This window comes from Hemitrygon akajei, chromosome 25, assembly GCF_048418815.1.
Source record: "Hemitrygon akajei chromosome 25, sHemAka1.3, whole genome shotgun sequence".
Classification (NCBI taxonomy): Eukaryota; Metazoa; Chordata; class Chondrichthyes; order Myliobatiformes; family Dasyatidae; genus Hemitrygon; species Hemitrygon akajei.
In genome coordinates, this window is record NC_133148.1 from 43609890 (window position 1) to 43731785 (window position 121896).

The 121896-nt window shown below is 43.1% G+C and overlaps 2 protein-coding genes across 2 annotated transcripts; both read right to left on the reverse strand.

Moving 5' to 3' along the window:
- Nucleotides 1–16910: 16910 nt before the first annotated feature.
- Nucleotides 16911–21428, reverse strand: bloc1s3 (biogenesis of lysosomal organelles complex-1, subunit 3). The gene is made up of 2 exons (XM_073029424.1): nucleotides 21342–21428; nucleotides 16911–18283 (listed from the first exon to the last, which is right to left on the reverse strand). The coding sequence occupies exon 2, from the start codon at nucleotides 18268–18270 to the stop codon at nucleotides 17695–17697; it is 576 nt and encodes a 191-aa protein (XP_072885525.1). The 5' UTR covers nucleotides 18271–18283; nucleotides 21342–21428; the 3' UTR covers nucleotides 16911–17694.
- A 33120-nt stretch (nucleotides 21429–54548) lies between these two features.
- Nucleotides 54549–98336, reverse strand: LOC140716574 (uncharacterized). Its single transcript, XM_073029423.1, has 5 exons — nucleotides 98204–98336; nucleotides 78092–78350; nucleotides 74713–74746; nucleotides 69128–69239; nucleotides 54549–63847 (listed from the first exon to the last, which is right to left on the reverse strand). The coding sequence occupies exons 1-5, from the start codon at nucleotides 98244–98246 to the stop codon at nucleotides 63543–63545; spliced, it is 753 nt and encodes a 250-aa protein (XP_072885524.1). The 5' UTR covers nucleotides 98247–98336; the 3' UTR covers nucleotides 54549–63542.
- Nucleotides 98337–121896: the final 23560 nt, after the last annotated feature.

The window sequence follows — 121896 nt, forward strand, 5'->3', positions numbered from 1 at the left end:
AACCTTTTGTACTGTAGTGCTTTTATAACTATAATAAAGCATTTGCTTTATGTCAAGACTCCCTCTCATCTTTCAGTACCAAAAGAGTATGAATCTGATACAATTTCTGTTTGCTGTGATGATATAAAAACAAAGAACATTTCACAGAAACAGCAATAGAAGCTGGAGTGAATATATTGTAAACTAATTCTGGAATTGAAAGTTGATGGCTACTAAAATATAAGTAACTAAAATATCGTCATTCTAACACCATACAACTAAATACGTAAATTCAAACTTGTCAAATTGCTGGCAGGTGGTAAGAGTGGGTTCCCTCACATCTGCTCCTCTGACCATCAACACAGGAGCCCCTCACGGCTGTGTCCTAAACCCTCTCCTTTATTTTCTGTATATCTTGACTGTCGGCACCCACATCTCCAATCTGCTAATTAAATTTGCTGACGATACTACATTAATTGGTCTTATGTCAAATAATAACGAAGCAGCCTACAGAGAGGAAGTCATCACCCTGCCACAATCTCTCCCTCAATGTCGCAAAAACAAATGAGATGGATGAGTTGTGAACTACAGGAGGAATGGAGACAGGCTAACCCCTATTGACATCAATAGATCTGGGGCTGAGAGGGCGAACAGCTTTAAGTTCCTCGGCATACACATCTCTGAGGATCTCACGTGGTCTGTACATACTGGCTGTGTGGTGGAAAAAGCAGAACGGTGCCTCTTTCATCTCAGATGATTGAAGAAGTTTGGCATGAGTCCCCAAGTCCTAAGGACATTCTACAGGGGCACAATTGAGAGCATCCTGACTGGCTGTATCACTGCCGGGTATGGGAACTGTAATTCCCTCAATCACAGGACTCTGCAAAGAGTGGTGTGGACAGCCCAGCACATCTATAAATGTGAACTTCCCACTATTCAGGACATTTACAAATACAAGTGTGTAAAAAGGGTCCAAAGGATCATTGGGGACCCGAGTCACCCCAACTACAAACTGTTCCAGCTGCTTCCATCTGGGAAATGTACTACAGCATTAAAGCCAGGACCAACAGGCTCCAGGACAGCTTCTTCCACCAGGCAATCAGACTGAATAATTTACGCTGAAACAATTGTATTTTTATGCTATATTGATTGTCCTGTTGTACACACTAGTTATTACAAATGACTATAAATTGCACATTGCACATTTAAATGGAGATGTAACAAAGATTTTTACTCCTCATGTATGTGAAGGATGTAAGAAATAAAGGCAATTTAATTCAATTCAAATACATCTCAAAACAACCATGTAATGATGCAGACTTTAACATAATGTAGTTAACAAAAATTGTTCAAGCTGAAATATTAACCTTTCGCCTACCGAATATTGAAAGGCTTATATAGAGTGGATGTCAAGAAGGTGCTTAGGAAGGTGAAAAGTCTGAAGGTAGATACGTCACCTGAACTAGATGGACTGCACCCCAGGGTTCTGAAAGAGATAGCTGAAGAGATTGTGGAGGCATAAGTAATGATCTTTCAAGAATCATTAGATTCTGGCATAAAACCAAAAGAGTCAGCATATGATAGAACAAACATTAATAGTAAGTTAGAGGACTGGGAAGTTTAAAAAAATTATCAGAAAGCAATTATAAAAGCTATAAGGAGTGGCAAGTTGAAATATAGAAGGTAAGCAAGCTAATAATAACAAAGGGGATATAAAACACTTTTTCTGATATATGAAGTGTAAAAGAGAGGCGAGAGTAGATATTAGACCACTGGAAAATGATGCTAGAGAGGTAGTAATGGAGAACAAGGAAATGCCAGGCATACTAATTAAGTATTTTGCATCTGTTTTCACTATGGAAGACACTGGCAAGATGCCGGAAGTTCAAAAGCGTCAGGGGGTAAAAGTGGGTGTAATTGCAATTTGGAGAAGGTGTCTGAGAAGCTGAAAGGTCTGAAGGTAGATAAGTCACCTGAACCAGATGGTCTACACCCTAGAGTTCCGAAAGAGGTGGCAGAAGAGATTGTGGAGGCATTGGTAATGGTTTTTCATGATTCATTAGACTCTGGAATGGTTCTAGAGGACTGAAAAATGGCAAATGTCACTCCACTTATAAGAAGGGAGGGAGGCAAAAGAAACTAAGTTATAGGCTAGTTAGCCTAACTTCAGAGGTTGGCAAGATGTTAGATTCAAAGGATGAGGTTTCAGGGTATGTGGAGGAGCATGATAAAATAGGCTGTAGTCATCATGGTTTCCTTAATCTTGCCTGACAAATCTGAATTCTTTGAGGGAGTAACAAGCACGATAGAAAAAGAAGAGTCAGTGGATGTCGTTTATTTGAATTATCAGAGTGGAAATAAAAGAGCCTTTTCTGTTTGGCTGTGAGTGAGGTTGGCCAGAAGAAACTACAGTCTAATCAAGAACAGGGGAAGCAGACAAACCAGTTGTCCTTGTTTACCCCATTTTGTGGATTCTGCACTGATTCTTGCTCTGATAATCTGATCAGAGCAATTGGATGTGGACACAAGAAGTTTCAGGGAATGACTGGGAAAACCTGAGACCATTCTCAGATAAGTAGCTATTTGGTATGTAAAGTGTCAGACTTTACCAAAGAAGCAATTGGTAATCTCTGTCTGGGTTGTCTCATTTAACTGATTTGGACCAGTCAGTGTTAAAAGACTCAAATACATGAGGCTGGGGTGGGCAGAACCATGAAACAGTATTGGCTGTAGTAATGACCAGTAAGAAGGTGACCCAGGTAGGTCAGGTGACCTTCAGCCAATGGGTTGGAGATCCACCAAATCAATTCATGAGGAACACTGTAAGAGTCAGGAGCTCCAAATTTGCAGGGGTGATAACTCTCCAGCAATCAGAGACCAACCATTGTGGATAAGGAGGACCCCATGAACACGTGGAGATTGGGACCAATGAGGTATGCCTGATCAGCATAGACTCCTTTCCTGCATTATACCTTTTTTTTATTTTTAAAACTTTTTTTATTGTGTTTTCAAATAGTTACAGAATAAAAGTATATGAAAAAGAAAATATGTGTTACCCATCCCCCTCCCCTTAACCCCTCCCCCCTAACATCCCTATAGAAAAAAAGAAGAAAGAAAGAAAGAGAAAAAAAAGAAATGCCTGGATATTGGAAGATCCCCACATGCTCCATGGAGTTCATAATAACTTTAGTATATATATGTAACGGGGGTTTTTTTCTTTTTCTTTGTTACTGTGTATGTAATCAAAATGGCGTCTTTGTTTTGTTAAAAGTAGGAATGCTGGCGCCTGTGTTAATAGTAGGAATGCTAGCGTCTTTGTTATGATAAGTGCTGGAAGCTTGTTTGGGACTATAAACTGATTGTTGGTGGGGGTTTTGGGGAGTCGGCGCGATGGAGTGAGAGAGAGAGGACGGGGTGCTGGAAGCTGGGCGACGGTACGGACCCCGAGCGGGGGTCCCCGGCCCAAGGTTTTCGGTGATGAGAGGAGACGGAGACAGAGGAGTGTGGAGCGACTGGTCGACCACCGTGGGGGTCCCAGGAGGCGGGTCGAGAAATTCGGAGGGGATCGAATACCAGAAGACTTCAGTAATTGAGCTCCAACGGTTGTGCACGAAGTGGTTTGGACTTTGATAAGTTTGGCGCCTTTTCTTTTTTTTTCTCTTATTCATATATACTGTATCGTTAGTAATCGCTTAGTTATAGTAATCTTTATAAATTGTACTCATTTAATCGCATAAGGTGTACTGTCTGTTTTTTGAGCGAGGCGGGGACATCACACAGCATCCACACCAGCTGATTACCCAGTTTGGCGGGGCCGAAGGCTGCTCCCCCTAGACTAGAACGAGTTTGAGCGATGCCTGAGGCGACCCAGGGGTTACATTGTGGGGGCTCGTCCGGGATTGATTTCTGTGGAGGCTGTGTGATCGCCCTCTTTGAATTGTGTCTGCGGCGAAGAGCTGGTGTGCCTTTGTGGGTGTGTGATTGCCGGTTGTCTCTGTATGTGTGTTGGGTGGGGTGGCTGCTGTTGGTAGCCCGGAGGTCGTTGTTCGAGTTCCGACTAGCGCTGACGAAATGGTGGTGGTACCATGGGTTGTCCGTACTGTTTGGAGAGTGAGGAGTGACAGGTTGGGATGTTTCAGCTACGGTGGGCTCCGCCCGGTTGTTGGAATAATGTCCAGCCCTAAAGGGGCAGAGACGTGGGCGGAGCAGACCTCTCAGTTGTTGGGTGAGTGGCAGTGCTTGGCTGAGGGAAAGCGACAGGGATTGGTTGAAAGTTTGAGTAGGTGGGCTGGTAGCGTTGTTAGAACTGTCGGGCGCAATTACCTCGAAGTGACAGCTGCCAGTTCTGGGAAAGTGTGGGAAAATGCATGTGGTTCGACTGGAAGTCAAATGCCGCAGCTGGGGGGCTTATCATATCCGTGGCAGGAGATTGGTGGGAAGTTTTTAGGGTATCCCTTTTGGTTAGGAGGGCAGATAAATTGCTTGCGGAGACAGGGGGATCTGTCAAGGGGATCAGTTGTTCCGTTGATCCGAGAGATGTCGGGAAACTTAGAGGAGGCCCAGTGGGGGAACGGCTTGGGGTCTCTGGGGGAGCACGTTCCCAGCAATGTACCAAGGAACTCCCGCAAGGAACAGACTCTATTCCTGAAGGCTTAGAGGGACCACGCACTCAGGTGTTGTTACGGATGGATGGAAGTCAAGTTAAAGCCATCCTCGGCACCGGGGCACCGGTTAAGTTGCTGTACAGTTTGTTTTATAACCGCTTTTGGAAGCCTTTACCCTTGATGACATTGACAGCACTGGAGATTTGGGGTACCAGTGCTGGTGATTATAAAGACGACGGTTGTTGGTCAGTGAAAATGGAGTTCTTAGAGGCAAATGTGGAGGTGACTGAGGTTCGTGAATCGTTAATGCTGATGTGTCCGGACACTGTTGAGACGGGCAGCGTTTCGGTTATGGAGAGAACCAATATCCTGTTGGTGCGCTTGGGGGCCTGCCCGGAGGAGGCGGGTGAGAGCTGTTTGGAGGCATTATCGATGCACCCAGAGTTTCGAGCTGCTTGTGCGGACGTGTGTAGCAGCATTGGGCCGATACCGAATTCAAACCAGAGACGGTGGTGGTATGGCCTGGGGGAGTATCTGAGGGTGAGACCCTCTTAGTGGACGCTGCGAAATACCACCAGGGAGGGGAGTTGACTGCTGAAGACACCTCGGTGAGGCAGAGGTTGCGGCGACTGGCCCCTACAGCGTGGCAGACGTAGGCAGCGTGGGTGTGGATTATATTGGGCCGTAGAGGCGATGGCCTATCTGAGTGGTGCGAAGAGGTTTAAGGTGCTGGATCTGAGGAGTGGATGTTGCCAGATCCCGATGAGTGAGGCCGCCAAGGAGAAGACGGCGGTTAAAAGTTTCCTAGGAGTCTTTCCAGTCCGAAAAGATACCACAGGGTATCTCCGGAGCCCTTGCAACCTTCCTGCAGGGCATGTGGAAGACCATGGGGGTGTGGAGGCGTTTGGAATTTTGACGTATGTGGATGATCTCCTGGTATTTGGATTTGCCTCAGGAGAATATGAAGTGAGGGCGTTGCAGGAGCGACTGAGAACTACAGAGTTAAAGTGTTTTCTGGACACGTGCCAGGGCTGGCGAAGGTCGCAGCTCGTGAGTGTCTGTCTCTACGGAATCAAGTTTGAAATGAAGACTGAGAGACCGGAGAGAGTGATCTGGAACCATTTGAAAGACTTACAAGTTGGAGAGAACGAAGAAAGTTGTTTGACTAAGGGCCACAGCAAACTGAGAGCCTGGAGAAGGGAGTTTGCGGAGGTGAAGAAATTGCGGACAAATCTCGGAAGGGGGAAGCGGTAGCTTGAAGGGAACCTGAAGATGACCATCGACAGTTCAAATGAAGTGCAAAACCTGAAGGTTGATCTGGAAGAAGTCATGAGGAGAAAAAAAGCTGGAGAGAAGTGCAGTGAATACTGAACTGGAGGGTGACCAATCTTTAACTGCTGCTTTTCAGGTCGGGGTGGAAGAAGCTGTTGGAGTAACTGCATTCCAGATTGAGATGGCCGGGATGCAGGAGTCAGAACTGCTGAGCCAGGGGCCAGAGAAGATGATAATCTCAATTGCAGGAGGCTGAAGAGACTGCAGGAGCAGTGCAGGCCATGTGTTTCCGTTTGGAGAAGATCAAACAGCAGCTACCGATCGAAGAAATGAGGAAGAATACGGATTCAAAGGCTGATGTGCTGGATGTGTGGTACATGCTGCCTTTTGCTGACTTTCCCTCGATTGAGGAAGAGACCTTTGGCCCTTCTTCCACTGAGTCAGGTGTAGTGGGGAGGGTTAGCTGTGTGCAGTGTGGGGCATGAGTGAGAGGTTGAAAGAGGAGTTGGTAGTGGACCCAAGGTATCCTCAGCTGTGTCCTAGCCTAAGGGTTTAGGTGAGGGGGGTACGGAGGTCTCAGAAGGGTTTGGGAACGCCCAGATAGTTGGCCTATATAGCGCCTAAGGAACAGGGCGTGAGGTTTACTGTGTGGGGAGGAGATGTCACTGCTTGTGCTTGGGTTACGGTGTGTTGGCAGGAAAGGTGACGAGTTATCTAATAGTCATGAGGACATGACTTTTATTTGGTGGGGGGAGAGTGTAACGGGGGTTTTTTTCTTTTTCTTTGTTACTGTGTATGTAATCAAAATGGCATCTTTGTTTTGTTAAAAGTAGGAATGCTGGCGCCTGTGTTAATAGTAGGAATGCTAGCGTCTTTGTTATGATAAGTGCTGGAAGCTTGTTTGGGACTATAAACTGATTGTTGGTGGGGGTTTTGGGGAGTCGGCGCGATGGAGTGAGAGAGAGAGGACGGGGTGCTGGAAGCTGGGCGACGGTACGGACCCCGAGCGGGGGTCCCCGGCCCAAGGTTTTCGGTGATGAGAGGAGACGGAGACAGAGGAGTGTGGAGCGACTGGTCGACCACCGTGGGGGTCCCAGGAGGCGGGTCGAGAAATTCGGAGGGGATCGAATACCAGAAGACTTCAGTAATTGAGCTCCAACGGTTGTGCACGAAGTGGTTTGGACTTTGATAAGTTTGGCGCCTTTTCTTTTTTTTTCTCTTATTCATATATACTGTATCGTTAGTAATCGCTTAGTTATAGTAATCTTTATAAATTGTACTCATTTAATCGCATAAGGTGTACTGTCTGTTTTTTGAGCGAGGCGGGGACATCACACAGCATCCACACCAGCTGATTACCCAGTTTGGCGGGGCCGAAGGCTGCTCCCCCTAGACTAGAACGAGTTTGAGCGATGCCTGAGGCGACCCAGGGGTTACATATATTTATTTCTTTCCCCAAGTAACCAATTATTTCATCTTCGGAGCACCTATATATTTAATCCTATCTTTTGTAAATAAGGGCGCCAAATTTTCAAAAATGTTTCATATTTATCTCTTAAATTATAAGTAATTTTTTCAAGTGGAATACAGCCATAAATTTCTTTCTTCCAACGATCTATACTTAAATATGTATCCGATTTCCAAGTAACTGCAATAGCCTTTTTGGCTACTGCCAATGCAATTTTTATAAATTCTTTCTGATATTTATTCAATTTGGATATCGGTTTTATCCCTTCAATATCACCTAGTAAAAGTAATATTGGATTATGTGGAAGTTGTATTCCAATAATTTGTTCCAATAAAACTCTTAAATTTGTCCAAAAAGGTTGAATTTTAGAACAAGACCAAGTAGAATGTAAAAAAGTACCAATTTCTTGGTTACATCGGAAACACTGATCAGATAAATTTGGGTTTAATTTATTTATTTTTTGTGGTGTAATATATAATTGATGTAAAAAATTGTATTGCACTAATCTTAATCGGACATTTATTGTATTTGTCATACTCTCAAGACATAGTCTTGACCAATTTTTTTCTTCAATTTTAATATTCAAGTCACTTTCCCATTTTTGTCTTGACTTATGGACTCCTTGTTTAATTGCCTGTTTTTTGAATCAAATTATACATACAAGAGATAAATTTTTTAATCTTTCCTTTTTGAATTAAAGTTTCTATTTCATTGGATTTCGGTAATAACATTGTTTGACCTAATTTTTCTCTTAAATAAGCCCTTAGTTGAAAGTAACAAAAAAGAGTGTTGTTTGATACTTCATATTTTTTAATTGTTTAATTGATCGAATGACATTAATATACCTCCTTCAAAACAATCTCCTATATATCTAACCCCTTTTTGAAACCAGTTATATAAAAGTTGATTATCCGTTGTAAAAGGAATAAGTCTATTTTGAATTAAAGATCTCTTTGCTAATAAGGATTTCTTTGTCTCATCGTCAACATTTATCTTATTCCATAATTATACCTTTTTATATCTGTCAGGGATTCTAGTAGGGTGCACACAGGTAGTTTGTGAACCCACATGTCTTTTAGTTGAAACAATAAAAGTTACTTGTTGGTAAATACAGATTCTCTGTGCCTCACTGATCATTATTACAAGGGGTGATTCTTATAGCAGTGACAGAGATGTTCCCTATGGATTGGTGTTGGGTCCATTACTTTTAAGATTGTATTAATGATCCAGATGAGGGAATTGATAGCTTTATGGTCATGTTTTAAAATGATACAAAGAAAGGTGGAGAGGCAGGTAGTGTTGAGGAAGAAGGGAGTCTGTAGAGGGACTGGATAAATTAGAAGTGGCAGATTGAATATAGTTTATGAAGTACATGGTCGTGTACTTTTGTAGAAGGAATAAAGCTGTAGACTATTTTCTCAAAGGGGAGTGAATTCAGCAATAGAGGTATAATGGGACTTGGGAGTTCTCATGCAGGATTCCCTTAAGATTAACTTACAGGTTGAGTCAGTGGTAAGGATGGCAAACGTAATGCTAACATTCTTTTCGAGAGGACTAGAATATAAAAGATGTAATGCTAAGCCTTTATAAAGCATTGATCAGAGCATAATTGGAGTATTGTGAACAGTTTTGGACCCATATTTAATTAAAGATGAGCTAGCATTAGCGGGGATCTAGAGGAGGTTTTCAAGAATGATCCCAGGAATGAAAGGGTTATTATATGAGGAGTGTTTGATGGCTCTGTGCTTGTACACAATGAAATTTAAAAGAATGAAGGTGGGATCTCATTGAAACCTACAGAATATCAAAAAGTCTGGATAGAATCAATGTAGGGAGCATGTTTCCTATAGTGAGGGAGTCTAGGACCAGAGGGCATAGCCTCTGAACAGAGGGACATCCTTTTAGAAAAGGGATGAAGAGGAATTTCTTTAGATAGAAAGAGGTGAAATGAATTGCCATACACTGCTGTGGAGACCAAATCATTTGGTACATTTGGTTGATAGAACCTTGATTAGTAAGGGCTTCAAAGGTTATGGGGAGAAGTTAGGAGAATGTGGTTGAGGGGGAAAATAAATTAGCCATGACCAAATAGTGGAGCAGGCTTGATGAGCTGAATGACAGAATTCTGCTCCTTTGTCTTATGGAAGTGATTGACTTTCTTTTGCCTAAAGAAACCATCGCTACCTGGCATATTTGTGGCACAAATTTGACTTGACACTTAACCGCCGATTCATCATGTCTGATCCATTTCCATCTTAGTCCCAATTTTCTGCTTTCTCCCCATATTCCCTCATCCCCTGACTAAACAAGAATCCATCAACCTGTGCCTTACATACACCAAATGACTTGTCCTCCACAGCAGCCTGTAGCAAAGAATTCACCACTAAAGAAATTCCTCCTCATCTCCTTTCTAAATGAGCTCCACATCCAGTCTATCTAGGCCTTTCACCATTTGATAGGTTTCAATAAGCATTCTAATTGGCTGCATCACTGACTAGTATGGGGTGGGTGCTGCTGCAGAATCATAAACTTAGTCAGCTGAACACTAGCCTCTGTAGTTTCCAGGACATCTTCAAGGAACGATACCTCAAAAATCTCTGTATCCATCATTAAGGACCCCCATCACTGCCTTGTTCTCATTGCTACCACCAGGAATGTGGTACAGAAGCCTGAAAGCGCATATTCAGCGATTCAGGAACAGTTTCTCCCCCTCTGCCATCCAATTTCTGAATGGACCCTGAACCCATGAACACTACCTCACTACTTTATAATTTCTATTTTTGCACTACTTTATTTAACTATTTAATATTACATTACTTTAGGTTTTCTCTCTATTACTATGTGTTGCACTATTCTGCTGCTGCAAAGTCAACAAATTTCATGGCAAATGCTGGTGATATTAAACCTAATTCTGATTTCCCCCCCACCATTCTTCTGAATTCCAGTGAATACAGGCCCAGAGCCATCAAAGGCTCCTCTTATGATCAGTTTTTCAATCTTGGAATCATTTTCGTGAACCTCCTTTGAATTCTCTCCAATGTCAACACATCCTTTCTTAAATAAGGGGCCCAAAACCACACTCAATACTCCATGAGGACTCAGCATTATATCCTTGTTTTCATATTCTAGTCCTCTTGAAATGAATGTTAACATTGCATTTGCTTTCCTCACCATCAATTCACCTGCAAATTTAACTTTAGGGAATCCTGCATGAGGACTCCCAAGTCCCTTTGTACCTCAGATTTTTGAATTATATCCATTTAAAAAAAACAGCCTGCACTTTTAAATCTTCTACCAAAGTACATGACCATATACTTCCTGACACTGTATTCCATCTGCCACTTCTTTGCCCATTTTCATAATCTAAGTCCTTCTGTAGCCTTTCTGCTTCCTCAAACCTACCTGCTCCTCCACCTATCTTTTGTAACATCTGCAGACTTGACCACAAAGCCATCAATTCTGTTATCCAAGTCATTGACATAGAATGTAAAAAGAATCAGTCCCAACACAGACCCCTGTGGAACACCACTAGTTGTTGGCAGCCATCCAGAAAGTGCTTCCTTTATTCCCACTCTTTACCTCTTGCCAATCAGCTACTTTATCCATGCTAGTGTCTTTCCTGTAATACCATGGGCTCTTAAGTTGTTAAGCAGCTTCATGGGTCTCATCTTGAGAAAAGGCCTTCTCAAAATCCAAGAATCAACATCAACTGATTCTCCTTTGTTTATCTTGCTTGCATTTCTTCAAAGAATTCCAACAGATTTATCAGGTAAGATTCTCCCTTGAGGAAACATTGCTGACTATGGCCTATATTATCATGTGACTCCAAGTACGCCAAAACCACTTCCTTAACAATCGACTCCAACATCATCCCAACCACTGAGGTCTATATGCGGCCTATAGTTTCCTTTTTTCTGCTTCTGTTCCTTCTTGAAGAGTGGCGTGAAGTTTGCAGTTTTCCAGTCCTCCGAAACTATGCCAGAATCCATTGATTTTTGAAAGATCATTAATAATGCCTCCCAAATCTCTTCAGCCACATCTTTCAGAACCCTGGGGTGTAGTCCATCTGGATCAGGTGACTTATCTTCCTTCAGACCTTTCAATTTCCCAAACACCCTCTCCCTAGTAATGGCAACTTCACACACTTCTGTCCCGACACTCATGAACTTCCTGCATACTCTAGTGTCTTCCATAGTGAAGACAGATTCAAATGCTTATTCAATTCGTCTGTCATTTTTGTCCCCCATTACTACTTCATCATTTTCCAGCTGTCTGGTACCTAGTCTCACTTCTCTTTTTGCACTTTATATATCCAGTGAAACTTTCTGTATCTTACTCTTGTCAACCATGGTTGCATCATCCTGCCTTTAGAATATCTCTTCTTTGGGAAGTATCTATCCTGCACCTTCTGAAGTACTCCCAGAAATTCCAGTCATTGCTGCTCTGCCATCATCCCTGCTAGTGATCCCTTCAAATCAATTTTGGCCAGCTCCTCTCATGCCCCTACATCTCCCTTTACTCTACTGTTAATACTGATACATCTGACTTTACCTTCTCAAATTGTGGGGTGAATTCTATCAGGTTATGATCGCTGGCCCCAAGGGTATCTTTATCTTAAGGTCCCTGATCAATTACAGTTCACTGCACAACACCCAGTCCCGAATAGCTGATCCCCTAGTGGGCTCAACCACGAGCTGCTTTAAAAAGTCACCTTGTAGGCATTCTCCAAATTCCCCTCTTGGGATCCAACTCCAATCAGATTTTCCCAATCTAACTGCATATTAAAATCCCCTATGACTATCGCAACATTGCCCCTTTATCAGTCAATTCTATGTCCTGTTGTAATTTATAGACTACATCTTTACTACTGTTTGGAGGTCTGTATCTAACTCCCATTATGTTGTTTTTATCCTTGCAGTTTCTTAGCTCTACACACAACAGTTCTACACATCTTTCTAGTGATTTTGATTTCATTTTTTTCACCAAAAGAGCCACCCACCCCATTGGCCCGCCTGCTTGTCATTGTGTCCTTGGACGTTAGGCTTCCAGCTGTAATCTTTCAGCTGTGATTCAGTGATGCCCACAATTTTATACATATCAATTTGTATACTGCATGCATTTGATTATAACACCTTCAGTCCTGTATTCATCACCCTTTTTGTGTTCCCTTTTCACATTGCAACTCATCCCATTCAGTACAATTTTGCCGTATCATCAGCTTTCCTTGTTTGTAGTCTCACTACATACAACCTCAATTTGTCAACCAACTTCCCCAACCTCAGCCCTAACACTCCAGTTCCCATCCTCCTGCCAAATTAGTTGAAACCCTTGCTAACAGCTCTAGCAAACCTGCCTGCAAGGATATTGGTCCCTCTCAGACAGCATTCCATTGTGCTGGAAAGCCTCTGTCGACTTGCAACAATACAGACTTCCGTAAGCTAAGATGTGTGACTCATTCAGCTCTTCTGACTGAAAATAAGGCCATAAGATAAAGGAACAATTTTAGGCCATTTATGTCCTCTGGTTTTAGACTCCCCCCACCATAGGAAACATTCTCTCAGCATCCACTCTATTAAGGCCTTTCAACATTTGTTAGGTTTGAGATCCCCCTCATTCTTCTAAAATTCAATGAGTTAGGCTGAGAGTTTCCCAAGATAGGGAATGCCAGTCTGAAGGCTGGGCCTGTGGGGAGCAGAGTAAGGCAGTGCCAGTCCAAGGGCTGAGGCTGTGGGTGATTGGCTCTGCTGAGAAAAGGAATGCCAGTCTGAGGGCTGGGCCTGTTGGGGAGCAGCACTGTGGGAAGAGTTGGCTACTATTTGGTCCTGTTGACTGCACTATGGTTTTTCTGAGGTGCTTTCTGCCCCCGACTGAGGGCGTGTAGCTACAGCAGCCCAAGATCACGGTGGTACTGAATGGCAAGCATCTGGGTACTGGCATCTTGTACATCTGTGAGCACCATCTATCTAGGTTTGAGAGATTTGGAACGAGAGAAAATCTGCAGGTGCTGTAAATCCCAAGCATCACACACAAAATGCTGAAGGAACTCAGCAGGCCAGGCAGCATCTGTGGAAAAGAGCAAACTGTCATCATTTTGGGCCGAGACCCTTCATCAGAACTGGAGAAAAAGATGAGGTCAGAGTAAGAAGGTAGGGGGAGGGGTGGAAGAAGTATAAGATAGCAGGTGATCGTTGAAACCGGGGAAGGGGGGGAGGGGTGAAGTAAAGAGCTGGGAAGTCCCTTGGTGAAAGAGATAAAGGGCTACAGGAGGGGAATCTGAAAGGAGAAGACTGAAGGCCATGGAAGAAAGTGAAGGAGGAGGAACACCAGAGGGAGGTGATAGGCAGGTAAGGAGATAACGTGAAAGAGGAAAATGGGAATGGGGAGTGGTGAAGTGGGGGGGGGGGGGGTGGCAGGACAATTACCACAAGTTTGAGAAATCAATGTTCATGCCATCAGGTTGGAGGCTACCCAGACAAAATATAAGGTGTTGCCCCTCTAACCTGAGTGTGGCCTCATTGCGGCAGTAGAGGAGGCTATGGACTGACATGTTGGAATGGGAACAGGAAGTGGAATTAAAATGGGTGACCACTGGGAGATCCTGCTTTTTCTGGCAGATGGAACATAGATGCTCAGTGTCTCCCAATCTACATTAGGTCTCACTGATATACAGGAGGCCACACCACCAGCACCGGATACTGTAGATGACCCCAACAGCCTCACAGGTGAAGTGTTGCCTCACCTGGAAGAACTGTTTAGGGCCCTGAATGGTAGTGAGGGAGGAGGTGTAGGGGCAGGTATAGCACTTTTTCTGCTTGCAAGGATAAGTGCCAGGAGGGAGGGATGAATGGACAAGGGAGTAGAGTAGGAAGCGAATCCTGTGGAAAGCAGAAAATGGGGGGATGGGGTGGAGAGCAAGGGAAAGATGTGCTTGGTGGTGGGAGACATTGGAGACGGCGGAAGTTATGGAGAATTATGTGCTGGATGCGGAGGCTGGTGGGGTAGTAGGTGAGGACAAAAGGAACTCTATATCTGGTGGGAGAATGCGGTGAGGGCAGACTTGTGCAAAATGGAAGAGGTGTAGTTGAGGACAGCATTGATGGTAGAGGAAGTAAAGCCCCTTTCTTTGAAGGACACCTCTTTAGTTCTGGAGTGAAAATTCTCATCCTGAGAGCAAAGTGGTGGAGACAGATGAATTGAGAGAATGGGATGGCATTTTCACAAGTAACAGGGTGGGAAGAGGTATAGTCCAGGTAGCTGTGAGAGTCAGTGGTTTATAAAATTCATCAGTAGATAAACTGTCTCAGAGATAGAGAGATCAAGAAAGGGTGGGAGGTGTCAAAAATGGAGCAGGTAAATTAGAGGGCAAGGTAGAGGTTGGAGGCAAAGTTGATGAGCTCTGCATGGGTACAGGAAGCAGCACAAATGCAGTTGTTGATGTAGCGTAGAAAAAGTGGGAGACAGACACCAGTGTAGGTTTGGAACATAGATTGTTCAATGTAGCTGACAAAAAGGCAGGCATAGCTGGGACCCATGGCTACACCTTTAGTTTGAAGAAAGTGGGAGGAGACAAAGGAGAAATTTTTGAGAGTGAAGACCAGTTCCATCAGACCGAGGAGAATGGTGGTGGAGGAAACTGGTTGGGACTGGTGACCAGAAGAAACAGCTTTGGGGCCATCCTGGTGGGGGATAGAAGTGTATAGAGACTAGATATCCATAGTGATAAAAAGATGATCGGCGTCAGGGAACTTGAAATCATTGAAAAGATCGAGCACGTGAAGTGACACGGATGCATGCAGGGTCTGAACCGGGGGGATAAAACTGTGTTGAAGTATGTAGATATAAGTTCAGTGGGGCAGGAACAAGTAGAAACAATGGGCCTACCGGGACAGGCAGGTTTATAGATCTTGGGTAGGAGGTAGAAATGTAAGATGTGGGGTGAAGGAGCTATGAGACTGGTGGCAGTGGACAGAGGATCGCCAGAGTTAGTGTCGGTGATGGTGTGGGAGACAATGGCCTGTTGCTCCTTAGTGGGGTCCTGTTTGAGAGCTAAGTAATAGGAAGTATCTAAGAGTTGTCGTCTGGCCTCAGCAAGGTAGAGGTTAGTCCAACTACTACTATGGCACCTCCCCCCCCCCCCCGCCCCCCCCATCGGTGGATTTGATGGTGAGGTTAGGATGGTGGATGTCTTGTTGGCAGTTAACAGTGAAAAGATACAGAGCAGGCAGAAAACCAGAGCAGGGTGTCCAGGAAGAGGAGGGTCGATGACAGGAGAAGGGGTCATCGGTGTGGGCTGGAGAAGTAGGCATGGAGACGGAGGCCACGGAAGAAGAACTCAGTGTCATGGCAGGCATGGAACTCACTGGTGTGGGTGCAGTGGGACAGAGGTGACACCCTTACTGAGGACAGAATGTTCTGCCTCAGAGAAGGGAATGTCAGACATGTTAAGACAGATACTCGTCACTCTTCAATACAGCTCCTCCCACTGTAGCCATGGGCACTGGCATGGGTCCTAGCTATGCCTGCCATTTTGTCGGCTACACTGAACAGTATGTTCCAAGCCTACACCGGTATCACTTCCCAACTTTTCATGCACTGTATCGACGACTAAATTGCAGCTGCAATCTCCACCAACTTTGCCTCCAACTTCCATCCTCCCTTCAAATTTACCTAATCTATTTCCATAAGACCATAAAATCATAAGACATAGGAGAAGAATTAGGCCATTTGGTCCATCAAGTTCGCTCCACCATTCAATTGTGGCTGATCTTGTTTCCCCTCCTCTGCCCCTCTCCCCATAACCTTTGATTCTGTCTCCATCAAGAACCTATCCAGCTCTATTTTGCAACAAGTTTTCTGGTTCATGTACCTGAGACCAATATTTTGTTCAGAAATATTTTAATTTTCACTTTAAATTCCTCGGTGTCTCCTGGCCCTGGCACTTAAGTGCCATTACAAAGAAAACACGGTAGTGCCTCTACTTCCATAGAAGTTTGTGAAGATTCATTATTTCACTTAAAACTTTGAAAACTTCTAATGATCCCTGCTGGAGTGTATCCTGACTGACTGCATCATGGCCTGGTATGGAAACACCAATATCCATTAATAGAAAAGTCTACAAAAGGTCAAGGATACAGCCTAGTCCATCACAGAAAACACCATCCCAGCATTGAACACATTTACAAGAAGTACTGTCGCAGGAAAGCAGTATCCACAACAAGGATTCTCACCATCCAGGCCATGCTCTCTTCTTGCAGCTGCCATCACTGAAGAAGGTATAGGAGCCTCAAGTCCCACATCACCGGATTCAGGAACAGTTACTAACCCTCAATCATTAGGCTCTTGAACCAGCATGAATAACTTCACTCACACCAACACTGAACTGATTCCACAAACTATGAACTTGCTTTTAAAGACTACATCTTATGTTCTCAATATTCATTGTTTATTTATTGCTATTATTTCCTTTCTATATTTGCAGTTTGTTGTCTTAAGCACATTGTTTGTTTGATGTGTGGTTTTCATTGATTCTATTGTGTATCTGTGTATTTACTGTGAATGCCTGAAAGAAAATGAATTTCAGTCGTATATGGTGATATATTGGTACTTTGATAATAAATTTACTTCGAACTTTAAACCTCACAATTCAACTAATTGGCTCACAATTATCATACATGCATTCGAACTTCAGTTTTCAGAGAAAAATGTACTTACACAGAGTTAAGGCAAATTAAAAATTAGTCTTGAAGTTTTGGTTATTGCCATTTTAAATTTGCAGGTAATCTTGTGTCATTCACAAAGTATTAGCTAAGGTTCAATCATTGGTAGTGCAGACATGAGGCAGCATGGTAATATAGCAGATAGCAATGCTTTACAGCGTTAGCAATCAGGTTTCAATTCTTGCTTTAGGGAGCTTGCACATTCTGCCCATAGCCATATGGGTTTCCTCTCACATTCCAAATTCCTACAGGTCAGGGTTAGTAAGTTGTGGCATGCTATGTTGATACTGGAAGTGTGGCGATATTTGTGGGCTGTCCCCAGCTCATTCTCAGACTGGGTTGGTCATTGATACCAATGACGTATTTCACAAAATGACAAGCGTTTCGATGTACACAGTACAAATAAAGCTAATCTTTATCTACTTACATTGACAGATAGCCACAAGATTATGCAAACAGAATTCCTGAGCTCAGTTTCTAAAACTGCCCCACGTGCCTGCTTCATTGGGGCAAATTACCTCTGCAATTTGCTGACATGCACTAATTCAAGCTGCCACAGCTTGTAATTTGTCTGAAGCATTCCATTACAGAGATAGCCTGGAGCCTTAAGACTGCAACAAAACTTTATTCATCTGTAAATTTCGTCAGTCCAGCACTAGACTTGCTGACGAGGTGGAATCTGAATGTCAGGGAGTAAGTTGCAGCTTGTGATTATGTCCATCTTTTCTGTCACTGCTTTCAAGTCATCCAAGATTAACCGGATACTGTGGGATGCATTAATAATCCCACTCTGGGAATTGCTGAGGTGACTGGTAGCAGTGCGGATCTCCTTGGTGGCATTCTCATACATCTGCTTGACTGCGTGCTCCACATTGTGGTTAAGACGCACATTACTCTCCCTCAGCTTCTGCTGCAGAAGACTACTGTACCGCCCCTGGTGGCGAAACTTCACAGCCGGTTTCTCTTCCACCCCAGTCAAGACTTCCGGCTCTTTGTCACGGATCACGACCAGAGGTGGGAGATTGTGCTGAATGGCTTGCTGGATGTCTGGCGTTGCTGCTTCCAGCTCGCAGCCTGCATCCTCGTCATCAGTTTCCGATGCTTCACCAGGTACTTTTGCTCCTGCCTGCAGGATGCACGCTGGAGATGTGGACGTGAGGTAGAGTTCCTCCTCAGAGTCTGTTTCGGATGCTTCCCCCTGAACAATGGTTAGGAACTGTGTGGTGGTCATGTTGCATGTGCTCCTAAATAACAGAACACAAATTGTAATTCCAGAAGACTATAAGACATAGGAGCAGAATTAGGCCCTTTGGTCCATTGAGTCTGCTCCACCATTCAATCACAGCTATTCCTTATTCTTCTCCTCAGCTCCACTCCCTGACCTTCACCCAGTAACCTTTGATGCCATGGCCAATTAAGAACCTATCAATTTCCACTTTAAATACACCCAACGACCTGGCCACCACAGCTGCCTGCAGTAACAAGTTCCACAAATTCGTCACCCTCTGACTAAAGAAACTTCACTACATCTGTTTTAAATGGACGCCCCTCTATCCTGAGGTTGTGCCCTCTTGTCCTAGACACCCCACCATTGGAAACATCCTTTTCATAGCTACACCGTCTAGGCCTTTCAATATTCAAAAGGCTTCAACAAAATCACCTCTCGTCTTTCTAAATTCCAGTGAGTACAGACCTACAGCCATCAAACATTCCTCACATGATAATGCATTCATTCCTAGAATCCTCCTTGTGAACGACTTTCACAACGATCAAATTTCAAGTTGAACTCTATCATATTGTGTTCACTGGCTCCTAAGGGTTCCTTTACCTGAAGCTCCCTTATTGCCTCCCGTTTATTACATAACACCCGATCCAGTACAGCTGATCCCGTAGTAGGTTCAACAATAAGCTGCTCTAAAAAGCTATCTCATAGGCATTCACCAAATTCACTCGCTTGAGATCCATTACCAACCTGATATTCCTGATCTACCTGCATGTTAAAATCTCCCATGACCATCACAAGATTGCCCTTTTGACACACCTTTTCTATTTCCTGTTGTAATCTGTAGTCCACATCCCAGCTACTGTTTGGAGGCCTTTTACCCCTGCAGTGTCTGAAAGCATTCTTTGGCAACTTGGCTTCCATTATCTCTGTGTTGCTAGACTGGCCCTTTAGCAAATGGTGAAAAGAACAAATTCAGTAGAAAAACCTAGTTGACTGTGTCCCTACCAATTCACCTGTAGTTAAGGCATGAAAAAATTACATCTGATTCCAACAGGGGGCTGGAGACCTAACATAGAACTGTACAGCACAGGAACAGGCCCCTTGGCCCACAGTGTCTATGATGACAGGAACGACAAGGACGGATTTATCTCCTTATCTGTCCTAACTCACAATGGGATAGATCCAAAGAGGAGTCTGGGTTTAAAAAGCTTTACTGTCCTTCCCAGGATATCACATGGTTTGGGTGGATGAAGGAGGGAACTTGTGATGATACACAAGATAATACAAAACATGAGATAGGCTGGATTGATAAGCAGATCTTCTGCAATCTATGGTTTACATAATGCTCATGGCCTATGTTTTTAAATGTTTTCTAATTTGCCTGGTGGCTGGCTAAAGGTTACCCTCTGCTGAGAACAAGATATCTTGGTTTGTGTTTTCTACTGTTATGTATGGACAATTCATTACCAACATTACGTTAAGAGACCATTGAGTGACAGAGTAAAACAATTGATAATGTAAGCAGTGGTGAAGTCTGAAAGTGGATGGAGTAAGCTGATGAATCACAGTTAATAGTATCTGGGTAAGAGTAGGCTGATGAATCAGTGAACAGTATGAGTAGGCTGATGAGTTACAAGGTGAGCAGAAGATGAATGAAATCTGCAAGAGAAGAGAAAGAAGTAGGAACAGGAGGAGGCCTTTCTATAAAGTCACGGCTGATCTCAAATTCACAAAACATTTGTTTGTCAACAGGGGTGCTACACTAGTGTAGCAGTTAGCACAACACTATTGCAGCTTGGGGCGTGGGAGGACAGACTTTAATTCTGGTGTCATCTGTAAGGAGTTTGTATCTTCTCCCCGTGACCACATGGGTTTTCTCTGGGTGCTCCAGTTTCTTCCCCCATTCCAAAGATGTACCAGTTAGTAAATTAATTGGTTATTCTAAATTGTCCAGCGCTAGGATTAAATTAAGGGTTGCTGGGCTGGAAAGACCTGTTTTGTGCTGTGTTGCTGAATAATAATATAAAAACATTGATCCCAGGTTTGAATACAATTAAAGACCAAGCTTCAATACTGTCTGAGGCACGTAATTCTGAGAATCCAACAACCTTGTGCAAATAAGTGCCTCCTCATTTTAGTTCGCAATGGCCTACTCATTTTGAGACAGTGATCCTTTGCTAGAGAAAACTTGCTCCTTGTGTTCATTCAATTCTTCATTTCCCAGACCCAACAACAGTCTAGCTTCCTGTTAATGCTCAAATGAATGCAAAAATGTTAAATTGGTTGATAAAGCTTATATTGGGCCAGGGACTGTAGACTGGAGGCCTGGAGATAGCCTGTCCTGGGGTTGGAGGTCTGTTTGTGTTGAGTGCATGGTGGGTGGGAGTAAAGGGACTTGTTCTGTTATTGTTACCTGTGTTCTGCTGAACATTGTGGGTCTGCTATGATGGTGCCGGAATGTGTGGGAACACTTCTTGACTGCCCCCAGTGCATCCTTGGGTTATGTTGATTGTTGGCACAAACTATGTTTCAATGTACATTACAGATAACTGAATTTTAATTATTCAACAGGCACACACAAGTTTCGACTTTTGACAGTAGGAAAATGGGACTAACTTGGATAGGCATCTTGGTTGGTAAGGGCCAGTGGGCTGAGGGGCCTGTTTCCATGGTGGATGACTTTATGATCTTGCAGAGTTCTCTAATAACTCTGCACTTTTCTCTGAGGGATCTCCTATTCCTCTACATTCGACAGAACAGAGGCTTAATTCTTCAATTCCTCCGGATACAGCAGGAACGCTGTTGAAGGAAGCAGTTCTTACTATTCCCGAGTGTTCCTATTGGTCAGTGGGGCAGCAAATCACAGCGCAGCGTCCCTACGTCACTAGCGCGAGCCGAGGAGAAGCTCCAATCATTACCGGGAATGGGGGGAGGGGGTGTGTTGTGGACGGGTAATTATGACTGCTATTCGCCAACAACAAACATCGACCTGAAACCACCGGGTTCAGGATTAACGTGCGCTCACAGCTAATGATCGCCCCACCGTTACTCCCAGCAGTGACTCCCGAAAGACTTACAATTTACCCGCTGTCGAAGGCCGTGTCTCCAACGGCCGCCGCGCGTCACCGGGCACGGTCACGTGACGGTAGCTGACGTGCCCCCTAGCGGTTCGGAGGGTGAACCGTCGCAAAACTGCCTCAGCGATTCCCGTCGCTATTGAGGACAACAGTGTCCTCTGGCGACCAGAAAGGCAAGACCATAGGATGCCTGTTGAATTTATTCCTCTGTTAATGGTAACTGACATTTGCTGGTTTAAATGTTGAAACAGTGTTCTGTATAGCCATGATGCCCGATTATAGGGAGATCTGATAGGGTTTATAAGATTATGAGAAGCATAGAGACAGACAGCATGTTTAACAGGAGGGCATGCATTAAAAGTGAGAGGGGCGTAAATTTCAAAGATGTGGGGCAGGTTAGAGAGTGGTGGTGTCTGGAATGCACTGGCTGGGATGTTGGTCTTGTTCTGATGCTGTTCTTTTCTATGAATGAGGGGGTCAGGGATTGTTATTGTTGCCTTTTTTTGTGGTGAAGGTGGGGGAATTTTGGGGTCTGCAAGTTTTGTGCCGGCAGGAGTATAGTTGATGTATTTTCTTTCATCAGCATCCATGGCACTTCTGTATTCATGGCTATCTGGAGAAGACAAATATCAGAGTTGTATTGTACATGCATACTGTCATGATCATTTGGTACATAATGACAGATGAAGAAACTCGTTAAACTCAACAACAGTTTTATTGTGATAAACACCAAAACAGACCGGGCTCCATTGGAGAGAGAACCCAACCAATCTCATGCAGACTGAGGAGGTGACCATCACACATCCTGGTTATGGTTAGGGTGACCCACAAATACACAAGTGGATAACTGTATAATCGAAGCTAAAATATAACAGTAAATGAACTGGAACTTCCCAGCATAATCCCACCAAAGCATTTTAACACAATAACAATAAACAGTGCTGGTCATTAGAAATGGAGAATGCAGGGGCGGATTGTAGACCATTTCAAACCCCTCCCCCCAAAGCATCACACTGCCCCCACTCGAGGAGTCAGCCATCCTAGTCCATGAGCCAGTACTCATCAGAGGATCAGAAGTGGAGAGGGTAAGTAACTTTAAATTCCTGGGAGTCACTGAGAACCTGCCCTGGACCCATCATATAAAGCAAGCACAACAGTGCCTCTACTTCCTCAGGAATCTGCAGACATTTGGCATGTCATCAGAAACCTTGGTAAACTTCTATAGATATATGGTAGAAAATGTGCAGAGGGGAAGAAGCTGTCCTTTAAATGTTCAGTGTGGGTCTTCAGGCTCGTGTAACTTCTCCTTCATGTACCTCCTGTACCTAATATAGTGGCTGCTGAGTGTATGTTGTGAATTTCTGCTGCTGCAGCCCATCCACTTCAAGGTGCAAAGTGTTGTGCCACGGGGTTCTGAGTTCAATTCCAGCATCTTCTGTAAGAAGTGTGTATGTCCTCCCTGTGAATGTGCGGATTTCAACTGGGTGCCCCAGTTTCCTCCCACAGCCCAAAGACCTGTGGTTAGTAGGTTAATCGGTCATTGCAAATTGTCCTGTGATTCAGCTAGTATTAAATAGGTGAGTTGCTGGGTGGCATGGCTTGTTGGGCCAGAAGGGCCTGTTTCACATTGTATTTCTAACCAACTAACTAAATAAATCAATCAATCTAGAAAAAAAAGGAGGAAAAATGGTTGATTTTGATCTTGGCACTCCCCAACTGTTTGTAGGTCACAACGGTTGTGATGAGAGAATGAGCAGGTGCAGGAAGAGCATCCGGCTTCAGTGACTCCGCTCTGCTTGGCTTGACCCAGTCCCTGATTTTTGCAGCTATGGGGTGTGTGTGTGTTGGGGGGGGGGGGGGTGTAACAAGAGAAAACATGAAGGAATGTCCGGTTGCATCAGCCAGAAGATGCCTGCAGCCCTGTAGAAGCTGTTTATCCATCCCCAAATGTCACCTGAATGCCCGTCCATGCGTATTTATTTATTGAGAGATACAGTGAGATAGCAGGCTCTTCCTGCCCAACGCGCCCACACCACCCAGTTATATCCATGTGGACAATGAACCTACTAACACATGTGTTTTTGGACTATGATAACTCATTTCTCATACTCTGTGGGGGAAAAAAGTTGCTATTCAGGGTCCCTTTAAATCTACACCCTCTACTCTTAGACTCTTCTACCTTGAGAAAAAGACTGACTATGCACCTTCTCTATGGTCATGATGATTTAACATATCTCTGTAATGTCACCCTTCAGCCTTATATGCTCCAGGGAAAAACTGCCCCAGTCTATCCAGTCATAACTGAAGCCCTCCAGAACAGGACCTGACACCTCATTAAATGCTTTGGAACTCTGAGGTAGTATGGATATCCAGAGCTTGAAGACTGCAATCTACTCCTTAGAATAAAGGAGACTGCTATACAATAGAGACTGTTCTTGAAACAGCAGGTACATATATTTTACAGAGAAAGCACAGTACAGAGCTTGTTAATGATATTAGCCGCCCTTGGGTGTGTTGTAGTGAACAGTAACAATGTGTATTCCAGGACTGACTGGCTTGTCATATGAAGAGTGTCTGATGGTTGTAGGCCTGTATTGACTAGAATTCAGAGAAATGAGGAGTGACCTTATTGAAACCTATCGAATATGAAAGGCCTTGATAGAGTGGATGTGGAGAGGATGGTTCCTGTGGTGGGAGAGTCTAAGACCAGAGGTCGCAGCCTCAGAATAGAAGGCTATCCTTTTATAGACAATAGACAATAGGTGCAGAAGTAGACCATTTTAGAATGGAGATGAGGAGGAATTTCTTTAGCCTGTGAATGGTGAATCTGTGGAATTCTTTGCCACAGGCCGCTGTGGAAGCCAAGTCTTTATGTATATTTAAGGCAGAAGTTGATAGACTGTTGATTGGTCAGGGCATGAAGGGATATGGGGAGAAGGCAGGAGATTGGGGCTGAAAGGAAAACTAGATCAGCCTTGATGAAATGGTGGAGCAGAATGGGCTAATTAGGCCAAATATGGGCTATATCTTATGGTCTTGTAAAGATAGCAGCCACAGTGTTCAATAAAAAGCAACAAGAGACAGTTTGGTTGAAAATTGCATAATTGGAGGATAGAAATAGAGCAGAAGGAGAGAGTTGGATTGTTTGACCTCGAATCTGAAGCACAATACTGGAGGAAACTGTATGTTGTGATCTCGGAGACCCCTAATGCAGGAGTGACCAATGAGGAGACTGCAAAGAGGATGAGGACTTGTTATTCATCAGCTTAATGCAATTTCGGACCTGTTGTAGGCATATTTGATGGAAAAGATATGAAGTTACTGCTGTGAACGTGCAATGTTACATTGCTGTTGTATTTTCTGTACAACAGAAAATTGCCCTGTGAATGTCAGTTTCACTGTCCAATTGTGAAGAGCTGCTGCACACCATGTTCTTGAAACTGTTAGCAATAGTAATTTTGTACTGATCAAAGAACAAAGGACATCAGCATCCTGATTAAATGCCATAAAATTGCTTGCCCCTTGAAAAACCCAGTTCTATGGCTGTTATAATCAAAAGATTATCTTGTATTAATGCATTTTGCTATGCGTGTTAATGCCAAGGTTTGACGTAGCAACACACAGTGAGAAGAGGGGTTCTTTTATACAACAACACACACAAAATGCTGGTGGAACACAGCAGGCCAGGCAGCATCTATAGTGAGAAGTGCTGTCGACGTTTCGGGCCGAGACCCTTCGTCAGGACTAACCGAAAAGAAAGGTAGTAAGAGATTTGAAAGTAGTGGGGGGAGGGGGAAATGTGAAATGATAGGATCGAAAAGTTGAAGGGCCGAAGCAATTATAGATGGGGAGCAGCGAGAGAGGGTTTCACTGAACTCCCGTCGAAGAGAAGATTTAAACTTCTTCAGTGTAGGAATCACTGACAGAGGCTTTGCAGTAGAATTTAAAGAGCAAACACGAGGAAATCTGCAAATGCTGGAAATTCAAACAATAACACACACAAAATGCTGGTGGAACACAGCAGGCCAGGCAGCATCTATAGTGAGAAGCGCTGTTGACGTTTCGGGCCGAGACCCTTCGTCAGGACTAACCGAAAGGAAATATAGTAAGAGATTTGAAAGTAGTGGGGGGGAGGGGGAAATGCGAAATGATAGGATCAAAAATATATACAGTTGACATGTAATCTATCATCTATCAGTAGTAGGGATCCAGCTGTAGACACTTCATGTATCGTATTGGTGACCAATTGATTGGCATTCGTGAAGGTTCATTGTTCATCGAGGGTGTGCACACATTTACACTGGGGCTACTGGAATCCATACATCGAAACCAGCAGATTGTAAGAGGTGATTAGTTTCCTTATAGTGAGGCCAGCTGAAACAGACAGAACTGTGAACCTGTTTAGTCACTGTTCTGTCTGTAGTGAGCAGGGAAAATTCTTACACAAGTTGCTTCTACTCCAATTATATAGGGTCTGAGATGGCAGAAGAGTCTTATGTAAGAGAAGCTTTAGTGGGCAGCTGGTGGTGTTGCTTGGCATGTTGTGATGGGACTCCAGCCACATGCTGCCACTGTACAGACTCAAACTGCTTAGTACCTTTCTAGATGCTCTTTCTTCAATCTGATTGGTCATGGACAGAGAGTTATACAACATGAAACAGGTTTCTCACCCTGACTTGCTCCAGGTCACTAAGTTGCCTGTAGTAATCTTATGAATTGCAATGTACTGCTGTGACAAAATACACAAATTTCATTACATATGTGAGTGACAATAAAACCTAATTCTGATATGGATCTCTATTGTGGACTGAGTGGGAAAGGGGCAGGGAGAGAGGAAATCATGGTTGGAAAAGGGGGAATGGAGAGGGGAGGGAGTAGGAAGCACCGGAAAGACATTCAGTAATGATCAATAAGCGAATTGTTTAGAATCAGTCCTTGCCTGGTGTCTCAGGACTGGGTGTGTCTGCACCCCCACCCCAATCAGTCAATCCAGTCTCTCTGATAGTGAGAACAAACCATCCCATACAACATCCTGATGAATCTCCTCTCTATTCTCCTGCCATGTCCCTCTTTCACTATGGTGCCCAAACTGTGTGTTGTACAGTAATGCCATAATCTCCATGCTCTATTTGTTGCACTGGAAGATCTATTGACATAAACTCCAGGGTCCCTCTGTTCCTCAGAGCTTCCTTGGGTCCATGTTCTGTATATCCTCATTTTATTTGTCCTCCAAAAATTCAACACTTCACATTTTTAAATTCCATTTGCTGATTCTCTGCTCCTTAACTATTCATTAAAGTCATACTGTAGCCAACGTCCACCTCCTCATTATCAAAAACAACTCTAATTTTCATGACATGTAGACTTCGCAATAACAGCTCATACGTTCATTCTCAGCTTCTTCGTGTATATAATTTAGCTTTCATTGATTTTATAAGTTGTTATAAGCCTGCACAGACAACCAGCATAGAATATTAGTGATTTGCACCATCTTCCATGTATGAAACAGTATAAACGTCTTGCAGCAGCAGGAAATGTAAAAATTGGAGATGATCTTGTTTAAAATTGATGAATGACGTTGTTTCACATATGGCTGGAAAAACTGTGGTGCCAGTTTTCTGCATATGCTGCATCTGTTGGCTTTATTGCAATAGCAGTTGATATGCCATTTTCTGTTTTCCTCCTCAGGAACTTATCACTCTCAAATTATTTAGGAGCAAGAACCCTGTCTTGTTTTTTTCTTTACCCTTCATTCCTCACTAAAGTTTTCCATGGGTGTTCATCGTACCCTTGGCATTTGTACAAGTTATTTAATTCACACACATAGTGGTTTGTCTCAGGATGACAAGGTAACTAATTCCAGGAAGTGAATCTGATCCCCCACTTCAGTTTTCCATGGGTGTTCGTAGTACCCTCGGCCAGAGGTATAGGCTATTTAATTCATCACACATAGTGACTTGACCCAAGATCGCAAGGTAACTGATACCAAGAAATGAATCTTATGACTGAGGTGAAGTTACCTAGAAATCATCATTGTGGTGTTTGATTCCGAAGACATAAATATGTGTTATATTTTAGATAAATCTTCACAGAAAGCAGCACAGTGTAACTAAAGTTTTCAATAGAAATATACATTCAGTGGCAACATTATCAGGTACACCTGTATATCTACTCGTTAATGCAAGTATCTAGTCAGCCAATCATGTGGCAGCAACTCAACACATAAAAGCATGCAAGAGTTGATGTTCCAACCAAACATCAGAATGGGAAGAAATGTGATTTAGGTGACTTTGACCATTGAATGATTGTTAGTGACAGAGGGGGTGTTTTGAGTATCTCAGAAACTACTGATTTCCTAGGATTTTAACACACAACAGTCTCTAGAATTTATAGAGAATGGTGTGAAAAACGAAAATTATCCAGTGAGTGAATGAGAGAGGCCAGAGGAGAATGGCCAGACTGATTCAAGCTGATAGGAAGGTTGCAGAAGTGCATCTCTGAAAGGGCAACATGTCAAATCTTGAAGTGGATGGGCTGCAATAGCAGATGTCCACACTGGATTCTATTCCTGTACCTAATAAAAGTGGCATTTGACTATATAGACAAGCTTTGTTCAAGAAACTACAAATAAATAAACATGCTCATGTAAAATAATAAATTTTATGTTTGTTAATTACTTGCTATACTCAAATTGTACTTGAGCACAAACAATCGACACACAGAGCCTTGAGCGCAAGGGGTCCTTCCCGGCACCTCGGGGTCTAATTGAACTTGAGCACTAATAATCAATCCAGGCAATACCTTGGGCACAAGGGTTCCTTCCCGGCACCTCGGGGTCTATGCAAAGACTGCACAGAAGGTCTTGTATTGAGGAGAGTCTAGGACCAGAGAGCTCAAACTCAGAATAGTAGGATGTCTCTCTAGAACAGATGAGGATTTTCTTGAGCCAGAGAATGGTGAATCTTTGAATTCATTGATACAGACAGTTTTCATTGACTATGTTTAAAGTAGAGTTTGATAGATTATTGATTAGTAAGGTTACTAATGTCAAAGGTTACAGGGAGAAGGCAGGTCAATGGATAGAGAAGAAAATAAATCAGCCATAATGAATGGTGGAACAGACTCAATGGGTCAAATAAGGTGATAAAACAGAGAAGCAGAATCAGGACACTTGTCAAATATTCTCAAACTCAGGGAATATCCCAACCTGGGGTCCACAGACCCCTCTGTTAATGGTAGGAGTCCATGGCATAACAAAAGGTTGGAAACATCTGCTAACTCTAATCTCTAGTTATCCACTCAATCTATGCATCTTAACCTCCAGATGTAGGGCTTGGAATCCTTTAGCAAATAAAAAGATTTGATGGTGGGAATGCTGGTGTCTTTTTTTTTGAATGGATGAAAAGACTCAAGTTTGTTCTGATCTTTGTCTGTGCTCTGATCTACTAAAGATGGGGAATTGTCTCAGCTCTTTCCCTGTACATATTATCATCCCTGCCATGTCACCATTGGCTCTCCACTGAGCCCATTAATGGCTGTACTCTGAGGAGCCCCAAGAAATTTCATCTCCCCTCACCGGAAGGGAATGGAAATAGCAAATCCCCACATGAAGGGTTAATGTCAATGAACCTAGTGCTGATTCCAAGAAAATAATTCCCTGAGACTGATGGTATCATGGATTATGAGGCAAAGAAATGAAATCACTTTCCATTTAAACAGGCAGAATTTTGGACAGATGTTTAAGACTTTTGGAATTAATGTTGAATTACTGGATCAGATCAGTATAATGTAATGAATTCTGGACAGTTAATGGGAAAGCTTTTGGCACATTGGTCTTCATAAATCAATGTATTGAGTACAGGAGTTGGGATGTTATGTTGTAATTCTGTAAGATGTTGCTAAGACCTAATTTGGAGTATAGTGTGAAGTTTTTGTCAATGGCCCACAGGAAAGATATAAACAAGATTGAAAGAATACACAGAAAATTTATAAGTTTTTGCCAGATCTGGAGGACCTGAGTTATAAGGAAAGATTGAATAGGCTAGGACTGTATTCCGTCAAACGTAGAAGATTTGATAGAGGTACACAAAATTATGAGGGATATAGATAGGGTAAATGCAAGGAGGCTTTTTCCACTGAAGTTGGGTGAGACTACAACCAGAGGTCATGGGTTAAGGGTGAAAGGTGAGAAGTTTAAGGCAAACATGAGGGGCAACTTCTTCACTCAGAGGTTGTGAGTGTGGAGCAAGCTGCCAGCGTAATTGGTCCATGCAAGCTTGATTTCAAAATTTAAGAGCCATTGAGATAGGTACATGGATGGTAGGAGTATGTAGGGCTGTGGTCCTTGTGCAGGTCGATGAGAGTAGGCAGTTTAAATGGTTCAGCATGGACTAGAAGGGCCTGTTTCTGTATTGTACTTTTCTATGACTCTTTGACTCTAATTGTAATAGAACATATGCTTTACTTAGATCTTAGCATAATAATTTTATTCTGTAATCAAGACCTAGTCTGCTACCCAAGTCTTCCTGTTGCCACCAATATGTTATCAAAGTGTAGTTTTGCTGGTAATCTTGTCCACTAAGAATGTAAAAGCTGTACCAAATTCATGTCCAGGTAGATCAGCTTTGATGGGTCTTCTGGTGTGCTGCGCACCAGTTATTAAATAAATTGCCTATTGTTTCAAACACCAACTCTGTGTGATCTTCATTTTGTTGTAGTGAGGGTAGAGAGGTATGAATGGGTGAATTAATCCATTGCATTGCCTCATCGGTCAACTAAACTTTAATATTCACACAAGTCACTCCTGACTTTTTCAAAAGTCATCATTTGACTCTTCAAGGCTAGAGCTAATAATAAAAAAATTGTTACTTAGGCTCTGTTATCAGTACTGACATTTGCTAATTGTTGTTCTGTCTATTTTGTGTTTTGTTATCAGCTGAAGCTGCTCAACAGGAATGTAGTTTAACTTGTCCTTCAACAGAACTAACTCAACTGCCTAAAGTCCAATGTTAACTCTTTCCTAACAGGAAATCTCACTGCAACACACACAAAATGCTGGAGGGACTCAACAGGCCAGGCAACAACTAGGAAAAGAGTACAGTCGACGTTTCAGGCCGGAACGTTGATTGCAGAGTCCTGCCGAAGGGCTTCGGCCTGAAACGTCGACTGTACTCTTTTCCTTAGATGCTGCCTGGTCTGCTGAGTTCCTCTAGCATTCTGAGTGTGTTGCTTGGATTTCCAGCATCTGCAGATTTTCACTTGTGTGGAAATCTCATTGCAGTGGCTACTGAGCCAGTAACTTAAAGGGAAATGAAAAGACATTTGTAAAGGAAAAAAACTTGAAAAGCATTAAGAGATAAGGCAGGGATATGAGATTAAAGGGATTGGTAATTGTTTTGTGAATCATTCTTCGGGATGTGTGGATTTTTAGCATCTGACCCACATTTGTACAAACACTGACATGACATCCCCTAATTCATTCTGCATTGTAATATACAAAGTACAATCATAGCAGCAACTTTATTGTAGGATTAGATGGGCTGAATGACCACAGTCTATACTGTAAAGATGGAGATGAGCTGCGATGTTCATCAATGCTGTGGTTCTGACTTTATTAAGGGTCATAGGGACGGTTTTGGGGACAGGTTAAAGATAAGGATGCCAGTGATCAGACTGGCATTTCCTAGTTGTTGCCTGGCCTGTTGAGTCCCTCCAGCATTTTATGTGTGTTGCAGTGAGATTTCCTGTTAGGAAAGAGTTAACTTTGGACTTTAGGCAGTTGAGTTAGTTCTGTCGAAGGACAAGTTAAAGATAAGGAGCCAGTGTTCAGAGTTCAGGCCAGAGCTTAAAGGTCAGTGATACTGGAGATTGGGTTAGCAGGAACTGAGGAGACCAGCAATCCCTAGGTTGGCGAATCCTGAGTCAGAAATCCGTAAGCGTGGGAGTTATGAAGGCTGGTAATCCTCCAGGGCACCTGAATATCAGAGGTTCACAATAGTCTAATTTGAGGCCCAAAACACTCCACAGTCAAAGGGCAGTGATCCTGGAGGTTAGGTTGGCAGGTGCTGAGGAGACCAGTGACTCCCAGGTCGGCAAGTCCTCAGTTTGAAATCTGTACAGTGGGAGTTACGAGGGCCTGTGATTCCCCAGCTCACTGGAGTCAGAGATCCATGCAATTCCAGAAGTATAGTCTCAAAGGTTAAATCCGTGATTGGCAAGTCCTGGGGTCAATACCCAGGGGACCAATGAAATCTGAAGAGCAAAGCCAAAGGTTGAAGTCAAGAGTTCTGCAACTCTGGAGATAGAGGCCCGAAGGTCGAATCTGTGAGTCTGTGTCTAAGGACTGGAGCCCTGGTCTCTGTATGTGAGGGGGTGGGAAAAGGGCTTGTTTCGCTGTTTTGTTCTGTTGCTGTTATTTGTGTTGCTCTGTTGAGCTTTGTAGGCATGCAGTGTTTGTGCTGGAATGTGTGGTGACACTTGAAGTCAGCCCCCCTCACCCAACACATCCTTGGGTGTATTGGTTGTTAACACAAACAATCCAATTCACTATAGAGTTGTGTTTCAATGTATGTAGTTAAACAAGTTTGAATCTGAGAAAGTGATAAGTATATACAGAGTCCATAGAACAGAACAGGCCCATAGCAATGAGGTTTCTCAAAGCTCAACAATGCTTGTTTAAAAGGAGACCATCGCGGGCATTCGGGCTCATTCCAACGCCCAATCAGTGGTGGGAGCAGGCCACAGCGACAAAGTTTCTCACAGGTCGGCGACGCTGGTTTAAAAGTACAGAAGGGCCATTGTCAGGGGTAGGTCAGTGGTGAGAGTAGGTTCTTGATTGGACATGGCATCAAAGGTTATGGGGAGAGGCCAGGAACTGGCGTTGAGGAGGCGAAAGTAAAAAGGATCAGCCATGATGAATGGCAGAGCAGACTCAATGGTCCAAAATCTGACAGGAGGCTTTGGCTCGAAAGAGGCATTAGCTTTGGGTAAGTTTCTGTTAAAGGTTCCCTTTTTTCCCTCTCTTACCATACCTAGTGTAGTAAATGGCTGTTGAGTGTTCTTCATGCCAGATGTTGGAGTCCTGGGAGACCCAGAGTCTCCCAGGGAACTACATCTGGGTGAAGTGCATCTGGCTGCAGCTCCTTGCAGACTATGTTAGGGATCTAGAGCAGCAGCTGGATGACCTTTGACTTGTACGGGAGAGTGAGGAGATAATCGATCAGAGTTACGGGGAAGTAGTCATCCCGAAGTTGCAGATGGCGAGTAGCTGGGTGACTGTCAGGGGAAATAGAAATGTGAATAGGAATTTAGCACAGAGCATCCTGTGGCCAGTCCCCTCAATAATAAGTATACTGTTCTGGATATTGTTGTGGGGTATGATCTTCCAGAAGACTGCCACTGAGACCAGGTTACTGGCACTGAGCATAGGTCAGTGGTGCAGAAGGGATGGGAGGAGAAGAGGGAAGCAGTAGTGATAGAGGACAATAGTCAGGGGAACAGAGGAGATTTTGTGGACGTGAATGGGATGTCCGACTGGTATGTTGCCTCCCTGGTGCCAGGAACAGGGATGTCTCGGATCACATCCAAAGCATTTTGGAGAGGAAGTGAACAGCCAGATATCTTGGTGCATATTGGTACCAATGACATGGGAAGTATAAGCAATGAGGTCCTGAAAAGAGCTAGGTAGAAAGCTGAGAAGCAGGACATCCAGGGTAGTAATTTCAGGATTGCTGCCTATGCTGTGTGCAGTGAGAGTAGAAACAGGATGATTTGGCAGATTAATGCATGGTTAGAAGCTGGTGCAGGGGGCATGGCTTCAGATTCTTGGATCGTTGGGATCTCTTCTAGGGAAGGTATGATCTGTACAATAATGAAGTGTTGTATCTGAACCTGAGAGGGAACCGATGTTCTCACGGGTAGGTTTGTTAGAGCTGTTAGGGAGGGTTTAAACTAATTTGGCGTGGGGGGGGGGGGGAGAAATGGAGTGAAGGGACTTAGGATAGGATGGATGGTGAAAAAGCAAAGATAGACTGTCAGGAAGGGCAGGCAGATGATAGGACAAAATTGCTGCTAACAGGGTGAGTATCAGTGCATTACAGATGCAGAATCAAAAAGGGTAACAAACATAGCACTCAAAATGTGCTGTCTTAATGCACAGATTATGAGAAATAAGGTGGATGATCTTGTTGGACTATTATGGTGTTGTGGCCATCACTGAATTGTGGGTGAAGGATGGTTTTAGTTGAGAGCTGAATATCCAAGGTTACACAATGTATCAGAGGGATAGGAAGGTAGGCAGAGGAGGCGGTATGGCTCTAGTGGTAAGGAATGGCATCAAAGCAGTAGAAAGATGTGACATAGGATTGTAAGATGTTGAATACTTGTGGGTTTGGTTAAGAAACTGCAAGGGTAAAAAGACCCTGATGGCAGTTATATACAGGTCTTCCAACAGTAGCTGGAATGTGGACTACAGATTACAATGGGAAATAGAAAAGGCATGTCTAAAGGGCAATTGTATGACAACCATGGGAGATTTTAACATGCAGGTAGATTGGGAAAATCAGGTTGGTAATGGATCTCAAGAGAATAAATTTGTTGAATGCCTACGAGATGGCTTTTTAGAGGAGTTTGTTGTTGAGCCTACTAGGAGATCAGCTATACTGGATTGGGTGTTATGTAATGAGCCAGAGGCGATTAGGGAGCTTAAGGTAAAGGAACTGTTAAGAGGAAGTGATCACAATATGATTCAATTCAACTTGAAATCTGATAGGGAGAAAGTAAAGTCTAACATAGCAATATTTCAGTGGAGTAAAAGAAATTACAGAGGTATGAGAGAGGAGTTGGCCGAAGTAAATTGGAAGGAGATGCTGGCAGGGAAGACAGCAGAGCAGCAATGGCATGAATTCCTGGGTAAAATGTAGAAGTTGCAGATTGCAGATTAGATGTATTCTAAAAACAAAGAAATACTCAAATGGCAAACTACTTCAACAGTGGCTGACAGGGGAAGTCAAAGCTAATGTAAAAGCAAAAGAGAGGGCATACAACAACACAAAAATTAATGGTAAGACAGAGGATTGAGAAGCTTTTAAAAACTTACAGAAAGCAACTAAAAGAAGCTTTAGGAGGGAAAAGATGAAATATGAAAGCAAGCTAGCAAACAATATCAAAGTGGATAGTAAAAGCTTTATCAAGAAAATAAATAAATAAAAGAGAGATGAGAGTGAAAATTAGGCCGGGGAAATAATATCAGGGGACAAGGAAATGGCAGATGAACCAAATGAGTATTTTGCATCAGTCTTCACTATGGAAGACACCAGTAGTGTGCCAGTGTCACAACCACAGATTCAGCAGTGCAGCAGATATGGCAATTGTGCTCGTGAATATGCACATGTCAGTTAATTATTATTTCATTGTGATAGCATTTAACTCCATTTATTCTGTTGTAGTATTTGTTGAGACTTGGGTACAGCAATGCTTCACTGCCTGCTTGCATTCTGCCTTGTCTGAGAAACTGGATTGTCAATTGACTCCGAAGACTAGCAGTATTTGTTTTATTCTTAGTTGTTCTTTTCAACCGCAGTGTAGGCTTCATTTTCCATCTGAGAGTTTTAGTTAACAGTCCTGTTCAGCTTAGCATTTATTGTTTTCTTTTCCCTTTAACACTGTTTGCATTAAAGTCTGTGAGCTATCGACCTGCTTCAGTGTCTCTCACTCTGCACTTAGGCCATATCCACACTGGGTGACAGCCAAATGTTGAAGGGTGCAAGGGAGAAACGAGTGCAATTACTATTACAAGGGAGAAGATGCTCAAAAAGCTGAAAGACCTGAAGGTTCATAAGTTATCCAGACCAGATGAACTGCACCCTAGGGTTCTGAAAGAGGTAGTGGTAGAGATTATAGTGGCATTAGTAATGATCTTTCAAAAATCATTGGACTCTGGTGTGGTGCCAGAGGACTGGAAAATTGCAAGTGTCTCAACACCCTTTAAGAAAGGAGGAAGGCAGCAGAAAGGAAATTATAGATTAGTTAGTTTGACCTCAGTGCTTGAGAAGATGTTGGAGTCGATATTTAAGGATGAGGTTATGGAGACACAGGACAAGCTAGGACGAAGTCAGTATGGTTTCCTTAAGGGACAATCTTGCCTGAGGAACCTGTTGGAATTCTTTGAAGAGATAAATAAAGGGGATGCAGTGGGTGTTGTATATTTGGACTTTCAGAAGGCTTCAAATGTGCAGACTATTTTCTAAATGGAGAGAAAATCCAAAAATCTGAGATGCAAAGGGACTTGAGACACCCTAAAGGTTAACTTGTAGGTTTAGTCAGGGTTCATAGAAGCGCTCTTTGCAGATGACTGTGCACTCATGGTGCACCAAGAGGACCACCTACAAACAATGGTCAGCAGATTCTCCACCGCATCTAGATTGTTTGGCTTGACAATCAGCCTTGGTAAAACAGAGGTCCTCCTGCAGCCTGCACCTAACAGTGCCCCGCCGCAGCCATGCATCACCATCAATGACACACAACTACGGAACGTTGACAACTTCAAATACCTGGGGAGTACCATCTCCAGCTATGGTGCCCTTGGTAAAGAAATCACGTCAAGGATCCAGAAAGCAAGCCAGGCACTCGGAAGGCTCCGGGTCAAAGTTCTGCAGCACAAAGACATTCGCCTCTCCACTAAACTAAAAGTTTACAATGCTGTTGTGGTCTCATCACTTCTATATGGCTGTGAAACCTGGATATTGTATGCAGACATGTCAAAGAGCTTGAACAATTCCACAATCACGCTCTGCGATCAATCATGCAAATCCGCTGGCAAGACCGTATCTCCAATCTGACAGTCTTGGACCGAGCCAATTCCACAAGCATTGAAGCCAAGGTTTTGAAGGCTCAGCTCAGATGGACAGGCCATATGATCCGCATGGATGAGTCCAGAATGCCACGTCAGTTGTTCTACAAAGAACTGGAGCAGGACAACCGTGCCCAAGGTCACCCAAGGAAGAGGTACAAGGACAACCTTCGGTCAAACCTTAAGTGGACCAAACTCCAGCCCCGAACGCACTGCTGCTGATCGGTCCAAGTGGCGCAATCTATGCTCCAAGACAGCAAACAACTTCCAAGCCAACTGGTGCATGCAGCGCCTCAAGGCGAGTCAAGAAAGACACAGGAAGGCGTCCGCTCCTGCCCCAACAGGCGGTGCTCCTTGTCCCACCTGCAACCATATCTGTGCTTCGGACTTCAGCCTCAGAAGTCATATGTGTGCCCACAGACATTGACTGCGCAACACATTCGTCTTCCTCGGACTCGAGAGCCTACTACAAAAGAGGAAGGCAAATGCAATGTTAGCATTTGTTTCAAGAGGTCTGGAATATAAAAGCAGGCGTGTGATGCTGAGGCTTTATAAGGCACTGGTGAGACTTCACTTTGTATATAGTAAACAGTCTGGGCTCCTCATCCAAGAAAATATGTACTAGCATTGGAGAGGGTTCAGAGAAGCTTCACAAGGATGATCCGGGAATGAAAGGGTTATCATACAAGGAAGGTTTGATAGCTCTGGGTCTGTATTTTTTCGAATTTGGAAAGATGAAGGGGGATCTCATTGAAACCTTTCAGATGTTGAAAGGCCTAGACAGAGTAGATGTGGAAAGGATGCTTACCATGGTGGGGAGTCTAGGACAAGAGGGCACAGCCTCAGGATAGAGGGGCGTTCATTTAAAACAGAGATGCGGAGAAACTTCAAACAAGAGAAAATCAGCTGAGGCTGGCAATGCAAGCAACACACTCAAAATGTTGGAGGAATTCAGCAGGCTAGGTACCATCTATGGAAAAGAGTACAGTTGACATTTCTGTCCAAGACCCTTCAGTGGAGAAATTTCTTTAGCCAGATGGTGGTGAATTTGTGGAATTTATTAACACAGACAGCTGTAGAGGCCTGGTTGTTGGATGTATTCAAGGTAGAGCTTGATATGTTCTTGATTAGACATGGTGTCAAAGGTTACAGGAAATGCCAGGAGTGGGGTTAAGGAGGGATAAAAAGGATTAGCCAATATTGAGTGGCAGAGCAGACTCGATGGACCAAATGGCCTAATTCTACTCCTATGTCTTATGGTCATTTTCTTGAGATCAGTTGCCACACTAAGTCATTCTGCATCCTGGCAGAATGCTTTCTGTGGTGCATCAATAAAAAATGGTGAGAGTCTACGGGAAAATGCCATATTTCTTTAGCCTCCTGAGGAAGTAGAGATGTTATCATTCTCCCATGGACGTGCAGCCAAGTTATTGAAGTTTTGTAACTCAGAAACAGACCATTTAGCCCAACAGATCCGTGTCGGGTTTTAAGCTTCATTCTTTCAGGTTGCAGACTTGCTTCCAATGGAGTTCTGAAAACCAGTGGTATTCCTGTGATGGTCACACAGAAGTACAAAGAGATATGAATACCAGGAGTCGTTCATAAGTGAGTTGAGCCACTTCTCTTAACCAAAGGAATTAAGCTGAGGCCCTCCTATTCCTGAGATCCATTGATATGTTTATGAGTCCCAAGTCCAGATGGAAGTAATTTTTTTGAAGAATCTTCTGGCCACTTTGAGCTTTTCATGCACATTATTTTTAGTTGTGGAATCCACTTAATGTTGAGCCAGAGTAAAGCTGACTATTTTTGGACTGTTTTGACACAGGAACCCGCAGCTCTGTCTGGTCTGACTAACTTTGCTTGAAGCTACACTATTGTGAAAAAAGCTTGGATACATTTTCAAATGCAAAACCTCATGAAAAGGTGCCTTTCCCACACAGAGCTCTCTTATGAGCTGTCAATTCTTCATTTCACTATTGGGGTGGATAGAGTCAGAGATTCACACAGTAATCAGGCACATTTTTCCACTGTGTTAATGCTGACCATCACGCTTACCTACATTAAATCCACTTGTCTACATTAATTCCATGTCCCTCTATGCCCTGCTCAGTCAAGTACTTATCAAATCAAATTGAAATTTAATTATCATTCAGCCTTACATATATACAGCTGAACGAAACACCATTATATATAAGCACACAATCCTGCCTGTCAATCCACCAACTAAAAACTGGAGGACAGCACCAACTGGAGAGGTCAGCCCCCAAATGAGCACAGATGCCACGCTACGTGGCCTCCAGCGTGTCCTCTCCTGGACTGCAGGAGCAAGGAAGTCCATGGTTTGAAGCCTATTCCTCTCTACAACCAAGGCCACGCAGCTCCCCTGCCATTTGTCATGCCACCAAACAAGGAAAACAAAGCCTGAGGCATCTTATGTTACCAATGTCCAATGGGGTCTTGTGATTGCAAGAGAAATGCCCAAGAAAATCACCCGTGGTTACACTACATGACTCTGATGCCTTTGAGGCGTTCCTGTAGTGGGCAGCAACAGCAAATGCACCCACGTAATGAACAGCTCACTAATGGGGTCATCCTGCAGTACCCAAAGTTCCTGAAGTCCGGGAGCATTGCCTTGAGATTGCAAAATAAACACCATTGCTTGGCCCTGAGAGACTGCTGTGTCCGAGTGCGCCACCAGCTTACTGAAAGTCTGTCAAGTTGCCTCTTAAATATTGTTACTTCTCCTGTTTTCACCACTTCCTCTGACTGTTCATTCCAGGCACCAACTATGTGTGAAATATTCACTGCTCAGTTCCCCTTTAATCTGTCTCCTTCTCTCCTTAAGTTTATGTCCTCTAGTTTTAGACACCCTAACCCTGGGAAACAGACACTGGCTGTCTATACTAGTTTAGAATCAGGCATATTCTCTCTGACATAAGTTGTGAAATTTTTTGATTTGTGGCAGCAGTAAGATATTTTGCGTAAGTATCTGATGTAAGATATGTAAGATATTAAAAATTATAATGAATTACTATAAAACAAACAATAAACTCATAAATTGATACAGTAGATAGATAGGTGGTGATACTTACAAGCTGCCTCCGGCACATCCTAGGTTGTGATAGTTGTTAGCAAAAATGACACATTTCACTGTATTTTTAATGATAAATGAATCAGAATCTGATTCGGGTTTAGCATCACTGGCATATGTTGTGAAATTTGTTAACTTAGCAGCAGTATAATGAAATACATGATAATATAGGGAAAAAACTGAATTACAGTAAGTATATATGCGTATTAAATAGTTAAATAAGTAATGAAGAAAACAGAAATACAAAATAGTGAGGTAATGTTCACTGGTTCAATGTCCATTTAGAAATCAGATGGCAGGGGGGAAGAAACTTTTCTTGAATTGCTGAGTGTGGGTCTTCAGGCGTATTTACCACCTTCCTGCTGGTGACAGTGAGAAGAGAGCATGTCCTGAGTGGTGGAGATTGAACTCCATCTGCCACTTCTCAGCCCAGTTTTGTATCCTATCAATGTCCCGCTGTAACCTCTGACAACCTTCCAGACTACCCATAACACCTCCAACCTTTGTGTCATCAGCAAATTTACTAACCCATCCCTACACTTCCTCATCCAAGTCATTTATAAAAATCACAAAGAGTAGGGGTCCCAGAACAGATCCCTGAGGCACACCACTGGTCACTGACCTCCATGCAGAATATGACCCATCTACAACTACTCTTTGCCTTCTGTGGGCAAGCCAGTTCTGGATCCACAAAGCAATGTCCCCTTGGATCCCATGCCTCCTTACTTTCTCAGTAATCCTTGCATGGGGTACCTTATCAAATGCCTTGCTAAAATCCATGTACACTACATCTACTGCTCTACCTTCAAGTCAAGTTTATTGTCATTTTGACCATAAACTGCTGGTACAGTACACAGTAAAAATGAAACAACGTTCCTCCAGGACCCTGGTGCCACATGAAACAAGACAAAACTACACTAGACTATGTGAGACAGCATAAGGCTACACTAGACTACGTAAAACAACATAAAAACTGCACTAGACTACAGACCTGCACAGGACTACATAAAGTGCACAAAACAGTGCAGGGCAGTACAATAATTAATAAACAAGGCAATAGGCACAGTAGAGGACAAATAATAATATAATAAACGATGTAGATGCCAGTCCAGACTCTGGGTATTGAGGAGTCTGATGGCTTGGGGGAAGAAACTGTTGTACAGTCTGGTCGTGAGAGCTCGAATGCTTCGGTACCTTTTGCCAGATGGCAGAAGGGAGAAGAGTTTGTGTGAGGGGTGCGTGGGGTTCTTCACAGTACTGTTAGCTTTGCGGGTGCAGCGTGTGGTGTAAATGTAATAGCGGGAAGAGAGACCCCGATGATCTTCTCAGCGGACCTCACTATCCACTGCAGGGTCTGCAGTTAAGACAGAAGTCAACAAATACTAGACTGAAAGTGTTGTATTTGAATGCACACAACATAAGAAATAAAATGGACAATCTTGAAATTCAGCTACAGATCGTCAAGTATGATGTGACCGTCTCTGAAACCTGACTAAAGGATGGCTGCCATTGGGAGCCTTGGGAGAGATAGGTTAGTAGGTAGAGGAGGTGGAGTGGCCCTGTGCGTCAAAAATAATATTAAATCATTAGAAAGGGATGACATAGGATTGGAAGGTGTAGAGAGCCTATGAGCTGAGTTAAGAAATGGCAAGGTTAAAAGGACCCTAATGCTAGTTGTATACGGGTTTCTAAACAGCAGCTGGGATGTGGATTACAAATTACAGCAGGAGATAGAAAAGGCATGTCAGAAACATAGAAAACCTACAGCACAATACAGGCCCTTTGGCCCACAAAGTTGTGACAAACATGTCCCTACCTTAGAAATTACTAGACTTCTCCATAGCCCTCTATTTTTCTAAACTCCATGTACTCATCCAAAAGTCTCTTAAAAAAACCCTATCATATCCGCCTCCACCATCATTGCCGGCAGCCCATTCCACGCACTCACCACTCTCTGAGTAAAAAACTTACCCCTGACATCACCTCTGTACTTACTCCCCAGCACCTTAAACATATGTCCTCTTGTGGCAACCATTTAAGCCCTGGGAAAAAGCCTCTGACTATCCACATGATCAATACCTCTCATCATCTTATACACCTCTATCAGGTCACCTCTCATCCTCCGTCACTCCAAGGAGAAAAGGCCAAGTTCACTCAACCTGCCAGGCATGCTCTCCAATCCAGGCAACATCCTTGTAAATCTCCTGTGCACCCTCTCTATGGCTTCCACATCCTTCCTGTACTGAGGCGACCAGAACTGAGCACAGTACTCCAAGTGGGGTCTGACCAGGGTCCTATATAGTGGCAACATTACCTCTGGGCTCCTAAATTCAATTCCATGATTAATGAAGGCCAATACATCTTATGCCTTCTTAACCTCAGCTTCAACTGGCGCTGTTTTGACTCGGACCCCAAGATCCCTCTGATCCTCCACACTGCCAAGAGTCATACCATTAATACTATATTCTGTCATCATATTTGACCTACCAAAATTAACCACTTCACACTTATCTGGGTTGAATCCATCTGCCACTTCTTAGTCCAGTTTTGCATCCTATCAGTGTCCCGCTGTAACCTCTGACAGCCCTCCACACTAACTACAACACCTCCAACCTTTGAGTCATCAGCAAACTTACTAACCCATCCCTCCACTTCCTTGTCCAGGTCAATTATAAAAATCATGAAGAGTAAGGGTCCCAGAACAGATCCTTGAGGCACACCACTGGTCACTGACCTCCAGGCAGAATATGACCCATCTACAATCACTCTTTGCCTTCTGTGGGCAAGTCAGTTTTGGATCTACAAAGCAATGTCCCCTTTGATCCCATACCTCCTTACTTTCTCAGTAAGCCTTGCATGAGGTACCTTATCAAATGCCTTGCTGAAATCCATATACACTAAATCTACTGCTCTTCCTTCATCAATGTGTTTAGTCACATCCTCAAAAAATTCAATCAGGCTCGTAAGGCACGATATGCCTTTGACAAAGCCATGCTGAGTATTTTTAATCATATTATATCTCTCCAAATGTTCATAAATCCTGCCTTTCAGGATCTTCTCCATCAACTTACCAACCACTGAAGTAAGACTCACTGGTCTATAATTTCCTGGGCTATCCCTACTCCTTTTCTTGAATAAAGGGACAACATCTGCGACCCTCCAATTCTCCAGAACCTCTCCCATCCTCAATGATGATTCAAAGATCATCACCAGAGGCTCAGCAATCTCATCCCTCGCCTCCCACGTAGCCTGGGGTACATCTCATCTGGTCCTGGCGACTTATCCAACTTGATGCTTTCCAAAAGCTCCAGCACATCCTCTTTCTTAATATTGACATACTCAAGCTTTTCAGTCTGCTGCAAGTCAACACTACAATCACCAAGATCCTTTTCCATGGTGAATTCTGAAGTAAAGTATTCATTAAGTACCTCTGCTATTTCCTCCGGTTCCATACACACTCTCCCACTGTCACATTCGATAGGTCCTATTCTTTCACGTCTTATCCTCTTGCTCCTCACATACTTGTAGAATGCCTTGGAGTTTTCCTTAATCCTGCCCGCCAAGGCCTTCTCATGGCCTCTTCTGGCTCTCCTAATTTCTTTTTTAAGCTCTTTCCTGTTAGCCTTATAATCTTCTAGATCCCTAACATTACCTAACTCTCTGAACCTTTTGTAAGCTTTTCTTTTCTTCTTGACTGGATTAATTACAGCCTTTGTCCACCACGGTTCCTGTACCCTACTATAACTTCCCTGTCTCATTGGAACATACCTATGCAGAACTCCACACAAATATCTCCTGAACATTTGCCATACTTCTTCCATACTTTTCCCTGAGAACATCTGTTCCCAATTTAAGCATCCAATTTCCTGCCTGATAGCCTCATAATTCCCCTTACTCCAATTAAACGCTTTTCTAACTTGTCTGTTCCTATCTCTCTCCAATGCTATTGTAAAGGAGATAGAATTATGATCACTATCTCCAAAATACTCTCTCTCTGAGATATCTGACAACTGACCAGGTTCATTTCCCAATACCAAATCAAGTACAGTCTCTCCTCTTGTAGGCTTATCTACATATTGTGTCAAGAAACCTTCCTGAACACACCTAACAAACTCCACACCATCTAAACCCCTTGCTCTAGGGAGATCCCAACCAATATTTGGGAATTTAAAATCTCCCATCACGACAACTCTGTTATTGTTACACCTTTTCAGGATCTGTTCCCCTGTCTGCTCCTTGATATCCCTGTTCCTATTTGGCGGCCTATAAAAAAACACCCAGTAAAGTTATTGACCCCTTCCTGTTCCTAACCTCCACCCACAGAAACTCCGTGACGTCCATCTTTTCTGCAGCTCTGACACTATCTCTGATCAACAGTGCCACACCTCCACCTCTTTTGCCTCCCTCCCTGTCCTTTCTGAAACATCTAAAACCCGGCTCTTGAAGTAACTATTCCTGTCCCTAAGCCATCCAAGTCTCTGTTATAGCCACCACATCATATCTCCAAGTACTGATCCACGCTCTGAGCTCATCCACTTAGTTCATAATACTCCTTGCGTTAAAATAGACACATCACATACTGTCGGTCTGAGCGCGTCCCTTCTCTATCACCTGCCTATCGTCTCTCTCACACCGTCTAAAAGCTTTCTCTATTTGTGAGCCAACTGCCTCTTTCCCAGTCTCTTCTGTTTGGCTCCCACTCCCCAGCAATTCTAGTTTAAACTCTCCCCAGTAGCCTTAGCAAACCTCCTCGCCAAGATATTGGTCCCCCTGGGTTTCCAGTGTAATCTGTCCTCTTTGTAGTCACACCTATCTGTCACACCTATCCCAAAAGAGGTCCCAATGATCCAGTAATCTGAATCCCTGCCACCTGTTCTGATCCCTCAGCCACGCATTTATCCTCCACCTCATTCTATTCCTATACTCACTGTCGCGTGGCACAGGCAGTAATCCCGAGATTACTACCTTTGTGGTCCTGCTTCTCAACTTCCTTCCTAACTCCCTGTAGTCTATTTTCAGGACCTCTTCCCTTTTCCTACCTATGTCATTGGTACCAATATGTACCACGACCTCTGACTGTTCTCCCTCCCACTGCAGGATATCTTGGGCGCATTCTGAAACATCCTGGACCCTGGCAACTGGGAGGCAAACTACCATCCGAGTTTCTTTCCTGCGTCAACAGAATCGCCTGTCTGACCCCCTAACTACAGAGTCCTCTATCACTACTGCCTTTCTCTTCTTTTCCCTACCCTTCTGAGCCACAGGGCTGGATTCTGTGCCAGAGGCACGGCCACTGTTGCTTCTCCCAGGTAGGCTGTTCCCCCCAACAGTACTCAAACAGGAGTATTTATTTTCAAGGGGTACAGCCACAGGGGTACTCTCTAGCACCTGACTCTTCCCTTCCCTCTTCTGACTGTTACCCACTTGTCTGTCTCCTGTGGCCCCGGTGTGACCACCTGCCTATAGTTCCTTTCTATCACCTCCTCACTCTCCCTGACCAGACAATGGTTATTGAGCTGCATCTCCAGTACCCTAACTCGGTCCCTTAGGAGCAGCAGCTCGATACACTGGGTGCAATATATGGCCAAATGGGAGGCTGGGAGACTCCAGGACCTCCTACATTTGACACTGAGCACAGAAAACCGGCCTCACACACATTCCTTTTCACAATTAACACAGGTAGAGCTACATCGCCTCGTTACCACCTAAGCCCATTGAGTCAATGCCCTATCACTCTGCTGCCCTCACTATGCTGCCCGCTCTGAATGCTGCCCGCTGGATATGGGGGCCTTCTTTTTAAACTTTTCCTGCTCTATTGGCTGACGTCACACACCTGCGCAGTCTTGCCTCTCTTTTACCCCGAGTAGTAAAAATGCCTTTGCTCCGGAAATCCTTCGCCATTCACCCGCAGCCTTCTTGCTCCGAAGGGCAATGTCATAATGATTGTTGGGGATTTTAACATGAAAGTGGATTGGGAAAACCAGGCCAGTACTGGACCTCAAGAGTGAGAATTTGTAGAATGTTTAAGGGTTGGCTTTTTATAACAGCCTGTTGTTGAGCCCATTAGGGGATTGGGCGTTGTTATATGACCTGGTGGTGATAAGAGAGCTTAAGGTTAGGGAATCCTTAGAGAACAGTGATCGCAATATGATCGAGGTCACTTTGGAATTTGAGAAGGAGAAACTAAATTCCAACATTTCAGTATTTCAGTGGAGTAAAGGAAATTACAGTGGCATGAGAGGGGAACTGGCCAAGGTTGACTGGAAAGGAACATTAGCAGGAAGGACAGCAGAACAGCAATGGCTGGAATTTTTGCAACAAAAAAAAATGGGGGGAGTGCAAGATAGATATATTCCAAATAAGAAGAAACTTTTGAATGGAAGAAGGACACTAGCATGGCTGACAAGTGAAATCAGAGCCAAAGTAAAAGCAAAAGAGAAGGCACACAAGGAAGCCAAAGCTAGTGGGAAGATACATGATTTTGGAAGCTTTTTAAAACTTGCAGAAGAAAACTAAGAAGGTCATTAGGAAGGAAAAGATGAATTATGAAAGGAAGCTGGGGACTAATATCAAAGAAGATACTAAAAGCTTTTTTAAGTATATAAAGGGTAAAAGAGAGTTTAGATATAGAAAATTATGCTGGAGATATTGTAATGAGAGATGCAGAGACAGCAAAGAAACTGAATGCGTATTTTGCATCAGTCTTCTCCGTGGAAGACATCTGCAATATACTGAGCATTCAAGAATGTCAGGGAAGTGAAGTATGTGCAGTGAAAATTACAGCTGAGATGCTGCTCAGGAAGCTTAATGGTCTGAGGGTGGATAAATCTCCTGAACCTGATGGAATGCACCCTTGGATTCTGAAGGAAGTAGCTGGAGAGATTGCGGATGCATTAACATTGATGTTGCAAGAATCAGTAGATTCTGGCATTGTACCAGATGACTGGAAAATTGTAAATGTTACTCTAGTATTTAAGAAGGGTGGGAGGCAGCAGAAAGGAAACTATAGACCTGTTAGCCTGATATCAGAGGTTGGGAAGTTGTTGGAATCGATGGTTATGGATGAGATTATGGAATTCTTGGAGGCACATGACAAGATAGGCCAAAGCCAGCATGGTTTCCTGAAAGGAAAATCCTGCCTGACTAATCTACTGCAATTTTTTGAGGAAATTACAAGCAAGATAGACAAAGGAGATGCAGTAGATGTGGCATCCTTGGATTCTCAGAGGGCCTTTGACAAGGTGCCGCACATGAGGCTGCTTAGCAAGTTAAGAGCCCATGGAATTACGGGAATATTAGCATGGGTGGAGCATTTTCTGATCAGCAGAAAACAGAGTGGGAATAAAGGGATCCTATTCTGGTTGGCTGCCGGTTACCAGTGGAGTTCCACAGGGGTCGATGTTGGGACTGCTGCTTTTTACGATGTATGTCAATGATTTGGACTATGGGATTAATGAACTTGTGGCTAAATTTGCTGATGATACAAAGATAGGTGGAGGAACGGGTAGTGCTGAGGAAACAGAGCCTGCAGAGAGACTTAGATAGTTTAGGGGAATGGGCAAAGAAGTGGCAAATTAAATACAATGTTGGAAAGTGTATGGTCATGCACTTTAGTGGAAGGAATAAATGGGCAGACTGGGGAGAGAATTCAAAATGAAGAGATGCAAAGGGACTTGGGAGATCTTGTACAAGACACCCTAAAGATTAATCTCCAGGTTGAGTCTGTGGTGAAGAAGGCAAATGCAATGTTGACATTCATTTCTAGAGGTATAGAATATAAGAGCAGGAATGTGATGTTAAAGCTCTATAAGGCACTCGTGAGACCACACGGAGTATTGTATGTAATTTTGGGCTCCTTATTTTAGAAAGGATATACTGACATTGGAGAGGGTTCAGAGAAGATTCACGAGAATGATTCCAGGAATGATGACTGGAAGAATTGGATCAGCCCATGATTGAATGGCAGAGCAGACTTGATAAGCCAAATGGCCTAATTCTGCTCCTATATCTAATGGTCTTATGGTTTTCAACCTCCAATGGTTCAAAACCTGCCATAGGGAATCCCAATTGTGTCTAGAATGAACGGCAGGCTTTTCAATCTCAGCCAGTTACAAAAATGATTTCAGGACTGAATGGCTTGTCATATGAAGTGCATCTGATGGCTCTCAGCCCATATTCACTAGAGTTCAGAAGAACGAGGGATGACCTCATTGAAACCTATCGAATGGTGAAAGGCCTTGATAGAGCGTTTGTGGAGAGGATATTTCCTATGGTGGGAGAGTCTAGGTTCAGAGGACACAACCTCAGAATAGAGGGGTGTACTTCTAGAATGGAGATGATGGAGGTCTTATTTAACCCAGCCTAACCAGTTACAGAGGAGATGTCAGGGGTAAGTTTTTTATGCAGAGAGTGGTGAATGCATGGAATGGGATGCCAGTGGAGGTGGAAACGATACTGTCTTTTAAGAGACTCCTGGATGGATACATGGAGCTTAGAAAAATAGAGGGCTATGGATAAGCCTAGGTAATTACTGAAGTAAATACATGTTTGGCACAACATTGTGGGCTGAAGGGCCTGTATAGTGCTGTAGGTTTTCTATGTTTTGATGTTTCTAACCAGTCATTTATCTAGCTCTCCATAAAATTTGAGAATCTCACCCTTGAAAATGCAGACCACTTTCCCTATATTGGCAGCATTTTCTTCTCAAAAGCAGACATCAACTCAGAGATCAACTCCCTCCTGAGTAGTGCCTATGCAAGATTAAGGAAAAGCGTATATGAAGACCATGACTTACAGGTCCAAACAAAACTTTTGCTCTATAGAATAGTTATCTTTCCTACATTACTGTATGGAGCGAATCATGGACTTAAAGTCCTGAAACAATAACACTAACTGTATTTATTCAGTCTTTGGTATCTAGCCCATCCTTGAGAACGAAGTAGTGAGCCATCAAAAACAACTAAATCTGAGCTGTGACCTGTTTGATGTCAAAGGTGTCAAATGATGCTCCTGAGCATCTTGGGAAGTTTTACTCTTGTAACCCCTGGGTCACCTCAGGCATCGCTCAAACTCGTTCTAGTCTAGGGGGAGCAGCCTTCGGCCCCGCCAAACTGGGTAATCAGCTGGTGTGGATGCTGTGTGATGTCCCCGCCTCGCCCAAAAACAGACAGTACACCTTATGCGATTAAATGAGTACAATTTATAACGATACAGTATATATGAATAAGAGAAAAAAAAGAAAAGGCGCCAAACTTATCAAAGTCCAAACCACTTCGTGCACAATCGTTGGAGCTCAATTACTGAAGTCTTCTGGTATTCGATCCCCTCTGAACTCCTCGACCCGCCTCCTGGGACCCCCACGGTGGTCGACCAGATGCTCCACACTCCTCTGTCTCCGTCTCCTCTCCTCACCGAAAACCTTGGGCCGGGGACCCCCGCTCGGGGTCCGTACCGTCGCCCGGCTTCCAGCACCCCGTCCTCTCTCTCTCACTCCATCGCGCCGACTCCCCAAAACCCCCACCAACAATCAGTTTATAGTCCCAAACAAGCTTCCAGCACTTATCATAACAAAGACACTAGCATTCCTACTATTAACACAGGCGCCAGCATTCCTACTTTTAACAAAACAAAGACGCCATTTTGATTACATACACAGTAACAAAGAAAAAGAAAAAAAACCCCTGTTACACTCTGTTAAAGCTGCTGTAAAAATGGAAGTGCCTTTATAGGCTTTTTGTCAGATCCTTTGAAGGGTGAAAGATGTTATCCCTTCTCAGCCATCACAAGACAGTGGGAAACCCTTTCAGACTGCTCATGTGTGGTTCCTTCAATGAATGATCACCCCAGAAACACATCCCATGTCACCACAAACTGAAATTGCAGTCCCAAAGGATAATACTGCAGTCAACAGACATTACTTGCCAGGCACTAATACACAATGAAATTAATGCCCTGTAAGTGGCAGGAATCACTTAAAATTCAATTACGTGGCTCTTACTGGAGAAATTGGATATCACAATATCGGTGAAAGGTCATAAATACTTCAGAATATAAGACCATAAGACATAGGAGCAGAATTAGTCCATCTGGCCCATCGAGTCTCCTCTGCTATTCAATCATGACTGATCCTTTTTTTCTATCTCCTCCTCAACCCCAGTTCCTGGCTCTATTCCCACTAATCTTCAATGCCACGTCCAATCAAGAACCTATCAATCTCTCCCTTAAATATGACCTGGCCTCCACAGATGCATGTGGCAACTAATTCCACAAATTAACCACCTTTTGGCTAAAGAAATTTCTCTGCATCTCCGTTTTGAAAGGGCGTCCTTCTATCTTGAGGCTGTGTCCTTTTGTCCCACGATGGGAAACATCCTTTCAACATTTGAAAAGCTTCAATGAGATTCCCCCCTCATCCTTTTGAATTCCACTGAGTACAGACCCAGAGCCATCAGATATTCCTTGTACAATAATCCTTTCGTTCCTGGAATCATCCTTGTGAACCCCTTCTGGACCCTCTCCAATGCCAGCACATCTCTTCCAAGATGAGGGGCCCAAAATTGTTCACCATACAATTGGTGAGGCTTCACCAGTGCTTTATAAAGCCTCAGCATTACATCCTTTCTCTTGTATTCTAGACTTCTTGAAATGAATGCTAACATGGCATTTGCCTTCCTCACCACCGACTCAACCTGCAAGTTAACCTTCAGGGTGTTCTGCACAAGGACTGCCAAGTCCCTCTGCATCTCATATTCCTGGATTCTCTCCCCATTTAGAAAATAGTCTGCACATTTATTTCTAATGAACCAAAGAATGTTCTAGGACTATGAACCAATGTGATCTTCAGGTGTGTATCAGTATTGTCTGCTCAAAATGAGTCGGTGTTTACAGTGGGTCCCCAGGTTGTGTCTCGGTCATTACAGAGGGGTCCCAGAATATCTGTCAGCCTTTGAAAAGGGTATTCCCTGGATGTGTTAAATTTAACAGGAGGGACCTAGGATGTGTGTTGTTTACAAGGGGATGGCTGGGATGTTTGCCAAGTATTTGTAGGTGGTTCTTGGGATGTGTTTTGGTGTTTACGGAGAGGTGGGGGTTTCCCTGAGTGAGAGTCAGTTTTTAGAAGGGAGTCAGTTTATAAGTGGGTCCCCAGGATGAGTGTACAGGAGTGTGGATGCTGCGCAGTTCAGTATCTCCATCTCTGTCAGATCAGTTGAATACAAGCACGTAACAACAGTTATGGCCACTGTTTACCAGATTTCAACTATCCTCGTGATGTTAAAAGATCTTCCTCGTACCCCTTCTTAATAGTGACATGGGACAGTTGGTGTCAGGCAGTGTGGTCACCACTGGGTCTGTTACCACAGGACCCTGGTCAGACCCCACTTGGAGTACTGTGCTCAGTTCTGGTCACCTCACTACAGGAAGCATGTGGAAGCCATAGAAAGGGTGCAGGGTAGATTTACAAGGATGTTGCCTGGGTTGGGGAGCAAGCCTTATGAGAATAAGTTGAGTGAACTCGGCCTTTTCTCCTTGGAGCAACGGAGGATGAGAGGTGACCTGATAGAGGTGTATAAGATGATGAGAGGTATTGATCATGTGGATAGTCAGAGGCTTTTTCCCAGGGCTGAAATGGTTGCCACAAGAGGACACAGGTTTAAGGTGCTGGGGAGTACGCACAGAAGAGATGTCAGAGGTAAGATTTTTACTCAGGGAGTGGTGAGTGCGTGTGATGAGCTGCCGGCATCAGTGGTGGAAGTGGATATGATAGGGTCTTTTAAGAGACTTTTGGATAGGTACATGGAGCTTAGAAAAATAGAGGGCTATAGGTAAGCCTAGTAATTCCTAAGGTAGGGACATACTCGGCACAATTTTGGGGGCTGAAGGGCCTGTATTGTGCTGTAGGTTTTTTATGTTTCTATGTTTCTAGAACAATTTGTAAGCCACAACTTACAAATCAAAATCCTTTACCAAGTTACAAAGGACATTTGAGGTTGGATGGGATGCTGGCTTGGTGCCAGATCAGTGAGTCTCTGTGTAAAGGAGGAGTTGTGTTTGTATAATGCCTGTTAGATCAGCTAATGAAGTGTGTGAGCATACCTGCTCTCAAATTCACACACCCTGTTTCAGAGTAGACTTGGAATCAGAATCACGTTTATTATCACTGACATATGTTGTGAAATCTGTTGCTTTGTGGCAGCAGTACAGTGCTGCCACAAAATAATAATAAAAACACTAAAGGTTACAATAAATATAAAATAAATAATTAGGGCAAAAGCAGAATAGTGAGGTAGTGTTCATGGACAGTTCAGAAATTGGGTGGGGGAGGGGATGAAGCTGTTCCTAAAGCACTGAGTTTAGGTCTTCAAGCTCCTGTACCTCCTCCCTGATGGCAGCAATGGAAGAGGGCATGTCCCAGATGGGGAGGATCCTTACTGATGGATGATGCCTTTTTGAAGATGTTCTCAATTGTGGGAAGGCTTGTGCCCATGACGGAGTTGGCCGCAGCCTCTTTCAATTCTGTGTGTTGGATCCTCCACACCAAGTGGTGATGCAGCCAGTCAGAATACTCTCCATCACACATATGTAGAAATTTGCTAGATAACACAGGAATAGGCCCTTCAACCCATCATGTTAAAGCTGACTATCAAGCATCCATCTTTACAAATCCATTTACCAACTCTTGAGATGTAACATTGGAAATTTAAATGTTTGTTTAGACATTTGGGGGTCTCTGCTCCCACTACCCTCCTGCCTCCCCCCACCAGCCAATGCATTCCAGATTCCAAACTTCCTTTGGCTGAAACAAAATCTTCCTCAGATCAGCACAATAGAATGTTGGAGTAATTCTACGGGTCTATAGAGAGAAATAGATTGGATTCCTCAGATTCCCTGGAACCTTCTTCTAGTCATGCTGGACAGTCAGACTCTGGTAATGTGGTCATCACTTGGTCTATCTGCATATGCTCAATAGCCCACAAGTGTCTAATAATCACGGGGGAATATACTTGTTGACAGGCGTGTATGAGTTTTCACCTGGCCTGCATGAGAAGATATTTCTTCCCTGGGATTCTCCACACCATCTCTTTTTCCCTGGAATTCTATAAGACTAGGATGTACGATGGTGTCAGAGAGGATTTGGTCCCTCAAAGCTGTGCTGCCACAATCAGTGTTTCTTGTTCCCAGACAGTGGAAAACATCCTGTATTGTCCCGGTACCGAAGAAACCACAACCAAAGGAGTTGAATGACTTCAGACCTGTTGCCTTGACGTCGCACGTGATGAAGACCATGGAGCGGCTGATAATACAGAATCTGAGGCCACAAACCAGGCACGCCCAGGATCCTCTTCAGTTTGCGTATAAGGAGAAGGTGGGAGTGGAGGATGCTATCACGTATTTGCTGCACAAATCACTCTCTCACCTAGATGGGGTCAGTTGTGCTGTGAGGATTACATTCCTTGACTTCTCTAGTGCCTTTAACACCATCCAGCCCAAGATCTTAAGGTACAAACTAACGGAGATGGGAGTAGACTCTCACATGGTGGATTGGATAGTGGACTACTTGACAGATAGACCTCAGTATGTGCGGTTGGGAGACTGTAGGTCTGACACGGTGGTCAGCAGCACAGGAGCGCCGCAGGGAACCGTACTCTCTCCGGTCCTGTTCACCCTGTACACATCAGACTTCCAATATAACTCGGAGTCCTGCCATGTGCAGAAGTTCGCTGATTACACGGCCATAGTGAGGTGTGTCAGGAATGGACAGGAGGAGGAGTATAGGAAACTGATACAGGACTTTGTGATATGGTGCAACTCAAACTACCTGCGTCTCAATATCACCAAGACCAAGGAGATGGTGGTGGACTTTAGGAGATCTAGGCCTCATATGGAGCCAGTGATCATTAATGGAGAGTGTGTGGAGCAGGTTAAGACCTACAAGTATCTGGGAGTACAGTTAGACGAGAAGCTAGACTGGACTGCCAACACAGATGCCTTGTGCAGGAAGGCACAGAGTCGACTGTACTTCCTTAGAAGGTTGGCGTCATTCAATGTCTGTAGTGAGATGCTGAAGATGTTCTATAGGTCAGTTGTGGAGAGCGCCCTCTTCTTTGTGGTGGCGTGTTGGGGAGGAAGCATTAAGAAGAGGGACGCCTCACGTCTTAATAAGCTGGTAAGGAAGGCGGGCTCTGTCGTGGGCAAAGTACTGGAGAGTTTAACATCGGTAGCTGAGCGAAGGGCGCTGAGTAGGCTACGGTCAATTATGGAAAACTCTGAACATCCTCTACATAGCACCATCCAGAGACAGAGAAGCAGTTTCAGCGACAGGTTACTATCAATGCAATGCTCCTCAGACAGGATGAAGAGGTCAATACTCCCCAATGCCATTAGGCTTTACAATTCAACCGCCAGGACTTAAGAACTTTTTAAAAGCTATTATTAATGCTTTTTGAGATAGTGATTTAGATGCATATTATATTTTTTACTGAGTTAAGTATTGTATGTAATTAGTTTTGCTACAACAAGTGTATGGGACATTGGAAAAAAAAGTTGAATTTCCCCATGGGGATGAATAAAGTATCTATCTATCTATCTATCTATCTATCTTGTTGCTCGACCAGTGCTGTATGAAACTCAGCAGCTCAGTTGTATTCAAGTCATACAAATCAGGCAGCTGGTCCAGGCAAGCTCAAAAGTACATTAACCAGACTGATTTCCAATTCAACAGCTGGCAGTAATTATTTAAATTGTTATGTGCAATGTAATTAGGAATGAAAAATCCAAATAAATAACTTCTGTGAACATACACTCAGAGGCCACTTCATTTGGCACCGCCTGTACCAATAAAGTGGCCGCTGAGTGTGCGTTCACAGCTGCTCTTCTGCACACCGCTATTGCAATGTGTGGTTATTTGAATGATTATTGCCTTCCTATCAGCTTGAACCAGTCCAGCCATCCTCCCATTAACAAGGCATTTTAATCCACAGATCTGCAGCTCACCGGATGTTTTATTTTGTTTTTTGCACCATTCTCTATAAACTCTCTATGGACCATTGTGTGTGAAAATCCAAGGAGATCAGCAGCATCTGAGATACTCAAACTGCCCCATCTGGCACCAACAATCATTCCACGGTCAAGTCACTTAGCTCACATTTCTTCCTCATTGGTCTGAACAACAACTGAACCTCTTGATCAAATCTGCAAGTTTTTATGCATTGAGTTGCTGCCACGCAATTGGCCAATAAGGTATTTGCATTAATGAGCAAGGGTACAGGTGTACATAATAAGTGTATGTTTTATTGTGATATACAGTATCTGTTTCAATTCAAACACTGTAGGACCCCTGAAAAAGTGGAGACTCAGGGTTGTCACCCCTGACTCTCTGGGGTAGAATTCACCATCAGTCTGATCTTTAAGGGCGTGTGATATTCAGAACCCTTAAACATTACAGACTCTCACAACTACACTCAATGCAGTCAGAATTTATTGACTATTACCAGGCATTATAAACTAGACACTCGAATTAACTCCATTCCAACAAAATCACCACCATCTGTAGTTAATCGCTTCAGAGGCTACAGGGAATAAAGTTTGACGCAAAAATGTGAATTATTCACCAGAGTTTTCATGGAGCAACTTTATTGGTCACTCTAAGATCAAGTAAAAATAGAAACAGAACATAAACACGAGATTCTGCGGATGATGGAAATCCAGAGCGACAGACACAAAATGCTGGAGGAACTCTATTCCCCATTCTGGCCTCTTACATCTTCTCAGCTGCCTGTCACCTCCCCCTAGTTCCCCTCTTCTTAGCTTTCTCCTATCGTCCACTGTCCTCTCTTATCAGATTCCTTCCTCTCCAGCCCTTTACCTTACCCACCCATATGGTTTTACCTTGTCTCATTCCCCTCTTCCCCCCCCCCCAACACTTTTTTATTCTGGTGTCTTCCCCCTTCCTTTCCAGTCCTGAACAAATGTCTTGGCCCAGAATATTAACTGTTTATTCATGCTGCCTGACCTGCTGAGCGCCTCCAGCATTTTGTGTGTGTCACTTTGGAACTCAGCGAGTCAGGCAGCATCTATGGAGGGAAATAAACATTTTAGGCCAGGACCCTTCATCAGGTCTGGAAAGTGTGGGAGAGGAAGCCATAATAAGCAGGATGGAGGAGAAGGAATACAGGCTGGCAGGTGCTAGCTGAAACCAGTTGGGGAAGGTTTGGATGAAGAAAGAAGATGGGAGGTGATAGGTGGAAGAGGTAAAGGGCTGAAGAAAGAAACAGAGTAGGCTATGGAAAAAAGGGAAGGAGGGAGGAGAACAAAGGGAGGTGATGAGCAGGTGAGAAGGTATGAGATGGTAATCAGAATGGAGAACAGGATAAGACAGGAGGAGGAAAGGGGGAAAGATGATCAGAAGTTTGAGAAATCAATACTCATGCCACCAGATTGGAAGCTACTCAGACAGAATAAGGTGTTTCTCTTCCAGCCTGAGTATGGCCTCATTACGGTAGTAGAGGCCATGGGCAAAAATGTCAGAATGAGAAAGGAAGCTGAACTGAGTAGCCGCCAGCAAATCCTGTCTTTTGTGGTGGACAGATCGAAGGTGCTTGACAAAGCTGTCTCCCAACCGCTCCTGGTCTGGTCTGGCCTACATCTACATAACCCTTTCCCCTATTTTAATACCCTCCGTAGAAGTGCCTAACTTGCTGAGTTCCTCCAGCATTTTGTACGTACTACCCAAAATAATAACAGGATATATATCTCTAATCAGCCTCCACCATTCCAATTGTAGATGAATTCCCCCCCCCCCCCACCCCCGGAATATTTTCCAGAGCTTCCCTACACCTGACATTAACCTCACAGGCCTGTAATTAACTGGATTACACCTGCTACCCTTCCTGAATTAAAGTACCACATTTTCTATTTTCCAGACTCCTGTTGTCACCCTAATGTGGCAGTTAGCATAATGCTTTACAGCACCAGTGATCCCTGCTACTGATTGGAAGGAGTTTGTCCATTCTCCCTGTGACTGTGGGCTTCCTCTGGGTGCTCCGGTTTCCTCCCACATTCCAAAAATGTACAAGTTAAGATTAGCAAATTGTGGACATGCTATGTTGGAGGTAGAAGCTGGACAACACTTGTAGTCTGCTCTCCGCACATATTCGGTATGTGTAGTTCGTTGACAAAAGTGAGATTTCACTGTAAGTTTTGATGTACATGTGACAAGTTAAGCTAATCTTATCAAAAGTTTAACTCCTTCCCCCCCCCCAGAAACAGCTTATAATGAAATCCTCTGTCAGTACACATCTAAGTTGTTTTTGCCACTTCCTGTCGCCAGAGACTTCTGTAAATCCACAAATTCAGTTTTTGCTGCTTCCTCCGTAGCAGTACACCTGTCCCAGAGGTGATATCCACTGTGAACTCTTCGTTTTGAGCACTACATACAGCACCGAAGTAGGACTTTCAGCCTGTCTAGTCTGTACCAAATCATTATTCTACCAAGTCCCATCAACCTACAAGTAGACCATAGCCCTCCATGTACCTATCTAAATTTCTGTTAAATGTTGAAATCAAACCCGCATCCATCACCTCCGCCGGCAGCTTATTCCACACGCTTACACCACCCTCTGAGTGAAGAAGTTCCCCTGCAGGTTCCCTTAAACATTTCACCATTCATCCTTAACCTAAGACCTCTAGTTCTAGTCTCACCGAACTTCAGTAGATAAACACACACAATATGCTGGAGGAACACAGCAGGTCAGACACCATCTATATAGAAAGGAACAGTCAACACTTCAGGCCTTTTTGGAGCACTACAGCACAGAAACAGTCTGTTTGCATTTACTCTCTCTATAGCCTCATAATTTTGTATACTTCTATCAAATCTCTCCTCATTCTCCTAAGCTCCAGTGAATAAAGTCCTAACCTCTTCAACCTTTCCCTCTAACTTAGGTCCTCAAATCCCAGCAACATTCTCAACAATTTTCTCAGTACTCTTTCAGTCTTTTTTCCTGTAGGTAGGTGACCAGAACTGCACTCAATACTCCAAATTGGACCTCACCAATGCCTAGTACAACTTCAACACTTGTGCAACCTTGACAACTGCACTTCAAGCTTGTATTCACTACTCCACCTGCTGGATGGCCATCGTTCTTCTGTGCAGACAATAATTTTGGAGTGACCAGCTCACTCAATGTGCTCTTAAAATCACAAATGCTCCATGGAAAATTCATCCTCAACTCTAGCTGCACGATGCAGTCAGTCAGGAGCTGCAGCTGGACACACCTCCGGCACACATGGAGGTGTCCACAGTTTCCTCACATCGTGCCAGAGGAACATTCCACGTGGTGACTTCTCCTGGCATCAATGATCTTGGCATCCTCTGTTAGTAACTAATTACTAATTACACTGGGGGCTTGATCCCACTTGAACCACAGCATATTGCAGTCTGAAATGATGAAAAAAGCAGTTGCAAAGAAAGTTTAAAATTCCAGTCTGTTGCTCCTCGACGAAGCCCACCTCCTCTGAGACCAATGCATTCCAGGATTATCTGTGCAAGCACTCTCGTGGCTTCTCAGCTCTCCACTCATTCATTCAAATGTATCTAATCCAGACAGGCATACTGAATCATTTAGAGAGAATCACAGAGTCAAATAGTTTGGAAACATCCCTTCAGCCCAGGATGCACATCCAAGCTAGTCCCAATCGACCCATAAGGTTCTAAGCTTTGTTATTGTGCTTACCTCTTCCAGCTCATTGCACATTCATACCACCCTTTGTACCTGTTAAACTCCTACTACATTGTTCCTCTCATCTTAAACCTATGCCCTCTTGTTCCTGATTCCCCAGTTGAAGAAGTCACAATTACAATTACCTGCTCACTTCAAACTACACTTCAGCTAAAAAAAAATGCTTCAATTACAATTTTGACTATTAAGGTAGGGTAAACAGTAAGATAATGAATACTTATAAACACAAAAACTTCAGTAGAACAGAGTGATCTAGAAATAATGGTGCATAGTTCCCTGAAGATGGAATCTCATGTGGATAGAGTGGATAAAGCTTTTGGTATGCTGGCCTTTATAAATCAGAGCATTGAGTATAGGAGTTGGGATGTGATGTTAAAATTGTACAAGGCATTGGTGAGGCCAAATTTGGAGTATTGTGTACAGTTCTGGTCACCGATTTATAGGAAAGATGTCAATAAAATAGAGAGAGTACAGAGAAGATTTACTAGAATGTTACCTGGGTTTCAGCACCTAAGTTACAGAGAAAGGTTGGACAAGTTAGGTCTTTATTCTTTGAAGCGTACAAGGTTGAGGGGGACTTGATAGAGGTATTTAAAATTATGAGGGGGATAGATAGAGTTGACGTGGATAGGCTTTTTCCATTGAAAGTAGGGGAGATTCAAACAAGAGGACACGAATTGAGAGTTAAGGGGCAAAAGTTTAGGGGTACCACGAGGGGGAACTTCTTTACTCAGAGAGTGGTAGCTGTGTGGAATGAGCTTCCAATAGAAGTGGTAGAGGCAGGTTCGATTTTGTCATTTAAAAAAATTGGATAGGTATATGGATAGGAAAGGAATGGAGGGTTATGGGCTAAGTGCAGGTTGGTGGGACTAGGTGAGAGTAAGCGTTCGGCATGGACTAGAAGGGCCGAGTTGGCCTGTTTCCGTGTTGTAATTGTTATATGGTTATATGGAAGCTTTTCTGGGGAAGGGACAAAGGGCAGTTTACACCTGAACCCAGTTTGGAACCCATATCTTTGCCAGCAAGTTTGATAGATTTGTTGGGGAAGGTTTAAATTAATTTGGCAGGAGGATGGGAACCAGAGTGATAGAGCAGAGAATGGGGCATTTGGTACACAACTAGAGTCAGTGTGCAGTGAGACTTTATGGCAAAATTTGAGTCCTGACGAAGGGTCTCGGCCCGAAACATCGACAGTGCTTCTTCCTATAGATGCTGCCTGGCCTGCTGTGTTCCACCAGCATTTTTTGTGTGTTGTTTGAATTTCCAACATCTGCAGATTTCCTTGTGTTTACTGGCAAAATTGCAGATGTTTGGATAAATTCAAGTGCAACATTAGGGAAAATCATAAAGGGTGATGAATACAGGTGTTATCTTTGAATGCATGCAGTATATGGAATATGACATATGATCTGGTAGCACAGTTAGAGATTTGCAAGTATGACTTTTTAGGCATCACCAAGTTGTGGCTGAAAGAAGACCATAGTTGATAACATCCAAGGATACACATTGTATTGAAAGGACAAGCAGGTAGGCAGAATCAGTGCGGTGACTCTTGATAAAAAATGAAACAAATCCCTAGAAAGAAGTGACATAGGATCAGAAGATGTAGAACCATTGTGGGTAGAGTTAAAAAACTGTGAGGGTAAAAAGACCCTGACATGAGTTGTTATGCAGGCCTCTGAACAGTAGCCAGGATGTGGGCTACAAATTACAATGGGAGATAGAAAACACATGTCAAAAGGGCAATGTTAAAACAGTCATGTGAGATTCCAATATTGGAAAAATCAGGTTAGTGCTAGATCCCAAGAGAGATCATTTGTAGAATACTTACAAAATGGCTTTTTAGAGCAGCTTGTGGTTGAACCCACTGTGGGAAAGTCTGTTTTGGATTGGGTGTTGTGCAATGAAATAGATTTGATTAGGGAGCTTAGGGTAAATGAATCCTTAGGAGGCAGTGATAATAATAAGATAGACTTCACTCCGTAATTTAAGAGGGAGAAGCTAAAGTCAGATGTATCAGTATTACATTGGAGTAAATGGATTATGGAGGCATAAGAGGGTCTGGCCAAAGTTGACTGGAAGTGGACACAACCAGGGATGATGGCAGAAGAGCAATGGCTGCAGTTTCTGAGAGAAATTTGGAAGGTGCAGGATAGATACATCTCAAAGAAGTAATATTCTGAAGGCAGGATGATGCAACCATGGTTGACAATGGAAGTAAAAAAACAACATAAAAGCAAAAGAGAGGTCATATAATAGAGGAAAAAATACTGAGAAGCTAGAGGATTGAGAAAGCCATAAGGAGGGAAAAGATGAAATATGAAGGTAAGCTAGCCTGTAATAACGAAGAGGATATCAAAATCTTTTTCAGATATATAAAGTGTAAGAGAGGTGAGAGTAGATATCAGACCACTGGAAAATGATGCTGGAGAGATAGAAATGGGGGACAAGGAAATCATGGACTAACTGATTAAGTATTTTGTATCTGCCTTCACCGTGGAAGATACTAGCAGGATGATGCTAGCTTGAGAGTGTCGCGGACTGAAGTGAATGTGATTGCAATTGGGAAGAAGGTGCTTGGGAAGCTGAAATGTTTGAAGGTAGGTAAGTCACCTGGACCAGATGGTCGACACCATAGGATTCTGAAAGAAACGACTGGGGAGATTGTGGAGGCATTGTTAATAATCTTTCAAAAATCACTAGGTTCTGGCATGGTTTCAGAGGACTGGAAAATTGCAAATGTCACTCCACTCTTCAGGAAGGAAGGGAGGCAGAAGAAAGGATAGGCCAGTTAGTCTGACCTCAATGGCTGGGAAGACATTAGAGTCGATTCTTAAGGAGGAGGTCTCAATGTACCTGGAAACACATGATAAAATAGGCCAAGGTCAGCATGGTTTCCTTAAGAGAAAATCAAATCTGATAAATCTGTTGGAATTCTTTGAGGAAATAACAAGCAGGATAGACAAAGAAGAATTGGTGGATGTTGGGTACTTGGATTTTCAAAATGCCTTTGACAAGGTGATACATACCTGGCTGCTTAACAGAATAAGAGTCCATGGTATCGCAGCAAAGATGTACTTTTTTTATTTCTGCTTTTGTATTTGCACTAATTTTAACTTAACTATTTAATAGACATATATGTATATACTTAAATGTAACTCCTTTTCTTTCTATATTTATTTGTCATATATTTCATAGTACTGCTGCCACAAAGTTAACAAATTTTATGACATATGCCATGATATTAAATCTGATTCTGGTGTATTTGGCAGGAGGCAACATGTGGGAATAAAGGGAGCCTTTTCTGTTGGGTGCTGGTGACTAGTGGTGTTCCAGAGGGGTCTCTGTTAGAACTGCTTCTTTTTGCGTTACATATCAGTGATTTTGATGACAGAATTAATGGCTTTGATGACACAGAGATAGGTGGAGGTGCAGGTAGTTTTCAGGAAGTAGACAGGCTGCAGAAGGACTTAGACAGTTTAAGAGAATAGACAAAGTAGCAGATTGAATCTGCGTCGGGATGTGTATGGTCAAGCACTTTGGTAGAAGAAATAAAAGGGTAGACTATTTTGTAAATGGGCAGAAAATTAAAAAATCTGAAGTGCAAAGAGACTTGGGAGTCCTCATGCAGGATTCCCTAAAGGTTAATTTGCAGGTTGAGTCAGTTGTGAGGGCAAATGCAATGTTAGCATTCATATTAATACTTGTTTTATTGACTATTAAAAATATACAACTCTGTTGAGCCAGAATAAGTTCAGTTCAGCCTTGTGTTTCTAAATTAATATTTTCTATTCATTAGAAGATTATGGAACAATAACTGAAAAGCAAAAACCCTGCAGAGCTGAAGAGCACCACAGTAGATTAGCGGTTAGCGTGACACTATTACAGCTTGGGACATTGGAGTTCAGGGTTCAATTCCAGGGTCCTCTGTAAGGAGTATGTACATACGTCCTAACTGTGACTGTGTGGGCTTCCTCCGGGTGCTCTGGTTTCCTCCCACAGTCCATAGACATACTGGTTAGTTGGTTGTAATTAGGCTAATGTTAAATAGGTGGGTGGCTGAACTGTGCAGCTTGAAGGGCTGGAAGGGCCTGTTCTTCGCTGTATCACTAAACCAATCAATCAATTTAAACTTAAAACACAAGATGCAGGAAGTACCCAACAGCTTAGTTAGCATCTGGGGAGAGAGAAAAACAGATATTTCAGATCCACGAAACTGACCAATTTCTCACTCTCTCCCCCATCCCCACACACCCCACTGTTTCTGGTCAAGATATGAAACATTGAGCATCAGTGCAGATTAAAAAAAAAAGAAACCTGTGAGGTTATTGTGCATTTACTTTGTGGGTTAGACATCCTTTAAGAAGTTTGTCCCTCTTTAGGCTATAGAATGATGCTGTACCGCAATGAAACTTTGATAGTCTAGTACCCTTGCCAGGAGATGTTACTTCTATCCATTCCCAAAACACTTCTCATTCTTTTAAAACAATTGTTACCACAGCATGGTTAGTTTAATACATAATGGTTAGTTTAATGCTATTAATCTGGGTTCAGTTCTGACACTGACTGTAAGGAGTTTGTACTTCCTTGTGATTGTATGGGTTTTCTCCCACATTCCAAAGACGTACTGGTTAGTGGGTTATTTGATCATATGGGTGCAATTGGATGGCACGGACTGGAAGGGTCAGTTACTGTGCTGTATCTCTAAATAAAATATCATCCAATAGCAAAATAAAACTTCCAGTGAACTTGGTGGATTTAAAGGGAGTGAGAAATGAGGCCACAGTGAGTTTGAAAATGAAAAGAGTGTGGGAAAGAAGACCTGGTTGAGTTTACTTGGTGCGAGGGAACAGGCCTCTGTGGGTTTAAAGAGAGCATGGGAAACAGAATGCAGTGAACCAGATCCTGAACTATCAGGATTTCTGAACAAATTATACTGGATTCTTGAAATGTTACTGCAACTCTCCTGTTTGTATAATATTCTTATGTTTTATTAATATAACAACTGACCCAAGTGAAAATAAAGGACACCTGCTGTGTGGTTACCAGCTTTGATGGGAAATATCCCTTGAGGTTCCATCATACATCTCTCCAAATATCCTTTCTCATCCAGTCTACTAGACCATTAACAAAAGCATTCAAAGCCAGTGATGTTACCCCACTAGGGTTGCTCAGGCAAGGGGGGAGGGGGGAATGTGGTGGGAATGATCTGAAAGTCTTGGGCTAAATGGGTTTCAAATTGTAAGAAAGATATAAGCATGAGAAAATGAGACTTCAGGAGATTACTTGCTAACTCTTGGAGGCTCTGTCAATATCCTGGAGGGACTGCCAAGCCTCATTGAGAGCTAGCATGATTATCAATGCCCTTTCCTAACAGGGATAGTAGTGTATTGCTATAACAGCACCAGTGACCCAGGTTCAATTCAACCCTAGTTCACATTCAAAGCTAGCATGATTATCCATCCTGTAGGGAACTAGAGGGAAGACACGGAGAACAAAATAAGGTTGTCGTGGCTACCAATCATCTAGAACGCAAACCCCCCAAAGTCGAAGGCGTCGAAGTCCTGGTCCATAGCTTCACATTCAAAAGTGCTGTAGCTCCCACAGTCGGCCTCTTGGCAGCCATCGGACGAGTGGATACCGAGGTCCTTGAAATCTGGTGAGGCAGTGGTGGAAGGTTGAGCGGCTGATGAGGTTACCGAGTAACCGAGCGTGGGGCCAACTGCCGCCCCACCCACCAGAAGGCAGGCAGCCCCAACCACCTTGTGGGACTGAGCGCCATGGCGGAGGCAGTCTGCTGACCAACGGACTTTGGACCTGTTTGGTTTGCCTGCAAGTGGAAATGGAGCAAGATGTCACCAGACAGGAAACGGGAATCAGCCTCTAATAATTACATCAGCTCAGTATATCTGCGAGATCGCATTAGGCTTAGGAACTAGATTCGTCTGTAAGGGGTTAGTGTCGTGGGTGCATATTACAGTATAGTTAAAGATATGTGTTTGTGTTAGGCAAGTGCACCAGGGACGTGTGTTGCGGTTAGTGTTAGGGACACACATTAGTGTTAAGACCATAAGACCGTAAGATATAGGAGCAGAATTAGATCATTTTGTCCATTCAATCTGCTCCACCACTTCATCATGGCTGATCCAATTTTTCTCTCTGTCCCAATCTCCTGCCTTCTCCCCATATTCCTTCATGCCCTGATCAATCAAGAATCTATCAACCTTTGCCTTAAATATACATAAAGACTTGGTCTCCACACCTGCCTATGGCAAAGAATTCCACACATTCACCAGTCTCTGGCCATAGAAATTTCTCCTGATCTCCATTCTAAAAGATGCCCCTCTATTCTGAGGCTGGTCTTAGACTCCCCCACCATAGGAAACATCCTCTCCACATCCACTTGGCCATTCACCTTTCGATAATTTTCAATAAGGTCAGCCTTCATTCTTCTGAATTCCACTGAATACAGGCCCAGAGCTCTTCATATGACAAGTTATTCAATCCTAGCATCATTTTTGTGAGACACCTCCTTTGAATCCCCTCCAGTTTCAGCACATCCTTTCTAAGGTAGGGGCCCAAAACTGTTCACATTACTCCAAGTGAGGCCTCACCAGTGCTTTATAAAGTTTTAACATTACATCCTTGCTTTTATGTTCTAGTCCTCTTGAAATGAATTCTAACATTGCATTTGCCTTCCTTACCACAGACTCAACCTGCAAATTAACCTTTAGGAACTCCTGCATAAGGACTCCCAAGTCTCCTTGCACCTCAATTTTTTTGTATTTTCTCTCCATTTAGAAAATAATCAACCTTTTCATTTCTTCTACCAAAGTGCATGACCATTCACTTTCTGATACTGTATTCAAACTGCCACTTCTTTCCCCATCTTCTAAGCTAAGTCCTTCTGTAGCTCTCTACTTCCTCAAAACAACCTACACCTCTACTTGACATCGTATTGTCTGCAAACTTTGCAACAAAGTTTTCATCATCCAAATGACTGGCATATAATATAAAAAGAATCAGACCCATCACAAGACCCCTGTGAAACACCACTAGTCACTGGCAGCCAACCAGAAAAGGCTCCCTTTATTCCCACTCTTTGCCCCCGCCAATCAACCACTGCTTTATCCATGCTAGAATCTTTCCTGTAATACCATGGGCTCTTATCCTGTTAAGCAGCTTCATATGTGGCACCTTGCAAAGGTCTTCTGAAAATCCAAGTACACAACATCAACCAATTCTCCTTTGTATATCATGCTTGTTATTTCTTCAAAGGATTCCAACAGATTTGATTAGCAAGATTTTCCCTCAAGGAAACCATGCTGATTATGGTTAAAGGTGCATGTTTGTGTTAGGGTGGCCACGTGCATTAGGGACATGTGTTGGGATTAGTGTGAGGGATGCACATTATGGTTAAAGACCCATGTTTGTGTTGGGTAATGGATTAGCATTAGCCATCAGGGTTACATTCGTGCTCAGATGTCCTTGGAGAGGGTGCAGGATTTCCAAGAATGGTGGGATCCCAGGGAAATGAGTGTTCTGTAGATGATAATAATGATAGTTTAATTTGTAATTATTAATGATTTGTATGCCCCTGACCTTTGTATTTTGTGATTGAATAAATCTTTGTATGTTTGTAAAAAAAAAGGATTACTATTAGAGAGGCACATTCACTTTAGGATTAGGGGTAGGGATGTACATTGGAGTGAGGGACACATGTTGGGGTTCGATTTATAGTCTCCCATTCTGGTTTGGACCACAAGCCTGAGATTGGGGTTAGGACCAGATGTTAATGTCAGTGCCGCTGGTGATGGTGGTGGAGGCGGATACAATAGGGTCTTTGAAGAGGCTCTTGGATAGATACATGGACCTTGGAAAAATACAGGGCTATGAGTAACCCTAGGTAATTTCTAAAGTAGGTACATGTTTGGCACAGCATTGTGGGCTGAAGGGCCTATATTGTGCTGTAGGTTTTCTGTTTTTCTATCTGCCTCACTGCCGAATGCCACTTTGATCTGGCCCAGGTTTCTATTCACTGATCCAATTCTATTTACTTTCTTTTACACCTAGACTAGGGTTATTGATTGATAGTTCCCAGTAAGTATCAGTTTGTAGGAGAAGAAGGAGCAGTCTTAACATCGTAATTAGATGGCAGACTCGGGAATATCAGATAGGTGGGCCTATTGTTTGCTGTATGTCCCTATTTGTCTGAATCCTGTCTGGTGTTGGGGAGATGGTGGCTGTTCAGGAAATTTGGACCTTAGGATCACGGCAAATATATAAATGTGCTTATTCGAGGTACCAGGGGCTTTGGATGGGGACTCCTAAGGGGATTAGCTATTTAGGTTTAGCACTAAGGCCATTAGATTCCTTGTCCTAATGTTAGGTTTAGGAACAATATGTTGTTCTCTGATGAAGAGAAATCTTTCTGCATTTATGCAGGGTGAGTCAAATCACTGAAGTCTTTTGAAGACATTGCCATTTATTTGGGTACAGCAAGATTCCATAGACAGGCAATGCTGCTGTGGGTGAGAGACAAAGATTGGCCAGATTACTGGGAAGACTTGCCCTTTAAATGTGGGATCTTCTACATCCACTCAGAAGGGCAGGTGGAGCCTCCGTTCAAAGAGCTTCTGAATGGTGATGCAGTAATCCTACAGGACAGTTTTAGATTATTCCTGAGAAAGGGGCTTCAACAATAGTTTTCTGATTTACAGCTCAGCTAAACACACAGGAGCTGAGTTACTTGACCTGGGTTACTGAATCAGTGATACAAGGTCGACAAGCTGGTGATTTCAATTTGATAATTAGCTGTGAATGTGCAAATGCCATCACTATTAGTGGTGATCATGAAACTACTGACATGCTGTAAAATTTCATCTGGTCCACCAATATTCAAAGGAAATCGACCATCCTTGAATGAAAATTGGCAACCTTCAGATGCTGGAAACCTGAAATAAAAATGGAAGGGGCTGAACGCGACTGGTCAGGCAGCATCTGTGGAGGGAGGGACAGGGTAAATGTTTAGAACAAGGGTTTCCAACCAGGGTCCGTGGACCCCTCAGCTAATGGTAGGGGTGCATGGCATAAAAACGGTTGGAAATCCTAGTTTAGAGTCCCTTTGATAGATCCTTCCCAAGTTTTGATAAATGCATTGCAGCATTTTTTATTTATCCTTGCGTGATGTAGGGTCTGGACTAGAAATAATGGCCTTTTTTTTGTCTCCTCAGATGCTGCCTGGCCCACCGAGTCCCTCCAGGTGATTGTTTGTTGCTCCAGATTCTAACCTGCAGTCTCTGTGTCTCCATCCTCAACACTTCAAATCCATTTGTTTGGTCAACAGAATCACCCAATGAAAACTATTGTGTCTTGCAGGTGTTGAATTAGGGTGCAGAATTGTTATTTTACTAGTATTTTCCTGGTAGTTAAGGTTTCTATGCTTGCTTATTTTTATATATCTCTTACATAAGTGCCATTGTTCAGTAAATTCTCCAGTAATTGTAGTGTAGCTGATTGTGTATTTTTCCAGAAGCTTCTCAGGTTTTTAGCAGTAGATGTCACGCTATATCTGAGATTTTAAGGATTAATTGTTATCAATAGAATGTGTTGATATCTGTAGTCTTGAGTACGAGATAACCATGACTTCTTTTCCTTTGTCTTTACTATTTTCATTTTTTATGCTTCTAAATAAAGCATAACCACCAAGTTTTATGCCTCATTCTGGATGTTCATAGCACCTGAGGATCAATATCACCTGATTCATCAGAGTTAATTAAGGCTCCACAATAAATGCTGACCCATTAACTATTTTACACATATTATAAATTAATAAATATAGAACCAAGAGCCCAAAGGCTTCTGAAAAATGTCCAGAACCATTTAACTGTGTGACTTCCTTGGTGGACCTCACTGCAACATCGTTTTATCATTGGCAGGCCCATTTTTGAGATGAACTCCCAAAGTTCAGTTTCATTGGAGCTAATATAAGTCATTAGAACAAGCACAATTTAGTTAATGTGAATCACAAGATTTCAGATACTGTAAATTTAAAATTTTAAATGAAATTCAGAAAATATTCATCAGGTTGGACAGTATCTGTGGAGCGAGAAACAGAAAATACTCATCGGGTTAGACAGCATCTACGGAGAGAGGAACAGAGAATACTCATCGGGTTAGACAGCATCTGTGAACAGAGAAAGAGTTAACATTTCAGAATGTTCCGTGTTAAAACTGAAATGTTAACTGTTTGTATTTCCATAGATATTGCCTAACCTGCTGAATCATAGAGTTATGGTGATAGAAAGATACTACAATAGGCCCTTCAGCCCATTGAGTCCATGCCAACCACCCACTTAAACCATTTCTACCCTAACCCATTTCCACTTCCTGAGATGAAAAGTTGGGAAGTCATGCTGTAATTGTATAAAACTTTTGCTAGACCACATTTGAAATATTGTGTGCAGATTTGGTTTCTCTATTATAGGAAGGTTATGGAGCCTTGGGACAGGGTGCAGAAGAGGATGTTACCTGGATTAGACTGTATTAATTATAAGGAGAAACTAGACAACCTTGGATTGTTCTCTCTGACATCAGAGACTGAAAGGTGAACTGACAGAATTTATAAATTTGTGAGAGGCATAAATAGATAGGAAGAGTCTTTTTTTCTAGAGAGGAAATGTCAAAAAATTAGACGGCATAACTTTAAGGTGAGGGGTGGATCGTTTAAAGGTGATTTATGTGGCAAGTTTCTTTAGACACAGATTGGTAGGTGTCTGGAACATGTGGCGGGGAAGTGGTGGAATTGAGAGGCTGTTAGGTAGACAGGCCAGGAATGGAGACTGTGTACAGGCAGATGTGCAGTTTCAACTGGCATCTAGTTAGGACAGATGTTGTGAGCCAAAAGGTCCTTCCCTTTGCGGTGCTGTATCTTTTCTCTATACATGAGTGTTTGCAACATTTCATGAATATGGGCACATTAGAGATACCAGCATTGAAATGGCATCCACATCCTCAGAATGCGTCTGAGGTGTAGTTTGAGCCTAGGAGATTAGAACACTCAACAACCATTCACCCTAGAGGAGAGAGAGGGAACGAACGCATGCTCTACCTTCATGGTGCTGACATGACTTCTCTCCTGCCACGTGCTCCTTCTCTCTGAAGGACATACTGCGCTGTTTATCAACATGGATCATACATTTGGGTACGCTGGGTGAAAAGCACTTTAAAGCAAAGAAAGAGAAAACAAGTCAGCTGCTGCTTCCTAGTATGGCAACGAAGCAGCCCTGGGGAAGACAGCATGACATTGAAGGACGGAGATGTAAAAACAGATCTGGGATATTTATAATTCTACAGTCCTATATCCAAGAAGTTTGTGGCCAATTCCTCTCTAATTCGTATCTCTACTTGCATCCCATCTGCACAAGGAGACTAGTATGAAGTAAAAGCAGAAAATGTTGGAAACACTTGGCAGGACAGGCAGCATCCATAAAGAGAAAAAAACAGAGTTAACATTTCAGTTTCCAGGTCAGTGAAGGTCTCAGACATGTTTCTCTCTCCACAGATGCTGCTTGATCAGCTGATTGTTTGAAAAAGGGCAGTGCTGAGGTATTTTTCCCTTGTCTGGTGGCATAGGTGAGTGCCACAGTATGCACTATCATTAGCTCACCTGTGTCTACTAAATTCATCCTTCTCAAGTCAATAGAATGAATCAAATACAGTGCTGTGAAGTTTTGAGACAAAGTTCAACATACCAATAGATTTGAAACATTAATTGTTCTCAGACAAAAAAATTGTCATGAATGAAAGTCAAAAAATCTACAGAAACAGAAAATACTGGAAATACTCAGTAGATTAAGCAGCATCTGTGGAGAGAGAACCCAGTTAATATACAAGATCTGATACACTTTGTAAGGAATTGATGGCTTTGTGCCCAGGTCTGCAGATGATACGAAGATAGGTGGAGGGGCAAATAGTGTTGAGAAAACAGGAAATCTGCCGAAGGACTTGGACAGATTAAGAGAATAGACAAAGAAGCAGCAGATGGACTGTAGTTAAGAGAAGTGTATGGCCATACAATTTGCTAGACTATTTTCTAAATTGGGAAAAAAGTCAGATATCTGAGATGCAAAGGGACTTGAGAGTTCTCATGCAAGATTCCCTAAAGTTAACATGTAAATTGAGTCAGTGGTAGGAAAGGCAAGTACAATGCCAGCATTCATTTTGGGAGGACTACAATATAAAAGCAAAAATGTAATACTGAGGTTTTATAAGGCATTGGCTTCTCTTGGAGTGTTGAAGGCAGTTTTGAGTCTCTTATCTAAGAAAAGGTGTGCTGGCATTGGAAAGGATCAAGGAGAGGTTCATGACAATTATTTCTAGGAATGAATAGGTTAATATACAGTGTACGAGCGTTTGATGGCTCTAGGCCTGTAATCACTGGAGTTCAGAAGAATAAGGGGCATCTCATTGAAACCTATCAAATACTGAAAGGCTCTGATAGAGTGGATGTGCAGAGGATGTTTCTATAGTGGGGGAGTAGAGGACCAGAGGGCACAGCCTCAGATTACAGATTTAGAACAGAGATGAGAGACGTGAGTAGATATTGGACCACTGAAAAACGATGCCAGAGAGTTAGTAATAATTGACAAGAAAATGGTGAATGAACTATATAAGTATTTTGCATCAGTCTTCATTGTGGAAGACACAAGCAGTATGGTGGAAGTTCCAGGTGTCAGGGAACATGAAATGTGTGAAGTTACAATTACCAGGGAGAAGGTTCTTCAGAAACTGAAAGGTATGAAGGTAGAAAGTCACCTGGAACAGATGGTGTACACCCCAATGTTCTGAAAGAGGTGGCTGAAGGGATTATGGAGGCATTAGTAATAATATTTCAAGAGTCAATGGATTCTGGAATGGTTCAGGAAGACTGGAAAATTGCAAATGTCACTCCACTCTTCAAGAAGGGAAAGAGGCAGAAGAAAGGAAATTATAGGCCAGTCAGTCTGGCATCAGAGGTTGTGAAGATGTTGGGGTTGATTGTTAAGGATTGGTTTCATGGTTCTTGGAGGCACATGATAAAATATGACATAGTCAGCATGGTTTCCTCAAGGGAAAATCTTGCCTGACCAATCTGGTGGATTTCTTTGAGGAAATAACAAGAAGGATAGACAAAGGAGAATTGTGGATGTTGTGTACTTGGATTTTCAGAAGGCTTTTGCAAGGTGCCGCATATGAGACTGTTTGATAGGATCAGACCCCATGGTATTACAGGAAAGATTCCGGCATGGTTGGCAGGAGGCAAAGAGTGGGAATAAAGCAAGACTTTTTTGGTTGGCTGCCGGTGACTAGTGTTGTTCAACAGGAGTCTATGTTGGGGCTGATGCTTTTTACGTTATATGTCAATGATTTGGACTTTGTTGGGACTGATTCTTTTTACATTATATGTCAATGATTTGGATGATGGAATTGATGGCTTTGTTGCAGTTTGCAGATGGTACAGAGATAGGTGGAGGGGCAGGTAGTTTTGTGGAAGTAGAAAGGCTACAGAAGGTCTTAGACAGATTAGAAGAATGGTCAAAGAAATGGCAGATGGAATACAGTGTCTGGAAGTGTAAGGTCATGCACTTTGGTAGAAGAAATAAAAGGGTTTGACTATTTTCTAAATGGAGAGAAAATACAAAAAACTGAGGTGCAAAGGTACTTGAGGGTCCTTGTGCAGGATTCCCTAAAAGTTAAATTGCAGGTTGAGTCAGTGGTGAGGTAGGCAAATACGATGTTAGCATTCATTTCAAGAGGATGAGAATATTAAAGCAAGGATGTAATGTTGAAACTTTATAAAGCACTGGTGTGGTCTCACTTGCAGTATTGTGTGCAGTTTTGGGCCCCTTAGAAAGGATGTGCTGAAACTGGAGAGGGCTCAAAGACGGTTCACAAAAATGATTCGAGAATTGAACAAATTGTCATATGAAGAGCATTTGATGGCTCTGGGCCTGTATGCACTAGAATTTAGAAAAATGAGGGGTGACTTCATTGAAACCTATCAGATGGTGAAAGGCCTTGATAGAGTGGATGTGGAGAGGATGTTTCCTATGGTGGGGGAGTCTAAGACCAGAGGACACAGACTTAGAATAGAGGGGTGTCCTTTTATAACAGAATGAGGAGGAATTTCTCTACCCAGAGTGTGGTGAATCTTTGCCACAGGCAGCCGTGGAGCCTAAGTCATTGGGTATGACTTACCAATGTAAGGTAAGTACATTGTTGTATGGTTTTATGTTCTTGATTGTATGTTCTGGATTAAGGTTGTATGTTGTTGATTAGTCAGGGCATCAAAGGTTATGGGAAGAAGGCAGGAGATTTAGTTGGGACTGATAATAAATCAGCCATGATGGACTGGTGGGTCAAATTCGATGAGCCGAAAGACCTAATTCTGCTCCTACGTCTTATAGCTTTAACTGGGAACTAATGAAGGGTCTCTCATCTGAAATGTTTACTCAGTTTCTTCTTCCACAAATACATCCTGAGCTAAAGAGCATTTCCAGCATTTTCTATTTTTATTTCAGACTAGTCATGACTCCAGGCAGGATGCATCCTGGATCACTAAGAGTTGGAAAGTAGACAATCCTCTTTTAAGTTATTAATGTTACAAAATTTTTATTTTAAAAAGGAACATCAATCTGACAACTGGAGGCAGTCAATTAGTTGAGGACTATCAAACAGAGAGCTGTAGCTGTTATGTCAGTGGCATAATGTTAAAGGCATACAGTTTTTGGCTCTCCTAGTCATGTTCTTTGACGGCTTTGATTCCTCCCACATTTCCCTTCCTTGTTGCTTGTACATTGCAATGGAGCCACAACATAAAGTTATTTACTCCCTTATGATTTGAGATGGATGCAAGAAATAAAATAAATTCTAATACTGATTCTCGTACTGGTTGATATACTTACGGACTTTTAGAAGGCTTTGGACAAAATTTTCCAGAACAGATGTATACAAATTTAGAAGGCAGTAGGGCTGGAGACTCATTTTCAGCAGGATGGATAATGGATAACTGGATATCTCTTGAGCCATAAAAGAATGGCAGAACGGAACAGACTTGCCTAATTCTGTTTCTATGACCTGTTGACTTATGTTCTTCAACTTTAAATCAAAACCTACAATGTAATGTCTAAAAGCTTTGGCACTTAGTCTCTTGCATGTCCAGCCATAGAATGATCACATTGTGGGAGAAGACTGGAGGATGTTTACAGGGAGGATGTGTAAACTCCACGAGACAGCACTGGGAGTCAGGACAGAACCTGAGTCTTCAGGATAAGGTTCCTCAGTGTGAAGAACAAAGCAAAACTCCAAACACTTGCAGTCATAATAGTTCAGCATGGTAGGTTAATCAAACAACTTTTAACCATAAGTTGCTCACTGATGCTTGCTTGTTGAACTGTTTGAGGGCCAGACAAAGCAAACAGGAGCCTCAGATTTAATGTGCTACTTGTGCACAATGAGTCACAAATCTTGACCCCAAACTTTGGTTTTGAGTTTTATCCAACTTCTGATGAAGTCCAAAAAGCTATAAAATGTCATTAAATCTTTAGAAAGCACTGACGAGGACAACCTTCTGAGTTGTAGAAGCATACATGAATACTTCTGAGAAGATGTGGAGGAGATTAACCGGAATGGGACATAGGGACAAGAGAAGATAAGGAATCAGAGATGGTGACCATTCAACCCTTTGAACCTACTCTGCCATTTGTTAAGTTCATGGGTAATCTTCCACCCCAGCAATAACTCCTCGCTCCTCGATTCCTTAACATCCACAAATCTATCAAGCGCTGTATTGGATTAACTCTGGGGCACAGAGTTTCAAAGTTCTTGCATGTTCTGTATGTAGAAATTTCTCCTCATCTCTGTCCTAAACAGCCTATCCACTATTCTCAATCTGTGCCCACTGGCCTTTTTCCTCCGCTGGGAGAAACACCTCTCCTGCAATTAGCCTGAGAATCCTTTGTGTGTTCTGATAAAATCCTCTTTCATTTTACTTTTAAAATCTAGGAAATACAGTTCCAATTCACTCAATCTCTTCCTTCAATGGTAACCACCCACCCCCCCATCCCTAAAACCAATCTGGAGAACATGTACTGCGCTCCCTCCAAGGTAGATACTGTACCAAATACTTAAGGTGTGATCTCACAAAGCAATTGCGATAAAATTAACTTACTCCTGTGAAGGATTTTGTTAGGTAAATCTGAACTATGGAATCAAAACTATAACTACTACCTCAATAAACCTTACCTAGGTCACTTTATATCCATAACATTCACTCTAAGCTAATCTCAACAGTTATTTGTACATTGTGTTTTATAGGCTTAGTATATATTTATATTTATTATGTTTTCATGTTTATTGCGTTTTGTATATACTGCATCAGATCCAGAGTAACAATCATTTTGTTCTCCTTTACACTCATATACTGAAGGAATGACAGAAAGCAGACTTGAATCTTGAATTTCAAAAGAGACAAAAATAATGGAGAAATTTATGCTAATAAAACAATTGTCCAGGAAGTCAATTTGCCTTATCCCTTAGAGATCTTTTGGATTTCCTGTGGATGACTCCAACTATCCTGTGGGTGCCAACTCTAGTGCAAGAAAATGTACTATATATCCTGAAAGTGGGATTAAGAGTGAATCAATACATTCTTACCTCTTTCACCTTGTTAAGCATTTTCAGCCATCGACTGTGTTGAAAGAAGATATAAAAGAGAGAGTTAATCCTAGGGCCCTGGAACAGGGAAGATTATTATTAGGCAAAAGGCTAATGGGGTTAGTCAGAAACAGAATCAGAATTGAGCTTAATATGTTGTTTTGTAGCAGCAGTACAGTGTATATATACAAAATAGAATAAATTACAAAAACTATTTTTATACATAATTAAATGAGCAGTGCAAAAAGAAAGCAAAAATAGTGAGGTGCTGGTCATGGAAGTTGTTCCTTAAACATTGACTGTGTTTCTTCAGGTTTTTGCACCTCCTGTCTGATGGGAGAAATAAGAAGAGAGCATGTGCTGGGTGATATGTGCCCTTAATGATGGTCATCACCTTTTTGAGGCATTGCCTTATAAAGATGTACTCAGTGGAGGGGATGCCAGTGCCCATGATGGAGCTGGCTAAGATTGCAACACTCTGATCCTGCATAGTGGCCCATCATATCAGATGGTGATGCAACCAGTTAGTATGCTCCCTATGGTACATCAGCAATCAGTGGTGATCAGGGATCATAATCCTGGGAAAGACAGATCTTTCTCGTCACCAAGAGGCAATCCACTGAAGGGTTAGCAAGGATAACAATCATATATTTTATATTAAATTCCACATTTCAGATTGAATTCCACGTCTGCATCAGTTGTCCAAGCCATATTGACTGAGTCAAATTTTATCCCCTCTCTCTGGAAGTGAAGGGCAGCCCAGCCTGACCTGCCAGTCACATGTTTCTACTCTGCACTGGAGGAGGGAACTGGATTGGGGGATGCTGTACACGGAGACAGTTTGGACTTGAATAAGCTGAATGGTTTGCTGCTGTACAGGAATTCCATGAGTAGCAGATATTGACCGTAGAGGTAACAGATTCAGCCTCGGGCCATGATGAACTTAGATTACACAAAAAATGGTAAATCAGAATCAGATTTAGGGTTTATTATCAACGGCAGAGGGAAAGAAGCTGTTCTTGAATCATTAAGTGTGTGCTTTTAGGCTTCTGTACCTCCTACCTGATGGTAACAGTGAGAAAAGAGCATGCCCCAGGTGTTGGAGGTCCTTAATAGTGAACATTGCCTTTCTGAGACACCATGCCCTGTGAAGATGTCCTGGGTACTTTGTAGGCTAGTGCCCAAGATGGAGCTGACTAGATTTACAGCCTTCTGCAGCTTCCTTCAGTCCTGTGCAGTAGCTCTCCAATATCAGACAGTGATGCAGCCTGTCAGAATGCTCTCCATGGTACAACTATAGAAGTTTTTGAGTGTATTTGTTGACATGCCAATTTCTTCAAACTCCTAATGAAGTATAGGCACTGTCTTGCCTTCTTTATAACTATATCGATATGTTGGGACCAGATTAGATTCTCAGAGATCTTGACACCCAGTAACTTGAAGCTGCTAACTCTCTCCACTTCTGATCCCTCTATGAGGATTGGTATGTGTTCCTTCATCTTACCCTTCCTGAAGTCCACAATCAGCTCTTTTGTCTTACTGATGTTGAGTGCCAGGTTGTTGCTGCAACACCACTCCACTAGTTGGCATATCTCACTCCTGTACGCTCTCGTGTCACCACCTGAGATTCTACCAATAATGGTTGTATCATCAGTAAATTTATAGATGGTGTTTGAGCTATACCTAGCCACACAGTCATGTGTATATAGAGAGTGGAATAGTGGGCTAGTTACATACCCCTGAGATGCGCCAGTGTTAATTGTCAGCGAGGAGGATATGTTACCACCAATCTGCACAGATTGTGGTCTTTTGGTTAGGAAGTCGAGGATCTAATTACAGAGGGAGGTACAGAGGCCCAGGTCAGGTTCTGCAAAAAAATGGTTATTTAACATTGAGATGCTATACTGGAGGGGCCTGCAGAAATTGCAGCAATTGCTCCAGATATTCATAATCCACATCAATAAACGGATCAGGTAGTATACATCCAAGATTGCTCTCAGTGTGTGGCAGAAGCACTTCAGGGGGGATATAGAAAGGCTAAGTGAATGGGGAGGACTTGACTGGTGGAATATAATGTGGAGAAAATGAGAGATTATCTGTTTTAGTGGGGGGGGGGAAACAGAGTTCATATCTGCTGTACTCTGAAGGGCCTCAGCACGAAATGTCAACTGTACTCTTTTCCATAGATGCTGTCTGGCCTGTTGAGCTTCTCCAGCATTTCGTGTGTGTTTCTCAGATTTCCAGCACCTGCTGCTTTTCTCTTTCTTATGATTAGAGCACACATTTTCCTCATGAAAGCTAAAAAGGTTAAAACAATAACAATGCAAGATAAATTGTAAAAGCTTCCAAAAAAGTGCATTGCAGGTAAAAGATAAATTGCACTATCATAATGAGGTAACTTTTGAGGCCAAGAACCCATCCTGTTGTACAAGAGGTCCATTCAATATGTCCATGTGAGGACATATCCGGGATCCATACCCGAAGAAGTATACTTTCACTGTAGGTTCACTAGATCAATTTCTGGGATGGCAAGTGTGTTGTATCAGGAAAGATTAAGCAGACTGCATTAGTTAAAAAAATGAGAAGAAATCTCATTGAAGCGAATAAAATTCTTAGGGGTCTTAACAGGGTGGATACTGAGTTGTTCTTGAAACAAGGTGTTGGCCATTCAGGGCAGAGGTGATGAGGGAATGGAGGGAAAGTAATGCTGAAGTAAAGATCACCCAATACCTTTTGGAACATTGTGTGCAGAACAGCAGTGTGGCTAATAAATCTGTCTCAGCTGCAGAGATCCAGGTTCAATCCTTATTCAGGGAGCTTGTCTATGTGGAGTTTGAACATCCTTCCATTCACCACGTGGTTTCCTCTCACATCCTGGAAGATTAATTGGGCACTGTAAATCACCTCTCTTGTGTGTGTTGTCCATGTGTTAGGTTAGGGCTGGCTCATCAGTCCCATTCTATCTCCTCCTTACTTCTCCGTGGCCCTAAAACTAATTCTCTTACACATGCCCATCTTTTCATTTGTTTTGTCATTAGCCTTTACTAGGGACAATTTACAGCAGCTAATAAACCCACAAGTGCATCCTTAGGATGTGGGATGAAACTGGAGCACCCAGGGAAACCCACGCAGTCACAAGGAGAACATGTAAACTCCACACAGACAGTGCTGAGGATCAGGAGTGAACCTGAATTCCTGTGGTTGTATGCGAGGCACTAACTGTTGTGTGCCACTATGACACCCAGCTACACTAAAGCCAGCTATGGATTTACCTTCCTTAAAGAAACCTGAATGTGTGGTGTGAAGCTGAATGCCAAAGTTCAGGGATCACACCAAGCCCCAATGAGATCAGATTAGGTGGCTCCCATAGCAAACATACCTGGAGTCTTCACTGTCCGCTGCTAGTAAGAGGAGTAGTTTGCCTTCAGAGAGGACCAGAGCCAAGCAGCAGTCCCTCTCTGCGCCCATTGGGAGCCGGGGCAAATCACTGATCTGGCTGCCCTTTAGAATGGCATGGCAGCTGGTAGCCAGCGGCACTTCCATCTCAGGCAGTGAGTCATGATCACGGCAGATGACCAATGATCCCCCCAGTGACAGAAAGAAGAATTTCTCCTTCCATTGCTTGAAGACAAAGCCACCTGGAAGTAAAAGGCAAAAGAGTAACATGAACAGAGACTCAGCCACCACTTTCTGCGGCATAGTCAGAGTAACACACTTTGGAAGTGAGCCCTTCAGCCTAACTCATCCATGCTAGCTGATGTGCCCATCATAGCTAGGACTATTTGCCTGCTAGGGTCCACATCCCTCTAAAACTTCCCTATCCATGTACCTGTCTAATTACCTTTTCTGTATTGCTCTTGTCCTAGCAAAATCCAGACCCAGTTTACAAAACTTAAATAAAAACTTTTGTAGTGTTTTCTATCATCAGAATTAAAATCACTCAGGAGAATGAGGGGTGGTGTATAAAGTTATGAGGGGCATAGATAGGATGAATGCACAGTCTTTTCCCCCCAGGGTTGGAGAATTTAGATCTAGAGGGATAGGTTTAAGGTGAGAAAGGAAAGATTTAATGGGAATTCTGCAGGCATTTTTTTCCACCCAGAGAGTTGTCCGTATTTGGAATGAGCTGACAGAGGAAGTGGGAAAGATAGGAGCATTAACAACATTTAGAAAGTATTTGGACCAGCAGATTCTAAGTAAGCTGTGTTTTCTCATTTACAGGTGCATTCAACCACCTTATTTTAGTTCTAAAAAAAGAGCTTGGATACTGCCCTCTCCTGCACTGTGTGGAAAGGGGACCATAAGACATAGAAGCAGAGTTAGGCCATTTGGCCCATAGAGTGCTATGCTATTCCATCATGGCAGATTTCTTATTCCTCATAACCCTTGAAACCCTAACTAATTAAAAGCCTATCAACCTCCACTGCAAATACAGAGGATTTCGGTTAATTGGGACACATCAGGACCAGTACATTTTGACCCAATTAAGTGGCTGCCCCAATTAGTTGAAGTTTCATGGAAATAGTTAAAAAGGTATAAAAAAGACAAATTACCATTTAACTAAGTAACAATTTGTGTATTTAAATGAATAAAAAAAAACAGAATAAATTAGAACACTACCAATACTACTCCAGTACTATAAAACTGTGTATTAGTTATGGACAAGAATTCATAATGCTGCTGTGTTCTTTTGATTGACTGTAAATGAACAATATCAGCACAGATACTGAAGTGCAGATAATGCTTTTGATAATTGCATCCTCCAAATCTTCATGTTAATTGTAACATTCAAGATGATTGTTGATACCTTCAAATTCTTCAAAGTTCCTAACTTGTTGAAATAGTAAAATAATTTCATTTTCTCTCCCGGCCATTTCTGGCATCTCCAAGCCTGAATGCTTGAAACCACAGTGAACAAAATGGTTCTGAATTGTCTTATTGCTTATTTCTCACCAACTATCAGTGACAAAAATCATTGCTTTTTGAACACAAACACACGCAAGTTACACTATTTAAAAACTGTTCCCTCTCAATGTGGTGTAGTGTCTAATGGCCACATGATGTACCTTTGACTGATGGTAGATAGAAACTGTTGGGCAAGACTTCTGTCACAATTAAGTGTCATAATGTCCTAAGTAAACAAAGGGAATCCTGCCAATTTTCTCAATTAGTTTTCTGTTATTTAAGAGTTGTCCCAAACAAATGACTGTCCCAATAAACTGATGGCCCAACCCAATGACTTGGCCTCCATAGCCATTCATGGCCATCCACACATTTACCACACTCCAACTAAAGATATTTCCCTTCATCTCTGTTTTAGAGGAACAAACTTGTATTCTGAAGCTGTGCCCGGTGGCTCTAGACTGCCCCACTATGTCCCATCCTCACAACATCAATCTACCTAGGGTTTTCAGCATTCAATGAGTGTCAATGAGACCCCCCTCATTCTTCTAAACTCCAGCGAGTACAGGCTCAGAGCTATCAAAAGCTCCTTATATGTTAACCCTTTTATTCTTGGGTATTATTCTCATGATCCTCATCTGGATCCTTTCCAATGCCCACACATTGTTTTTTAGATAAGGGGCCAAAAACTGCACACAATACTCTGACCAATGCTTTATAAAGCCTCAACATTACATCCTTGCTTTTATATTGTAGCCCTATTGTAATGAATGCTGACATTGTTTTTGCTTTCCTCAATAAGGAGGTCGGCTAGGAGGGCTTTACATGGAGCATGGTACTGGTGGGTGAAGGACATTATCTCCCAGTTGATGGACTTCCAGCAGGCAGATGCCCTTTGTGTAATGTGGGCAGTAGAATACAGTCTTCCCTCTGCTTTTCCTCAAAGGCTGCTGCAGGAAGCAATTGCTCATGCTTTTCCCAGTGGTCCAGACAGCCAGGCTGACTTTGTCCCACATCAGTTTGAGAATACAGCTATTGAGGAGGACGCAGTGACTCCTGGAGCTCTCCATCAGCAGCTGGAATGTCTCCTGGGTGTGGAGGGGAACATCTGGAAAACGACAGGGATGAGGGAAAAGTTGGATACCAAATAAGGTTCAGATGGGCAGCCAACGACTTGGTCAATGAAAATCATAGCGGGGGAGGGTGGAGGGAGGGCTGAAACAGAGTACAAGTGCACAGCTCACTGAAAGAAAATCACAATCAGAGTCAAATTGATTATCACTGTTGAAATGTGTTGCTTTGCAGCAGTAGTACAGTACAAGATATTAAATCTATTATGTTACTAAAATAAAAATAATGAGATAGAGTTCAAGAACCATTCAGAAAGCTGATGGCGGAGGGGATGAAGGTTTTCCTACAATGTTGAGAGTGGGTCTTCAGGCTCCTGTACCTCCTCCCTGAACAAAGCAATGCAAAGAAACCGTCTCTTGAATGGGTCTTTATTGATGGATGCTGCCTTCCTGAGGCACTCTGGAGACGTACTCAATGGCAGGGAGGGTTCTGCCTGTGATGGGATTGGAACCTTGTGCTTGTGATCCTGCATATCGGAGCCTCCACACAAGGCTGTGATGCAACCAGTCAGTTTGCTCTCCACTGTACATCTGTAGAAATTTGCAAGAGTCTTTGATGACATACCAAATCTCCTCAAACTCCTAATGAAGCTGGTGTACCTTCTTTGTGATTGTAGCATTATGTTGAGCCCAGGATTGATCCTCTGATGCCCAGGAACTTGAAGAAGCTTCTTTCTGCTGCTGACCCCTGTTCTCCCAACTACAAACAAGAGAAAATCTGCAGGTGCTGGAAATCCAAGCATCTGCTCTCAGGATGAAGCTTTTCATTATAGTACAAAAGAGATGTCCTACTTCCCTTCCTCCAGCATCAATGCTGCCCTCAACTGCAACTCTTCAATTTCACACGTCTGCTCTCACCCCATCTTTCCGCCACCCTACGAGGGATAGGGTTCCTCTTGTCCTCACCTACCACCCCACCAGCCTCTGCGTCCAGCACATAATTCTCCAGAACTTCTGTCATCTCCAACAGGAACCCACCACCAAGCACATCTTTCCCTCCCCACCCCCACACTTTCTGCTTTCCACAGGGATCACTCCCCATGTGTCGCCTTTATCCATTCGTCCTTTCCACCTGATCTCTCTCCTGGCATTTATCCTTGCAAGTGGACCAAGTGCTACACCTGCCCCTATATCTCCTACCTCACTACCATTCAGGGCCCCAAACAGTCCTTCCAGGTGAGGTGACACTCCACCTGTGAGTCTGTTGGGGTCATATACTGTGTTCAGTTCTCCCGGTGTGGCCTCCTGTATATTGGTGAGACCTGACATAGATTAGAAGACTGCTTTGCCGAGTACTTACACCCAGTCTGCCAGAGAAGAGGGGATATCCCAGTGTCCACCCATTTCAATTCCACTTCTCATTCCCATTCTAATATGTCAATCCATGACCTCCTCTACTGTTGTGATGAGGCCACACTCAAGTTGGGGGAACATTGCTTTCTAGTCTGCCTGGGTAGCCTCCACCTAGAGTTAGAGCTTCCAACTAGTGTGTAGAGAGTAGAACTGAGGGCTAAGCATGGATCCTTGAGGTGCACCCGTGTTATTGCAAGAGAAGAGAAGACGTTATTCACATTTGCACTGACTATGGTCTCCCAATAAGGAAGTCAAGGATATGGTTGCAAAGAGAGGTACAGAAGGCCCAGTTTTTGAAACTTGTACTGAATGGATGATGGTGTTATAGTCAACAAACAGCAGCCTGACTGACACGTAGGTATTATGTTGTCTAGGTACTCTAAAGCCAAGTGGAGAGCCAATAAGATCACATCCACTGCAGACCTATGGAGATGGAAGGCAAATTGTAGCAGCTCCAGATCCTTGCTCAGAAGGAGTTAATTGTAACCACAAATGTCTACTATTGTTATTTCTGCTGGTTGTACTTCTGTGCTGTGGCCTCATTCTCGGAGATCTGGCTACTAAATTAACAGTTAAAGGCAACAACATCCCTTAGCTGCCATTCACTTTGTATTTCTCATCACCTGATCCTGTCTTTAAGCTGCACTGCCTCTGTGTCACTGGAAGAGTAGATGAGGAGGACTAGAAGCTACCAGGATCTTTATTTCATCAGCAGCTGGACCATATCCTGGGGGAATAACATCTGAATAGTGACAGAGATACAGGGGAAAGCCAAGAAGCAGGCAAGGACGGGAAACCTCATTTTAATTATGAAAGCTCAGCTTCCTCTCCCACGCTATGTGCAGAGGAGATTAATGGGACAGTTTTATGTGGTAGCCATGTAAATATCAGTAAACAGCTTTAGCAACATAAATATTTCCACATCCATTTTCCCTATACAACCCTGCCATTTGTATTCAATAACACAATGGAATTAATTTAACTTTTTACTACATGGTGCAGTACAGTAGCCCAGTGGTTAGTCAGCTGTAAGCCAACGCTACTAGGGTGCAGTTCCCACTGCTGGCTGTAAGGAATTTGTGACCGTGTGGGTTTCCCCCGAGTGCTCCACTTTCCTCCCACATTCAGAAGAAGTACTGTTAAGGTTAGTGAGTTGTGGGTATGCTATGCAGGCACCTGAAGTGGGGTGATTCCATTTGATTTGATTTGATGCAAATGATACATTTCATTGTATATTTCAATGTACATGCAACAAATAAAGCTAACCTTACTCTCTTTCTTCTTTTTAGCAACTCTGCTGAAGAGGATTTAGACCCACTCCTCAGCTATCCTGTGGATTTTGTCATCAATAATTCTTTCCCCACTTCTCTCTTCTCCAGACTGATGACTTGCTCTAACTCCCTTGCATCCCTTCTATAAATTCTCCCTGGAACCTCACCAAGCAGGGAAACATTATAGACTGACAAGAGCTGAAAAAAGGGTTACCTCCCCAAGTCATCAGGCCGATCAGTGCCTCCATCTATTAACACACCCATACCAACACTGACACACTCCTCTCTAGAGTCTCTCACCACCCCCTTCATCCCTCCAGTCATTTGACACTGACACCCCACACTTCATTAGATTAGATTTGACTGTATTGTCATTGTGCTGAGTACAAATACAAAGCCAATGAAATGCAGTTAGCATCTAACCAGAAAGGCAAAGTATAGTGTTATTTACAAAATAATTGTGAATAAAAAGTAAGTGCTACAGCACACAAATATAAAAATACTGAGACAGTACAAAATGGGTGCAATACAGCTTAGTGCTGTGATGTGAGGTTCAGCAGGATCACAGCCTCAAGGGAAGAAGCTCTTCCTGAGCCTGCTGGTGCGGGAGCCGAGGCTTCTGAAGCGCTTACCGGATGGGAGGAGAGTAAAAAGTCAATGGTTAGGGTGAGATGCATCCTTGATAATGCTTTTTGCCCTGCCCAGGCAGCATTTATGATAAATGTTCTCAATGGTGGACATTTGGGTGCCGATAATCCGCTGGGCAGTTTTCACCACCTGCTGGAGTGCTTTGCAGTCCAATACGGGACAATTTCCATACCACTGAAATGCATTTGGTGAGTATGCTCTCAATGGTACAGCGGTAAAAGTCCGTCAGTATCCTGGGACAGAGGTGAGCTTTCTTGATGCTCCACAGGAAATAAAGGCGCTGTTGCACCTTTTTGATCAGGATGGATGAGTTCAGGGACCAGGTGAGATCATCGGAAGTGTGGACACCAAGGAATTTGAAGCTTGATACACGCTCCACTATAGCTCCATTGATGTAGATGGAGACATGAGTGTCGCTCCTAGCATACCTACACTGACACACTCCTCTCCATTCCCCTTCACCCCACCATTCACTGTCATTGTACACTCCACACCTCATACCTACACTGACACACTCCTCTCCATAGTCCCTCACCATCCCCTTCATCCCCTCCAATCACTGTCACTGTATACTGACACACTCCTCTCCACATCCCTCACCACCCCCTTCATCCCTCCATTTACTGTCACTGTACACTGACACCCCACACCTCATACCTACACTGACACACTTCTCTCCACAGTCTCTCACCAACCCCTTCATCCTCTCCATTCACTGTCACTTTACACTTCCCACCACATTCCTGCACTGACAGTCACTGACCCATTCTGTTTTCATCTGTCCTGCTGCTACTTAGCAGAGTTCCTCTCACCAGGAGTCACTTTATCATCTCCTGTCAGTCGCCTTATGTACAGATACGCCAGTACCTCGTGTCACTGTATGTGTATACAATCAGTCTGTGTATACATGCTAATCTTAGGTACATATGGTCATACTCAGTTATTTGTACACTGTGCTTAATAAGATTGCAGTTATATTTGTATTTATTGTGTTCTTTATGCTTGATGTATTTTTTATGCTGTATCACATCTGGAGTAACAATCATTTTATTCTCCTTTACACTCATATACTGAAGAATAACGATAAACAATCTTGAATCACGAGATTCATTCAGACAGAACAACTCTTGATTTTGGAACTGGTTTCAGTACGTTATGTTTGTGAGCAGCCCAGGTCCCAGGTGATCAGCGCACGCAGCCTCATGTCTGACTTGGCTTGTAAAAGTGCAACCTCAGTGGTACAACTCGCCAAGAAATTCCATCCATTAGACATGATGACTTTTCTGTAAGTAGAAGGCAACAGTGAAAATTCCACGAAGCCTGAGGAAGTGTGGTCAGCACCACGTGGGCACAACTGGTCCATGCCCCTGCTCCAGCTGGCAACTGCTATTCTCTGGAGGTCTGCAGAGTGTGTGTATGGTGACTGTATGCAGATGCAGACCCATCTATCCAAAGCAGCATCTTATCAGAGAAGACATTTCTCCAATGCAGAGTGGAGGTGAATAACATTACACCCATACAGGAGCCATGTCACCAGTGAAAATAGGGAGATATAGCAATAAAAACAAGACAGCTTATCTTTAGTCATGTGGGCCCTATGAACCACTTTAAATTGTAGAAGGGAATGACAGGAACATAACGATGAGGTATTAACCAATTTAAAAGTTTCATTCCAAGTATCCTTAGAAATTGGAATCTGTAAACCTTGTTCCCAGAGAATTTTAATTTTGTCAAAAGGAATATTTCTCATTCTCAACATACCATAAATATTAGATATAGATCCATTATGGAAGGGTTTGAAATTAAAAACTGTACCAAGTAAATTCTTATCTGGACTTTTAGGAAATGTATGTACTTGAGAATGCAAAAACTCTAATTTGTAGATATCGAGAAAAGTGGGTTTTGGGTAGGCTATACTTAGCTGATAATTGTTCAAATGAAGAGAGACTATTTCCAACAAACAAATCCCGAAAACATTTAATACCCAATCTATTCCACTCTTTAAAAACTACATCAGTCATAGAAGGTTTAAAAAAAAAGTTAGAGAAAATGGGACTTGAAAGTGAAAACAATAAACCAAAATATTTTCTAAATTGTACCCAAATTCTCAAAGGGTGTTTAACTACAAAATTATCAGTTAAATTACTTAAAGGAATTGAGGATCCGAGAAGAGAAATGATAGAAAATTTATTATCAGAATTAGCTTCTAAAGAAACCCAAACCAGACAGGCCTCTAGATTAATATAATAACCAAAACATAAGATTCCGTATATTGACTGCCCAGTAGTTTGAGAATTCAAAAGTTGATCTGTATTGTACAATAGGTCTGTTCAAGAATTTTCGAACAGTTGGATTGAAGCTGTCTTTGAATCTGGTGGTAAGCACATTCAAGCTTTTGTATCTTCTGCCTGATGGAAGGGAGGAGAAGAGAGAATGACCAGGATGACAGGGGTCTTTGTTTACATTAGTTTTCTAAAGTGTGTTGATAGAAGTAGTTGTCTCAAAGGGGACATGCCATATTTATTTCACCTCCTGAGGAAGTAGAGGCCTTGCCAAGCTTTCTTGGCCATGGTGTCTACGTGGTTGGACCAGGACAGGCTACCAGTGATGTTCAAGCCTAGTACTTGAGACTCTCAACCCCCTTGACCTCAGCATCAATGATGTAGACAGAAGCATGTATACCATTCCCCTTCCTTAAGCCCCACTCTCTTTGTTTTAATGACATTGTAATTTTAATGACAATTTAATACAAGATGGCGGCACAACGCAGCTTGCAGCGGCCACTCCGGAGCTGATTATCTGTTATTTGAGAAGCGGGGTGCCGTGCACAATCATAATCAGATGAAAAACAGACGTGGGAGCACGGAGGAACATCTGGAGATCTCCAGGAAGACCTTCTTCGCTGCTGCTGCTGCTGTGAGGTCCGGGTCTCTGCTGGGAAGAACAGGCTCCCAGTCCTCGGGGTCGCGTTGCCGATGGCCGTTGGCGGGGCCATCTTAACACGCTCGGCAGAGGATGGTGCTCGGAGAAGCTGTGCCGGAGGGGATGGTCGGAGGCTCGGAGGTTTGACGGACTCAGTCTGCTGCGATCAGGTCGCTTTCAGTGTGTGCTGTGTCTGCGAGGCTGAGTCGGGTGGCGCCGTGGAAGTCCATAGCGGGGGTATTCCCTTCTGCTGCCTGTGTGGGATGACGAGTCTATCAGGGACCCTGAGGACTTGTGGAAACTGTGTGGTGATTTCTTTTGAACTTATAGTCTTTTAACATCTTTGGACTATTTTTTCTGAGTCCGTGGTCCGTTTTTTTTTATCAATTATGCTATTGTTTACACTGTTGTAACCATATGTTGTAACTATGTGGATTTGTGCAGGTCTTGTAGCTTTAGTTTTTGGTCCTGTTTTGTCTGGTGGAATTGGAGCTCCTTTCTGGGGAACGCGCTAAGATGGTAGCACAATATTAATATGCAGCAGCCTCTCCGGACTCTGGATTCGGGATTGCCAAACATTATGTGGATTTTCTGGTGTAGTCTGTTTTGTCATATGCTTTTGTGATATCATTCTGGAGGAATGTTGTCTCATTTTTTAACTGCATTGCATTTGTGGCTTCTAAGTTACAAACTGAATCTGAATTGAAGGAAAGAGTGTTGTTATGAAGCTCTCATCTCCTTCCTGTACCCAGACTCATTGGCATTTGAGATACAGCACACTATAGTGGTGTCAACTGTCAATCTGTAGATGGAGCTAAAGCAGAAACTGGCCACACAGTCATGAGATTACAGGGAATGTTCATTCAGTGGCCACTTTATCAGGTAACTCCTGTATCTAATAAAAGGGCCACTGAGAGTACAAATGTGGCATTCTGTTGCTGTGACCCATTCTTTTCAATGTCTGATGTTCAGAGATGCTCTTGAGTTACACTATTGTTGTAACTCATGGTTATCAGAGTTACTGTTGCCTTATCAGCTTGAACCAGTCTGGCCATTCTCATCTGACCTCTCTCATTAACAAGGCATTTTTGCACACAGAACTGCCGCTCACTGGATGCCTTTTTGTTTTTCACACCATTCTCTGTAAACTCTAGAGATTGTTGTGTGTGAAAATCCCAGGAGATCAGCAGTTTCTGAGATACTCAAACCACCCTGTCTGGCAACAACAATCATTCCATGATCAAATTCACTTAGATCACATTTCTTCCCCATTCTGAACAACAACTGTACCTCTTGACTGTCTGTATGTTTTTTTTTTGCATTGAGTTGCTGCCACATGACTGGATGATTAAATATTTGCATTAACAGGCAGGTATATCTAATAATGTGGCCATTGGGTGTACAGTGTACATTGCAGAGGACTGAAGACACAACCTTGTGGAGCACCAATGTTGAGAATAATCCTGATGTTGAGGAGGGTACGTATTGACAAGGAGGTTGAGACATCGAGCATTCTGCAGACTAAGAAGTAATTTCAATGCCACAAAGAACCAATGTCCAAGAAAGCCATTTCCCTGCTGAAGCAGTAATTGCTGAGAAACTCTTGTCTCAGCAAGGCAACCAGTGTGCAGTAAAGTGGATGCTGGTTAATCAGGACAGATGTTTATCTGGGACAACTCTTAAAGAACAAAAGTTAACCGAGAAAATACTTGGGATTCCATTTGTTTATTTGGCACTCAGTTGGGACAGGAGACTGTTAACAGTTTCTAACTAGCGTCAGACACATGCACGTTATGTGACACTGCAAAGTACTTAGAGCCAACAGTTTTTAAAATAGCACCACTTGAATGTATCAGATTGATTGTGAGAACGTGGCAGGTACTCCTGTGGCCATTTGATCTCGCAGTGAATTAATCGGGCCATACATGGAGTGTTCTCTCCCTTTTGCCGTGGCTTTTGAGTGGGAATGGTGCATTCTTGGTGGACTATGTTTGTAGCTCCCACACTGCTAGTTGCCCAGTGTGAACCATTAATAACATGAGCCAGTAAAAACATTAAATCATACTACTCCATTTTTGTTCATGATCCATGTATACATAAAATTTGGTGCTGACTCTCAAGCGAAGAATGGCCACTCTACTCCAAGCACCCAATCCATTTTGGGTCACATTCGCACAACCAATCTGATGTGGTACAGAGGAAGTACATGGGATCGGGAATTATCATACTTGTAATGGCATAGAAGACCATTCAGTCCGCAAGATCAATTTTGACTTCCAGGGGAGAAATCCCATTCCCCCTCTTTACTCCCCTGCAGCCTCGCAACTTAATCTCTCTCACATGCTCATCAATGTCCCACTGAATCTATTTATCAGGGGTTATTCATAACACCAATTAACCTATCTGCACATCATTGGGGAGTGAGAGGAAATGATGGAATATTCCTGCTCTTCTCCATCTTTCCTACACCTCCCCCCTACCAGTTCCCATCAACACCTTCCATAGCCTTTGTGTTTCTGCTTATCACCCTCCCAGCTGTGTCCAGCTGCACCCTCTCCTTTCTCCAGATAGCTTCACCTATTATCTACCTGGGAATAAATGAGACCATATTCTTTCATCTTAATCCCAGTCAATGTAGCCTTAGTATTCACTAAGGAGAAGGATATTGAATTGTGTAAGGTAAGGGAAACAAGTAGGGAAGTTATGGAAACTATGACAATTAAAAAGGAGGAAGTACTGGTGCTGGTGAGGAAGTGACTTGGATAGGTTAGGTGAGTGGGCAAATTCATGGCAGATGCAATTTAATGTGGATAAATCCACTTTGGTTGCAAGAACAGGAAAACAGATTATTATCTGAATGGTGGCCGATTAGGAAAAGGGGAGATGCAACGAGACCAGGGCATCATTGTACACAAGTCATTGAAGGTGGGCATGCAGGTACAGCAGGCAGTGAAAAAGGCAAATGGTATGTTGGCATTCATAGCCAAAGGATTTGAGTACAGGAGCAGGGAGGTTCTACTGCAGTTGTACAAGGCCTTAGTGAGACCGCACCTAGAGTATTGTGTGCAGTTTTGGTCCCCTAATCTGAGGAAAGACATTCTTGCCATAGAGGGAGTACAAAGAAGGTTCACCAGATTGATTCCTGGGATGGCAGGACTTTCATATGAAGAAAGACTGGATCAACTAGGCTTATACTCACTGGAATTCAGAAGATTGAGGGGGGATCTAATTGAAACGTATAAAATTCTAAAGGGATTGGACAGGCTAGATGCAGGAAGATTGTTTCCGATGTTGGGGAAGTCCAGAATGAGGGGTCACAGTTTAAGGATAAAGGGGAAGCCTTTTAGGACCGAGATGAGGAAAAACTTCTTCATACAGAGAGTGGTGAATCTGTGGAATTCTCTGCCACAGGAAACAGTTAGTTGGCTATATTTAAGAGGAAATTAGATATGGCCCTTGTGGCTAAAGGGATCAGGGGGTATGGAGAGAAAGCAGGTACAGGGTTCTGAGTTGGATGATCAGCCATGATCATACTGAATGGCGGTGCAGGCTCGAAGGGCCAAATGGCCTACTCCTGCACCTATTTTCTATGTTTCTAAGGAATATAAAAGTGGATAAATCTCTGGGTCCTGACAGGATATTCCATAGGACCTTGAGGGAAGTTGGTGTAGAAATAGCAGGGGCTCTGACAGAAATATTTCAAATGTCATTAGAAACGGGAATGGTGCCGGAGGATTGGCGTACTGCTCATGTGGTTCCATTGTTTAAAAAGGGTTCTAAGAGTAAACCTAGCAATTATAGGCCTGTCAGTTTGAGGTCAGTGGTGGGTAAATTAATGGAAAGTATTCTTAGAGATGGTATATATAATTATCTGGATAGACAGGGTCTGATTAGGAATAGTCAGCATGGATTTGTGCGTGGAAGGTCATGTTTGACAAATCTTATTGACTTTTTTGAAGAGGTTACAAGGAAAGTTGATGAGGGTAAAGCACTGGATGTTGTCTATATGGACTTCAGTAAGGCCATTGACAAGGTTCCGCATGGAAGGTTAGTTAGGAAGGTTCAATTGTTAGGTATTAATATTGAAGTAGTAAAATGGATTCAATAGTGGCTAGATGGCAGATGCCAGAGAGTAGTGGGGGTTGGCGTCATTCAATGTCTGTAGTGAGATGCTGAAGATGTTCTATAGGTCAGTTGTGGAGAGCGCCCTCTTCTTTGTGGTGGCGTGTTGGGGAGGAAGCATTAAGAGGGATGCCTCACGTCTTAATAAGCTGGTAAGGAAGGCGGGCTCTGTCGTGGGCAAAGTACTGGAGAGTTTAACATCGGTAGCTGAGCGAAGGGCGCTGAGTAGGCTACGGTCAATTATGGAAAACTCTGAACATCCTCTACATAGCACCATCCAGAGACAGAGAAGCAGTTTCAGCGACAGGTTACTATCGATGCAATGCTCCTCAGACAGGATGAAGAGGTCAATACTCCCCAATGCCATTAGGCTTTACAATTCTACCGCCAGGACTTAAGAACTTTTTAAAAGCTATTATTAATGCTTTTTGAGATAGTGATTTAGATGCATATCATATTTTCTTACTGAATTAAGTATTGTATGTAATTAGTTTTGCTACAACAAGTGTATGGGACATTGGAAAAAAGTTGAATTTCCCCATGGGGATGAATAAAGTATCTATCTATCTGTCAGGTTGGAGGCCGGTGACTAGTGGTGTGCCTCAGGGATCTGTACTGGGTCCAGTGTTGTTTGTCATATACATTAATGATCTGGATGATGGGGTGGTAAATTGGATTAGTAAGTATGCAGATGATACTAAGGTAGGAGACATTGTGGATAATGAAGTAGGTTTTCAAAGCTTGCAGAGAGATTTAGGCCAGTTAGAAGAGTGGGCAGAACGATGGCAGATGGAGTTTAATGCTGATAAGTGTGAGGTGCTACATTTTGGTAGGAATAATCCAAATAGGACATACATGGTAAATGGTAGGGCATTGAAGAATGCAGTAGAACAGAGTGATCTAGGAATAATGGTGCATAGTTCCCCGAAGGTGGAAACTCATGTGGATAGGGTGGTGAAGAAAGCTTTTGGTACGCTGGCCTTTATAAATCAGAGCATTGAGTATAGGAGTTGGGATGTAATGTTAAAATTGTACAAGGCATTGGTAAGGCCGAATTTGGAGTATTGTGTACAGTTCTGGTCACCGAATTATAGGAAAGATATCAACAAAATAGAGAGAGTACAGAGAAGATTTACTAGAATGTTACCTGGGTTTCAGCACCTAAGTTACAGGGAAAGGTTGAACAAGTTAGGTCTTTATTCTTTGGAGTGTAGAAGGTTGACGGGGACTTGATAGAGGTATTTAAAATAATGAGGGGGATAGATAGAGTTGACGTGGATAGGCTTTTTCCATTGAGAGTAGGGGAGATTCAAACAAGAGAACATGAGTTGAGAGTTAGGGGGCAAAAGTTTAAGGGTAACACGAGGGGGAATTTCTTTACTCAGAGAGTGGTAGCTGTGTGGAATGAGCTTCCAGTAGAAGTGGTAGAGGCAGGTTCGGTATTGTCATTTAAAGTAAAATTGGATAGGTATACGTATAGGAAAGGAATAGAGGGTTATGGGCTGAGTGCGGGCCAGTGGGACTAGGTGAGTGTAAGTGTCGGCACGGACTAGAAGGGCCGAGATGGCCTGTTTCCGTGCTGTAATTGTTATATGGTTATAATGACACAGCAGAAAGCACAAAGAAGACTGGGGTTGAATCCTGAAGAGGGTCTCTGCCTGAAACATAGATTTTTGTTCATTTGTATGGATGCTGCCACACCTGCTGAGTTCCTCCAGCATTTAGTGTATGCTGCACAATCAGAGATGTTTCTAAAGTGAGGCCAACTGTTGTTGCAGAGGAAGGGGGTGTTTGTGATAGAGGTGATGATACTACCAAGGTGTGAGATGACGGAGAGTCCAGGAATACCTGGTGAATTCGCAATTTCAACCAGTAACACTGGAACCTTGCATGGATCACTAAGGATGTGGGAAACTAAAATTTCTCAGTTCATATCTTTTAAGGCCAGGGGAAGAAGGGTCATTCAGTAACACCAATCAAATGCAATGATTGCTATTTTAAGATACCACATTAATAATCATTTGTGTGACTAATATTTTGAAGAAAGTACACGAATGTCTCTACTTCCTCAGAAGCCTAAGAAATTCAGCATGTCCCTGATGATTCTTATCAATTTTTACCAATACCTCAATGAAATTATCCTTTAGAGGTCTATCTCAGCTTGGTATAGCAACTGCACCACAAGATATTGCAGAGTTATAAATGCAGCCCAGTCCTTCACGCAAAGCAGTCTTCCCTCCATTGACTCTTTCCACACTTCCTGCTGCCTTAGTAAAGCAGCCAGCCTCTCCCAGCCTAGGCCATTCTCTCTTCTCTCATCGGGCAGAAGTTACCAACACCTGAGAACATGAACCATCTGACTCAAAGACAGGTTCTATCCTCTTGAATGGACCTCTTGTACGTTAGAGGATGAACTCCTGATCTTCCAATCTCCCTTACCATGGCCCTTGCACTTTGTTTGTCTAATTACACTACACTTTCTCTCTAACATTCCTCATTCTGTTTCCCTTTTCTACTACCTCAATGTACTTATGTGTGGTATGAATTGTCTGTGTGGAATTCAAGCAGAAGTTTTTCATGGTATCTCAGTACATTCAAGTTCAAGTTTAACTGTCATTCAACCATACATGACTTCAGCCAAACGAAACAGTCTTCCTCCGGGATCAAGGTGCAAATAATTGCATCAACGGTCATACAAGAGCACAAGTAAACATACAGTCACACAAAAAATATATAATTAGTCCAAGTCCCTAAATCCGTGAATATTATCAGCATGTGCATGAGCAGTCTGCAGACAAATGCACAGAGTAAACACTGGAGGGGAGCACTGATGCCAGTATGGATGCTGCACCACATTGCCTCTGAGCATTGACTGACTCTTGGGCGACTAAAAACAGGTGACACCATGGCATAAAGCTTGGTACTCATTACAAGTGAGGCCACACAGCTCCCCCACCATTGGTGCTCACAGTAAGCCAGTGAACTGGACTTGCAGCATTCGACATTATCGATGTCCAACAGGGTTTTACAATGACATGAAAAACACCCAAGACAATCACTCACTGTTACACTGCACACTACCTTCATGTATGAACTCTAACACCTCTCTGTAGCAGACAGCAACACAGTTCACACCAAGTCCTGCTACTCTGCCAACAAGCAACTTGCTAATGGTGTAGTCCTGCAGTTCTTTAAGTTCTTAATATCCAGCAGATAGTTAAAAAAGACAGTGTGTTAATAATAAACCAATTAACTGTTCTCTGGTTTACAACTATGTTTCATAGAAGATCCATGGAGCACCCATGAAGAGCCCTTCAATAAATGCACATACTGCCTTTGAAACACAAGAGACCACAAACACAGGAATCTGGAACAATGAAGAAATCAAATAAAGGAATTCAGAAGGTCGAGAAGTGGGGGGTGGGGGGGTGTGGGAGGTCAGGAATTCATGAAAAACCCACATCAGGAGAGTCAGATGTGAGAGCAGAAGCCCAAGAAATATAGAAAATGAGAGAGTGGATTCCATCAACAATAGATGCGGGGAGTCCGTAGTTCCTGAAAAAGGCTGGCACTTCAGATAATGTACTGTGTGATAGAAGACCTCATTTTGAGAACAGTGTTAAAACAGACCATTTAGCTCATCCTGCCTGTGCCAATCAATTTCAGAATCAAGTCTATTGCCACTGGCATATTTCATGAAATTTGTAGTTTTTGCAGCAGCAGGACATTGCAATACATAAAAATTACTATAAATTACAAAAATATATAAAAACTACTTAAATGCTATAAAACAGAGCAAAATAGTGAGGTAGTGTTGGTGGTTTGTCATAAATCTGATGGCAGAAGGGAAGATGCTGTTCCTGAAATGTTGAGTGTGCATCTTCAGGCTCCAGTACCTCCTCCCTGATGGTAATCATAAGAAGAGGGTATGTCCTAATTGGTTGAGAGTCCTTCATGTTGGATGCTGCCTTCTTGAGGCATTGCCTTTTGAAGATGTCCTCAATGGCAGGGAGGCTAGTGCCCATGGTGGAGCTGGCTGAGTTTACAACCCTCTGCAGCTTGTTCTGATGCTGTGCAGTAACCCCACCCTATCAGACTGTGATGCAACCAGTTAGAATGTTCTCATCTGTAGAAATTTGGTGCCGTACCAATCTCCTCAAACTCACAAAATGAAATATGGACACTGATGTACCTTCATAATTGTATTAATATGTTGAGCCCAGTTTAGACCTTCAGAGATGTTGAAACTAGGAACTTGAAACTGCACACCTTTTCTACTGCTGATCCCTCGGTGAAAACTAATGTGTATTCCTTCAACTTCCCCTTCCTGAAGTCTACAATCAATTCCTTTGTCTTCTGACACTGAGCACAAGGTTGTTGTTGTGACACCACTCAATCAGCTGATCTAACTCATTCCTGTACACCACCTTGTCACCACATGAGATTCTGCCAACAACAGTTGTGTCATTGGAGAATGATAGCTTTGAGCTGTGTCTAGCCACATGGTCATGAGTATAGAGAGAGTCAAGCACTGGGCTAAGCTTGCATCCTTGAGATGTGCCAGTGCCAAGTGTCAGCAAAGAGGAGATGTCACTTCTGATCCACATTGACTGGTCTCTTGGTGAGTAAGTCAAGGATCCAGTTGCAGAAGGAGGTACAGAGGTCCAGGTGTTGAAGCTTGTTGATTGATACCGTGGGGATGAAGGTGTTGAACGTTGAGTTGTATTCAATAAACAGCTGACTGACTTAGGTATTGCTGTCGACCAGGTGGACCAAGGATTTACACTAATCCCATATTTATAATTATAATTTAATAATTTAGGATTTAAACTAATCCCATCTTTTCAGTCTCCACATATTCTCTTTGGTGCCCAGATCCTATTATCCACCTCCATACTAGGGGCAATTTACAGGGCCAATTAACCCACTAATGCAGATGTCTTTGGGATGTGGGAGGAAGCCAGAGAACCCTGATGGTCACAGGGAGAAGATGGAAATTTCACCCAAGGTTGGGATTGAATCTGGGTCTCTGATGCTGTTAGGCTGTGACGCTAGAAGCTGCGCCACTGTGCCACTTGAACTAACGAGACCCTTGGGCTCAGAATCCCATTTTTGTTATTTATCCATTATCCTAATTGAACGACATCTCTGTGGTGCCCAATCCCTGCACACAATAATCCCCCACCCCTTGCAGCAATGAAATCTGCCCTCCCTTTCCCATTATCAGTATTCAGACTAATAACATTGTATGCCCAGAGAGAGCCAAGGCCGATTAGAAAGCGATTAAATTATGTATTATGGGGCATCAATTCTTGTGTGGATTAAGAAGCAATCAGCTTTTTGTGGTGTTAATCCTTAAAGTGCTGAAAGGCTCATGCAAGCTGCAACTTGTCGGGGAGAGAAATGGTGCAACTCTTGATTGGAGCTGTTTAATCTGAAACAGAATTCAACCCTGGCCCTGTTACTACTATTCCTTCTCTCTGGTAGTTCTCCATACATTGATCTGGAGCTACAGCTACACACAAGGCAGGCTCTCCAATAACCAGTAGGTATCACAATGTCTATGTACAGACCCAGATGTGTATAACATGCCCCTGGAATAGCAATGATATGGCTCAGGTCTCTGCAAGGAATAGTAACATAAAACCAATCATATGCCCCACAACCTTGCCAAATAACAATTCTCCTATCACCTCAGCCTTAAACACAGAGATGCACTAAATAGAGAAATAAACTCTATCTAATTGCAAACACAAGAGATTCAGCTGATGTTGGACTCTTCAGCAACAGACACAAAATGCTGGAAGAACACAGCAAGCGAGGCAGCATCTATGAAGGGAAATAAATGCTCGATACTTCAAGCTAAGACCCTTGATCAGAACTGGAAAGGAAGGGTGCAGGCACTAGAAACTGAATTACAATGGGTTCTGGTGCCAATCATGGATATGAGACCAGTTTGCAATTAAAGGGACTAATTTATAGTGCAAATGATTACTAGTTCAGCACAACATCGCAGGCCAAACAGCCTATTTCTCTGCTGAACTGTTCTATGTCAGAACACTCTTTCCCAGGGTGTAAGTGAGAAATTAAAATTACAATTAAAAATCTCTATTGATCTGATGTCTTAAACACAGAAACAGATTGGGAAATTTCTCCAAAACAAGTTCAACCTCAAATTTATTGTCATTCAACCTTACAAGTATACAGCTAAACGAAACAATGTTCATCTCGGGTCAAGGCGCAAAACACTGTTCATCTATCACATGCAGTGCATAAAGTAATATTAACACAATAATATTTATAGATAATAAAATATATTCTGTAGATGTACAGGCTGACATAAAGTGCATATTCGACATATAGGGTTTATAAGAATAGAGTGATTGAACAAGAGTTTCCAGGGGGGACTAGACAATGTCTCCTTAAATACAATTACAAACAAGAGAAAATCTGCAGATGCTGGAAACCCGAGCAAAACACACAAAATGCTGGAGGAACTCAGCAGGCCAGACCTAATGTCCGAAACGTCAACTGTTCTCTTTCCCATAGATGCTGCCTGGCCTGCTGAGTTTTGCGTGTATTGCTCCTGAAATATAATTCAGTACGGAGAAGATATAAAGAGTCAGGGTAAGGGACTGAGATTAGGGCTGGAAACTACATATAGTTACAATGACATCTCCAGTCCTTACATCTATGCCCTTTTATACTTAGCCATCTTTACTCAGCCTATAAACCATATCTGAAATGTTACTTCAAACAGAAATTGCTGAAACACTTACCAGTCAGGCAGCATCTACGGAAAAAGAAACGGTTTAAAACCCTCGTTCGTTACAATAGGAAGAAATCTCGTCGGAGAATTTAAAACGAAGTCAACGTTCAGGGTGAGAGTTCTAATTGACTAACAAGAGAAAATCTGCAGATGCTGGAAATCCGAGCAACACACACAAAATGTTGGAGGAACTCAGCAAATCTAATTGTTTAATTCACTGACATTTCGCTCGCAGAAATGCCAAGCTTTAGCATTTTAAGCCTTTTGATTTTGCTGTAACTGTAATTGCGACTTGCCTCGCTACCTGAACTAGTTGCAACCTGCCGCTCCTTCTCTGCCATTCCGCCAGCGGTAACAAATCATCGCTGCCTTACCGTATTTCTTGAGGTATCCCTGGTGAATCCCACGGGCACTCATCCCAAAACATTACCCGGACCAGCGCTGTAAGCGCGTAGCCAGTCTGTCGGAGACCAGTGAAGCGAGTCGGGGACCGACGTTTCAGCAGACTGGGAGATTCACGGTGCTGACCTACGCAAGGAGCGCGGAGTCCGCCCTGCCCCATCATGATTGGGCCAGGGCTTGATCGGTGGATTCTGGTTGGCTCACAGTCTCTCTCAGCAGATGAACACCTCTGCATTTTCAAACTAATATCGATAGAGAGATGTGTCCAGAGCTGTGCTAAGAGATCTCTTATTATGTTTTGGAGGAAGGGACTCTGCACTTCTCGCTGCCTCTGTAAAACAGTCCGCTTAATCAAAGACCTCACCACTACTATCCCCTCGCCCATCAGGCAGAAGATACAAAAGCCTGAAAGTACGCGCCACCTGCGATGGTATTGGGTTTGCTGACCGTGAGGTTCCAAACTGAAAGGGCGACCTTCTTAGGCCTTTGTTCGTTCGTTGTGTGCCGTGTGGTATCATGTAGGTGATCGTGGTCAGACGATCATGGATTCATGATTTTCTGCAATGGTGGTTTGCCATTGCCTTCTTCTGGACAGTGTCTTTACAAGACAGGTGACCCCAGCCATTATCAATGTACTTCAAAGATTGTCTGCTTGATGTCAGTGGTCGCACAACCATGACTTGAGATATGTACCAGCTGCTCATACGACCATCCACTATCTGCCCCCGTGGTTTCATGTGACCCTGATCGGAGGCGGGGTGGGGGGCGTGCGTTGGTGGGGAGACTAAGCAGGTGCTACACATTGCCCAAGGGTGATCAAGCAGGCTAGCAGAGGGAAGGAGGCTTATCTCCATCCTACCACCGGGGTTATCAGATATAAAAAGCCACAAGTATTCTCACTAAAGGGGGATCATACCGTAACTACCCAATCTTCAAAGACTAGTTCACTTCCCTGTTTATCCTCCACGGTGAGTTCCAGTATTCGACCCACTATTTGAGTGTGTGTTCCTTCTCCCGACCAAAAAGAAGATACCTCTGACTAGCAAAGTAGTTTAAGCACAGTTCATTTACTTTCAGTGATACATGTTTAAATAAAAAAGCACTATTAAAACACATTTAAAACTCACAGAGGATTTGTCTTAAACATTTCCAAATTATAAACTGTTTATAAAACACAAATCATTTCCAAATCACAAAGCAAAAAGAATGAAGGATTTCCAAAACACAGGAACAATTCCTATGAACTAAAAAAGATATATCAACAAGTTGCAAATGCATGAGTTGTCCATGCAGAAACTGAAGGGAGAGGAATAGATTCTAGTTCACCAATGTTTCATCCACCTTTCTTGATGTTCGTTATTCTATTCAAAACTTTACTGTTATAGCTCTACAGAGCATGAAAAAGAACCTTCACCCACCATTAACCTCTTCTCTGATAGGAGTGTGACATAAGCAGGGTGGGTGGGATTCATCATGACTTCTTTAACATCTGACTGGTGACTTCCACAAATCTTGGCCTTTCCACACCTTCCTCTCTCCTCTTTCTTTCACACACTCTCTCTTGTTCCCTCTCTCTTGCATTCTCTCTCATGCTCTCTCTGTCTTCACCTTAACTCTTGTTCCCACTGTTTCGTGCAGTTCTATTCAGTTTTAGTCATACCTGGTCAGTTCAGATCCCTAATGTACTTCCAGCTTGCCCTTAATACATTGCCACTTGTTATTATAGAACATGTGCTTAAAGAGATGGCCTATGGACAAATTCCACTCGAAAATGACAGATTTCTGGCTGTTTAAGTAGATGGTCTGTTGGTCCCAAACTTTGGGATTGTAGACCCAAGCTCTTCCTCTGTACATGTTGTGAATGACCTAGTTGAGATGTTTATGACTAAAGGGTTTGGTAAGAGAAGCACTCCTGAGGTGGAGAAGTTCAAAACAAGGCAGAATAATTTCAAAGTGAATGCCAGCTGGTCAGGAATGGTTGTAGCCATCTGGAACTTTGATCAACAAAAACTGAGATTTGATTTTTAAGATGAGCTCATTAATTGCAAATATAAAGGTAACATGCCTGAACAACTGGTGTCCCATTGCAGTCACCTTAATAATAAGCAAATACTTAGAGAGGTTGGTCAAGGATTATATCTGCACCCAAACTGGACCCCATATAATACACCTGCTGACACAACTGATCAACAGATGACTCAATAGCCACTGCTCTACATACTGTCCTTAAACATCTGGAGAAGAAGGATGCTCATGTGAGAATGCTGCACTTGGACTACAGTTCAGCATTCAACACCATAATTCCATCCAGGCTCAACGAGAAGCTCAGAGACCTCAGCCTTTATCCTTCCTTATGCAGCTGGATCCTGGACTTCTTGTCAGATCGTCAGCAGGTGGTAAGAGTGGGCTCCTTCACCCTCCTGACTCTCAATACAGGAGCCCCTCAGGGTTGTGTACTAAGTCCCCTCCTTTACTCCCTGTATACCCATGACTGTCACCACCCACAGTTCTAATCTAATTAAATTTGCCAATGACACTAAATTGATTGGCTTAATCTCAAACAATAACGAGGTGGCCTACAGGGAAGAAGTTATCTCTCTGACACAGTGGTGTCAAGAAAACAACCTCTCCCTCAATGTCACAAAAACAAAGGAACTGGTTGTGGATTACAGGAGGAATGGAGACGGGCTAACCCCTATTGACATCAATGGATCTAGGGTTGAGAGGGTAAACAGCATCCACATCACCGAGGACCTCACGTGGCCTGTACACACAGCCTTTCACCTCAGAAGGTTGAGGAAGTTTGGTATGAGCCCCCAAATCCTAAGAACTTTCTACAGGGGCACAATTGAGAGCATCCTCAAAGGATCATTGGAAACCCAAGCCATCCCAACCACAATCTATCCCAGTTGCTACCATCCGGGAAATGGTACTGCAGCATGAAAGCTAGGACCAACAAGCACTGGAACAGTTTCTTCCACCAGGCCATCAGACTGATTAACTCACACGAAATTGAGTGTATTTCTATGTTACATTGACTGTTCTATGTATTATAAATTACTATGATTGCACATTGCACATTTAGATGGAGACGTAACATAAAGATTTTCACTCATCATGTATGTGAAGGATGTAAGTAGTAAAGTCAGTTCAAATTCAAACCCATTAAGGAAAATGGAATTAAAGAACTCAGTGACATAACAAGAAACATTGGTACACATGGACTAGATGGGCTGAAGCTCCTGTTTCTGTGTTCTTGGAACCCAAGAACCTATTTACACCCATCCTATCCCAATCCATTTCAGTCCCTCCACATTTCCATCAACTCCCCTCTCACACCAGATTCTACCCCTCAACTACATGCTAGTGGTTATTAACAGAGCCAGAAAATCAACAGCTCACACATTTGGGAGGTGGGAGGAAACTGGAACATCCAAGGTGGTACCCACAGGGAGAACGTGTAAACTCCACAAAGACAGCAACAAAGTCAGAATTGAACCGTCTGACTGGAGTTGTGAGCCATCACTCCATTAGATCTGTCACAATACCAACCTTATAGGATGCGGCAGGTTTTGTTTATGGATATCAATGAAGAGGACAATGTTTTTTTTACCCATCCATGATTGACCTTGAACTGTAAGCTTTGCTGAGTACTTTAGGAGGCTTGGTCTAGGCCTGGAGTCACATACTTTCAATGGCCACTTCTGCTGCTATAGCCCATCCACTTCAAGGCTCAACATGGGCTACAACACTTCTGTACACCACTGTTGTAACGCGTGGATATTTTAATTACTGTCACCTTCCTGACAGCTTGAACAATCTGGCTTTCTCCTCTGACCTCTCTCATTAACAAGCCATCTTCACCCCCAGAACTGGATGTTTTCTTTTGTTTTATGTACCATTCTCTGTAAACTCTAGACACTGTTGTGCGTGAAAATCCCAAGAGATGAGCAGTTTCTGAGATACTCAAACCACCCCCTCTGGCACCAATGTGCATTCTATGGTCAAAGTCATATAGATGACATTTTTTTTCTCAATTTTGATGATTGGTCTGAACAACATCTGAATCAGTTGACCATGTCGGCACACTTTTATGTATTGAGTTGCTGCCATATGATTGGCTGATTAGATATTAGCATTAACAGGCAGGTGTACCTAATAAAGTGGCCACAGAGCATATAAATTGGGTGGGGTAAGGTTGACAGACTTGCTTCCCTAAAGGATGTTCATGAACCACAATCCAGTACCTGTCTCAGCAGTTGGTGGAGAAGTAAGGGGGAGGCATTGATGGGAACTGGGGAGTAATCTTAGTCTCTCCCCTTGTATAATAATGCATTATGATATTTTGAATAAACACTTGTATATCTAAAATAATAGGGAGGGTTTGTTGGACAACTGAGATGGCTATAAGGTGCTTTGGAACAATATCAGGTGAGGTCCTGGTTCTTGGGAAAACATTTAACTGGGGTAGGGGGAAATATGATGCTATGAGGCAGGAACTTGGGAACATAAATTGGGAGCAGATATTCTCAGGGAAGTGCATGGCAGAAATGTGGCAAGTGTTCAGGGAACGTTTGCATGGTGTTCTGTATTGTCATTTAAAATAAAATTGGATAGGTATATGGACAGAAAAGGAATGGAGAGTTATGGGCTGAGTGCAGGTCGGTGGGACTAGGTGAGAGAAAGCGTTCGGCACGGACTAGAAGGGCCGCGATGGCCTGTTTCTGTGCTGTAATTGTTATATGTTTTATAAGCATGTTCCATTGAGGCAGGGAAAGGGTGGTAGGGTAAAAGAACCATGGTGTACTAAGGATGTAGAAAATCCAGTTAAAAAGAAAAGTTTATGAAAGGTTCAAGAAACTAGGTATTGTTAGAGCTCTAGAAAATTACAAGGGTGACAGGAAGGAACTTAAGAATGAACTTAGGAGAACTAGAAGGGGCCATGAAAAGGCCTTGGTGAGCAGGATTAAAGAAAACCCCAAGGCATTCTATAAGTATGTGAAGAGCAAGAGGATGAGCCATGAGAGAACTGGATCAATCAGGTGTGACAGTGGAGAAGTGTATATGGAACCGGAGGAGGTAGCGGAGCTACTTAATGAATACTTTGCTTCAGTATTCACCAGGGTAAAGGACCTTGGCATTTGTAGGATTGACTTACAGAGGACTGAAACACTTGAGAGAAGAAAGTGGATGTGTTGGAGCTTTTGAAAGGTATTAAGTTATGTAAGTCACCAGAACTGGTCAAGATAAATCCCAAGCTACTGTGGGAAGCGAGGGAGGAGACTGCTGAGCCTCTGGCGATGATCTTTGCATCATCAATAGGGACAGAAGTACCAGAGGATTGGAAGGTTTCAAATGTTGTTCCCTTGCTCAAGAAAGTGAGTAGAGATAACCCAGGGAATTATAGACCAGTCTTACTTCAGCAGTGAGAAAGTTGTTGGAGAAGATCCTGAGAGGCAGGATTTATGAGAATTTGGGGGGATATAATTCAGATTCAGTTTCAGTTTATTGTCATTTAGAAACCACAAATGCAATGCAGTTAAAAAATGAGACAACGTTCCTCCAGAATGATATCACAAAAACATATGACAAAACAGACTACACTAGAAAATCCACATAACGTTTGGCAATCCCCAATCCAGGGTCTGGAGAGGCTGCTGCGTATTAATATCACGCTACCGTCTTAGCACATTTCCCAGAAAGGAGCTCCAAATCCACCAGACAAACAAGACCAAAAACTAAAGCTACAAGACCTGCACAAAACCACATAGTTACAACAGTGCAAATAATAGCATATTAAAAAAAAAAGACTATGGGCACAGTAAAATAGTCCAAAGATGTTAAAGGACTATAAGTTCAAAAGAAATCACCACACAGTTTCCACAAGTCCCCAGGGTCCCAACAGTCTCACCATCCCACACCGGTGGCAGAAGGGAATACCCCCGCTATGGACTTCCACGCCGCCGCCCGACTCAGCCTTGCAGACGCAGCACACAACGAAAGCTCTGTCGAACCCAACCTTGCAGGCGCAGCACACACCGAAAGCGACCTGACCGCAGCGGACTCCGAGTCCGTCGAACCTCCGAGCCAACGACCATCCCCTCCGGCACAGCTTCTCTGAGCATCATCCTCTGCCGGGTGTATTAAGACGGCCCTGCCAATGGCCATCGGCAACGCGACCCCGAGGACTGGGGTTCTGTTCTTCCCAGCAGAGTCCCGGACGTCACAGCAGCAGCAGCAATGAAGAAGGTCTTCCTGGAGATTTCCCGATGTTCCTCCGTGCTCCCACGTCCGTTTTCAATCTATTATGATTGCGCATGGCACCCCACTTTACAAATAACAGATAATCAGCTCCGGAGTGGCCACGGCAAGCTGCGTCGCGCCGCCATCTTGGAAAATAATCTGATTAGGGATAGTCAGAATGGTTTTGTCAAGGGCAGGTCGTGCCTTTGCAAACCTGATTGAATTCTTTGAGGATATAACAAAACACATTGATAAAGGTAGAGCAATGGATATAGTGTATATAGATTTCAGTAAGGCATTTGACAAGGATCCCCATGTGAGGCTCATTCAGAAAGTAATGAAGCATGGGATCCAAGGAGACTTTGCTTTGTGGATCCAGAATTGGCTTGTCCACAGAAGGCAAAGTGCATTTGTGGACGGTTCATATTCTGCATGGAGGATGGTGAATAATGGCGTCCCACAGGGATCTGTTCTGGGACCCCTCCTCTTTGTGTTTTTTTTTATATAAATGACCTGGATGAGGAACTGGAAGGGTGGGTTAGTAAGTTTGCTGATGACACAAATATTGGGGGTGTGGGAGTGTTTGGATAGTCTGGAAGGTTGTCAGAGGTTACAGCGGGACATCAATAGGATGCAGAACTGGGCTGAGAAGTAGCAGATGGTGTTCAACCCAGATAAGTGTGAAGTGGTTCATTTTGGTAGGTCCAATTTGAAGACAGAATATAACATTAATGGTAAGACACTTGCCAGTGTGGAGGATCAGCAAGATCTTGGGGTCCGTGTCATCGGACACTCAGAGCTGCTCCGCATGTTGACAGTGTTGTTAAGAAAGCGTGTGGTGTGTTGGCCTTCATCACACGTGGGATTGAGTTCAAGAGCAATGAGGTAATGTTACAGCTATATAAGACCTTAGTTAAATCCCACTTGGTGTACTGTGTTCAGTTCTGGTCACCCCATTACAGGAAGGATGTGGATACTATAGAGAGAGTGCAGAGGAGATTTACAAGGATGTTGCCTGGATCGGAGAGCATGCCTTATGAGAATAGGTTGAGTGAACTTGGCCTTTACTCCTTGGAGTGATGAAGGATGAGAGGTCACCTGATAGAGGTATGTAAGATGATGAGAGGCATTGATCATGTGGATAGTCAGAGGCTTTTTCCCAGGACTGGAATGATTAACACAAGTGGGCAGAGTTCTAAGATACCTGGAAGCAGATACAAGGGGGATGTCAGAGGTAAGTTTTTCACACAGTGGGTGTGTGGAATGGGCTGCCAGAGAAGGTGGTAGAGGTGGATACGAGAAGTTTCTTTTAAGAGACTCTTAGATAGGTACATGGAGCTTAGCAAAATAGAGGGCTGTATGTGGTAGGGAAATTCTAGGGAGTTTCTAGAGTAGGTTACATGGTCAGCACAACATTTTGGGCTGAAGAGACTGTAATGTGCTGTAGATTTCTATGTTTCTTTGAAATATCTGAGGAACACTTTGCCAGTGGTGACGTGGACAAAGAACATGGAACACTACATCATAGTAAAGGCCCTCGACCCATGGCGTTTTGCCAACCTTTTATCCTACTCTAAGATCAATCTAACCCTTTCCTCCTACATAGCTCTCCATTTGTCCTTCTTCTATGTGTCTGAGTGCTTCTTACATGCCCTTTATGCATCTCCCTCCAACACCACTACTAGTGGTGCACTCACCACTTTCTGTGTAACATAATTACCTCTGACTTCCTCCTATACTTTCCTCCGATCTCCTTAAAATTATGTCTACTGGTATGTTATTTCTGTCCTAAGAAAAAGTCTCTGGCTGTCCACTCTAACTATGCCTCTTCTCATCTTCAATACCCCTATCAAGTCGCCTCTCATCTTCATTCTCCAAAGAGAAAAGCCCTAGCTCGCCCAACGTATCCTCAAAAGATAAAATTTTGGTTGTGATTCATGACTACAAGACAATGTCTCGCATCACTTACAGCACTAAATGGCATAGTTCTCTTGTCTATTCTGTGGGGAGAGTGTGATTGGTATGAAGGTCAGAACAGTTCTGAACATTTAAAGTGGAATCAAGTTTATTATTGTGTTCATAAGTACAGTGAGGTACAGATACAACAAAGAACTTATTGCAGTGGCACCACAAGACATTGGTTCAGACATCTCAGAACATAAAATTGTTTGACAGTGAGAGAGATGGAAAAAAGACTGCAAAAAGTGTAAGAAAAGCCAACAGAAGCATGTCCATAGCAGTTCAACAGGTGGTCCACATTATTCTGATGGTGAGCTATGATTCGGGTGTGCAAGAACCTGATAGTTGTAGAAAATTACCCGTGGTGTGGGACGTCACCTACCTAATAGCAATGGTGAAAAGGGAACATGACTTAGATGGTGGGGGTCAATAATCTGGCACACTAACACCTGATCCAGCACATACCAAGCCCACGCTGTTGACTTTTGTGGTGGCACAGTACTGTAGCAGTTAGCATCACTCTATGATTGGCTAGCAACATGGATTCAATTTGTACATTTTGCTAAACTACTAGTTTGTTCTAGTGATTATAATGCCATTAGTTTCAAAGTAATTGAGGAAAAGAATAGGTCTGGTCCTTGGGTTGAGATTTTAAATTGGAGAAAGGCCAACTTTAATGGTATCAGAAAGGATCTGACAAGTGTGGATTGGGACAAGCTGTTTTCTGGCAAAGGTGTACTTGGTAAGTGGGAGGCCTTCAAGACTGAAATTTTGAGAGTATAGAGTTTTCATGTTCCTGTCAGAATTAAAAGCAAGGATAACAGTTTTAAGGAATGTTGGTTTTTGAGAGGAATTGTGTTAAGAAAATGGAGGAGGTGCATAGCAGGTATAGGCAGATAATAATGAGGTGCTTGAGGAATATAAGAAGTGCAAGAAAACACCTCAAAAGGAAATCAGATGGGCTAAAAGATGACATGAGGTTGCCTTTGCAGACAAGGCGAAGGAGAATCCTAAGGGCTTCTACAGATATTTTAAGAGCAAAACAATAGCAAGGGACAAAATTGGTTCTCCAGAAGATCAGAATGATTATCCATGTGAGGAGCCAAAACAGATGGGGGAAGTCTTAAATATATATATATATATATATATATATATTTGCATCTGTGTTGTCAGGAGACAGACACAAGGTCAAGAGTGGCACCAACTTCATGGACCCTGTATAGATTACAGAGGAGGGGGTGTTTTCTGTCTTGAGGCAAATTAGGGTGGATAAACCCCTAGGGCCTGACAGTGTGTTCCCTTGGACCCTGTGGGAGGCTAGTGCAGAAATTGCAAGTGCCATAGAAGAGATATAAATATCCTTAGCCATGAGTGATGTGCTGGAGGATTGGAGGGCAACTACTGTTGTTCCATTGTTTAAGAAAGGCTCTAAAAATAAACCAGGAGATTATAGGCTGGTTAATGGAAGGTATTCTAAGGGGCCAGATAGACATGGACTGATTAACCATATAACCATATAACAATCACAGCACGGAAACAGGCCATTCCGGCCCTCCTAGTCCGTGCCGAACTCTTAATCTCACCTAGTCCCACCTACCCGCACTCAGCCCATAACCCTCCACTCCTTTCCTGTCCATATACCTATCCAATTTTACCTTAAATGACACAACTGAACTGGCCTCTACTACTTCTACAGGAAGCTCATTCCACACAGCTATCACTCTCTGAGTAAAGAAATACCCCCTCGTGTTTCCCTTAAACTTTTGCCCCCAACTCTCAAATCATGTCCTCTTGTTTGAATCTCCCCTACTCTCAATGGAAACAGCCTATTCACGTTAACTCTATCTATCCCTCTCAAAATTTTAAATACCTCGATCAAATCCCCCCTCAACCTTCTACGCTCCAATGAATAGAGACCTAACTTGTTCAACCTTTCTCTGTAACTTAAGTGCTGAAACCCAGGTAACATCCTAGTAAATCGTCTCTGCACTCTCTCTAATTTATTGATATCTTTCCTATAATTCGGTGACCAGAACTGTACACAATATTCCAAATTTGGCCTTACCAATGCCTTGTACAATTTTAACATTACATCCCAACTTCTGTACTCAATGCTCTGATTTATAAAGGCCAGTGTTCCAAAAGCCTTCTTCACCACCCTATCTACATGAGACTCCACCTTCAGGGAACTATGCACTGTTATTCCTAGATCTCTCTGTTCCACTGCATTCCTCAATGCCCTACCATTTACCCTGTATGTTCTATTTGGATTATTCCTGCCAAAATGTAGAACCTCACACTTCTCAGCATTAAACTCCATCTGCCAACGTTCAGCCCATTCTTCTAACCGGCATAAATCTCCCTGCAAGCTTTGAAAACCCACCTCATTATCCACAACACCTCCTACTTTAGTATCATCAGCATACTTACTAATCCAATTTACCACCCCATCATCCAGATCATTTATGTATATTACAAACAACATTGGGCCCAAAACAGATCCCTGAGGCACCCCGCTAGTCACCAGCCTCCATCCCGATAAACAATTATCCACCACTACTCTCTGGCATCTCCCATCTAGCCACTGTTGAATCCATTTTATTACTCCAACATTAATACCTAACGACTGAACCTTCTTAACTAACCTTCCATGTGGAACTTTGTCAACATTAGGGATAGTCAACATGACCTTGTGTATAGTAAGTCATGTCTGACCAATCTTGTAGAGTCTTTTGAGGCTGTTATCAGGAAAGTTGATGAAGGCAGGGCAGTGGATGTTGTCTATATGGACCTTAACAAGGCCCTTGACAAGGTCCCACATTGGAGATTATTCTAGAAGATTCAGTCACTTGGCATTCAAAATGAGTTAGTAGATTGGATTAGACATCAGCTTTGTGGGAGAAGCCAAAGTGTGGAAGTAGATGGTTGTCTCTCTGACTGGAGGCCTGTGAGTAGTGGTGTGCCCCAGGGGTCAGTGCTGGGTCCATTGTTGTCACCTACATCAATGATCTGGATAATAATGTTGTAAACTGGATCAGCAAATTTGCAGAGGACACCAAGATTGGGGGTGTAATGGTAAGTGAGGAAGACTATCAAAGCTTGCAGTGAGATCTGGACCAACTGGAAAAAAAGACTGAAAAATGGCAGATGGAATTTAATGCAGACAAGTATGAGGTGTTGCACTTTGGGAGGACCAACCAGAGTAGGTCTAACACAGTGAGTGGTGAATACAGGTCCATAATTCATTGAAAGTGGTGTCACAGGTAGACTGGGACATAAAGAAAGCTTCTGGCACACTGACATTCATAAATCAATGTATTGAGTACAGGAGTTGGAATGTTATGTTGAAATTGAATAAGATGATGTGGAGGCCTAATATGGAGTATAGTGTGAAGTTTTGGTCATCTACCTACAGGAAAGATATAAACAAGATTGAAAGAGTACACAGAAAATTTACAAGATGTTACTGGGTCTGGAGGACCTGAATTATAAGGAAAGATTGAGTAGGTTAGGACTGTACTCCTTAGAAAATAAAAAATTGAGAGGAGATTTGATAGAGGTATAGATAGGGTAAATGCAGGCCAGGCTTTTTCCTGAGGTTAGGTGAGATTACAACTAGAATTCACAGGTTAAGGGTGAAAAACTATTGAAGGGGAAAATGAGGAATTTCTTCACTCAGAGAGGGATGAGAGTGTGGAATGAGCTGCCAGCAGAAGTGATGAATGCAGGTTCAATTTCAACATTTAAGAGGATTTTGGATAGGTACATGGATGAGAGCGGTATGGAGAGCTATGGCCCAGTGCAAGTCGATGGGACTAGACAGATTAATGGTTCAGCATGGGCTAGATGGGCCAAAGGGCCTATTGCTGTGTTGTAGTGTTCTTTGGCTCTATAACTCCCTGTGAATGCATTGGTTTCCTCTGGGTGCTCCAGTTTCCTCCCACATTCTAATGATGTACAGGGTAGTAGGCTAATTGGTCACATGGGATTTATTTGGAATTGTGGGCTTTTTAAGCTGGAAGAGACTGGTACTGTGCTGTATTTCTAAATTTAAAAATATTGCACTACTTGCCAGAACAAGACATCAAATGCAATCCTGCTCATGGCATATAGGGGTCACTAAACTCCATAGGAGAGGGCTTGGGGTGAAGGTGCTGTACGGTATCTCAAACATACTTGGCTAACCTCATATCCAGAAATTGTCAGACAATACCAAGGAGTTAATGTAGTGCCAGTAATAATTAGCCCCATTGAGTTACTTAGGCAATGAAGGGGCTGGGCTGGATGTTGTTTGAGTGGATTGAGTGGACAGAACTTCAGTTGTCTGATCTCACAAGTTTTGGATTGAATTTATATGGGGGGGGGATGGACAAATACATTTTGCCCCCTGCCTCCCCTACTCTACTTAGTCCTCGGGGAAACAGATCACTGCTTGGTGTTTCTTCTGTCAAATCCAGGAATTTAAGGCCATTGTTACTTCCTTCCTGCTTTACTGCTGTATGTGTCCATAAATACATTATTTCTGAAGATGCTTTCATGGGAACAGCTCGAACTTTGAGGAGAGGTTGAATCTCAGGAATGTGTGTCTCCTGGTCATTTTGCTTGCATTCCACAACACAGCTGAGGGTGATAGGGAGAAGGAACTCTTTGCCCCATGTTGCAAACAAGAAAATAGCTTAAATTTCCCAATGCTGAGACTGTTTCCCCTCATGACTGTGAAGATCAGATTGACTACCCATCAGTTGATGGTTCAGATCACATTTCCTTGGGACTTTTGTGGACATAACCTGGTCTATCACATAAACCAACCTCCTCTCCACGAATACCGTCTAAACTTCCTACTGCCTCAGAAAAGCAGCCAGCATAATCAAGGACCCCTCCCACCCTGATTGTTCTCATTTCTTCCCCCCTCCCATAGAGCAGAAGATACAAAAACTTGAAAACACATGCCACTAGATTCAACAACAGATTCTACCCTGCTAAAATCAGATTGAACAGGCCTTGTATGATATAAATGAACTCTCAGCTGACCTTGTCCTGGTCCTTGCACCTTATTGTCTACCTGCACTGCACTTTCTCCGTAGCTGTAATTGAAGATAAAGAAATTGTTTGTTTTTCCTCTCTGTGCCTTGTGGCATATCAGGCATCAACCTTTGCCATTTCTTTAGCATTTGTCTGTTATTTTTTGTGAGGCTGAGTTGCGAGACTGATCCTTAACCTAGCACTGATAGAAAGCATGTAAGCGGCAGACCAGATTCCAACCCGGACCACTCTCCTCAAAGTCCAGAGTGGATGTCACTATATCACCAGCCAGCTACAAAAAAAAAAATTGGCTTTATTTGTCACGTGTACATGGCTGCATTGAAATGTACAGTCAAATGCTTCAACAACTAATGCAGTCAGACAATGTGCTGGGGAAGCCCATTAAGTGTCGCAATGCTTGTGGTGCCAACATAGCATGCCGACAACTTCCCTAACTCACGTGTCTTTGGAACATGGGAGGAAACTGGAGCATTGGAGGAAACCCACAAAGTCATGAGGCAAATGTACAAACCGTTTATAGATATCAACAGAATTGAAACCCGATTGGTTATGCTAACCGCTACACTATTGTGCTGCCCTGTAATTGTAATACAAGATTTTGCATTCTGTTCTTGTACTCAGTACTTATCTCAGTACTTGCGACAATAATCAACCAATTACTGTTCAACCAGTGGGAATTTAAAATTTGAGTGGAGGGGAATGGGGAAGTGTCTAACGATTAACATAGGGAATACATATATGGGGTGAATAGGGTCAAATATCAGCGACCCCCTTTCCACAGAGACCTTGGGTATATAATTAACAATAGATTTTTGATCAGGAAGAGCATCAATGGTTATGGGTTAAGGGGTGGAAAGTGGGTTTTGGAGGAATGTTTCCTAATATATGGACTTTTGACCTTACAATCTACCTCAATGATCATGCACCTTATTGTTATCTGCACTGAACTTTCTCTGTTACACTTCAGTCTGCATTGTTATTGTTTTACCTTGTTCTGCCTCAATGTACTGTGTAATGAATTGATCCTGAAGTGTGCCAGACGGATGTTTTGGTATATTTGACAATAATAATCCAGTCCCAATTCCAATGACTAGAATGGCAATGTCAGGACGCTGAAGCAGGGATCCATTTGCAGACCAAGTACTGTGTGCACTGTGATATTTCTAGAGTAGCAAATCCAGAGAGGCAACAAAGTCAACGTCAAAGTTCAGGTAGAGATCAAGGGTTCCAGAGAAATTCAAAAACCAGAAACAGGCGGAGTCGATATTCAAACAGACAGTTCAGAAACCAATATTGGAAAAGCTCAGGAAAACTCACTGACACAATCTGGTAACAAATAGATGAAAACACAGGACTAAAGTACCCTGAGCAGTAACCAGAAAGGCAGATGATAGGTGGAGCACAATGAGACACAAGTGGCAGCAAAACAGGTAATAATGGGAAACAGGTGAGTTGTGGAGTACTCAGTAATACAGGGGCTGGAATAGAGCAGGAGCCGGGACAGGAGCACATGGGGCATGAAAACAAACAAGAGACAAGGCAATATAAAACCACAGACTGACGGCTAGGGGGAAAACACACAAAAAGACAGTTCAACTCAAGGTACTGACAGTACACCCCCCCCCCCCCCCCCCCACCAGACACCTCCTGGCATCATGGCAGATAGAGCTGGGTGCTGGCGATGAAATTCCCTGATGAGTGAGGGGTCCAGGATGTTACAGGTGGGGACCCAGCACCTCTCCTCAGGACCATAGCCCTCCCAGTCCACAAGGTACTGGAGGCCACGGCCCCGGCAACAAACATCCAGCAGTTGACACACTATGAAGGCCTCTGACCCATCGATGAGCTGTGGGGGAGGGGGGTTTGGGGACAGGAGAAAGAGGGTGGGTTATGAAAGGCTTGATGCAGGACACATGGAAGGTGGGATGAATGTGGTGGAGAGTGGAGGGGAGCTTGAGACAAACATTAGCAGGGCTGATGACTTTAGCAATGGGAAGGAGTTGATGAAGCAGGGGAGGGTGCGAGCTTGCAGGAATCCACCTTGAGGAGCAGGTCTCGGGTTGAAAGCCACACACACATTGTCCCTGGCAGTAACATGGGGCCTTGGAGCAATGGCGGTCAGCTTGATCCTAGCAGATGCACAGAGAAGGGCAGAGCAAGTGCGCCTTTCCATCTGCTGACAACGGTGGATGAACGCCTTGGCAGATGGAACACCAACCTCCTCCTGGGCAGGAAACAATGGTGGTTAGTAGCCATGGCAGCACTCATAGGGGAACAGACTGGTGGATGAGGATGGATGAAAGTTTATGGCATACTTGGCCCAAGGTAGCTGTTGAAGGCAGAATCAATAGGGATGGCCAAATCCACCAGGGCTTCAAAGGTGGCAGGAAGATCCTGGGTGACCAATTCAGCTTTGATGTCTTTGGAGAGGCTGTTCTAGAAAGTGTTGTACTGTGCCTGAGTTTCAGCCGCTGGAGGTGGCTAGGGTCCAGAACACTATGGCATAATCTGACACAGATCTGTGCCCCTGGTGCATGTACAGCATTTCACAGGCAGCCTCTCTCCCACTTTTGGAGCGATCAAACACTTTTCTCATCTCCTCAGAAAATAACTGAAAACTAATGCAGAAAGGTGAATCTTCCTCCCAGACAGCTGTTCCCCATTTTCTCACCCAACCAGACAGTTGGGTGATGACATAGGCTACCTTGGCTCAATCAGTCAGAAATATTGTTGGTTGTAATTCAAAAATGAGGGCATACTAGGAAAGAAAAGAGCAGCAGGTACTGGGGTCACCTGAGTACTTTTCTGGAGGAGGCAGACAGGGCTATTGGACAGGAAGAGTAAGATAGTCACAGAATGTTGATGGGCAGTCTGGGACAAGTGAAGTGACTGAGTCTGGGCCCCAAGATTGGTAACATCAGCAGAAAGTGATTCCACTACCTTTAACATGAACTCCAGTTGGTTCTGGTGTCTTCTCAACATCACTCCTTGTTGTTCCAGGGCAGCTCTCAGACAACTGGGGTCTGTTGAATCCATTATGGCCAGATTTTGCTGTCAGGACACTGAAGCAGGGACCCAATCGCAGACCAAGTACTGTGTACACTGGGATATTTCTTGAGTAACAACAGAGAGGCAACAAACTCAACATTAAAGTTCAGGTAGAGATCAAAAGTTCCAGAGAAATCCAAAAACCAGAATTGGGAAATAGGCAGAGTCAATATTCAGACACAAATGCTAGAACGGCTCAAGAAAACTCACTAGTACCATCTGGTAACAAACAGCTGAAAACACAGGACTGAAATGCACTGAGTAATAAACAGAGAGGCAGATGATAGGTGGAACACAATGAGACACAAGTGGCAGCAAAACAGGTAATAATGAGAAACAGGTGAGAGGTGAGTACTCAGTAATACAGGGGCCGGAGTAGAGCAGGAGCCGGGACAGGAGCACATGGGGCATGAAAACAAACAAGAGCAGATGGCAATACAAAACCACAGAATGACAGCTAGGGGGAACCACACAAAAAGACAGAGTTCAACTGGAAGTACTGACAGACAGCGAAAGCTGCTTCTACAGCCATAAGCCCTTCAGCCCGTCAAATCAATGCAGGACAGTTACACCAAACCTTCATTATCCTCCTTTGAAGTAACTATTAGTCTGCCTATATTCTCATCAACTTCCCCAAGATTCTACCTCTCACCTACTCACCGGGGCAATTAGCTTACCAACCTGCATGTCTTTGAGATGTGGAGCACCAGGGTTACAAAAAAAATGTACCAACTCTATAGTCAATGCCTAAAGTCAGGATGGGACCTGGGTCTCTGGTATGGTGCGACAGTGGCTCTACCAGTCGTGCTAACGTGGCAGCGCAGGAGAGCTGCTGGATTTGTGGTCAAGAGACCTCCTGCTCCCACGTGGCATGAAAGGTCCGGCAGACAAAACACTTCTGTGCACCATGGCCTGATGTGTCAGCAGGGGAGAAAGTTTTGTACTAGTGGGGTAGAAAGGAGCAGACAGGGAACGAGCTCGGAGATCCGTTTGAAATATCATCGTGTCTCGAGGGATGAACTGAACTTTGGTGGAGATACTGCGAAGGCTTTGTAGGGGCACAGATGGGCTGAGGTCTGTGTAACAAGCATCAGATTTACTGCTTGAGATGTGTGTGAGAGGAAAATGGTACCCTGTTGATGTTACGTACATTGTGTAAGCAAATATGACAACGTGCCTTGTGCTGTGAATGGTAATGTAGGAATGTCCAATCTCAAGGACAGCTTCTATCCCACTGTTGAACAGACTTTTCAGAAACTAAAGATGAACTCATCATCTAGCTTGACATCCCTTGCTCTTCATTTGTTTACCTGCTCAGCGCAGTAGCAAGCTTTTACAGCACCAGCTATAAGATTGGGTTTCAATGCCTACTGCTGTCTGTTAGAGGTTTGTACCTTCTCTCTGTGACCACAGGTTTCCTCTCACATTCCAAAGAGCTATAAATTAGGGTTAGTGAGTTATGGGCTTGCTATGTGGGTGCCAGAAGCATGGCAACACTTGCGGCTGCAACCAGCAGGTCTTAGGCTGTGTAGTCGTTGATGCAAGAGACGCATTTCACTGTATGTTTCGACGTACGTGTGACAAAGCAAACCTTTCATCTTTAACGATCTTTAATCTTTTTCTCTGCAGTTACACTATTCATCACTTTTTTTACTACCTCAGTGTACTTATGTAGGGTATGATCTGTCTAGATGGCATTCAAATAAAAAAAGCAAAAAGTTTTTCTGTATCTTGGTACACGCGACAATAGCCATGGAGCCATGTAGCACAGAAACAGGCCCTTTGGCCTACCATCCCCCTGCTGACTATCAAGTGCTTAACTATACCAATACTCAAAGGGGGAGCAGCTTCAAATTCCTATATTAATGTCCCAGAGGATCTGTCCTGGGCACATCACATTGATGGAAACATAAAGGAAGCATTCCAGTGGCTCAATTCATTAGGGATTTGAGGAGATTTAGTGAAAGACTCCTATAGGTATACAATGGAGAGCATTCTGACTGGTTACATCACAGTCTGATATGGAGGCTCCAACGTACAAGATCGAATGTGGCTGCAGAGGCTCCATCTCCATCGAGGACACTTTCAAGAAGCGGTACCTTAAGTAGGCAATATTCGTCATTAAGAACAACTTCTTCCTCTTCACCACTGGATTTCTAAATGATCCAAGAACTCATGAACACTACCTCAGTATTTGTCTTTGACACTATTTATTTATTAAAAGTAACTTTAGGTTATTTTTATGTTTTGCTCTGAACAGCTGTTGCAAATCAACAAATCTCACAACATTATTCAGTGATAATAAACCTTATTCTGATTCTGTTTACCATTACGTGTTCCTAACTGCATTGAGAATTTGCAAAGTTTGTGAATGAAGTATATTTTGGAGAAAAATCAGTTGAGAACAGGAGAGCAGAAATCCCTCTGATCAGCCTAAACATTAAAAAGAACAGGATGAATAAGATTATTGTATAGCCACTACGGTTTTTGCATTTTGCACTGTATCTAAACAGTGCACTCCAGCCTGAACCTTGAGGAAGTGTTTACTGTAATTCACCTGAAAGGGAATTCCCTACAAAGTGGCATCCTTTGCCAACTTTTACGATGTCTATGAGTCCGTGAGTGAGCAGAGGCTGGAGGCCTGGAGGTGTCCTGTCCTGGGGTTGGAGGACTGTTTATGTGTGTAAGTGGGTGGGTTGATGGAAGGGAGAAAAGAAGCTTGCTTTGTTCTTGTTCTGCTAAACATTGGGCATGCTATATTGGTGCTGGAATGTGTGGTAATGCTTGCAGGCTGCTCCCAGCACACACGTAGTCTGTGTTGGTTGTTTATACAAACAACGCTTTTTCCTGTATGTTTCAAGGTACATGTGATAAATAACCGACCTTCAGCCTCAGCAGCTTATGGTTAATGCTAATGTAGATCATGCAGCCTGTTTTTTATTATCAGACTCGCCGTGATGTCTCAATTTCTCAAACAAAACCAGGCAGCCCAAATTTTAATGGTCATGGGCAGTAGATTTTTGACAAATTCCTGCAACCCGCTCCTGTTAGCAAGTTCGATTGAACACACTAACTTTCTATTTCCATTGAGCGTTATTTCACTTTCTAGTTCTTGAGTTTCAACATCAGCACAATTGAATTTCCTGTCAAGTCCAGTTTGGGTCTTTTGACCACAAGTTCCCTTTTGGTGGAGATGTCTGTAACTTCTGCATCTTTCATATTTTTCATAACTTAAGAAGCTATTTGGCCTGTTAACTCTACGCAATCCTATTGCCCCACTTATTTTCCCGTAATTACTCTCTCTCAACTCCATCCAGTTCTCCAGACTCCCACTTCCCCCAGTGATAATTTATAGAGGACAAATAACCTACTGACCTGCATGTCTTTGGGAAGTTGGAGGAAACAGCAACATCCAAGTAGTTATAGGGAGAACATGCAAACTCCACACAGAGAGCATCAGAGCTCAGTTTGGTACCTAGGACTCATGAGCGCATGTGAAATTCTGTTCCGATTTCTAACAAACAGGGAGGATGCATGATGACCTATCCTTTATTTTTTTCTATAATGTCTGCTGTTTCTATTCCTTCCTCCATGAGCTTCTTCCTGTGGTTTTGGTGGTTCATCTCTTGAAAGATCTTTCTGAAACATCCTCAAAAGGCTTTTTGTTCATCCTGAAGGACCCTCGCCATTCAGGTTATGCCCTTTACTCATTTATACTCAGGGAGGAGGTACAGGAACTTGAAGACACACACTCAACATTTTAGGAACAGCTTTTTTCTCTCAACCATCAGATATCTGTATGATCCAAAAACTCATGTACACTACCTCACTCTTTTGCTCTCTTCTTGCACTTTTTATTCATTTTTATATATTATTGTAATACATAGTAATTTTATGTGTTATACAGCACTGCTGCTACTACAGAACAACAAATTCCACGGCATATGTTAATGACAATAAACCTGATTCTGATTCGGATTCGTCTAACTGATTGAAATTGTAACACACACAAAACGCTAGAGGAACTCAGCAGGTCAGGCAACATCTATGGAAAGGAATAAAAAGTCAACATTTCAGTTTGACTCTTTATTTCTCACCATAGATGCTGCCTGACCTGCTGAGTTCCTCCAGCATTTTGCATGTGTTTCTCTGAATTGCCAGCATCTGCAGAATCTTTTGTGTTTATGATTGAGGTACTAAAGTGTACTCTTGTTTACTCAGTCATCAGCCCATTTGATGCCTTCACCAATTCATCCTCACATGAGGAATGCCCATGACTCTCAATAGCACCTCATGTCGATTATCTACAAAGTGTTGTAAAACTCTGATAATCTTTCACCTCTGGAACTCTTGTGATGCTGGATTAGCATATTTCCTGGAGTATTGGACATTATGACCATGAATAGCCACACATTTATGTTGTCATGTTACAATAAACTCCAGTGAGTTTAAGGGGATTATGCATGCACTCCAGACCATGGTTCCTGGCATCAGCCTATCCACATTGACTCCTGGTTTTCTAGATCCTAGATTCTGACTCCAGTCACTTAATACGGACCCCAGTTCTAGCCACACTACAGGTCTCTGGGTCTGGCCGTAGACCCTGCCCACGCACTGGAACCCCCATGCCCAGCTCACATTCCAGACCAATGGGTGAACCAGATACCAGACAATCAGGACTTCCAAACAAATGGTAGTTCATTGTCGCATGTATTATGGTACTGTGAAAGGCTTTGTTCAGCATGTAAATCATTTCATCACATCAGGACCTTGAGGTAGTACAGGGGAAAAACAAAACCAGAATGCGGAATAAATTGTTACAGTTACAGTGAAAGTGCCATGTGGGAAGATGATAAGGAGCAAGGGCCATGAAGAGGTAGGGTTTGAGGACAAGAGTCCATTAGATTGTACAAGAGGTCTGTTCAATAGTCCAACTGCAGGGTAGAAGCTGTCCTTGCAATTTGTATGTGCTTTCAGGCTTTTGAATCTTCTGCCGAATGGGAGAGGATGAAGACGGTATGTCCAAGGTAAGAGGGATCTTTATGTGGACTGCATTACCAGAGTAGACAGTGTCCATGCAGGGGAGACTGGTTTCTGTGCTTATTGGTTTGCTACTAGCATATGTCGACAAGCACATCCACTGCTGCTGCTGAGCACTCCCTGCCTGGACTCCCTAACTCTCTTCTCATTTGCTAGTCCATGAGATGTGGACACTGCTAGCAATGCCAGTGTTTATTGTTCATCCATGATTGTTGCCTAAGGAGGCAGTTGAGGTGCCTGGGTCAGGTTAGACCTGCAGACCATAAGACATAGGAGCGGAATTAGGCCACCTGGCCCATTGAGTCTGCTCCACCATAAAATCATGGCTGATCATTTTTTCTTTCTCCTCCTCAACCCCAGTTCCCAGCCTCCTCCCTGTAACCTTTGATGCCATGTCCAATCAAGAACATGTCAATCTCTGCCTTAAATATACCCAATGACCTGGCCTCCACAGCTGTAGGTGGCAACAAATTCCACAAATTCACCACCCTTTGGCTAAAGAAATTTTTCTGCATCTCCGTTTTGAAAGGGCGCCTCTCTATCCTTCTTATCCTAGACTTTCCCACCATGGGAAACAACCTTTCCACATCTACTCTGTCTTGGCCTTTCAACATTCGAAAGGTTTCAAAGAGATTCCCCCCCCCCCCCCCCATTATTCTGAATTCCAGCGAGTACAGACCCAGAGCCATCAAACATTCCTTGGATGATAACCCTTTCATTCCTGGAATCATCCTTGTGAACCTCCTCTGGCCAGCACATTTTTTCTAAGATGACGGGCCCAAAGTCATTCACAATACTCAAGGTGAGGCCTCATCAGTGCCTTAAAAAGGCTCAGATCACATCCTTGCTCTTGTATTCTAGACCTCTTGAAATGAATGCTAACATGGCATTTGCCTTCCTCACCACTGACTCAACCTGTAAGTTAACCTTCAGGGTGTTCTGCACAAGGACTCCCAAGTCCCTCTGCATTTCAAATTCCTGGATTTTCTCCCCGTTTAGAAAACAGTCTGCACATTTATTTCTACTACCAAAGGGCATGACCATGAAATTTTCAACATTGTATTTCAATTAATTTATTGTCAAAGTGCAATTAAATTCCGTGCTTGAAAGAATGGCAAATTTCCTTCTGGTGAACCTAATAGGTTTTTATGGCATTCCATTAGTTAACATTACTGACATTTCTCTTCCTGCAAATTCTGTTTTCCTTTAGTTAATTTATTTGAAATTTGAGATTCCCTAAGTGCAGTGGAGGGATTTGAACCATCAGTGATTTGAGATTCTGGCCGCTGGGCCAGTAATCTAACCTCTCCACTGTCACACTGTCCTCAGATGTATGTAACTTGTTATTTAACTAAGACTTATTGATTAGTTCCATACCGGAAAGCCCCAGCATGCTAATGCAAAGCTGCAGCACAAGATTCCAATGTGTGCACAAGACTGGCAATGAGGTTTGTGTGGGCCATTGGATGTCACGAAGAGATCTCTCCCAGGCCAATTTATGAGACGTTAGAAATGCCAACATCAGGATCAGTGTTATTATCACTGTTGTAAGTCGTGAAATTCATTGTTTTTTTTTGGCAGCAAGACATAATAATTACTATAAATTACAAAAATAAACAGTGTAAAAGAGGAATAATGAGATGGTGCTCATGGATTCATGAACTGATTAGAAATCTGATGGCAGATGGCAAGAAACTGTTCCTAAAACATTGAATGTAGCTCTTCAGACTTCTTTACCCCTTCCTTGATGGTAGCAATGAGAACAGTGTATATACTGGGTGATTCCAGTCCTTAATGATGAATCAGTCTTTGTTATCCCATTTGCAGAGTGTGGGGCCACTTGATCTGGTGTGTATGGATTTCCTATCGATAGAGCCTGATTCCAGCACACGGTGAATGTCTTGGTTATTTCAGATTACTACACCAGATATGCACAAGCCTTCCCTACCAAGGATCAGAGGACGTCTACCATGGCCAAAGTGTTATGGGAAAAGTATTTCATTCTTTATGGTCTCTCCAGCTAGATACAATGATCAGGGAAGGGATTTTGAGAATAGGTTCATACAAGAGTTACTGAGCATGCTTGGAGTTGAAAAGTTGAGGACTATGCCTTATCACCCTCAGGGTAATCCCCAGCCCAAGAGGTTCAACTGGACGTTGCTAGACATTCTTGGAACCTTGGAGATCAGTAAGAACAAGTGAAGTCAACATATTGGGCACCTGGTCCATTGTTACAACAGTACACAGAATGAAGATATTGGATACTCGCTGTATTATTTAATGTTTGGGTGCGAAGCGAGGTTGCCCGTTGACCTCTATTTTGGGACTGGCG

Bases quoted from the DNA above. Each gene is read 5' to 3' on its own strand.
- bloc1s3 (XM_073029424.1), bottom strand. From the start codon at position 18,270: ATGACCACCACACAGTTCCTAACCATTGTTCAGGGGGAAGCATCCGAA.
- LOC140716574 (XM_073029423.1), bottom strand. From the start codon at position 98,246: ATGAGTGCCCGTGGGATTCACCAGGGATACCTCAAGAAATACG. The intron at 78,351-98,203 runs GTAAGGCAGCGA...TTTTACTTCCAG, and splicing joins GGGATACCTCAAGAAATACG to GTGGCTTTGTCTTCAAGCAA. The intron at 63,848-69,127 runs GTAGAGCATGCG...TTCCACTTGCAG, and splicing joins GTCATGTCAGCACCATGAAG to GCAAACCAAACAGGTCCAAA.